Source organism: Eublepharis macularius, chromosome 4, assembly GCF_028583425.1.
Source record: "Eublepharis macularius isolate TG4126 chromosome 4, MPM_Emac_v1.0, whole genome shotgun sequence".
Lineage (NCBI taxonomy): Eukaryota > Metazoa > Chordata > Lepidosauria > Squamata > Eublepharidae > Eublepharis > Eublepharis macularius.
Window position 1 is genome coordinate 16364235 of NC_072793.1, and position 144179 is coordinate 16508413.

Here is a 144179-nt window from a genome sequence, read left to right on the forward strand (position 1 = left end):
CCAAATTTGTTTCAGAATCAATTTTGTAAAAACCAAACTGCCTGGGTGTTCCAAATGTTTAAATAGGTTCGGGCTATATATCAGTATCTGTAGCAAGTGACAAGAATTCAGATTTGACCTGTAAATTTAAGTACTTGAGAATATCCAGGCAGTTTAGACTTTTTTTAAAAAATGCATATGTGGAAGGAGGGAATGTATCAAAACTAGAATCACACATACACCCCTCTTCTACATCATTGCGGTCTCGACAAAATATGTATGAAGTGGCCCTTGGAATGAAGCAGACCTCTTCCTTAAGAACTTTTAACTGTGCTTCCTTGAAGTCATCAGTAGAAGGAGCTGTACCACAACATTTTCAGATTAAACAGTATAACATTGGTGATTTGGGGTATTGTTTCATAATCCATGTAGAGATGGAATTTATTCCAAGATGAAAATGGGGAATATCCATGAACCATGTAATGTAATGCTGAACAGACAAATGCAACTGGAAGATAAGTAAAACAGTCAGGCTGTTCTGCTGGGGAGTTTTCCAAACAGGCTGGCAAAGGGTGTCCTGTACTGGTCTATGATGCTACCTAGCCAAATCAGTTAGGAAAACTGAGTTGGTGCCCTTTCACCCCAGCACAATTATTTCTACCAAGGGGGGACCCATGATATATGTGCGTTCTATGTCACTCTGTCAGTAGATGAGTTTGTGGGAGCTTATTTTGATACACTTGCATAAATATAAGAAATGTACCAATAGCTGAGCATTAAAAATCCTAAATGTGTAACTTTAGTTCTAGTTGTATTCATTTGCTGCTTGGTGGTGTTGGGAGACTGCTGTCAAGTCAATTTGACTTATAGCGACCCCTGATGGGGTTTTCATGGCAAGAGACTATCGGAGGTGGTTTGCCATTCCCTGCCTCTGCAGCCCTGGTCTTCGTTGGAGGTTTCCCATCCAATTTACTAATCAAGGCTGACCCTGCTTAGCTTGAGATCTCACGACAGATCAAGCTCACCTGGGCTATCCAGATTAGGGAATTCAATGCTTACATGGATTATAAAATTGATAAATAGTTATACATTGGGGTGGGGGAAGGAAGATGGCAAAATGTTTTTAAAATTGGCATGTGTACCATTCTTGTCAGTTGCGGTGTGTATATTATTTGCACATGGACACTAGTCAGAACTGCTAGCTATCTTTGTAGCTAAAAGTCTTGTACTGAGGGGGCAATGCTATCTCTAGAGGGAGGTAAGCCGTTCTATCACGTCCGGCCAAAGAAAAATCAATGAAATCCATATTCCTGATGCTGACCTTCCACTGTCAGGAGTAGCTTGAGACTGGTCTACATATGAAGAATGGTGGGGTAGAACTGCTAAAAAAATGCAGGTGGGGAGAGCATCCCTTTGAACTCTTCCCGACGCAGTGTTCACACGCTTATTGCTGCAGTAACTAGCAGATCAAGAAAGAGATGCTAGAAAATTTCATCCGGATGTGCTAATTTTACATGGACATTTTACATTTGCACATGGACACTAGTCAGAACTGCTAGCTATCTTTGTAGCTAAAAGTGTAGCTATCTTTGTAGTGTAGCTAAAAGTGTTCACACGCAGTGTTCACACGCTTATTGCTGCAGTAACTAGCAGATCAAGAAAGAGATGCTAGAAAATTTCATCCGGATGTGCTAATTTTACATGGACATTTTACATTTGCACATGGACACTAGTCAGAACTGCTAGCTATCTTTGTAGCTAAAAGTGTAGCTATCTTTGTAGCTAAAAGAGCATCCCTTTGAACTCTTCCTGACGCAGTGTTCACACGCTTATTGCTGCAGTAACTAGCAGATCAAGAAAGAGATGCTAGAAAATTTCATCCGGATGTGCTAATTTTACATGGACATTTTACATTTGCACATGGACACTAGTCAGAACTGCTAGCTATCTTTGTAGCTAAAAGTCTTGTACTGAGGGGGCAATGCTATCTCTAGAGGGAGGTAAGCCGTTCTATCACGTCCGGCCAAAGAAAAATCAATGAAATCCATATTCCTGATGCTGACCTTCCACTGTCAGGAGCAGCTTGAGACTGGTCTACATATGAAGAATGGTGGGGTAGAACTGCTAAAAAAATGCAGGTGGGGAGAGCATCCCTTTGAACTCTTCCTGACGCAGTGTTCACACGCTTATTGCTGCAGTAACTAGCAGATCAAGAAAGAGATGCTAGAAAATTTCATCCGGATGTGCTAATTTTACATGGAGCATTTTTAAATACGTGATTCCTGGAATTTGAAGTATTAAGTCCTTCCTGCACCGCAGAAGATGACCACCTCATTTTGCTGCTGGCATAGAACAGGCCTAGTCATCCTGGGGTCTTTTTTGGCCCTGTTTAACTTGAAAGTGCCTCTGTACAATGAAAACTCCTCAGCTTCTGAATATCCTGCTCTTTCCTCTCCAAATAACCTCGACTGGGTCCTGCCCGTCAGGCATTCGGATGGAAGGCCTTTCATCAGAGCATGTAACCTTTTTCCAAACAGACAAGCATTGTGATTCTTAGACACGGTTTCCGACTATATTATAAAGTTCAGTATAAAGCAACGTTCTTTTGTTTCCCACATTTGCAGCCCCGGTACAACGAATAACCGTACAAGACTGCAGAAGTCAAATATACCATTTTTTGACCAAGTAGAGAAAGCTCTTTAGAAACCAAGCTTGGACATAAATTATTTTATTACTGAGCAAACAGACTCGAATTTTCACTGCTTTCTATTAGCAGCCTTGCCGTCTTTCTCTGTGGGCCACTTTGGAACGAATGTGCTGTGGCTTAATCTCTTTATTTGATCCTGAGGTTGCACAAATCCCTCTCATAAACTCTTAATGTGCAATCTTTGCTTCCTTGGTGTATATTTGAAATGTTCCAGACTGTGGGTTCTTAAACTTCATTGTATTGCAGGCCACTGTTCTCTGTAGAATTATGATCACTGGATCACAGACTGTTTTAAAAAGCTTCCGTAATGCAGCTAAACTGAATGTACAGAGTGTAGGGGAAAATTGTACACATTTTCTGTGGTACTGAGACATACCTCTTGAGATACTACAATTCAGTTCTTACAATATGGTTTCCAGGGAGGAGACTGAAAAGCTTTCAGATGATGGCTCTTTAATATGGCAGTTGCAATGTACATGACTCGCAACTGAACACTGTGGGGAAATGCCCTCGTTGGCATTTGTCTCTTTTACTGTGATGTTGGAAACCACCGGAAGGCACATGGGTGTCAACCACAGTCTGAGAACTTTTCAGGATCAATGTGTGATATATGATGTGCTGTGGTGTGTTTTTTAACTAGCATATCGCTGCGTAAAGTTGCCTTGTCCATTGATATTCCCAATAACTTGGTTGCTCTTGTAATCTCTGTATGTCCTTAATTGGGAGAAACCCCCCGTATCTTGAGAGCTTTCGCTGTCTTCAGCCAGGGCCTATCATTCCTGCTGCAGTTCTCTAAGGTGGACATTGCCGAGTTATACCTTCCCATGCTCTCTCAAAGTCTGAGACAGGGGTGTGTGTGTGCGTGCTCACATACATTAAGCATACTCCCCTCTTTTTTTCAAGCTTCCAGAAGTCTAATATTGCACTTCATGGTGACAGGGACCGAAACAGATCCTATGAAGCACACCAACATGCAAGGACCATGGTTTCAGTTACTTAGTAATTGGGATTTGGATGCCACTTGCAGCGCAGGCACAAAGATCATTGGGGATGAGGGGGACAAGGTCAAGTAAAAGTATGCTAGCAACTGATACCAAAGGTACAGCTCTTTCTACAGTCCTAGCTTCTCAGTATCTTGTGATCTTCCAGAGACCTTGCCTGTGCCGATCCAGATTTCCTGGATGCATCCGAATGCTCAACGAAGTTCATATCCGGAGTTCTAGCTTGATGGTGATGTTCTGTCAAACGCAGGCATCTCCAAAGGCTTAGTGTCAGCCACAACTATGTCTTCTCCACTGGTCTCTATGCATTTCTCCACAGTCTTCAGAACTATCTGTAACCTTCTGTCCAATGCCAAAAGGTGTGGTTCTGTGAGCACAGGGGTAAGGCGGTCCCCGAGCAAGGACTCCCGCATGACATCACTCAGTCGGTAGTCTGGCTGTGCTAAAAGATGCAGCCGTAATAATGTTGTCTTCTTTATTCTGGGTGAGAAGAAAAGACCTGAATCAGCTTTACAAAAAAACACAACCCTGTATCTTCCGGGCTAGACCCTCAACGTTGGAAGGCTGCAAAAAGTACATTTAATGTGACCAATGATTAATTTTTAATAATGGGTGCTGATGAGGCTCAAATCTTACAAGTCTGAACCTCTGATCTGAGAAACCCTCCTTATTCCAGATGTCTGGGGGCTGGTTGTGTATATGCAACAATGGGGTCACACATGAAGACAATATCATCCTGTATCCCAAAACTGCACAAAAGTAATTGGAATGGATGCAGGAATACTGTGAAATCCATAACTCCAGAGCAATACTTCATCAGAAGTCCCCCCACGCCCCCGATGAATTCAAAGAAATGACTCCTTGCAGGACAACCCATAAGAATGTGAAGGAATCCGCTTCTGAAATAAGCAAATCTTCCTTTGATGATGAAAACCCTCCAATAATAGACAATTACTCTGGACCTCTCTATTTTACACCTACTAATTCAAACATTTTTCAGTGCTATAGTGTGATAATAGAGCATTCTGAACTTGTTTTAAGGATCCACTTTTGTTGCATGTGTTCCTGCAGCTGTGTCCCGGCTTTGAGAACATGACATGGAACTTTTCTTCAATTTGCTAATACATTGCCTACAAGCTTTAAGGTAGCCCGTTGAAGATGTAGCCGTATTTGGGGTGGGTGGGTTATCTAGCCTGACTGGAGTTCACCAGTTGTGTCTCCTGTTGCAGTGTGCTGTAAAATGAAGCTTGCAGCAGGAAGGAGGAATTGACGGAATCTTCCTGGGGGAAAGATGGTTAGGATTTAGTTTGCAGTTGGTGAATAATACAATACAAAACTAATCCAGGAACAGACTTGTACGGGGCTGAAGTGGAGCTATTTTGGCCAGGGGAGAGGAGCAAGTGAGCATCTGGCTACACCCAGAAGGATCGTAATCTGCTCCTCCTTTGGATCCTCTTCATATCTGTCCATATCTCATGAAAAAGTTAGTGGCTGGTTATGGGCCCTCCACTTGCTGAACTAATTTTGTATGTTCTGACTTGCCACATTGATCTGTTAGCAGTCGGACCCCCTCCCTCATGCTAAAAGGGCAGTTTAGATAAAAAGGTAAGGTAAAGGTAGTCCCCTGCGCAAGCACCGAGTCATTACTGACCCATGGGGGGACGTTGCACCACGACGTTTTCTTGGCAGACTTTTTAAGGGGTGGTTTGCCATTGCCTTCCCCAGTCATCAACGCTTTACCCCCAGGAAACTGGGTACTCATTTTACTGACCTCGGAAGGATGGAAGGCTGAGTCAACCTTGAGCCGGCTACCTGAACCCGGCTTCCGCCAGGATTGAACTCAGGTTGCGAGCAGAGCTTGAGCTGCAGTACTGCCGCTTACCACTCTGTGCCACGGGGCTCTTAAAAGGGCAGTTTATGGATACAAAATATCATAAACCCCTTGCCAGAAGTCCCAGACACTGCCTGGCCCCAGGCAGAGTGGATGCCAACCAGCCTGGCGTCTGAAACATTACCAAGACATGAATCGTAGGGGAATGACTGAACGGCCCTGGCAAGAAGCAGAGATAGAAAGGCTTCCTGTAGAAATTCACAGCTTTATCCCATCAATGCCCTTCCATGCTTCTCCTCACCCCACTAACCTAATCTGGCTAGCACATCTGATAGTCTTCCTATCTGATACTTACCAGGTCATCAAGCAATATTTTTACCTATAGCTCATCCCACCTTTCCCAACTTATTATCCTACCTTTAGACAAGCCATTAAGGTATTGTTTTTGGAAGTAAGATGTCAATTTTGTTCTAGGGCACGTTTCATCTCATAACTGAGTTGTCCAGACACTTGCTCCATTTGTGTGTCTTGGTACCTACTCACACACCCTCACTCACTGGGCTCCTTCTCTCGGTGAAATGCTGATTGTTTTGCTGCTCATCTGTGGACCTTCTCCTCCCCTCTTGAGACTGGTAATTATCACCCTTCTCCCGAAAACTGCTTTCCCATTTCCTCCCTGTTTTCTTAGCTCTGTGTGTATGCTGTGTGTTTGCCTTTTTATTGCTCTGTCAATAAAGGAACCTTTCCTGTAGAACATCTGTTTATTTGAGAGTTCTCTAAGAGAACAATGCTGGTATACATAGGTGGAGATTTCCCAGTAACCCACTCTCGTTGTGTTTCCTTTAATGCTAATTCCCCCAACTTGCAAGGAGTCCCTCCCTATTAGGGTAACAGATCAGCCACACCCCACTCTCCATCTTTTTCACTGCAGTTTGCAGATGCATGGAGCCAACCCTGTGGTGGTAGAAAGGGGAGGTACAAATTTTGTGAATAATATCATCGAAGTAGGAAATTTAATATTTGGCAGAGAATACTAACCTGCTTTGCAATAACCTGGCCATTCCACAACATAAAGTTTTCCTTAGGAATTAAACTGGAAGCATTTCTGGTTACTTTTATTATTCCACTGACTTGTACAGGACTAGAGAAAGAAGCTGCAACTAAGAGAACTGCACACACTTCCATGTAGCTAGGGACGCTTGAACACCCTATAGTTTGCCTCACAGTTTGTTTGCAGCAGTCACAAATAGGGAGCTGATGTTTTTAAAGCTAACAGTTTGGACTTGCTTGTCTGGTTAGTTTTCATGTACTCTCATAGTACGGTGCAACTGCACAGTGTCTTACACATGCACATTCTTTCCCCCTTCCCCCATAGGTCTGTTGTCATTGCACACAGCTTGGCAGCCAATCTTTTAAACAAAACAGTGAGCAATTCAATCATCCTGCAATTATACACCAACACTTTTTTAAGTCTTACAATTTGGCGTTCATTCAAGTCTGTTACGGGCATTATTTTGTGCATGTGCTTTTTTTCATAGCCTTAACAGATGCAACTGTTCTCTCCATGTCATCTGAGTACCTGACTGGATCATGCATTATATTGCAGAGAATTCTCTCGCCTGCTGTGCAGATGCAAAAGTCTTCACAAGACAAGGAAAGGAAACTCTACCATCAAAGCTATGGAGTTGGATATTATCAATATGCAGATGACACCCAACTCTACATCTCGCTATCCAGGTCCCCACAAGATTCAGTAGAAATCTTGGATTGCTGTCTGAGAGCTATGGTGAAATGGCTGAAAATGAACAAATTGAAATTAAACCCAGACAAGATGGAAGTGATGCTTGTTGGGAAGGCAGAGATCCTGAAGGATGTTGTATTCCCCACTTTCAATGGAGTTCGTCTGACCCTTGCAGACTCGGTTAAGAGCCTAGCATTATACTGGATCCAGCACTATTACTAGAAAAACAGGTTAAGACAGCTGCAAAAATGCTTTCTACAACCTACCCCTAGCCTGGAAAATGGCTTCTTACCTTGACATGGCTGACCTGGCTCCCTGGCTCCCTTGGTATGGTAACATCAAGACTTGACTATTGTAATGCACTATACATAGATCTCCCATCTAAACTAAGTAGGAGACACCAATTAGTGCAAAATGCTGCGGCTCGACTGTTATTGGGAGCGAGCAGGAGCATGACCATCACTCCCAACCTGCAGTCACTCCATTGGCTATCCATTAGTTACTGTGCTCAGTTCAAGGTATTGGTTACCACGTACAAAGCTCTTCATGGCCTTGGTCCAGCATACCTATGGGACCGCCTCCCTCCCTATGCTCCTCCACGGCAGCTTCACCCTTCCAAACAGGGTCTTCTATAGGTGCCACCCAGTGCATTGGCAAAATCGACATCAGCTCATACACGGGCTTTCTCTGTGGTGGCCCCTACCATGTGGAATGGCCTGCCTGAGGTCAGGAGAGCCCCCACTCTCCTGGCTTTCCGCAAATGATGCAAAACCGAATTATTCAAAAAGGCTTTTTTTACTCAGATAGGAGGGCAGTATTGTAGGGAGGGGATCTCGGATGATCCACTAATGAGTTAGGAACCATGGACCTCCCCACTATGTTGTATTGGATTCCTACTAATGCTATGTCTTTGTGAACTTGTATCTATTTACCCTATGGCATTGTTGATGGAAATATTCCTGATATTGACTGTACTAATCTCACACTATGTAATCCACCTTGAGTCTCAGTGAGAAAGGCGGACTATAAATGCCATAAATAAATAAAGCTACTACATAGCTGTTTGACACCCATTCAAGGCAGAGAGTAGACAGGTGAATAGATCAAATATTCAACTAACAGGTGATCGTGGCTGTTGGGACATGGTGTGTTCTCCCAGGGGTCATTTCGTAGAAAAAGAGGTGGAGGAACTCATTAGCATAACTCAATAGCATATGCCACACCCTTTGACATCACTGGAAATGTGTCAGTAGCATAACTGATTTGCATATGCCACACCCCCTGCCATCACCTATCCTGGCTTTTTTGGACCCAATCCTGGCCATTCAGGGCCGAAATTGGGCCCAAAATGGCAAAAGGAGCTGAAAATGGCCAAAAGGGGCCCAATGGTCAGGATCGGGCCGCTGCTGAGCGGGGAGAGTGATCCACCACCCGTCAGAGGTCTGATTCAGGCCGTTTCAGCCCCAATCCAGGCCGAAACGGGCCCAAAATGGCCAAGAGTCAGGTGGGCGGGGCCACCTGACATGTGACCTCTTTGGGGAACTGCTGGAACTGCATTCCTGTGTGTTCCCCCTCGAAATGAGCCCTGTGTTCTACCAAATCTATTCACCATGAAGTATGAGGCATTCCTAGTTTACAACTAGCTTTTTTTATTTTGAAAATTTGCCGTGCAGGACAGTGAAGTCCTCATTTGTGGCTACCAAATACCCAGCACATGTCATTTTCTGGAATTCATAATCTGTTGCCTTAATTTCTAGAGTGGTTGTGGAGTTTTTAGTGGGTGTGCTTAAGATTCATACAAGCTTGGTATAAATATATTGTCTTCTGATAGTTTACGTAATTTTATAGTGACTTGTTTGCTGTATTAGATCTTGTACGCTATTAATCTTTAAAGCCTGGTAAATCACCTGGCATTGATTTGATCCCCCCTGAGCTAATAAAACAAAATATTGACTGGTGGGTTCCTTTCTTGACGGAACTATTCTGAATAATAGACAATGCTGGAAGAATCCCAAGGGATTGGGGGGCTGCCGTCATCATTCCTATTCATAAAAAAGGCAGTAAAGATGACCCCTCTAATTACAGACCTATTAGCCTTTTAAGCTCTATAAGTAAGTTATATGCAAAACATCTCCAATGGAAACTTCGGGACTGGATTGAGGAAGGGGGCTGCCTAGCTGATGAACAAGCTGGGTTTAGGGAGGGGCACTCAACACTAAATCAATGTGTGTTCTTAGACCACCAGATCACAAAATACTCCTCCAATTCAACAGCATCATTATATGCAGCTTTCATCGACTTAAAATCAGCGTTTGACTCAATTTCTAGAACCACTCTGTGGGAGAAATTAGAAACTACAACAATAGACAGACACTTATTATTTCTGATTCGGGCCCTACACGAAAATAATACAATACGAGTACGATACAGTCCCCAAGGCCACCTGTCAGATTCAATAGAAGTAGGGCAGGGAGTCAGACAGGGATGTATACTGGCCCCCCTTCTGTTCAATTTATATATCAATGATATGGTAGCCTATTTAAACAAGCCAGACTTCCATCTCCCGAAAGTTGGGAACAGGCATATTCCTGTGCTTCTGTATGCTGATGACACAGTCATACTCTCCAGGACTCCTACAGGTCTGAGGAGAGCTTTGCGCTCACTTATGCAGTATTGCCGGGATAACACTCTAGAGCTCAACTATGCTAAAACAAAGATAATGGTCTTTGCCCAGAGACCCAGAACTTATTCATGGAACCTGAACTCAGTCCGCATAGAGCAAGTACGATGCTTTAAGTATCTGGGTGTGGTCTTCCAAGCGACTGGGTCGTGCAATGCACATATTGCCCATGTTGCCTTGAGTGCTCAAAAGTCTGCTGGAGCAATTCAAACATTCTTTTGGACCAAGGGAGGCAGATGCCTGACAGCTGCGCTCAGGTTATTCTCTGCAAAATCATTAGCCCAATTAACGTATGGAGCTCTGCTTAGTATTAAATCCAACTGTACCCCGATGGAAATAACACAATCAAAATTTCTGAGAGGTATTTTTCAGGTCCCCCCTTGTACTACAAATGCTGCAATCCGACTGTACTCAGGCCTGATAACAGTAGAGGCCAGATTATGGATTGTAGCAATTCTTCATTGGTTAAAGTTAACTTTTCCCCCCTAAAGGACTTGTAAATTTAATGCTAACTGATCATTGTACACCATCTTGGGCCAGCAAGATAGATAGTAAACTAGCCTCCTATGGCTTATCACAGCAATTACTGCTCAGTATGGGTTAATCAAGCCAAAAAGGCCATTAAGCAGAGAATAATAGAGGTCGAGAGACAACACGACTTAAACAGATTCAAGGTGTTACTGTTTGATCCTGACCCCATGGTTAGGCTAACCCCTATGCCTTATCTTTCAACCTTGCCAATCACGAACACAGGAGAACGTTTACGTTAATGTGTTGGGACGCTCTCCCATCAGCTGTACTGGAAGGCAGATACAAAAGAATGCCACTGGAAGAATGCCTGTGTCCCTGTGGTGATGGGAAAATAGAATCGCTAGAACATGTCATCTTCGGCTGCAAAATACATACACAACTTCGAGAAGTTTACATAAGGCCTATACTTTCTGCCCATCCAGGTAGACATAGAGCTTTTCTACTTTCAAAAATGCTCTCGGATAGATCCCAGGACATAACACATAAGGTTGCGAAGTTTGGTTGGATGGCAATAAAGAACAGGAGTTCGTTTACTACCAACTAAAGACAGTTTTGTCCTGTGGTTTTATGGTACCTGGTTTTTATGATATGCTGAAATTTAAATTTTAAGCATTTTTAAATATTTTAAACATTTTAAATATTTTAAGGCAATGTAATCTATTATGTTACTGAGGTATCTTTTAATCGGAATTCTCTAGTTTATCTCTGTAACATTGATCATTCCTGTAATTCTTTTGCTGGTCTAGGACCGTAATAATAAATTTGATTTGATTTGATGTCCTTTTCTGGCTTCTAAAAACTGTTGCCTCAGGCTCATGGTTGCCACCTCCTTTCAAGTTTGCATTTGCAGCCATGTGAAGAGAATAAGGCTTACTGTTTAGAAAAAACAAACCTAACATTCTCTGCATGCTCCGCTTTCTGCTCAGTATCACATTTCTTGCTTTTATGATATAATGAAATGTACACAGCCCTAGTCCGAGCCTCAACCCTCGCCCAAACAAGCCAGGCACATAGCATGGCTATCAGACCTTGCCATTTTCGTCCTGCAAGTCTCACATTTCTTAAATAGTCTGCCATTTCTGTGCAGGGCTGGCGTGCCCATTGAGGCCAGGTAGGCGGTGGCCTCGGGGTGCGGGGCGCCGGAGGAGGCGCTGGGGGCGGGAGCATGTGCCACGGAGCTGCAGCCTCCTAGCCCTCCTGCCCCGCATTGCTGCTGCCGCCACCACACACCCCCAGCCAAGTGCAGCAGCCGCAGGCAGGCGTCTGGGGCGGTGCAGGGCAACCGAGCGGAAGAACTGGGAGGCCACCTGCACACTGTCCCAGCCGCCCGCCACAGCAATTGGGCCAGCTTGTGCACGCGCCCAATATGATGTCACACAGGCACCAAAAACTCTGGGCCGATTGTAGATCATTCTCCAGGGAAGTTGGCTCCAGCTTCACAATTCTTTCAGTAACAAACAACAACTCTCAATGATAACTATAACTATTACTAACACTAACAAACTTCTACAACTGCTAACTAGAAAAAAACAACAACAGTAGAAACTTTGCTTTCGGTGTAAGAAAGGCCTCTAGCTGAGAAAAAGACGTCCGTTTCTTGTGGCGGCAAAAAACGAACTGAGGGAAGGTGGGGGGGGGCGCGCGACCTCACTGTGTCATGTGACCGCATAGGTGGAAAAAGCCAATTTAGACCGGTTTGGAGGAGGTCGCCCCCTCCTAGAGCCTTTAAGCTGTAGAATTCCTGTTCCGAACGGCGGGCCTGCGCCTGCGCAGTCCCATTTGTGTGCCTGCACGAAGACCTAGATGAACAGCAGTTACAGGTAAGTGTAACTCTGTTTACACAGCTCTAGTCCAAGCCTCAACATCTTTTGGAAACACTGTAAGACCTGTTTATTTGGACTTTTCTGAACAACTCTTTCTAGAAGTGCGAGCTTTTGGCTTGTGCTTTGAGTCTGGTTGTCCCAAGAAGCATATACAAAAACCAGCGGAAGCAACACACTATGCTACATTCTCAACTGCATATTCTTAGAATTGGCATCATTCCCCTCTTCTTTGTTCAGATGGAGGAAAAAAATAAATGGGTTCTACTATATTTATGCTCGATGTCTCCAATGGATATGCTGCAGGCCCTACTTTGACTGCATTTAACATGCTGGAAGGGGAAGGGTAGAAATCAAAGCTTGTGGCTGAGAGAAGGTTATTATCTCAGTCTAGGTGTGAGCAACAGCCAATTTAAATCACTCAGACTTGGAGTTCACTGAAAGGATTTATCGGCAACCCTTTAATTATAAACAAGAAGTCTCTCACAAGGTGTGAATAATAGCTTTTGAGACTCGACCTGGAGGCTGAATATAGGGCCGGAGATGACGCTATTGACATCAGGTAGCACAGAAAAGCAGAGGGGAGAGGAATATGATGGCATCAGTTAGACATGGTAGAAGGAAGATGCCCAGAGGATGAATAACCCTTGCCATAGCTCTTTAAACGGTGAGCTCTTGATTTATATGGATTAATAAAGGAGAAGCTTGAAGGAGGGTTCAGCTAGTAGCATTTATAAGAAACTCTGCCTCCCCCCCAACGCCTCCAAGGGGAAAGAAATATAACTGATGATATTCAAGCTCTTTCATTCCTTTAGTAGAAGATTAAAATCTAAATGTTCTTGGCAGGGTTCAGAAGCAGTATCTCCATTCTCGTAAATTGTGACAAATGGCAGGATGGAAAGGGAGATGAAAGAACATTCAAACCTTGAAGTCGTACATGCACCTGGGACTTCATTCGGAACGGGGGGCAGACCCACAAGAAGCCACCCTGGGAATTAATTTGGGAAACGGCATTATTTTCTAGAAAATCTGCTAAGCATTTGAAAGTGATTGGGCCGCCACATCATAAAGCCTCAGACTTTAGTACACCAGTTTCAAGGAGGTCTCCCTTCTCCTTCCCAAACTTACTGAGTGCAGAAGGGAGAGCTGGGGGTGGGGGAGGGGGCCCTGTGCTTGTGGGGATCCTCCATGGGACCCTGGGAACGATGGGAAATACAGCTTCCGTGGTTTACAGCAGGGGTCATTTAGTAGAAAAAGAGCTGGAGGAACTCATTAGCATAACTCATTAGCATATGCCACACCCCTTGACATCACGAGAAATGTGTCATTAGCATAACTGATTTGCATATGACACACCCCCTGACATCACCTATCCTGGCTGTTTTGGGCCCAATCCTGGCCATTCAGGGCCAAAATTGGACCCAAAATGGCAAAAAAGGGGCTGAAAATGGCCGAAAAGGGGCCCAAAATGGTCAGGATTGGGCTGCTGCTGAGCGGGAGAGTGATCCACCACCCGTCAGAGGCCCGATCTGGGCCGTTTCATCCCCAATCCAGGCTGAAGCGGGCCCCAAATGGCCGAGAGTCAGGTGGGCGGGGCCACCTGACATGTGACCACTTTGGGGAACTGCCGGAACTGCGTTCCTGCACGTTCCCCCTTGAAATGAGCCCTGGTTTACAGAATCTCTGGACACTTTCATATGATACCACCAAAAATGTTGAAGATCAATCCACAATTTAAACCAGAAGCCTTTTTGTTGGGACTATGGATAAACAGTTGGAAAATAAACATGGTATCTTATATCTGTATATGACCATGGCAGCTAGGCTTTAATATGTGCAAAAATGGAAAAGTACAGTATTGCCTTCAGTCGAGGACTGGATTGTGAAAATGACGGAGATAGCGGAGATGGCCCAACGTACAGCCCTGATCAGAGATAAAACAGTGTCTCTTTTTATGATTAACTGGAAACCCCTTATTGACTCTCAGCGTGAGACGAGGAAAAATGAACTGATGATTTGTTGGTTTGATTTCTAAGAAAATAAATTTGGGAAAGTATGATGTTTGTTGTAGAGAAAAATGGAAAATGAAACATGTATTGTTTTATTTTCAATCTTTGTTCTTTTTCTCTGTATTCTTTTTTCTTTACTTTTTTCTTCTATTTCTCTGCCCTTTTTACTGGGCTTTTAATCTTATTAATAAAATAAAAAGTATACACTAAAAAAAAAAAGTATCTATGAATGCTGATGCAAGCGTAGGTTCCAGATCCATGGCTTGAGGCTCACGCGTGCCCTTTCCAATATCCTCCCTATATGGTAAGCTTGGAAAACGGGGGAATGATAAGAACTCTTTGGATCCGCTGCCAGATGAAATAGATATATTTTGGATCGGGCCTGGATTCCAGGAGAGAGAGAGAGAGAGAGAGAGTGTGTGTGTGTAATGCAATCAGAGGAACTGTGTGGACTCCAAAAATCTAGCCTCCAAACCTGTCATTTGTGGACGTTTCTGATACCTGAGTGCAAAATAGAGCAGTGAAGTTACACTGTGCTGATTAAAGAGGCAAAAAGTTTGAGGAAATACATACTTGATAGTGAAGAGAGAGAAAGAGAAAGGTTCCTTGCTATCTGACTACATCTTGCAGAGAGAGTGAAGTGAAGCAGGAGTGAGAAGAAGCCGGATATTGCCCTGTTTAGCCCAATAGGAGACAAGACAAGGAAATGACCCCCAGGAAACAAGAGAGATGCTGCTCTCACTGTCCTAACTTCCTTCTTGCTGCTGCAGTACACCAGGCGTTGCTATTTCCAACACTTTCTCCACCGCTATTCATTCTGCGCCAGCCCCCTGCTGTGGCTGCTGACAGTTCACAGTGCAGGCGGCTGCAATCACATGAAACCTGTGCAGAGTAGACTGTGTAATCCACATGACAGGAGATGTGCTTTTGTAATCAAAAATAGCTCTCTGCTGTCACTGGCTTCGGTACACAAGTGCTGCCATTTGGATGTATCCTTAGCATTGTGATTGGGATCAGCTGTACTGAAGGCCACAGGAGCTTTTTCACTGGGTCAGGCGAACGTGAGATGCCCACTAGCGATGTGCAAAGAAACATTAGTGGGGTCAGCGCATCCTGTCTGTCAAAAATGTTGTTTGGTTCATTATTTTGAGGGCATGTGTAGCTGTATGCAGCTGGTCTTTACACTGATGTCAGTGGGAAACAATGTCCCACCTGTAATTCTTTTTGGCTTCAATCAATTGGGATTAAATTCTCAAGGTCTCAGCACCCCCCCTCCCCCACGGAAGCAATCTTGTCTCCCAAATTTGGACGCACAGAAGAAAGCATCCTCACTTGACAGACCATTCGAATTCTCATTTGCAGAGAAGGCTGGGAGGGAAAAAAGACGCTTTAAAGATCCAAGCAGCAAGGTAAGATGGCCAAGATAGGGTGGGTGGACCACGATTTGTCTCTCCTTGTTGGCACACTTAGCTTTTGCAAAATAAATAAAACAGATCCCTCCTGCTTTATCGGCAGGCCCCCTTCTCCAGACTGCTTTTAAAGAGATCTTCCCCCATAGAAAGGTCTGGTCTATCTCACTCTGTGGGTGTGCGTGCGTGTGACCGCAGGTTTTACTGTTGGGAGAGTGGAAGCTGAGCCTTCACTCTGCAAAACTGGTTGGGTGTCTATGAGCTAGCAACGAGATTGGTATTTTACCCAATAAACTGCATGGTGTGGTGTGAACATGAGCTAAGCGTTCTGGTTGGACAACATGTCTGTCAAGCACCTATCTCTACCAAGTCACTCTCTGCCATCACTGCCGTTGCCCTCCTCCCCACAACAGTTAAATGGAAACTTAAAGACAGTACAAGAAAATGGAAAATGTCTAACCTGTTGGGTCGCAACCGTTGTACTGCTGCCAGAAAACTGGCTAGATTTGCCCTAGTCCATTTGGATCCAAAAGTCAAAGGAAATGTCATTTGGATTGGCTTTTGACTAGTTACATTCTGAGTGCACATCACTAATGCTTTCTAGATGCAGTGCAAGGTAAATAAAAACTGGGATCCACAAATGGCTTTGAACATGTAAATTTTGACCAAGATATGCAACATGCCTGCCTGTTACAATAATCATGACCTTCTGTGAGAATTCTGGTCCCAGGCAGTGGCTAATGGTGTAGATTGAGTGTTTAGGTCTAGTCCGATTTGGGAATGCTAGCACAGAGCTGCAGAGCAGTGGTGACCAGGCTGACCCAAAGGAACCCAATATGGCTGTCTGGCAGTTCAAGGAAATGCAGAGGGTGCAGAGTGGTAAGCTGCAGTACTGCAGCCCAAGCTCTGCTCACGACCTGAGTTCAATCCTGGCAGAAGCTGGGTTCAAGTAGCTGGCTCAAGGTTGACTCAGCCTTCCATCCTTCTGAGGTCGGTAAAACGACCTTTACCCCTCAGTTTCCTGGGGGTAAAGTGTAGATGACTGGGGAAGGCAATGGCAAACCATCCAGCAACAAAAAGTCTGCCAAGAAAACGTCGTGATGTGATGTCCCCCAATGGGTCAGTAATAACTAGACATGGGCACAAACAGAAAAAAAATGAACATGGTGTTCGTTGCTATCCACGAACAATGAACAACAAACATTGACGAACATGATCCTGTTCATGAACATGTTCATTGTTCGTGGGGGCCAGCAGGCTCTCCTCCAGCCATCAAGATCCCTACCGCACCACTCCCAGAAACCCTACCTGAGCAGGCAGCAGGAAAGGTACCAATAATAAATAATAGCTTGGCCCCAGAGCCTGGCAGCAGCCCTGGAACCTGAAGGGGTAGATCCCTGTCCCACCACACCCAAAGTACATTCAAGCTCCAATGCACTCACCCAGTCTCTCTAACAGCAGCTGTCTCTCCCTGAAAGCCAGAGCTGGGAGCCCCCCTCCCCCCTGGTCTTTTCCTCTTAAATTTGGAGCTCCAGTCCACACTTGGAAGGAAGACCTGCCTATCAAGCTAAATTGGGCTTAGATTGGGGTTTCCAGGGCAACAGCAGGAGTTCAGACAGAGTTCAGGCAGTCCCTGCCTGAGTTGCCATGGGAATTGATTGCAGGTGCCAGACTGGGCTTGACGAACAGCAATGAATGAGGCTTGCAACGATCACCTGTTCATTTAGCATGGGGCCTCACGAACAGCTTGTTCGCGAACAGCAGATTGGGCTGTTCATGGGTTTTTTTCATTCGTATTGCTGTTCGTGCCCATCTCTAGTAATGACTCGGTGCTTGCACAGGGAATTACCTTTACCTTCTAAGCAGTCACTGATGCCTATGTGTTATGCACTGCACTAGTGCCTACTACTGCAGGGGCAGAGAAGTGGCAATGTTCTGGGCTGTGATGTCTGTCTGTTTTTTATTACGGTATCTGGAAAGCAGAAGTATCTTGATAGCATCTGCTGTGATGAACAAATCACTACAGAACATGGGATGGTGAACTGCGGTCTGATGAGCAGAGAGGGCTGTTCGGTGGCACCAACATGCAGCTTTGTGAGTAGCTGTGGCCTCCCTCACATTATAAGGTGTCTGCTTGCTGTACCCATAAGTTGCATTTTTATATTTTAAGTTTTCAGCCAATCATTGGCGAGAGGGATATGCTAGTTCTCAGTCCCGTTTTTGGACTTTTCAGGAATATGCAAGTTTCTGACTTTTGTTTGCCAGGGGTGTTTCCTTCCGCCAGCATCCGTGAACCTGATGCTCTCCTGCTTTGTTATTGTTCACAGACCAATAATTTAACCTCTCAGTTAATGTAATTAAAATGAGGGGCAAACTACCTGTTACGTTTTTCTCCCATTCCTTCCAGATCCATGAAATCACATGTACAAGTTCCATGATGGGAACTCAGCAGTCAGACACATGGGGATTGATTTGGATCGGGACTACCCCAGCCTCTCCCCATGCGCCATTTTCTTGAACTGAAATGGCCTCAGGAGCCACTACTTGCCCTTTTGCGGAAACTTGTGGTGCAGTCCACCAATACATATAGTTTCTCCAGTGGGCAAATAACATCTCCCCCTTCTAGGCCATCTGAGGTCAGGAAAATGGTGCACAGGGAAGAGTTAAGCCCCAGTCCACCACAGTCCTGATGTAACAGGTCACTAGGTCTTTAGAACGACATGTACTTACAGGCAGCACTGTATAAGTGGAGCCAGTATGGAGATTTCATCATGGGAGTGTTTTCCAAACCTATGAAAACAACAGACGATTGAAACAACAAATGAAAAGGAAAACCATCAAATTCAGAAAAGGTGCTTTAGAAGTCATCAGAGATCCATAGTATCTGACTTCTGTTTGCCATATATGGCTTGGTTTCGATTAGAATGGTACCTGAAAATACCAACATGAAATAGAAATTCTTTAAAGGAACAGGAAGTTGAAATAGTGCACTTATATATCGCTCTTCTAGACAGATTGGTCCCCGACTCAGCTGTGAACAAAGTCGGTGTTTATATTACCCCCACAATACAGCTAAAGAGCTAGGGCTACCCCACCTGCTGAGCTCATGGCAGTAGTGGGATTCGAACCAGCAGAATACTGATTCGCAACCCAACCACTTTCTCTCCTTTTAGCCCAAGTCAACCTCTCTCTTTCTCTTAGCCTTAATCCTTTTCTGCTCACCTCATAGCAATGGGCACATTCATACAACTTAAGGAGGACCATGCCTTCAAAACTCCCTCATTCTTGCCCTCATTTCCCTGGGCCTCAAGATAGTTCAGGAAGCGCCTTACCCTCTTGCATTGTCCAGGTGAAGCAAAAAGCCATCATCTCCAAACTTTGTGAACATCTCATAATGATGACGGTCCATGTTACCTTTCAAGAGAGAGAATGAAACTCACTTGTAGTGCCTGAGTATTAATCCAATCTGATTTCACTGGGGAGTTTATGTCATGGATGCGCAAAATATTCAAGGTATATCAAGATATCAGTAGGTATTTTTTGACCTCACAGACCGAGACACACCCAGCAAAGAAGGATAATGCCTTTTATCTGGACCAACTAATGGTTCAGAATGCTCTGCTGCAAGCCTTTAAATTTCACAGGATTCTTCCCAAGGCTAGGCACTTCCCAAGTGCAGCTGCACAATTGGTTTCAGTGTGTGTTGATGATTACGCACCATACTGGGGTGGTGTAGTCTAGTCTTCAGAGTTTTAGGGAGATCTAGCTTCAAATTCCCATTCAGTCACATGAGCACACATGACTGGCAGCAGCTCTCCAGGATCTCAGGTTCAGGTCCTTCACATCACTAATCCCTTTAACTGGAGATGCCATGAAAGCCCCACTAGGGGTCGCCATAAGTCAGCTATGACTTGAGGACACTCTCCACCACCAGGAGACAGAGGACGTCCATAGAGAGTAGCAGCTGAGCATCCAGTGCTTTGCAGCGAGAAGAAGGCTCAGGCGTGCGACTGAAGGGTGTGCATAGATTCCCAGGACATGGACGCACACTGAGCACCGGGCAGGGCAGTCCAATCATACTGTGGAACAAACCCTGGGGCAGGATCTGCCCCAAAACAACGGCTTCATGGCTGTCTCCAGAGATGAGATAATTCATTAGGAACGTCTTGATTGTACCTTTCTGGGTGCAACTAAAGGTAAGAAAAGTGATTGATGACCCGCAAGTGCTGGATAGAAAAGGCTATCAGATCCCTGAATAGTCTTGGTAAGGGAGGAGGAAGGGGGAAGATCGGAAGGGGGTGGATGAGGTTAACTCAGGAATTCCTGGAAGGCCTCTTTTGTCTTTAAATCTTTGCACATATCCGGGGTTTTAAATGCTAAATGTATTTTTCTATGTCCTCTACATTTTTACGCTGGATTTAACTATTTTATTGACTGTTAAGGATGTATTGCCATTGTAATGGTCTCTGACCGCAAATAAATACATTCATTCATTCATTCATTGTGGGGTAGCTAGTCAGCCTTGCTTGTGATTCACATTCCGGCATTTTTCTGGCTCCAGCCAGGTTGGGGTCCATTCTGCCTAGCAGATAACATTCCTGTGCTTGAAGCGCATGAGGAGAAGGGTTTATGATATAGCCATATTCATAAACTTCCCTAATAGCGTTAGGGTAGAGTTTGATTGCTAACAAGGGGAACCATGTAGGCTGCTCTAAGGTCGTTGGAGGCAGGGTAGGATTGAAATGTGATGAGTTGATGCTGCGATTAGAGTACTAAACAGAATCATAGAGTTGGAACGTATCTCTAGGGTCATCTAGTCCAACCCCCTGCACAACGCAGGAAATTTGTAACTACCTCCCCACACAACCAGTGATCCCTGCTCCATGCCCAGAAGATGGCAAAAAAAGTCAGGATCTCTAGACAAACTGGCCTGGGGAAAATTACTACCTGATCCCAAGGTGGTGATTGGCTTTACCCTGGGCATGTAAGAAGGGCCACGAGAACTAAGCATGGATGTAACCCTTCCTGCCCTCCCTCTCATGATCTGCCTGGGTTCACAGAATAAGCATTGCTATTGAATGTACTGATTTCTTAAGTCAGCTGTGTCATACTTTGGAGGACGCTTGTGTTTTGAGTGGCGTGAAGACGCTGTGCTTGTGTTGACCAGTCCTTTTCAGCTGACACTTTGTGTCTCGAAATCAATGCACAGAGAGGGAGTTGGCATACATGCAGAGGCCCTGTTACCCACTTACGTGCAATCGCCAGTTCATGAGCATGAAGTCTATGCATGTTGCCTCTGTTCCTGTGATCAGGAATGCTGCATTTTTTAACATTTGTGGTCACAGGGACAGAGCCTATGCAGCTAGACTCTGTCTCAGGGGCAGGTGACCATGCTGGGGTAGGTCTAATGTCTTCGTATATGAGTGTTGCATTCAATGCAGCATAATATAATCCACAGAAGGCTTTAATCTTCTGCCTATATACTATGGGTGTTTGCACATCACTATATTGTCTGCTAGTACTCCAAGATTATGGGCTAAAATATCTTAGAACCAGTTTGGTGTAGTGGTTAACAATAGAGATGGGCATGAACCAAAATATGAACCAAAATTAGCACAAACCAGACCGGTTCGTGGTTCGCGAACCAGCAGTTCATCAGATCCCATTTCTGATGAACTGCCACGAACTTTAGGCTGGTTTGTTTGGATCGTTTTTTGGTTCGTCACTGCAGACAGCCTGGTGCCAGTCAATCAGTTTCCTAGGCAACAGGGGATGGACTTCCTGCAGACCTTCTGCTGACTCAGAAGTGACCTTCTGCTGGCCCGGAAGTAACCTTCTGCTGGCCCGGAAGTGATGATTTTCTGACCTGGATGTGACATTTTCACGAACCAAATGAACTGGTTCGTGAACCAGGGGCAGGTTCATGAAAGTTCGTGGTTCATGGTTCGTGAAATTTGACGAACCATGAACCACATGGTTCAGTTTTTTTCCAGTTCGTGCCCATCTCTAGTTAAGAACAGTGGAACTCTAATCTGGAGAACCGGGTTTAATTCCTCACTCCTCTGCTTGAGGCCAGCTGGGTGACCTTGGATCAGTCACAGCTTCTCAGAGCTTTCTCAGCCCCACCCACCTCACAGGGTGATTGTTGTGGAGATAATAGTAATATATTTTGTAAACTGCTCTGTGTGGGTGTTAAGTTGCCCTGAAGGGCAGTATATAAAGAATATTATTATTATACAGAGATGCTGTAGCACAGTGGTTAAGTGGCAAATCAGCACTCTACTGCTTCAAATCCCATTACTATCATGAGCTCAGTAAGAGGCTTTGGGTAAGCCACTAGGGGTGTGCACCCCAAAAAGATTCAGTTTTCCCACTTCAGGTTTACCAAAGCGGGAAAAAGATTAGGAAAAAACGGGTATTTAAGCTGCTTCAGAAAGCTTTGGGTAGAACGACAGCAGCCACAGCACTTTTCTTGCTTCCCGCCTTTTTTACCCAATGGGAGGGGGGAGGAGGGGGTTGGAAACCTGAAGTGCACACCCCATAAGCCACTCCTCTCAGCCTCAGCTCCCCAGCTGTATTGTGGGGATAATGATAATACTAACTTGTTCACCTCTCTTGGTGAGGCACTAATCTGTCTGGAAGAGCCGTATATAAGCGCAGGTATTATTATTATTATTATTGTTGTTGTTGTCATATGTTTTGGCCTCGCTGTTTCTGTCAGTGCTGAGTCTGTGGTTGAGATGGAAAACCACCATTACATGAGAGGTTTTGACTCACAACGGCAAGTGAACATGATTCTTTATCTGCACTCTTGGGCTCGGAACTCCCTGACGATTCTGGAATAGCTGACAGGAGCACGTTGCCCTCTGCCTTCGGCTAGAGCTGAGGAAGCTAGATGTGTAGTCTCATGAGCAGACCTTTGTTTTAATTGACATTTAGAGGGCTGACAGTGCAGCATGGCCTTAGCTATCAATACCGTGAAGATAGTATGCCTTGAAATATTGCTGTACATGGAAAATTCTGAGTAAGGATTTCTTGCCTGCTGTCAGTTGGGCCACAGTAGTTACAACAACAGCTGCAGACACATATAAACAGCATCCTGTATGTATGGTCCCTGGTGTTTCTTAGGAATCTTCCACTGTTCTCTTTACTTTCCTCCTCTTCCTTATCTGTGTGTGTGTGTGTGTGTGTGTTATGTGCTGTCAAGTCGCCTCTGACTTATGGCAACCCTATGCAGGAAAGACCTCCAAAATGTCCCCTTATTAACAGACTTGCTCAGATCCTGCAAACTGGAGGACGTGGCTTCTTTTATTGTGACATGATAGAGGCTTACAAGATTATGCATGGGATAGAGAAGGTAGAGAAAGGAGTATTTTTCTCCCTTTCTCGCAATACAAGAACTCGTGGGCACTCAATGAAATTGCTGAGCAGTCGGGTTAGAACGGATAAAAGGAAGTACTTCTTCACCCAAAGGGTGATTAACACATGGAATTCACTGCCTCAGGAGGTGATGGCAGCTTCGAGCATGGACAGCTTCAAGAGGGGATTGGATAAACATATGGAGCAGAGGTCCATCAATGGCTATTAGTCACAAGGTATAGATGGAAATCTCTGTCTACAGCAGTGATGCTCTGTATTCTTGGTGTTTGGGGGGCCAATCAGTGGGAGGGCTTCTAGTGTCCCTTCCCCACTGGCAGAACTCCTGAGGACACCTGGTTTTTGGCCACTGTGTGACACAGAGTGTTGGACTGGATGGGCCATTGGCCTGATCCAACATGGCTTCTCTTATGTTCTTATTGAGTCAAGCTATCTCGTTTTAGGTCTTCCTCTTTTCCTACTGCCTTCCACTTTTCCTAGCGTTATTGACTTTTCCAGAGAGTCTTGTCTTCTCATGATGTGACCAAAGTACGATAGCCTTAGTGTTGTCATTTTAGCTTCTTGGGAGAATTCTGGCTTGGTTTGATCTAGTACCCACTTATTTGTCTTTTTGGCTGTCCATGGTATCCGCAAAACTCTCCTCCAGCACCACATTTCAAATCAATCCATTTTCTTCCTTCTATCTGAGGGACCCATAATTTTACCTTAATAGGACTGACCTCAAGTTTCTAACTCACAAAGGGCATGATCCAGCCCAAACTAAGCATTTTACAGCCCTCTGACCAATAGGTGAGAGTTTAGCATGTATTTTGCTTTCCCACTGAAATCAATGGGGCTCAAGTGTTTATTTTTGGCTGGATTTAGATTAGCATCTGCAGAGACACAGGAAAAAGATCAAGGTGGGGACAGCTTGCGAGTAGTGCATGGGTAAGATCTGGGCCGTTTTCACACGTCTTACCTGCTGCTGGAACATCGCTCCAAACACCCAGACGACAGTGTCTTCTTGCGCGAAATCACGCCAGGAAGACGCGATTCCGTGCAAAACTCCTGGATGACAGCGTCTTCTTGGTGCGATTTCGCACAAGACGACGTTGTCTTCCGGGTGTTTTACGTAATGTTCCGGCAGCAGGTAAGACATGTGAAAACGGCCCTGGACAGCATTTGGCTCTCCTCTGTTTGCAGGTATTTAGCCTCAGTGTGGCCAGAGGGCACAGGACTTTGGCAAGAGCAAAAGGGGTTCTGAACTCAGCATGTGGCCTTGTAGGAGCCAGCCAAGGGGCTCCAGAATCAGCCTTGGACATGGTTAGGGTGTCTTGGTGGGTGGCTGGGTGGTTGTTGTTTGCTATTTAAATGTGCCTTTTGGCATTTTCATACACCACTTTGCATCCCCCTTAGAGAGAAAAGTAGGGTGAAAATGTTTTAAATAAATTACTACTTTCCATATGTGCTCCTGATCCTTCACACACTACCTAGTAAGACAGGCAACTATTAATAATAGATATTATCCACAATTCCCCTTCTAGAAAGAACAAAGGCTGAGAGAAGGTGGCTTGCCCAGGGCCGTGAAGTGACAGGAGAATGGATTTGGATACTATCCAGCCTCACTTGTTTAGCAGAAGGGGCCTCCTCTTTTAAAGGATGGTTGCAGCAGCTAAGAGGGCAGGGAAAGAGCAAGTGCCAAGGAAAGGCAGCAGAAATAAAAAAAACATGTCTCCAGCCCACCAAATGCTTTGCTTGGACCCTCACTTTGCTTTGTGTGTCTTTAGCAGAAAACACCCGTATGTTTTCATGATTTCCATCACAGCTAAAAACAAACCGGAGCCTTTCCCAAAGTATCAGAGTTTCCCCCAACCAGCAAGATCCAGCCCGACAGGCTAAACTGACATCCTTGCAACAGCATGTCCAATCAATGAGTTCGCTTCCACTTACCTATTAAGAAGTCAAATATTGCCATGTCAATGATATTGAGTAGCCGGCTGCCGCTGCTATAAGGGTACACCTCCTTCACTGTGTTGCAATAAAGTGGGTTCACTTCCCATCTGCAAGAAATATTACAGAAATAAATGCCAAGGCAGCTGTTCTCCCAAGTTCGTTCTCAGTTTGGGGAAGTGATTGAAATCGGGCGCTATGTTTATAGTGTCGAGATCTTGTGTCCCTCCGGCGGGCCTGTAAGACAGAGATGTTCCACCAGGCATTTGGTTGAGGCCAGTACTCAGACCCACCGATTGGCCTCCCGCCTGTCTCCTATTAGTGGGGGGCTATATTGAGTCATCTGCCCCATGTAGGAAGGGTGGCTAATCTCACACCAACTCACATCCCCACCCTTCTCTTCCCTTGTGGTTGGCAGGGAAGGGTGAACCTGGGACATAGTGCAGAGTCAGAACAGAGTGCAGAGTTTGTTTTTGTGCTGTTAAATCTGGCTTTTATCATTATTTAATGTACCCTTTTATCAATGTGTTTTTATCTGTATGTTGTAATCTGCCCTGAGCCCGTCCACGGGGAGGGTGGACTATAAATTTTAATAATAATAATAATAATAATAATAATAATAATAATAATTTATCACTCCGTTTCTGAGGAGGTAGGCACATTCTTCTGGAATAGTTGATCGGTTTGTTGTTCTCTTCCATGCAGATACAGTTTTACCACTGATAACTTCCAACGGTATCAATGTGTCTTATGCCAAGAACCGCCAGGGAGATGTGAAAGGAGCAACATCGATATATGTTTTTAACCCCGAGGAGTTGTCTCATTTGGTTTCTTGTTCATCTAGTTTGACATCAAAGCAATCTTCTTGTCACCATCTTAAATCTGTTCTCCCAGTACACACCTTATGCTTTGTTCTGCCCCATTAATAAGTGATTAAAATGAGCTCTGCAGATAGACTTGCCAGTTTTCTCAGTACCATGATTGCAAGAATCACAGTCAGTATTTATTTTCAAATACAATTTGTATTCAGTGACATCAGTTTAAAGACAACATTCATATGTAGCATCAGAGGGTGATTACATGTACAAAATTGTAGGATTCTTGCCCTAAAGAACTATTGTGTTAAGCAGGGCTTTTTTCCAGTGGGAATGCAGTGGAACGGAGTTCTGGAACCTCTTGAAAATGGTCACATGGCTGGTGGCCCCGCCCCCTGATCTCCAGACAGAGGGGAGTTTAGATTGCCCTCCACGCCATGGCGCAGAGGGCAATCTAAACTCCCCTCTGTCTGGAGATCAGGGGGCGGGGCCACCTGCCATGTGACCATTTTCTCCAAGGGCAACCCACTGAGTTCCACCACCTCTTTTCCCAGAAAAAAAGCCCTGATGTTAAGTAAATACCCTCCCGCTCTCCCAAGATGAAATATTCCTTACTAAGCCACTTTCTCTCCAGTGAGATAGGGTAACATCGAAGTCTGACAAGCAGATAGAGCTTGCAAACATGGGCCAGGATCCAAAAAGAACTGCCTGATAAGTTTCTACGTGCCTTTGTGGCTGTTTCTCTCAAACAGCTCCCCCTGTGCTGCTGTGTGCCGTGCTTGCTTGCTGCTGGTACTTGCCAAACCACTTTTGAGAAACAAGACTTTCAAAACCAACTTTTGATACGGCACAGAGTTTGCTGTTCAAAGGAGGGGGAAGCAGAAGTCCCACTGGCTTTTTGGAACCCACCCCAAGCGCTCACAGAGATCAAAACCACAAACTTTGCCTTGCCATATCTGTAGCTGCTTAACTATTAGGGATATTTTCTGTCCTTAAAATTGACTCTCACTTAACAGGTTGCAGGATGAATTAACTTATCAGATAAATCTTGGCTACGTCTAGATGTCACAAGAAATGAGTGACCATGGTTTATGCAAGAATCCTGGTTAGTCTACCAGAGGTAAGTAAAAACTCCCAGTTTATCTGCTTTGCCTCCTCTCTGCCTCACAGTAGGTAGAACATCCTCCCATATGGCTGGCTGTCTCTGGGCAGCCTGCTGTGAGGGATGGCACTGTTCAGCAATTGGCGATTTGTGAATTCAGACATAACAAATCATAAGTAGTGTAAACTTGAGTTAACCAGCGGGAAACCGTGGTTTGGTATCAAATAATAACCCCCAGCTTGTTGGACTATCTGCTTCAAACTGATCAAATCATTGCTTACAAACAACAGTTTATTGTGATGTCTGAGCGCATTCCAAATCCTTCTCTAACACCCACAGAGCTGTTAAACCATGAATGCCATAAAGAAGTTTCCAGAATGTCTTCCAATTGACATAGCTGTGGTTTTGATTGCTCGTCTCCAAGGAAACTGCTCCTCACATAATCAAGGACAGCTTTGCCTTCTGTTCCCTTTTATGCTGCAGGAGATAGTCCTACCAGGACAGCATACAGAAAAAGTACCTCCCCTTTACTTACAAAAAGCTCTAGGACAGCATATCTCAACAATTCCAAACCCAGAATCACCTTTAACCCCAGGCAAGATGGGACCCAGTGAACTACAAGCACATGACATCACAGCCACATGGCAGGAAGAGGAGTAGCCAGAGTGATAATCTCACTGAGGCTGAAGCCAGGACCATAGGTGCTAGACCAAGTGGTCTGGGGACAAAAAGTGCAAGCCAAGCACTGGTAGGTATACTATAGTGAGCCAGAGGTCAGAGCTATGGAGGCATCTTCTTTACCTGCTGTTCCTCTTATTGTGTGTACAAAGGGGAGGATGATCTTGGAGCCCCTGCTCTCTAACACCAGCAGTGAGTCCTTCCAAAGAACAGCAAAAAATGTGATTTTATGGGGTGACCCAGCAGGTGCTTCTTGACAGAAGCGGTGCCAGGGTTTCTAGTGCCTGTGGCTGGCCAGTTGGCCAGGCGCGCGCACGCGCATGTGCGCACACACACCAGCCTGCATGATGACGTCACGTGTTACATCATCATGGGCGTGTGCACAAGCCAGCCTGATTGTTGTGGCGAGTGGCTGGGATGGGCACGGGTGGCCTCCCAGCTCTCCCGCTCAGTTGCCCTATGCCACCCCAGATGCCTGCCTGCAGCGGCTGTGCCTGGCCGGGGGCATGTGCTGGTGGTGGCAGCAGTGCAGGGCAGGAGGGCTGGGAGGCTGCAGCTCTGTGGCACATGCTCCCACCCCCAGCGCCTCCTCTGGTGCCCCATCCAGCATCCCACGCCCTGAAGCAACCGCCTACCTGGCCTCAATGGGCACGGCGGCCCAGTTTCTTGCTGTTATAAGGAAATACAGGATCATCAGGCCTCAGTGAAAACATACCCATATGGGAACCAGGTCATGTCCTTTTGTTACTGACAGACAGGAGATAGCCACTTACCCACCCATCAAGAAGAGACAAGATAGATAGCTTCTGATATCCTGAATTAGGGCCATAAAGACCAAGGACGTGTACCTTGTTATGGCTGGGTAAAGATAAAGAGCGGGAAATGTCAGGATTTGGTCCCCATTTCAGGATTAAGTTGAAACAGTAGTTGGATAATGAAGAAAGCTGACAGGAAGAAAACTGATTCATTTGAAATGTGGTGCTGGACGAGAGTTTTATGGATACCATGGATGGCCCAAAAGACAAATAAGTGGGTTCTAGATCAAATCAAGCCTGAATTTTCTCTAGAAGCTAAAAGGATGAAATTGAAGCTATCATACTTTGGTCACACCACGAGAAGACAAGACTTACTGGAAAAGACAATAATTCTAGGAACGGTGGATGGCAGGAGGAAAAGAAGAAGATCCAAAATAAGACTCAAGTAAAGGAAGCCAAGATCTGAGCAAGCCTGTCAATGATAGGACGTTTTGGAGGTCATTAACTCATAAAGTCACTATAACTTGGAAGTGAATTGATAGCACATAACACACAAACACACGCAGCAGAAGTCCTCCCTGCTGGCAAGCAAATAATTAAGAGGTTTAACCCTCTCTGTGCAAGGTGCACCAAGAACTGGGGAATGGAGAGAAACTCAGTGAAGTCTACATCAAACGGCTCCTGTTTCAAAATTGCAACTTTTTGGGTGCCCATTTTTCTGAAAGGACCGCCAAAAAAAAAAGCGCCCAAAACAAATAGTGACTTGTAGAACTTGGCTAGCCTTGTGTTTTGTTTCTTGTTTTGTAATATTTGTGCTACATTTATGATACCATTTTCCTATGTATTTGTATTCCCAGTTACTAGAGCTGTATACAAATTGAATAAAGAGCTTTTCCCCTTTGGTTACTATTAAGGTAGTAACCGAAGTTCTTAAGGAAGCGCTTGGCCAATTATCTACTATGTAAAAGTGAAATGTAGGAGGCAAAGAGAGAGGTCCATTTACCCACTTACTCCTCTTTTCCAGCAAAGGTGTATGATCGGATCCATGGGTTTGGGATGGAGATTCTTGGTGCTAAGTTGAGGGATGGTAGGAAAGCAGAAAGAGATCCTTCCAACAGATGAGGGTTCCCACATACGGCATATTCCGTCTTGCACATGTAAGGACACTTGGCAAAGAAACACACATTGCTGGCTATGGAAAAAGCAGGATGTATGAATGACAGGAATAGATCCCCAACTTCTGTAAAGTGGACACTCTTGGCAAAATCACAAGATCAGTTTTCCTATTGTTAACAAGGCATTGATTTCTAATCTTTAGCACTGCAAGATTGAAAAAAAAATAAATTACACCATGGGCATTTTAAAGACTCAGAAAACCACAAGGTAGTATTTTGGAAACCCACTCAGGTTTTAATCTTTATAAAACACGTTTTCCAAGAGTAACTTATGAGTGATGAGGATAATGATAACACACTTTGTAAACCGCTCTGAGTGGATGTTAAGTTGTCCTGAAGGGCGGTATACAAATCGAATGTTGTTGTTGTTATAGTTTTGAACATTTTATAATAGCAGCGTTGACATTAATCAGTGATAAGGCTACATACCGGGAAGCAGTGCAAACACTACGGGGGTCATTCTCTCACGTCCTGATTTCTAGCACAGGAAGGATACTTCAAATGGGAGAAATTTCCTGCACAAGCAGTTCTTCTTTGTAGGCAAAAGGCAGGCAGCCTGCGCATGGACTCTCACATGTGCAGAATGTGCATGTTGACATTTTGTTGTATGCTTTTTGTGTGGGAAGCCATGATTTCCTAAGGCTCTCCAGCACAAGAGAGATATGTGATTTGTTCCCTTTCTGTTTCTATACAAAAACATTATCTCTTCAAAATGCAACATAAGAAATGATATAATTTCTACCCCTCTTCTGCATTTGACATGACTTATCAGATGGCCGCTACTGGGTTTTTCCAGTACAGCTATCATGGAGCCAGAGTAATTATTAAGCAGAGATTACAAGATGCTTCTCTATAAGCAGAGAGAGCACGAGACTTGTATGTCCCAGCACTGGGGAATAGAAAACAAAATTTTGTTCCGCCCAGTTATCTTTTCTTGTTAGAATTTCCAAAATACTGCAGAGCTTTTACTTTAGCATGTTTTAACGTTCTCCCCTCTGCTCTTTTGGAAGGATATGATCATATCTAGGGGTGTGCACAGGAGAAAAAATTGGTTGATTCAGTTTGGTAATACCTAACTGGAAAAAAAATGCAGAATTTGGGGAATACCGAATTCATTCTCCAGTTTGGTTCCATTTTACAGAGCAAATTCAGTAAAATTCAGCGATTGTTTCCTAGAGGCTCAATTCAGAAATTTCCTGTGGCCTGGGAGGGGTTATTTTTTAACCAAATTTTACCAAATTTGCAGGGAACCTACTCCTAACTGTCTTCTAATGAACTTCCAAGTTTCATAAAGGTTGAACCCTAGAAGGCCATTTTATGGTTCTCCAAAGAAGGTGCCCCCAGCCAATCTCCATTATGGCAAAAACAATGGGGAATATCCAGGAGGATGGGGGTGGCATTTTGAAAGCAAAAGGCACCAACTTGGCAGCAGTCCTACTCCTAACTGTCCTCTAATGACTCCCCAAGTTTCATGAAGATTGGACCATGGAGGGTGATATTATGGCCCCCCCCCAAAAAAGGTGCCCCCAGCCACCTCCAATCTCCATTATTCCCTATGGGAAAAACTTACAACTAGCTTATCTTAAAAACACTTTTAAAAAGTTCACACTTCACTACTTTCACAGGATACCCAAAAAGTAAATCCATACACCACCAGGTTAAGTCAACAAACTGAACCAAGTACCCCAACAAACACCCCCCCCCGAAGAACAACCAACAACAACTGAACACCTAACCAAACCAAACTTCTATGCCAATAGAAAACAACCCAGCAAAAAACATCAACCAAACCTCTGTAAAGAACGCCAAACAGGGGAAAACAGTTCCCCCAGAAGAACACACAGCAAAATGAAGAGTAAATATAACCAACTTCAAAAGCCAGAAATCAAAGCCCCCATCTACACAAAAGTCCTACCAAAGCCCAACTCAGCAAAAAACCCAGTTTTTAGAATGCTAAAAAAAAATCCTTTCCCCTCCCCCCTCCTATCCCTCCCAGACACCAGGCCAACTCCCTCCCCCCAAAGACAGAAACCCCCCTAGGGAGTCTACAACTCTCAAACCTGGGAGCAGCCAGGAATCCACTGCACTCACTGGGCAGCAGGATTCAACTGAAGTCCAAAGCAGGCCAGGAGAGAAAGCCAACAACCGACAGCAGCAATCAGGCAATGTCTCTCAGTCTCCAGGCCAGAGCAAAATGGAGGCTGACTGAGGCAAGCCTCTTAATTTAACTCCCTGCAACAATTTAAAAAAGGCACTTTCCTTCTTGAGAATCTGATTGGCCAGAGAAGGAGAGCTGCTGCAAGGATTTGTCACTCACACTCTCCAGTCCTTTCCTCCTTCCCCTTCTGCCTCTAACTCACTCCTCCTCTCTTCTCCCCCCTCTCATCTGGTAAAAAAAAGGTGGGAAGTAGTGTTTCTTTGCCTTTCCTTAGCAAAGAAACAGCACTGCCATACTTCCTGAATTTTACCGAATTTTACCAAATAAATTCAGCAAACTTAAATTTGGTATGACCAAAGTCATTTGGTAATACAGATTTAAGTTCAGTAACACTGAATTCTACCAGATTTTTACCAAATACTGAACTCGAATTGCACATCCCTACTCAATATTCCATATGTAAACTGTTTCTGCCCCTGTTAATCCGGATACAATAGAACATGTTCATTTATACTGCCAGTTCTACCAGGAAATCCAAACAAAGTACATTTTACCAATTATTGCTGCCTACCTAGGCAGATCTAATCAATTTTATTCCACTCTTCTTTTAGCTGATTGCTGCAATGATGTTCCTGTCAAAGTAGCAAAATTTTGTGCCCTGGCAGACAGAACGTTACAACTTCTTTTAAGAAATTTTAATTATATTTTAAACATTTTATTCATTTTAGTATACAGTTGTATTCCATCCTCAGACATGTTTAGTTTTGGAATCAATGCATTTGTTATATATTACTGTATATATTGATCTAAATTCTGATCTCAAATTGTAATAAAAAAACCGACTGACTGACTTACCAGGTGAAACAAAAAAGACACTTTGTAGGATTTCATTCTTGGTAACCTCTAAAATTTCCTTAGTGATGTTAATCAATCTCCCAACCACCGGAGGGACACGACGGAAATCCAAGATTCTGAGAAGTGGAGGAAAGATCAGGAATCAATTGGAATTATAGAACTATATTGAGAAAGGAAAAGAATTCTTACAGTAAATGATTAATTTTAACACTTAACACACTTTCACTGAAATCCTTAGAACATTTCCTGGGAAGTAAGCCCCATTTAATAAAATGAAATTTACTTCTGAGTATACCTGCTTAGGATTGCTCCCTTCCTGAATCCAATCTGCAGAGCTTATTCCTTATATTCAGGACAGTCTAACCCACCTAGGCTCCGAATGGGATTGTCCACTGAGATGTCGTTGTTATCCTTCACTGTATTTTCCAGCTGTGTGCTTTATGGCTGTTTTACAGCACTTTTGCTATACTGGACGAGCAAGAGGCAAGCAGCTTTCAGCTGTAGCCAGTTTGCTGTTTTCATATAAAGGACATAAGACAAGCTAGGTCTCAAAGGACAATCTGTAAATAGTTTTTTTGGGAGGGTGTACTATCTGTTTTCCCCTGGATCTTCCGGATAACTTCATAGATAAATAGTTCCACAGTTCATAGATAAACAGTTCCATAGATAAATAGTTCCTTCATAGATAAATAGTTCCACAGATAAATATTTCCTTTTTTTTTAAAGAATTTTTATTGGATGGGTTTACAAACATAAACATAAAAATCATTATCATTATTCACCCCATTGCATTTTCCCCATCCTTCCCCCCACCCCTTTTCTGGTGACTCCCCGCAGTTTTCCATACCCAACTTAATCTAAAAAGTATATCATATAAATTCATAAAATCTATAATACTAATGTAATATATATCTATATTATACCTACTATCTACTCTAACTATATTACTTATCTTAGTTAAAAATATAAAGATTACATAAGTAATAATAAGTACATATGCTAACTAAGTAAAACAAAATTACATACATATCCCCCACAGATAAATATTTCCATAGATAAATAGTTCTTCTTCTGGATTATGCGAGCCCAGCCAGCCAATCAGGGATCATACAGACTAGAATTAGTGACCTGACAAAGTGATATTTGGGTTATGTGATAATATAACAGAGCTAATTCACAGTCAGGGCAATGATTCCATAGATAAATAGTCGTACTGTTTCCACAACACCATAGCCATCATCTGGAGCTTCCTGTCTGGAGAATGTCCCTGTCCCGTATCTTGCACCGGATTCTTTTAAAATTCCCTGCAGTTTAAAACTGGCAAATGTTGCTTTGTGCATATTTCTTACAACATTGACTGTATGAACTCACAGCCTTGGTTTATGTGGTCAATTAATTGTGAGTAATGATTGCCTACCACATAAAGGAAGTAGTAGGACCAGATTTGTCTTAATGCACCAAATCCCCATTGCTGATTAGCTTGTTTTCATACCGCCATGAGTAACATCATGTTAAATACTCCAGTGAAACTGGAAATCAGGCTGCTGTTCAACTGGCCAAGATAAAGATTAACCCTTTCTTGCTTCTAGTACTTTAAATGGTTCACAACAATACATAAAATAGTTCTGTTTTCGTAATCGAAGACCAAGAGAACGTTCTCGGGTGCAGGAAAATGCAGAACAAATGACAGGTAGCGCGAGGAGCAGCCTCCTTGTTCTGTAAAAATTCCCAGATAAAAACGAGGGAGACTGTGCCTTTCTTTGCAATAGATGATGGCAGATGAGAATGCAGGATTCTTGGGTTCAGTCAGTGTAGATCCCCATTTACTTAATCTGACTTCAACGTTCACCTATCTTGTGTTGCATTTCTGGAAAAAGATATTGGGGGCAGACAGGTCATTTAGGGCTAACAGTTCCAAAGGGAGTGGCATGAATCAGCTGATCCAATGCAAAGGAGGGAGGCCCTTTAACAGTGCTGTAGAGGAGAGATTTTAGCAGGCGCGGCTTTTGTTATTGCTCCATGGCAAGCAATACTGGCTGAAAATCCCTCTGCTATTGGCTATTAAAGCTAGAGGATCTCTGCACAGGGTTACTCTCTATATGACCACTGTCCGTTTCTTGACACCCCTCATATTCATGTATACAGGGCTTTTTTTCTGGGAAAAAGAGGTGGTGGAACTCAAGACCGCACAATGATGTCACTTTGGGTCAGATGGAACAAGGGGGGAGTTTTTAAAAGTTTAAATCACCCTCGGTGAAAATGGTCATGTGGCTGGTGGCCCCGCCCCCTGATCTCCAGACAGAGGGGAGTTTAGATTGCCCTCCGCACCGCTTGGCGGTGCGGAGGGCAATCTAAACTCTCCTCTGTCTGGAGATCAGGGGGTGGGGCCACCGGCCACGTGACCATTTTCAAGAGGTGCCGGAACTCTGTTCCACTGCGTTCCCACTGAAAAAAAGCCCTGCATGTGCATAATATTAACAGGGTTGGATCCAGGGATGCATAAGCAGAAATAAAATGTACGCAGTGCAGTTATGCATGTGCAAGCGGTAATGCAACAGCTGCGGCAATATTTTCTTAACAAAACAACAATGTGCACATGGAGCCATACAACACATGGTCTACATGATTGCATTTTAGTTTTGAAATGGTATCAGAACGGTAGCACATACCTTGTGCCATGACTTATGAACAAGGAAAAGATAGTGGGGATACAATTGGTTTCACTTCACGCAAGCAAGATGGCAAAGATTACTTTTAGTGCTTCCTCTTGTGCATGGACTATTGAGCATACAGACCTTATCTATGGGATCCAACCCATCCAATATGGCTTCAGCCCTCTTAATTTGCTTCCACCACTATAATGCTCGGCAATGAACCAGTTCTCTATGATGTGCAATGCTAGCAAGAGCCCCAATGGACCTGCAAGAGGTTGAGAAATACTTTGAAATGGGAGATGCTGCTGCCGTCTAGGCTGATTCATACTACAAACATTGCAAATGGTGCTCTGGGGCTTGGTGCCGTTTGTCAGCAAAACAAAACATTATTGGCTGGTGAGTCAGTAACCACCAGGCTGGCTGCGTAAGCTGGCAGAGAAAAGGGCCCCCCCAGGAGAGATGGAACTGGCTTTTCAGTCCGTCACTTACTGAACATTCCAAAAATACATAATGGCTTGAATCGAGCTCAGGCCTGCACAACTTCTAACATACCAAGCCAAAACCAGCTGTTCCTTATGGCCTGCAAGACCCCAATTGGGTACTCCAAGCCAGGCAGTAGGCCGCCATCCAGAGCTGGTGCGTTGTTTAACTTGCCGTATCACAAGTTGTGCAGGCCTGATCAAGCTTCTGCGGTTGCCTGATTAAAACTGTCTTTATGAAAATGAGTCACTCCAGAACTTTGGTGTTGGAAATCAGGGGCCTGCGTTAATGAGGTTCTAGGGAGCTCGGATGAGCTGGAACAAAGGGCAGACTTTTCATGGAGGGAACAGCTGCCTCTGCTATTAGAGCCTGCTATTTGATAACAACCAAAAAATATTTTTTGAAGACCAGATAACTGTCACTTTGCAGATAAGGAAAACAGAGGGTTTTATTGACTGGAGGTGACTGAGCTCACCACAGTACTTTTGGAGATAAAAAACATGTTATGAATTGTCATAATTTTGCCTGCTTTCTAGGAGCTGCTTCCACTCTGCAATGATTCTCTGTGTAGCTCTCAATTGCTGTGGCAATGGAGCTTGCACACACTGGTTTTCCCCACACCATCAACACCCGCCCCCTCCACACACAAGGGCTTTACGCTGTTCTGACAATCCGTTGTCATAATTTACTATTTCCTCTGAATTCCCAGAAAAGAGGATGCTCTCCAAAAGACCTCAGCTGAGTCTGTATAGGTCTATTTGCCGGTTCAGTTCCTGTACTGCAGTGTTTTTTTCCTGACTGTATGAACCGGATTTGCCACCATGAGTAGTCACTCCTGTCACTATATGGCTTTTCCGCGGCTTTCCTAGGAGTGCTTGTACCGAGACCTTTTTAAAGAATCCGCTTTGTGGTCTGCTGTTTCCCCGTGCACACTCTATTCTGTTTTTGGGTGCTCCGCTCTCTTCCCCCCAATCCTGCCCCTCACCAGACTGCTAGCCACTCCCACTCCTTTTTTTAAAAAAAGCACTCCTCTCCTCTTTAAAAAAAAGCACATGCTTAGAGATGGGCATGAACCAAAATACGACCCATAAAAACCCACGAAACAGGCTGGTTCGGGGTTCCCGAACCAGGATTCGTGGAAGCTCCTTTTCCGGAACTTCCATGAAATTTATACTGGTTTGTTGGGTCATATTTACAGGGGCAGTTTAAATGGCCATTTCCCCAGGAAAATGGCCATTTAAACTGCCCCTTTAAGGGACTTGCAAGGGCAGGTCCCTTTAAACTATCAGCTGGCAAGCGGCAGGGGGGATCCCCCCTTCTGCCTGCCAGCTGATAGTTTAAAGGGTCCTGCTGCTTGCAAAGCAGGAAAGGGCCCTTTAAACTGTTAAATGCCCTTTCCCTGCCGCTGCTAAGCAGCTGGAAAGGGGAGTTTAAACCCCATGAACCATGAACCACGAACTGGGTCATAACTGGCCCCAGTTCCATGCCAGTTCATGGTTTTTGGTCCGTTAAAATCCACGAACCACGAATCTCATGGTTCGTTTTTTTTTTGGTCCGTGCCCATGTCTACACATGATCAATGAATTGCTGGTATGAAAGCAAGCTGAAGTAAGTTCCATTTTTATTCCTTTTGCTTTGGCACGGGTGGGAATATTGTATAGGGGGCTAAATATCCAGGTATAAGAAGTAAAGATTTTAATATTGAATTTTAGATTCTCATTTTTTCCCATGGTGAAGAAACAGATGCTTGGGTGCGACAGAGGAGGAGGTAGGAATGGAGCTTTGCCAGCGATGCATCACTGCTCCAATGAGATAATCATTTCAAAATAAAATTCATTTTTAAAAATATTATTTCTATTTGTTTCTGAGAAAGAAAAGTTCCTTGTTCGCGCAAGTGATTCAAGCTTCATGCAAGTGATTTAATATGCCTCCCCCCCCACTTCCTCTATTGGCTGGCCAATGGACAATTCTCTCAATTCTCACACATGTGGAGTCCCTTAAAAGGAAAAAAAAAGCACAGGCAAATCAGCCAATCAGGATCATCAAAGGGAAGGCTGGAAAGGTAGTGAGGCTGAAATCCAGGAAATAGGTTGATCGCTTCTGTGATGCAAAAAAAAAAAAAGGAAGAAAGGTTGGCGCTGTGACAACGCAGGCGCTCATGATCCCAACTCATTTTGGCACGGTGCAGACTTAAAAGAGACATGGGGCTACACGGATCAAACACGAGAAATGCAAACAGCCACATACAAGCTGATTCTATGCCTTTCGGCTTGGCTTCAGGGACGGTAAGGAGTTATGCCCCCAGTGTAGAAGGGGCTCTCCTTTAGTTTGGATAATAAATCAGAGCAAAACCTTCACATTGAAGCAACTTAAGACAATCCCTAGCTTAAATCATATGTTAATTCATTTCTGGGGACAGCGTTGCCAGCCCCTTACCTCAGAAGCAGGGGACAAGGGGTTTGCTGGCAGCTGCAGGGGGGAGGGTGCTCCACATTCCTCAAGGACGTGCTCTGGAGGCCTCGATGACCTCTCTTTTGGTTGAAAAACGGAAGTACAAAATTGGCCCCCCCATAGCATTTTCGCTACGTTTGGGGCTGATTTGGCCCAGCTTAAGAGCCTATCATTTCCACCAGGTATGGTAGCATGGAGTGTGTGTGTCCTTGCATACATTTTGGTCCTGCAGATCCTACCAGAAGAAGCAGCTGCACTTGCTCCTACTGTCTTATAGTGCTTTGCCCTTCCCGCTAGGTGTCCCTCCCTTCTGCCTATGCAAAAGGAACTCTGGGACTTGTAGTTTTGATATGATAGACCCAGAAGCCCCAGAAGTCCAGAATGTTGTTTAGATGGCTCTAACACAGCTTCTGATTGGCTCCAGCAAATCAGCAAATAGATACAAGGAAATAAGTTTCTATAAACACATTTAGGCATGATCTACAGCTTATCCTCAGTTTTTTGCTTATGGTAATACAGATTGCAACCCTTTGGGCCCCAATAAAGTGTGCCCTTCCACCCCATGTAGGGGACCTGATTCATACCGATGGCCCTTGAATTAGTCTCGATTCCTCAAATGGAAATTCATGCTGTCGACAGTTCCCAACAGACTTAATCAAGCTTAAAGTTGCCAATTACAACTGATCTCCAGGAAACAGAGATCAGTTCCCCTAGAAAAAATAACTGCTTTGGAAAGCGGACTCTATGACATTATATCCCATGGAGGTCACTCCTCTATCCAAACTCTGCCCTCCCTAGGTTCTACCCCTCCACCAAATCTCCAGGAATTTCCAAATCCAGAGTTGGCAACCCTAACCAAGATATCCTTGAAATCTGGATTCATGCCCCCCAAATCCCGTTCTAAGCAATATCTGTTCTGCTCACAGGGATATGACCAGGCAAATATTAGCTTGCCTGTTTGAAGTTACACCTACGGTAGTTGCCAGCTGTACAACTAATGAAGGGATGAAGAAATTGGCTTATATCCTAACCAACTTTGCCACCGGCAAAAGGTAAACTTCAGCAGTTTCTCTATCCTTCTGCAGACTTCTAATTTGTCCACATTTTGTTTCAAGGGCCCTCTGGACTGCTGGAGCCAGAATGGGAGCATGTGAGAGCTGTGTGTGTGTGTGTGTGTGTGTGTGTGTGTGTGAGGTCAAGAAGTTTGCTACTACATGTGTTGCAGTTCTCACCTAATTCAGGTTTCAAGCCACTGTCATGTGAATTACCTGTCAAGGTGGAAAGCAGCTATTTCAGCATTGTGTCTTTGAAAGTCAACAAAATAGAAAAAGTCTTCTGGAGTCTCCTCTTCTCGTTTCTGCCTGAAAGAAAGACAAAGGTTACTCAACGATAGGGTTACCAGTCCTTCGGTGGGAGCAGAGGACCCCCTGCTTCCAGCTTCCACCCTTGCCCTCCCACCATCTACCTGGCCAGCGGCGGGGGGAGGGGAGCATGGGGAACGGGCCCAGGAGCTTCACAGCTCTTCCATGTTGTGCCAGGAATGTCATTTCTGGCACAACAAGGAAGGGAAGGCCCACATGTGGGGCCGATTTGATGAAAATCAGTCCCTTCCTTGTTGCACCAGGAATGACCATCATTCCTGGCACGACAAGGAAGAGCTTCAGAGCCCATGCGAGTTAAGTTTCCCCCTGCTTGCCTGTCTGCACTCCCCTCACAGGTTGGTCTTCAGGGGACCTGGCAACTCTACTCAACCAGGAAGGCAAAAGACTCAATGGAGAGAAGGGCAACCCACTGAATAGCATTGTAAGTTCAAGAAAAAGTATTTATTCATGGCCTAATGATTTCCTTCCTTTAGTCTATTACCGTTAATTTCAATGGTTAAAGCAGCAGTTCTCAATCTACTTGCAGAGAGCCATATTCGCAGTTGTCACCACCAAACGACCCACATTTACTTCCATCTCCGGCACGAGGCCTGCACCTTGAGGAAATTTGCAGCTTATCCGTTCCTCTTGCCTCTTTCAAGGAAGGAACAACTTTCCAACCATAAGCCCCACTGGTCAAGGGCCTTGCCCACTTTCCTGAAACAAGGGGTGGTTGCTGCATTGGGGAATGATGCTCAGTAGAGCCACAGGTGGCATGTCAAAGGGATACATGTGGGTCCCCAGCCACTGAGTAACACTGGGTTAAAGCCTCCATTGACCCAGACTTAGCTAGACTACTACAAGGAGTTGGCAAATTCTGGATTATTTCTTGGGTAACAACTCAACAATGGCCGAATCCACACTTCCCTACCTTCCGGTTTTCCCGCGCATTTATTGCACTGGATTCTATCCCGCAATGTCCCAGGCTGTGTTCACATTCCCTTTCTTACTGAGCCAGCATCACACTATACTTCGTTCACATCCCTGGGAGAATTGCGCAATATGGGGCGGATCTAGATCTGCCGTTGCCGATGACGACATGATGTTTTTTTTTAATTTAATGAGAGATTTCCGCTATATCGATTTTCCACTGTATTGCAAATACATTTGATTCATAGAAAACCGAGACCAAAATAGCATTTTCTGTTGGTCAGAGAACCCCAGGAGAGCACAATGGGTCACTGGAAAAGATTGTGGACATTGGTGGGACACAGGTGTTCGCATGGCCAATTACCACAGACTACCATTCAACTATATAGGATAGCGATTTTTTGCTATACCAATCATTCTAATTTTTTTTTTAAAAAACCTGGAAAGAGTCAACCTTTGCAGCCACAGTCCGCTTATTTGAAATTACCTAGGCTGTCCTTTGGCAGTAAAACATTATTCACTGTAATAAACATGACACCCGCCCCCCCCCCCGATGCCTCCACGGGCTTTTTACAACGCCACTTCCCAAACCGCGTGGGAATTGAACCGGGATTGCGCAATAGCGCTAGGAAAGCACCCTTTAAAAAAAAATAAACAGGACGGGGGTGTGGGCATGCCTCGGACAGAGCTGGGACCATAAGAATTGCTTGGCAAAGAGGGACGGTGTTCAGGAAAGGCAAGAAACAAGGAAATGGGGGTGGTTAAGAGGGGGCGGTTTCTTTGGGAACCGCTTCTATTTGTTCATATCCATGGTAAGAACTGCGCAAGAGAAGCGTTGGAAAGCATGACAACCTCGTCTGAGGCACAGCGCAACAGACATGATAGAATGGCGGGACTGAGGTGAGAGTATGTGAACAGCCCTCTGAGAAGCGCATAAATGGCGAGAAAATAGTGGCAAACTTGAGACGTGTGGATTCGGCCAATTATTCCCACCAAACTTCTTTATATAATCTTAACTATTATTAGCTAATTGTGTGACCATCGCTCCAAAGGGTTCATTACACCCATTAGACAACTTTAAAGCATGGTGAAATACCAAATAACTGCATCTCTTCAAAGGTCCCAGTACTTGAACCAAATGGGTCTGATGAAACCAGAACCCAACAGAGACAAAACTATCCATGCTTGCAAATAATCCATGCTTGCAAAACTATGTATGCTTGCAATGGAAATGGAGAAAGTGGGGCTCATGAACAACAGAGGTGTGGGGAAAACAAGATTTCCATGAGTCCTCAAGACAAGAACTTTTAATAAGGTTAGTAATAGGAAAGCTTCATCTAAGAAGGGGTGAAAAATAATAACTGAGTTCCAAGGGGGAGTCTTTAACTAAGCTATTGTGCTTTCCAGTTAAGCAGTAGGAATGTACTGGTTCCAGGCTAGGGCTGCCCGATGCCTGCTGGTGACCAGCAAACTCCTGGTGGTTTGCCTCTCTGCAAGCTGCCCTGCGATCACCTGCCACCAGCAGACATCCTGGTCCAATGAGTGTGCTTGCCTCTGTGCCCTGCCACAGTGACATCACTTCCTGAAGTGACACCATCAAGTGGGATGAGGGAGCTTTGGGGGATATGAAAGATAGCAATCTCCCACCAGTTGACAGACAGACGTGGCAACCCTATTTCCAGGCAACCCTATCACAACAACAACAACAACAACATTTGATTTATATACCGCCCTTCGGGGCAACTTAACACCCACTCAGAGCGGTTTACAAAGTATGTTATTATTACCCCCACAACAATCACCCTGTGAGGTGGGTGGGGCTGAGAGAGCTCTGGAAGAGCTGTGACTGACCCAAGTGTTGGTATAGGTGACTCAGCCTGCCTTTGGACACTGGGGGGGGGGGCGGTGCATGTCTCTTTGAATGTAATGTACAAGTCTAGCAATCTGCCACTCTCTTGTCTAAGGTGGGAACACCTACTGACTCCTCCTCTCTTGCCTCTGTGCCTCTTGGGAAATCTCTCTCTCCACATGGTCTTCCAAAGAGGAAGGATGTAAATCCTCCATGCTCTTCCATGGAGCCCCCTTTATCCACAGACACACCTCCAGCCTCGCTGCCTATATTTCCAGGCCGTGGTATTAGAATAGGGAATGTAACTCTTTAGATTAGGACCTTTCCCTTCTTATTACCAGAAGATATTGCTATGGAAGAGATCTGCTACAATAAACTGTAAGTTCTATCTTTCTATGATTTTGTCTGAAGATTAATTAATTAATTAGCACGTTTTTAAGGGTTTAAACGCTTCTGACTAAATAACTCTGCTATGTTACTCTGCTATGTTACTAAACTAAACCAAACTAAATATATATCCCCAATATCAAGATCACCCAGCTGGCTTCAAGCAGAGGAGTGGGGAATCAAACCTGGTTTTCCAGCTTAGAGTCCCACTGCTCTTAACCACTACATCAAACTGGCTCTCAGTATTGATATTGATCCAAATATTGAGCCAAGGCCGTTTCCACACTACTTACCTTCATCTGAAATGCTGCGCGAAAAAACCCCTTGAAGATAGCGTCTTCTTGTGCGAGTTTTGCGCAGTGTCGCACGAGAAGACGCTATCTTCTGCGTTTTTTCGCAACATTCCGTGGCATTCCAGATGAAGGTAAGTAGTGTGGAAAAGGCCCAAGTCTCTGACATACAGCCTGACACCGGACTCTATTCCTTGTTCCAAATTCTACAAGCCCCACTGGTACTCTTCCAGTTCACAGGCCTCTTCCCAGCAGCAGTTCACCCTCAGACCTCTTCTAGCTCTTTCCCCCTCCCTCAGGGGGAAAGAGGTTAGGTTAGAGTTCTTTAGGTTAGAATCAGGAGCCGTTGGGAGATTTACAATGCAATCCTATGAAGAGTTACTCCAGTCTAAGCCCATTGAAGTCAATGGGCTTAGACTGGAGTAACTCTCCATAGGATTGCACTGTTAGTCTGGTAGGTCAGATACTGGAGCTGAGGGGGAAAGGGATCACTTAGCCAAGTGATCCCTTCCCCCCTCAGGAAGGATAGGGGTTCAGACTCACTTTCTTCTTCCACCTCCCATCACCTCCTGTTCTCCCTGGCCACCATCGGCCCGGTCCTGCCACCTAGCTGAGCACCTGCAGCCTAAATGGAGCCGGATGTGTGGCCAGGTGCGGGCTACTCTGGATATTTCCCCCTCTCCCCCATCCCATTACACGATGAAATAGAGAAAAGCCAGGGTTGGCTGTTTTGGGTAAGTGCCAGGAAACACGCTAGTAGGCTCCAGGTGCCTAAAGGGACCACGTTGGGGACTACTGCAGAAGCAAATGAAGCTTGGCCAGCCCAGACCTATATTCTTGCCTGTGGCTAGAAGCCACCTCCCACAATCCAAATAAATGGCAATAGAAGTAGACAGTTTGTGCTATGCGTGGCTTGGTTTGCTTTTTTCTAGAATACTGGCCTCTGTTGTGAGGTAAATGTCACGGCCCTGTCTTGTGTAAAAAGTTCCATTTTCAGATTATTGTGTTTTGGATTACATGGGTACCAAATTTCAGCTCTGTGTGTGGCCTGGAAGTACCTTAACCATTTTGAGGAAACTAGTTAAGGAAGTACCTTAACCAGTTTCAAGGAAGATGAGTACAAATGTCCCATTTCAAATTTTCGCCACATCTTAGGGCTTTAGCTAATGGGGAAGTGTCTTACCACTTTTGGTTCTCTTATGACTGAATTAGGTTAGTAAGGTTCAAATGTGTTAAAATAAATAATATACCCGCAATTTATATTCTTCAGAATTGAATTGCAAAAAAAAAAAAAATCTCCATGAAGAACAGATCAAAGCATGAGTGTATGGAAATGCAAGTTCCAAAAAGTAGGGAAATTCATCACTGAGCAATTCCCGCCCTCAGGGACTGCACATCAACCTTAACTCTGAACCTCAACATAAAACACTAAAAAAGCTGAAGTTTGCTTAACCAGCCACCAAAGGTAGTCAGATATAATTAACTTTTAAATAAAACTGTTATTTTAAACGACTATTTTTTAATTTGTTCCTCCACAACATAGTGGCTAACGTCCTGCTATCATTTTCTCCTGCTCATCCACCAGCCCTCTCACTTTGCCGCCATCCTGTCTGAGGCGAATGTGGGAAAGTCCCATTCTACAAGCTTTGTGCCGCTTGCAGTGTATTGGATACAAACTTGGTTATAAATCATACAGATGCACACTATAGGTAAATATTTTCAGGTAAAGTACACTTACCTCATGGGCTTGAACATGGCCTTCCCAAAGTCTTGAAACCGTAGAACAAGTTTCAAATGTACGCCACTGGGTTTTACAACTGAGAAATGGAAGAGAGTCATGCCTGCGGTTAAAACAGACTTTAAGAAATTCTAACTTTTTTGCACGTGCTGTATAATGAGATATTTAACATCTAAGATTCATAGCAGGTTGATCAGGAAGGAAATAATATCGCTCCATAGCTCAGTCGTTTTTCATAACTGCTGCAAGGGTAAGCAGGGAATTAATTATTTACCCTCTCCCACAAATCTTTGTGGGTCACCCCCAGGGCTCATTTTGAGGGGGAACACACAGGAACGCAGTTCCAGTAGTTCTCTAAAGAGGTCACATGTCAGGTGGCCCTGCCCACCTGATTTTTGGCCATTTTGGGCCCATTTCGGCCTGGATTTGGCCCCAAATGTCCAGGATTGGGCCTAAAACAGCCAGGATTGGTCCCAAAATGGCCAGGATCGGGCCTCTGACTGGTGGTGGATCACTCTCCCGCTCAGCAGTGGCCCAATTCTGACCATTTTGGGACCCTTTTCAGCCATTTTCAGTCCCTTTTTGCCATTTTGGGCCCAATTTCAGCCCTGAATGGACAGGATTGCGTCCAAAACAGCCAGGATAGGTGAGGTCAGGGGGTGTGGCATATGCAAATCAGTTATGCCAACGACGCACTTCCAGTGATGTCAGGGAGCGTGGCATATGCTGATGAGTTATGCTAATGAGTTCTTCCAGCTCTTTTCCTACAAAATGGCCCCTGATCACCACTGAGCGTTTTTAATCCAATATGAGTGATTCATTTCTATGTACTCGCAACTGATTAATGAAATTTGAAATATGTCCATTACTGACCGAGCTTAAATTTGTACTGAGATGCTAATGAATTGCAACATAAAACCATTAAAGTCCCTGAGATAAGGAAGGAGGGATAGTACAATTATATTTGGATGTTCCAGACAGGGTAAAATGCAAACCAGGCTATGGCCCTGAAGTAATAATGGCTGGGTTAATGACTAATACTCTTTTATTAAAATCCTCTTCTTATACTCAATAGGCAGTACTCTCAGGATGCACGAATCAGGACGTGCAATAGAAATAGATGCATTCACCTACTTTGTGAGCAGTCACAAGCACCCAGCAATGCTTTCTCGTCCTGACTGTAATCTGAAATGGAAAGATAAGCAATGAAATGCAACCCTGTTTGTCAGGCTATGGATGACAGGATATGGTAGACAGATCCCGGGACCATTGCAGCAATGGTTTTTATTCAGAAATCAGATCATTTCCATATATATGTCCATAGGACTACTCAGAAGCAAGGTAAGCATCTAAGCAGCAAGAGTAAAAGTTGACAGGAATGACATCATGTGAGAGAGACTTCTCTTTCAACTTGCAAGCTTGCTCTTCCCCCGCTCCCAATCATAAACAAGGTTTTGGCGCTTTTCTTGTGTGAGAACGTTTCACATATTTGCAATATCAAGTTGAGTCACTAGAAAACAAGACATAGCAAAGTCTGCGAGGGAGTAGCATACCAGGTCAGAAACAATGGAAGCTGCACAATTCAGTAGATAAACACCCGTGAAAGCCTGTGAAAGAAATAGTTATGACATTGGCAAAATGACATTGAGTTACAGCAGGATACATTGGTTCGGAACAATAGGATCACTAAAATTGGCATGGATGGGGCTCAGACATGACACTGTTGAATACAGATGTTTTCAAGGAAATGAGGTGTAATAAGTCCATGTGACCGGATCAGGGTTATCAAGATCTTCAGACACAAACAGTCAAGATCTTTAGACACCTGAAGATTTGCACCATTGAAGACTTTGGTAGGGAGAAGCACAGATCAGTTGAGGGACAGGGAATATGTAGCAAAGAGGTATTTGTTCAAGAAAGAATCCCCCCTCCAAAGGGTCGATGAATTTTAAATTTATTTTAAGGAGTATCTGTTGAACCTTTCTGGAAAATCTCATAATTAATGTATTGTATCCACAGAAGTGTACAACTAATTTCATTTGTCCAAGGGGACTTTGAACTTCTGTTTCAGCTAAAGATGCCACATGTGTCGGGAGATGCAATCAATGTTAGCTGGGAAGTGTAGTTTTAAATGACAGAGCCATCGCAGATTGCTCCAGAGGGGACAGATTCTCTCACAGCTCTCCACTGCCTCTGGCATGCCCGACTGTCTCCCCTTCCCCTGATCCTTTGCCCTACTGAGGATCAGTTAATTCAAAGTTTTAAGCAGTGAGGGCAGCAGGACAATGGCCCCGGAAGGGGAGACAGTCCAGCATGCCAGAGGCAGTGGAGAGCTGTGAGAGAATCCATCCCCTCTGGAGTGATCTCCGCCAGCTCTGTCTTTCAAAACTATGCTTCCCGACTAACACTGCGTCTCTCAGCACTTGGCGGGCACGCGCCCAGATGTCTCGTGTCGAGAGACTCATACTGATCTCCTTTTGTAATTGAAAGGACTTCCAAAAACATTTAGTGATAAGGCATGGGTTCTGCTGCATGAAGAGAGGGGGGGTGGGAATCCCGCTAGGCATGCCCAAACCTTTTGGCACACCTAATTTTATTGCACATGAACAAAGGCCTTTACATGATTAGTCTAAGAAAAGCATGAATAACCGAAGAGCACAAATACAAACAATCAGCAAGATAGATTGCCAACTGTCAAACAAGCTTCGTTCTACCCAAACATGTATATGTGCTAAAATATTTCATGCTCTCTAACGAAGAGTTATAGTACTGAAGAGTAAGACTTTCAGACACAATTTTTACACGAGGTTCTGCTATATTTGGAACCAGGGCTTTTTTTCAGCTGGAACGTGGGGGAACGGAGTTCCGGAACCTCTTGAAAAGGGTCACATGGCTAGTGGCCCTGCCCCCTAAACTCCCCTCTGTCTGGAGATCAGGGGACGGGGCCCCCAGCCATGTGACCATTTTCTCCAAGGGCAGCCCACTGAGTTCCACCACCTCTTTTCCCAGAAAAAAAGCCCTGTTTGGAAAACAGATATCTAAAATCTCTTTACATTTGGCTAGGATTATGAATCTGGAATAAACAATTACCCCTTCCTTCCTTTTTTTTTAAAGCGAAGGGGTCGGTGCCTTTAGTATGCTTATCTAGTACATTATTCCATAGTACTGTTTATAAGAAGAGTTGAACTGTGGAAAAAAAATGATATACCTGATAAATTACTGCATGTGGTTATGTATGGGTCCATTGTTTCTGACCTTGTATGCTACTCCCTCGCAGACTTTGCTATGTCTTGTTTTCTAGTGACTCAACTTGATATTGCAAATATTGTGGTTTGGCCTCAACCAGGTCCAGGGCCTTTTCGGTCCTGGCCCCAACCTGGTGGAACTCTCTGTCTGAGGACACTCAGGCCCGCCAGGATCTTGTATCATTTCAGCAGGCCTGCAAGATGGAGATGTTCCACCAGGCTTACGGTTGAGGCCAGCGTCAGGACCACCATTGAGCCTCCCACCGGTCTCCGGTATTCGAGTACAGCTCGTGTGTCTGTCTGTCTGCCTCCTCTTTGTATGCTGGGGGCAGGAAGGTATAGCCAACCATATCAGGTTTTTGTATATTTTAATTGCTGAATTTTATTGTAGCATCTGCTATGCAATTGTATTTTATGACTGTTGTACCCCATCCTGAGCCCGCTTGGGAGGGCGGGTTAAACACCGAATAAACTAAACTAAACTAAGCAGGGTCGCCCCTGGTTAGTACTTGGATGGGAGACTGCAAAGGAAGTCCAGGGCCACCACTCAGGGGCAGGCGCCGGCAAACCACCTCTGAACATCTCTTGTCTTGAAAACCCTCCAGGGTTGCTGCAAACTGGCTGTGACTTAATAGCGCTTCCCCCCACCAGAGATTTAACCTGCGACTTCGAGCACGCAAAGCATGTGTTCTGCTACTGAGATACGCGCCTTCCTCGGCTGCAAACCTCTTGACTTCCTCTTCATGCTGATCCTGGGAGTCCCCTGGGAGTAGCATTTGGGGGGCATTTTGACCTGCAGCAGGAGGAGGGGAGGGCACAAAGATGCACTCCACTGCAGAAGTCCCTTTCTCCAGTGGAAATTTCCAGTAGATCCAAGCCCATAAATTACATTTAAAACACGGAATCTGAAAGCACGTTGTCCATCTTAGGGGCTTTTCCTTATTGTACTGAGCAAACAGGAAGGTCTCTGATAAATGGCAAGAGTGGATCAGAAAGACACTGGGGGAAAGGAAAGACATGATACGCCTTTAAATAGCCGAAAAAGCGTAAAAAGGGGTTCAGCACTACAAGGAGCGAAACTAAAGAGATTTCAACACAACTGATGGAACTGTTCAACAGACGCTCCCTTATATCCAGGGAATCTCGTGAGCTCAGTTTTGTGAGATGAACTTGGAATCTCTTTCATCACTCTTGCCAAGTTTTGTTGGGGGAAGATTTGGCTTGGATCCCGCGGTAAATCTCTGCTGACAGAAGAGATTTCCTTCTGTGGAATGGGACTTCCACACCTCTCCTCTGCCTCGCAACCCCAAATGATCCCTGAAAGGTTGCTCCTGGGGGATAGGGCCCCCCAGGAAGAACAGAAGGGAGGAGTCGGAGGGCTGCAGCAGGAGGGGGATTGGCAAAAAACATCTCCCTTCAGTTAGCAGAATTTTTCTGTGGGATCCAAGCATCTGGTAGGTAAACTGGTATAAAACTAAGACGAGCCTTGAAGAAAGTCTCAAAGAAAAAGTGTGCAAAACTGTGGAGGAATCGGGATAATTGAGCATGGTGTTACCGAGCAGCCCCCCCTCCCTCCAGAGGCCAGCCATGAACTGGGTCTGAGCTCTACACCAAAAGACTGCCGTGCCTGTGTTCCTCTAATACACGTGTCAGTTTCATATCTGATGCTGCAACAGACTGACAGTTCCTGGACAATTGCTCTCAAAACTCTTACGTGGCACTGCCCTGCTCAAGCTTATATCTGGACTCTCCTGTGTGATGCTGCCCCGTTGCCAACCATGGACTGTGTCTTAAACGCTGCTCCCTTGCCTGCCATGAGAGCTTGCCTCACTCTGGGCTCCAGCTACGCTGCCAGCAGCCAGATGCCAGCCAGGGGAAACCTTCTGCGAGGGTGGCCAGGCGCTCCCTGGCCAGCTCCTGCCGGGAGCCTCCCATGGGCTGATTGTCCTCACTGCCAGACAATCTGCTGGTAAGCCCTAGCCAACAGCCAAGAAGCCGAGGGGAACAGCCTGCTTTGGGAAGCCATTGCGAAGGAGCGAGCGGACCACGTACGCAGCAAGAGAATCCCACTCTCCTTTGCATTTCTTAACACCTATCCTGAATGGAGATTGATCATCAGTCAGCCAGGGCAATCAACAAGCGCACATCAAAGCAACCTTTGCACTCCGGACTTGAAGGCACCAGGATGGGCGCTGGGAACGAGCAAACGTCCCGGTTCCCCTTCCTCCTCCCCTCCCCTCTCCCTAAAGGTGTCATTTATAAATTAATCAGACTTCAAACATGGTCCAATCAAGGCTGTCCCGATGGGCTCAAACCCTTTGATTTAAGTCGTGAGAACCACTGACAGGGGCGCCAGCCCCTGGGTGCTTTGAAAGTATATAAGCTAGCCCCTCAAACCTGAGGGTGCGTGCGCGCCAGCCCCATCCCACTTCCTTGCTGTCTCTCCGTGATTCCAGTGCGGGCGCTGGATCATGTCACGTCCATATCTCTGACATGCCTACTGCTTGTGAGTATGCCCTTTGTCATCGTGGGGTTCCTGCTCAGGTCTCTAATGTTCATACTCTGTATTTCTTAGATCTTGTATGTAATCTTGGATGTGTGTGTAATTTCAGGCATATGTCACACTATTAGAAAATACACTTATTGATTGAACATCTGTAGTCTGCCTCTTTGTCACGGGGATTTCTGAAAATGGACCTTGGTATAGCTGGCTAGATCCGCGCTGTTTTAGTTCTGGACTGCTAAGATAACCCATCCTATTAACAGAGCAGTTCCAGTAACAGATTAATGGTGGAGAATGTGGGCAGCCCGGTTTGTCTGAATCCAGATGAGTCGACACATTTGTTTTCGGCAAACTGACGTAGAGGAAAACTTTTCGGAACTCCGTGCAAAGAGAGCAACCTAGCTTAGGGAATTAAATGTGTGAATGCGTTTGGCTCTAGCGAGCATCTATATGCGTGGGTTGGCTTGTCCCCTTTTCCTCCTTCAGCCAGTTACGGACAGGTTGCCTTATTTTAACTGTGGGCAAGAAACTCTGTGCTGGTGAAGTTCCCTGGCCACTTCCCGGGCCACCTAAACGCGTCTATGTGGGTGGGATTACAGAAGTAGGCTCCAGTTTTCATAAGCAACACATATAAAACTCTCTCCCGTCCCCCTTCCCTCCTCAGCCCGTCCAAATCCCCACTCCCCCCCAGCACTTAGACTTCAACCTCCTCTCCGGAGGAAACGTGAAGAGGTTGATAGTTCATTTGTTTAACTTGCTTTGGGAATCTACAGCTAGGTTCCTGAAGCACTGTGCTTGAGTTTTAAGTAAGACTCTCGGGCACTTCTTGCTTGGGAGTAAAGAAAGTTTACTCCTGAGCATTTTTTTTTGCTTGGGGACTCACAGAAACAGTCCTTGAGCCCTTTTGTTGGCGGCAAGCAGCCGCCCCGTGCGCGCTTTGGTCTTTTGGTCTTGGCTTGGAGACAGCTTTAACAGTCTGTCTCTGGGCAGTAGGCCTGGGGATCTTTTGAGTTCTTGGGTTTAGAGAACCTGGGAGCGCCTTTTTCCTGGTCTCGTGGCTTGTAACCGAGCCTACACGAGAATAGGAGTTGAAAGCAAGGAAACCCTCACCCCCTTTGGAAACCCTTTTAAAAGTCCTTGAGGACTAAGAGGAGAGGAGCTCCGAAAAAATAAGTCCCTGGAGAGGACGGTGTAATCCTGTGTATGCCCCTTTAAGAATCCTTGAGGACTTGTAAAAGCCCCTGGAGAGGACTGGCTTAAAGAACCCCCCCCCCATGGGCATTGCATCAGTGTGCAAAATAAAAATAAAAATAAAATAATAATAATAAAAATGTACCGTACTAACACCAGAGTACCCCACTTGGAGAAGTGGGTGGTAAAGAAAGGAAAACACCCTTGGGAATCCTGTCCAAATAGCTAGAGATGCTTTCCAGGATTTTTGTGGAAAGGAGAAACCCAATTCGGATGAGGAAGACAGGCTCTTCCAAGCCGGGAGAAATGCTAACCTCCCCAGATCAGCCCTCAAAGTAAGCATCCCTTGCCAGCCAGCAGACACCCCCCCCCCCCCACTCCGCTGCTGAGCTTGGACAGAAAACAGTTTCCCCTCTAGAGCTGAACATCTAATGGATTGTAGAATTCCTTGAAGAAACTCAGACACCCTAGATTTTATAATATCTAGTGCAAAAGGTAAAAGAAAGAAAGAAAGAATTTTGTGTAAGGAAGCTTGTATTTGTGTGCATGAGGAATGGTAGGAAGTGACTTCTTGCCACCCGGCAGGGATAGCAGCTGCAATCTGTTCCCCCTGTTTGTGTGTGGGTGTGCAAATTGTGTGTAAGAAGGGCCCCTTGCTTCTCAAGGGACCCTGAGCATCTTCAGGAGGATTGTATTTTGTGGGCATTTCCAGGCTGGGTGGTGGTCTGGCAGACAGCCCAGGACAGTCTGTAACCTGGTGTTAACCCTTGGTACCGGGAAACAGCAGGAGCAGATGTGGCTGGGTTCTGTGTGCGAGACATACACCATACTTGAGTTATGGTCCAATTTACTCCCTCCACTCTCAACTTCTGACTAGTTCAGGGGCCGGGGAAGTTGCTCGGTGTGTTAGTGGTTGAATTTGTAGGTTGAATTTGATTGCGGATAGGTGAAACAGTCCTTCTGCTAAGAATTCATCCTGGCCCCCTCTTTCGCTAGGTCTCCCAGCAAGGGACCTCAGACCTAGTGGATGCAGGTAAAAGGCTTATTTGTTGTGTTGTCTAGGACTGATTTTTCTGGTAAAACTCTGATTTGGAATGTTAAAATGACACCTGAGATAGGATAAATGTGTTGTGGATATTGAGTAAAAAGGATGATAGTTTAAGTTAGAGAAAAGTGATTTAGTTTTGGAGAAAGGAAATCTAGCCTCCAAACGAGAAATGGCCCGTGCTACCACAAAGGCCGTCCATGATAGAGTATCTTCCCTAAAACAACAATTAAGGGAAGACAGGTAGCTGAATTTCTGGCTGCTCAGATTAAGGCCAACCACCAGGCTTGTTGTGTTAGGATGAGAGCTCTGGAGAGTCAACTTGGTTTGCTTAGAGAGTTGATCGCCTCTACTCGTTCCAGTGATTTGCCAAGATGCTCCCTCTTGACCTTGCCTCCTGATGCCTTGGCCAAATACTGCCAAAAGAGAGCCAGAAACTCAGCAGAAGTAGAACAGAGTCTTTTAACCAGGACCCTAAGAGATTTTTATGGGCAGAACTTAGGAGACATGGCTCACTTCTGTCCTCCTCAAGACCTCCTTAAGAGAGGCAAAATCTGTCATCCTCAGACCTCCTTAAGAGAGTCAAAATCTGCCGTCCCACCTTAAAGCGTGAGGCCTGTGTTAACCCTCTCTGCGCCTATTTGTCTCAACCACCCAACCTGGGTCTCCATGGTCCGGGAAGCTAAATTTACCCAAACCTGAAAGGAGAAGAGATAGAAATTCTTAATAAGGGAAGAAGGAACTGACAGAAAACTTAGAAACTCCCTCAAGAAATAGAAAGCTTTGTAAATGGCCAGTTTGAAGGAAAAAAAACACTCACTGGCATGATGTGTAATAAAACTCCTGGTGTATAGTACTATGTGTAATAATACTCCATAGGATAGGATAGGATTTTTGAAGCCCCTCTAGTCTAAAGCTGAGAGCAGCAGAAGAGACTGTGCTTCCCTACCATGGAACTAGAAATTTGGCCCAGCCTCTGAGCATGTGCAGAGCTTAAAAAAAAAAAAAGCCATTCCCCAAGCAATTGTCTTGGCTCCCATAGAACGCACCCAGCCAAGCTATGCGGAACCCACCGTGACTGGGCCCTACAAACCAGTCAAATGGGAGCGCAAATGCAGCCCCCTTAGGAGACCCAAAACGGCGTTAAAAATCACTGAGGTCAGCTAGCTTGATCTCAGCTTTCCCGAACCAGCAACTCTGAAGAAAAGATTGTGTGGTGCATCTGTGGTTTAATAGTACTTGAACTGATTTAGAAACATTTGTGCATCTGTTTCCCCATTTTAAAATACTTAAGCCCAAAGTTTAGTGAAAAGGTGGAACCTCCAGTGCCAGGAGCAGTCATGAATGTAGTAATGCTCCCAGGCTGAGATCAGCCTAAATAAAAGTGTTCATTGGTTTCCTCTTAGAACTTGGAATAGAAAGGACCCAAGAGTAGTAGAACGTCTCCAGGATGGAATGTAAATTCGGGTCCCCACAACCCCATCCTTTTTTTTTAATTGTAAGGTTCTCTCTCTCTCTCTCTCTCTCTCTCTCTCTCTCTCTCTCTCTAAATATGTTTATGAACCTCTGCTTTCAGAGGCACTTTGTTGTACCCCACTTTATGGAAGTCACTGGCCTTCTGAAAACAAGGGGGGGAGAAATAGCCTCTCCCACAACCCAATCCATTGTTTTCAGAAGCCCAGACAATCTTGGTTAAAGGCATAAACCCAAAATTATTACATCATCATTGCATTATTGTTGATTACATGCTGCAAGACAAAAATTTTCCCGTAGGACGGATCTTTCTTTAATAAACTGCCATATGCCCGGTTGAATTAACCAATAGCCTACCTTGCAGGAAGGGTGGTGCCTTTGAATAGCTGACAGCTGCACCCACCCCATTCTTTTGTTTGCTTAAGCCAACTCAGTACTGGCATATATATATATATGTATCCCCTTTTGTTATATGTCTAATAAATGGACTGGATTGTTGGGTGAAATGTTAATATTGGATGTTAAGTAGGAGCTAGATGGTGTGTGTAAAGAATAATTATTAAGACAGAAGGAAAGATGAAGGCAAGCTGTATATTTCAGTTGGTCTAATAGGAAGTAATATGTAGAGGTAGGATCATTTGGTATGTGCAAAGAAGTTTAGAGATATTTCTGAGAACTGTTTGGAATAAAGATATAGAGAATTAACGCTTTGAAACACCCGGCAGCCAGTGTCCTCTTTACTACTGTACAATTTACCTTGATGCTGACCTGCTCAGCAGCAAGAAGTTCTTCCCCTCCCCCTTCCCCCTTTTTTTGCTATGTTTTCCTTTTCCAAATGCTGTTAGTGTTCTTGTGATTTTTGAGGAAGCAGACATGAGACCCTCCAGCAACCCCTTTTGGAAACCTACCTACGGAGCAGCCAAAGGAGCAGAATTTGAGACTCCTTCGCTGTCCAGAGGCTGCCTCCGTTTTTCTGGCTGATTTGATTCAAAGGCCAGCGCCAGCTCCATGGAAGGGCAGCCCTCTCTTCCAAGGGGACCCCTCATTTTTTTTTCTCTTTTTGCTAAAGGACATGCGTGTCATTCCATTTTTGTTTTGACGGCCTCCTTAATGCTTTTTGGGGACATTGCCGCTTATTCTGTCCAATGCCCTTTCTGATACAAGGGGGGGGTGTAAACACTTTCCTTCCTACCTTGTGTACCTAGTTGCATTTCTTTTGCCCCTCATTCGGTTACTTATTTGATTGAATGTATTCCTGAACTGAGCTCATCGATCTATGCTTACTGTTCAAATTAATTTTGATCTGCTTTTTGCATTAAGTTCATTGGGTGTTAAGCTAATTTTTATCTTTGGTTTTTCCTTACATTATTGAATTGTTATTTGCCTTCTTAATTTTGACCTGCTTTTTGCAGTAAGTTCATGAAGTGTTAAGCTAATTTTATATTTGGTTTTCCCCTTATATTATTGAATTGGTGTTATTTACCTTTTCATTTGTTCTATTCTGACTCACTAGTTATGATGATGCTTGTATGTTTACATAGGGCACTGCCATTTGATTGGATTCCTTGCCCTTCACCAACCATATCTGATTCCTATGCCTTTAATGCCTAGGGTTAATTCATAGTATCCCATTCACTTAGTGCTTTTGGTCTTTGTGCATCATATTGTTGCATTTTCTTTGCTTTAACTATTTGCATCCATGTTCATGGTCAATGCTTTGCTGTTACATTGCTTTAAGGGTTGCCTAGAAATCTTTGTGTATTTCTCTTGTCACCTTCATTGTTATGCCTCTCACCTGTCAACTCTCAGGCAGGGGAAGCCACTATACTGGTTGAATTAATTTTGATATGCTTTATTTTTATCAGTTGCTTTTTATATGTGCTATTTTGACATAATGCCCTCATTTATTCTATGCTTGTATGTTTTTGTGGAGCACTGCCTTTCATTCTGATTGTTTGCTTTTCACTGACACTATTGGATTTCCATTGGACTCTCGCATTGATTATGCTGCCTTAACGCCTGTGTTACTTCACTGCATTTCACCCTGTATGTGTATACATATTGTAATGGCTTACTAGTACTATATGTATAAGAGCATGCATGATTTATATGAATGTAAGATGCTTGTGATGATGCTCAATGAGGCTGTCTGCCCACCCAGCAGCTCCCACCCAAGCTGCTCTGATGTATAGCCCCCTTGGGTACTAGGGGGGGAGGTCTCTTTTATTAGGGCGCCTCACCCCTACCAGCCTAGCTACTGCATGCTCAGACTACAGGGAATGGAAATGACTCCATCCACCTCCAAGCTCCACCAAGTGAAGACCCAGCCAATTGACCAGAAGCTGTGTGCCTAGAGCTCCTCCTTGATCCTGCACTGCGAAGTGACAGCGGAGTGGAAGTGTGTTCTTGTTTCATGTATTCATAGGCTGAATGAGCTTGTTTCTGTATATATATGCGTAACCCAGTTTGACAGCTATACTGTAAGCTGTGCCTCTGTGAATACTGTATGCTTGCATCTACCCGTTATTATTGATTGCATGTTGACTATGGCCTACTGATGGTGTATACTATGCCTGCTGATTCCTACTGGTCGCTCATTGCTTATTAACCCGCTATAATTGATTACTGCTTATTGGTTACTACCTTTATTTATTAATGTAATACTGAATATTACGGTTTAGCCCTCCTCTGCTGGAGCCCCACCGCTATGGGAATATCCAATCTGACCATGCACCCAATTGTTGTTATGTTGGTCTTCCAGGTCTTGGTGCTCTCCGTCCATCCCTTGCTTGTTTTATTGCCCTTGTTGTTATGAACCATGATAGTTGTGTGTACATTTATGCGTACGGACTGAACCGGTCCCATGGACACTTTGCCTGCCGGACACCACTCTGAGGCCCTCTTGTGGACTAGGGGGGGAGCGTTCCTCTCTACCTCTCGACCCACGATCTGCCTCCAGACGGCCACCTGTGGCTCCACCTCCATGAGGACTAGAAACTGTGTGCCTGACGCCTTGTCTACCAGCCCACGCTCCAGCGCTGCAGTTCAACGCAGACGTCTAGGGGAGTGCACAGACACATGGACTAAGTTTGCTTGTCTCTTGTATATATGCAACCCAGTCTCATAGCTGTGCTGTGGACTGCGCCATCTGTGATCTTTTACCTCCCCCGGTCCCTATGGACTTATTCCAACAACGTGCCTTCTAGGAATTGTATCCCTATGAATTTGGTCCCCCAAGTTTTATGCCTTATTAACTGTTCCCTCAATTCTGTTTTCCTCAACTATAGTGCTTTTAAGGTATTATTGTCATTATCCTTGTGTTTGTTTATACTGTGAACCACATTATGTTTTGAGTCTATGCATATTTTATCTCGGTATAAAATGTCCTCAGCTCAGCCTATGGCCATACCACCAGTACCCATGTCTATGCTTTGCCTTTGATTTTGGCCATATATGAAATAACCATGGTTCTTATGTATGCATCTGTACCACTGTAAGCCACCTCTGAGTCTAGCCACATGGGAATAATGTTTATTCATGAATTGTGATGCGACGTCTAGTCTTGTATGATTACTTCCACCCTCTATGAGTGGATAGGTCTATGAATGAATTGTTTTGTGTTTACGAATTGCTCTTTTATGAATTGCTCTGTACCCATGAATTACTATGCATTCATGAATTGCTTTACACCTGTGTCTGGGCTTATGAGTTGCTATGTACCCCTCACCCGGAAATGAGATGTGAATTGTTTCAAACCATGTATGATCTGCTTCCCGCTTTTACCTGAATGAATTGCCTTGTGTTTTTATAACCACTGATCATTCTGTGAAATGTCTCTGCCCTTAAGTATGTGCATATGAGTTATCTTGCATATTATGAAACTGTGTATTCATGCTTGTGCTAACGGGTGCATCTTGGAAATATGTGTGTATGTGTTTATGTACATGTGTTTATACATACCTATATGGGTAGCTTTCCTGAGGTGGACACAGAGATGTGCAGCCCATTGGCTGATCTAAATTTTGTAATCTGGCTGTGTGGTTCTCCATACCAAATTTGCGAATGACACCTCCCCTTCCTCCCCCCTTCCCTCTCCCACCCCCTGGATGCTCGACCACCAGAGGTGCCACTCTTGCTCAACGGTGAAGACATGTTCGGGGACCGACCCTCCTGGGTCGGGTGGTCCCCGAGGGGGGGAATTGTTACCGAGCAGCCCCCCCTCCCTCCAGAGGCCAGCCATGAACTGGGTCTGAGCTCTACACCAAAAGACTGCCGTGCCTGTGTTCCTCTAATACACGTGTCAGTTTCATATCTGATGCTGCAACAGACTGACAGTTCCTGGACAATTGCTCTCAAAACTCTTACGTGGCACTGCCCTGCTCAAGCTTATATCTGGACTCTCCTGTGTGATGCTGCCCCGTTGCCAACCATGGACTGTGTCTTAAACGCTGCTCCCTTGCCTGCCATGAGAGCTTGCCTCACTCTGGGCTCCAGCTACGCTGCCAGCAGCCAGATGCCAGCCAGGGGAAACCTTCTGCGAGGGTGGCCAGGCGCTCCCTGGCCAGCTCCTGCCGGGAGCCTCCCATGGGCTGATTGTCCTCACTGCCAGACAATCTGCTGGTAAGCCCTAGCCAACAGCCAAGAAGCCGAGGGGAACAGCCTGCTTTGGGAAGCCATTGCGAAGGAGCGAGCGGACCATGTACGCAGCAAGAGAATCCCACTCTCCTTTGCATTTCTTAACACCTATCCTGAATGGAGATTGATCATCAGTCAGCCAGGGCAATCAACAAGCGCACATCAAAGCAACCTTTGCACTCCGGACTTGAAGGCACCAGGATGGGCGCTGGGAACGAGCAAACGTCCCGGTTCCCCTTCCTCCTCCCCTCCCCTCTCCCTAAAGGTGTCATTTATAAATTAATCAGACTTCAAACATGGTCCAATCAAGGCTGTCCCGATGGGCTCAAACCCTTTGATTTAAGTCGTGAGAACCACTGACAGGGGCGCCAGCCCCTGGGTGCTTTGAAAGTATATAAGCTAGCCCCTCAAACCTGAGGGTGCGCGCGCGCCAGCCCCATCCCACTTCCTTGCTGTCTCTCCGTGATTCCAGTGCGGGCGCTGGATCATGTCACGTCCATATCTCTGACATGCCTACTGCTTGTGAGTATGCCCTTTGTCATCGTGGGGTTCCTGCTCAGGTCTCTAATGTTCATACTCTGTATTTCTTAGATCTTGTATGTAATCTTGGATGTGTGTGTAATTTCAGGCATATGTCACACTATTAGAAAATACACTTATTGATTGAACATCTGTAGTCTGCCTCTTTGTCACGGGGATTTCTGAAAATGGACCTTGGTATAGCTGGCTAGATCCGCGCTGTTTTAGTTCTGGACTGCTAAGATAACCCATCCTATTAACAGAGCAGTTCCAGTAACAATGGATTTTCATGGTATCTGACAAAACATAAACAGTATTGGAGAGTTGCTTCACATGTTTTGAGGTGGTTAACGTGTTTGTCATTGCATGTAGATATGGGAGGGAGCTTGGGCTATTCCTGGCCCCTTGGAAAGTGCACCTAAATGCTCTAGAGAACTGTAAACATCTAAGCACCTTAGGGAGAAGTTACAGCCTCATAGGTACATGTAAAATATTACTGCTTTTCAACTGCAATTCAACAAGACCTGAATACTCTGGAGAAGCGGGCAGCTGTGAATAGGATGCAATTCAACAAAGACAAGTGCACAGTATTACATCTGGGCCATAAAAATGGGAAGCACAAATACTGGATGGGGGATACACTTCTGGGCAGTAGTATATGTGAAAGGGATCTTGGGGTAAGAGTGGACTGTAAACTAAATATAAGCAGTCAGTGTGATGCAGTGGCAAAAAAGGCCAATTCAATCCTGGGTTGTATCAAAGGGGCCATAGCGTCGAAATCGCAGGAGGTCATAGCCCCTCTGTATACTGCCTTGGTCAGGCTGCACCTGGAGTAGTGTGTGCAGTTCTGGAGGCCTCACGTCAAAAAGGATGTGGACAAAATCGAAAGGATGCAGAGGAGAGTGACGAGGATGATCAGGGGTCTGGAGACTGAGCCCTACGAGGAAAGGCTGAGGGCCTTGGAAATATTTAGTTTGGAGAAGAGGAGATTGAGGGGGGAAATGATTGCTTTCTTTAAATATATGAAAGGTTGTCATTTGGAGGAGGGCAAGGAGCTGTTCCAGTTGGCAGCAGAGGGTAGGACCCGAAGCAATGGGCTTAAATTACATGCACAAAGGTACCGGCTGGTTATTAGGAAGAACTTTTTCATGGTCAGAGTAGTTCAGAAGTGGAATCAGCTGCCTAGGGAGGTGGTGAGCTCCCCTTCACTGGCAGTTTTCAAGAACAGGCTGGATGAATATTTGTCAGACATGCTTTAGGCTGATCCTGCACTGGGCAGGGGGTTGGACTAGAAGGTCTGTATGGCCCCTTCCAACTCTATGATTCTATGATACTGTGACTATGTGTTAAAAATGCAATATATGAACTGACCCTCAATTATATGGGGACTGAACATTCAGGAAAAACAATTTATCATCCTGATCGGGTGAGAACATTCGACCTGTAGAAACAGATTTCTGTTAAAATCTCTGGATGTGAAAAAGTCAGCTGCATAAAGAACACAAGAGCAAACTCAACAAAAGCCGATGTATTGTCAAAGGCTTTCACGGCCGGAGAACGATGGTTGTTGTGGGTTTTCCGGGCTGTATTGCCGTGGTCTTGGCATTGTAGTTCCTGACGTTTCGCCAGCAGCTGTGGCTGGCATCTTCAGAGGTGTAGCACCAAAAGACAGAGATCTCTCAGTGAGAGAGATCTCTCAGTGAGAGATCTCTGTCTTTTGGTGCTACACCTCTGAAGATGCCAGCCACAGCTGCTGGCGAAACGTCAGGAACTACAATGCCAAGACCACGGCAATACAGCCCGGAAAACCCACAACAACCATCAACAAAAGCCCTCCCTTATTTAGGATACATTGCTGTTCTGAGTAGCCACGAGCAAAGCAAAACGCACCCCGTCTACTGCTTTTGCTTTCCAGTTTCCTGACGAGTGGCAGCTGACCGTCAGAGTTCGGAAAGCCAACTTACCAGCACTAATGGTGTGGAACTCAAGCATGTCCTGGAGAAGCTGGTCAATAGCAGGGCTGGACCGTGGATATAGGGCCTCGCGACTGATTCCCAAGTGGAACTGCAGCCAGCTTGCTTCCAGTCTGAGCTGCATCAATGAGACTGAGGTGAGGTTGCGCTCTTCTCTGTACATCTTGTGTCTCCTGAAATATGGAATGGAAACATGGCGAGTCCGGAGTTACCAAAAAGAGCTTCAAGCGTATTGCTTCTCCTCAAATAAAATCAATTCAGTTTGAGATAATAGCTATCATGAAAATATCGTCTTCAATAGATTGGAATCCATTTAGGGGCAATTGCTTAAAACTAGGACCAAACCATGTGGCCATACTTCAGATGTGTAATTTGTCCTTAAGAAGCTGCCAGGACAGGGAGGGAATGGGTCAGGGCTGCGGTGTGGGAGAAGCGGGGGATCTCCCACGTAGAGATGGGCATGAACCGAAATACGAACCAAAATTAAGCATGAACCAGGCCAGTTTGTGGTTCATGAACCAGCGGTTCATCAGATCCCATTTCTGAGGAACCGCCATGAACTTTAGGCTGGTTTGTTTTTTGGTTCGTCACTGCAGACAGCCTGGTGCCAATCAATCAGTTTCCTAGGCAACAGGGGACGGACTTCCTGCAGACCTTCCGCTGACCCAGAAGTGATCTTCTGCTGGCCCGGACGTGATGATTTTCTGACCTGGATCTGACGTTTTCACGAACCAAACGAACCGGTTTGCGAACCAGGGGCAGGTCCGTGAAAGTTCGTGGTTCGTGAAATTTGATGAACCACGAACCACATGGTTGGTTTTTTCCCGGTTTGTGCCCGTCTCTACTCCTATGTATCAAAAATGTCCCCAGGCTTCTTTAAGCACTAAGATAGAAAAAAAGCAGTTTATTAAGGTGCTGGTACTTATCTATATGTCTGCAATGCTTTCTACCAATTCCCTCCTCAGGACTTTGGGGATTCCCTCCACCAAAGGTGCTGGTACTCCGTATTGTGGAGTACTGCCAGAAAAAAGCCCTGGAAAGAAAACAGGTTTCCTGTTTCTTCTCCGAGGCTGGAAGCATTTGGGAGGGGGGGTTTAACTTCCTACTAGGGAAGCAACATGGAAGGAGAGTAAATCTCCCTTTCACAGTACCACATTCTTGCTCTGAATGTCCCCAACCCCTCTGGCTGCTTTATAGGGTCAAACTGAACACCTGCAGGTCTAATAATCAAACTCTGCATTACAATTAGTTTGAGCCTCAGTTTAAGCAATTGTCCCCACCAGGGCTTTTTTTCTGGGAAAAGAGTGGTGGAACTCAGTGGTGGAACTCAGGACTGCACAATGACATCACTTTGGGTCAGCTGGAACAAGGGGGGAGTTTTTAAAAGTTTAAATTGCCCTTGTCGAAAATGGTCACATGTCCAGTGGCCCCGACCCCTTATCTCCAGATAGAGGGTTTTTGCCACTGGCAGGCACCTCAGGAGTGTGCACTGCACACGTGCTCCCAACTGGCGCAGCAACGTCACTTCCGGAAGTGACGTCGTCATGCTGCCTGCAGGATCATTCCCGCATTAGGGTCAGATTAGGGCCCCAAATGGGCCAAATCGGCCTTGTGTGGAGCGCGAGAGTGCTTGTCCGCCCAGTGTGGTGACGTCACTTCTGGAAGTGACATCATCACACTGGCTCTGAGGTGTGCACACAAAAGAGGACCTCATGCAGCACACAAGGTAAGTGCCAGGAACTCCACCCTCCCAACGGGAGGTGAGGGGTACCTGGCAACCCTAATATGAGGGAGTGGGCCCATTCCTATGCTTTGTCATAACTTGTGCTGTAGACTCCACGTTGTGCCAACTGTATGCAAATAGACTCTGTGTAAGTGATCAAGAATCCAGAGTGCCTAATACATTCATGTACAACATATGAATAAAACTAATAAAATGTATCGGGGCAGAAAACTGGGTTTCCCACTTATTTTCTGGAAAGCAGAGCAGACAACCAAAACCAATCAGGCTACAGCTGATGATGTCACCACCAGAGCTGGCACACAGAGGCTGCCACAAGCAGGCCCTCCTTCCTGCTGCCACTCAGTCTGATTGAGTGGATGGGTGGGAGGAATGGTGAAGAGGGCCTGATTCATCCTTGAAGACTCGAGTCTCTCTACTTGAGGTATCTTACACGGCGATGCTCAAGTGTACGGAGATGCAATGTTAGCCAGGAAGCATAGTTTAAAAAGACTGAGCCCAAGGCTCTGTCAATTTCACCTCTCTACACAAGGGTAGTTTTAAAAGACAGAGCCAGCGGAGATTGCTCCTCAGAGGGTTTGTTAATTTCATCTTTGCCTCCCTGAAGGCTCTGTCAATTTCACCTCCCCTTTGATGAGGCGAAGATGAAATTAACAAACCCTCTGAGGAGCAATCTCCGCCGGCTCTGTCTTTTAAAACTACCCTCACGTAGAGAGGTGAAATTGAAAATTTTAAACTACACTTCCCTACCGCGTCTCCCTACACTTAAGCGTCCCCGCGTAAGGTGTCTTGTGTAGAGACTCTCAGGCTTTATGGACTTAATGAACTGTACCACACAAATATGGCTGATCCAGAGCAGTTGGGTGAACTGTATTTCCCTGCAGTCCCAACAGCCTCCATGGGTCATCTGAACTCACACCAACACATGAAGAAGCTATATAGTGAATCAGCACATTGGAGAGCCAGTTCGGTGTAGTGATTAGGAGCATGGGACTCTAATCTGGAGAGCCGGGTTTGATTCCCTACTTTCTCCATTTGAAGCCAGCTGGGTGATCTTGGGGCAGTCACAGCTCTTCCAGAGCTCTCTCAGCCCCAGTCACCACACAGGGTGTTTTGTTGTGGGGATAATAATAACATACTTTGTAAACCGCTCTGAGTGGGCATTAAGTTGTCCTGAAGGGCGGTATATAAATCGAGTGTTGTTTTCGTCGTCGTCATATCAGGGTCAGTACTGTCTACTCAGACTAGTAGTAGCAATCCAGGGTCTTGGGTAAAGGTTTCTCACACCACCCACTGCCTGACCCTTTTAACTAGTGACGACAGAGATCCTTTTAACTAGTGATGACCTGGGACTTTCTGCGAACCAAGTAAAGCATCAGGGAAAGTATGATTTGCCACCTCTAGGCCACCGTAGGTTCTTAAGCCTGAATACACAGATTGCACAGCAGTTATGTAAAGGCCTAGAGGCCGCTGGACAGGCCTTTGTAAAAAATCCATTTGGATCAGACTGGATTCCATTGAGTCTTGCATCTCATCTAAAACAAAGAAACCGGAAGAATTCATTGCTGCAATGTGGCCATTTAAGTCATGATTACTAACTGCTAGTACTTTAGGGTGTTTCCATCAACAGTGCCAACGTAATTCATGACCCAGGTCAACCTGTGTAAAATTAATGGCATGGGGCTGCGCCAGCCTTTGAAATACCCTTTTCTTTGGTCCGTGTAGGAAAATGCACGTTCTACACACTGGCGAGCTTTGCCAGGTCATAAAATGAACAGAATGAAGAAAGCCCACAAATGCTAGTATAACTCTAAAGAGGTAATTGGTTGAGCCCAGTAGGGCGCAGTCAGTCGCTAGAGCCAGGCAGAGGAGGAAGAAGCTGGTTGTTGAGGGGCTGAATCATAATGAATATGCTCTTATCACCTTGAATAACGGCTGCAATCCCCCAAGAAGAGGACAGACACCAGGGCTCCAGTTGCTTCAAATTGGAAAGATTGTGAAAAAGGAGTCTGTCACTTGGTGGAATCAGACAAGTTGAACTGTTTACCTTTTCAAAGACATTGTTGGTTTAAAGTTTCTGTATGATTGCACTCAGGGGTCGTTTCGTAGAAAAAGAGCTACAGGAACTCATTAGCACAACTCATTTGCATATGCCATGCCCCTTGACATCACTGGAAGTGTGTCATTAGTATTACTTTTAAGACTAACCAATTTTATTGTAGCATAAGCTTTCGAGAATCAAGTTCTCTTCGTCAGATGCATGGTACAGAAACTGGTCAAATATAGAAGAGGGGGGAGGAGAGGAGGAGAGAGAAGATGCAATTGCAGGGGGAGAGGGAGGATGCAACCAAAACATTCCTTTGCTAGTAAATGTAAACATCTCCTTTTGGTATTGAGATTAATTGGCTTGTGTGTACCAAAAGGAGCTGTTTACATTTACTAGCAAAGGAATGTTTTGGTTGCATCCTCCCTCTCCCCTCCAATTGCATCTTCTCTCTCCTCCCCTCCTCCCCCCTCCTCTTTTATATTTGACCAGTTTCAGTACCATGCATCTGACGAAGAGAACTTGATTCTCGAAAGCTTATGCTACAATAAAATTGGTTAGTCTTAAAGGTGCTACTGGACTCTTTTTAATTTTGCTACCACAGACTAACACGGCTAACTCCTCTGCATCTATTAGTATTACTTATTTGCATATGCCCCACCCCCTGACATCACCTATCCTGGCTGTTTTGGACCCAATCCTGGCCATTCAGGGCCAACATTGGGCCCAAAATGGCAAAAAGGGGCCCAAAATTGTCAGGGTTGGGCCGCTGCTGAGCGGGAGAGTGATCCACCACCCGTCAGAGGCCCAATCCTGTCCGTTTTGGGACCAATCTTGGCTGTTTTGGGCCTCATCCTGGCCATTTTGGGCCTGAATTGGGCCGTTTCGGCCCCGATCCAGGTCGAAGGGCCCCAAATGGCCAAAAATCATGTGGGCGGGGTCACCTGACGTGACCTTTTTGGAGAACTACCGGAACTGTGTTCCTGTGCATTTCCCCTTAAAATGAGCCCTGGTTGCACTTATGAGTTTAGTTAAAGAAAAGATAGTTGTATTGCATTAATTGTTAAAAAGTTTTTTTTTTTAAATTCTTAACTTAGAATTGTGTGAAAGTTTGGTTCCTAAGCCCCATAGAACTCATACAAAGAGAAGTTATGCTAGATAAACAAACGCTGGGGGAAATCACATCAGGAAAAATCTGAAGCTGGTTTGTGTTGGCAAGCAGACTCTTCAGTCTCTCAAGATCAGAGGATTCGGATAATAAGTTGCAGGGCACTTTGTGGGTTTCAACAGCCACTGAAAAATCACGGGGCACTGAATTTTTCCAAACCATAATGGTCTGTCAGCCTTTTGCAAAGGCATAGTAATTGCAAACTCCAGTTCGCCAGTATTACCAGATACATAAATTGTATTCAGAATGAAATGTTAATTGCATTCTTCCGGGTACATGGAAGGAGACAAGCATTCTCTAAGGTTGCTCAGTTGTGTAATTATTGCAGTTTAGCATGTGGTTATTGTTTCTCCCAGGGCTTTTTTTCTGGGAAAATAGGTGGTGGAACTCAGTGGTGGAACTCAGGACCGCACAATGACATCACTTTGGGTCAGCTGGAACAAGGGGGGAGTTTTTTAAAGTTTAAATGACCCTCGGCGAAAATGGTCACATGGCCGGTAGCCCCGCCCCCTGATCTCCAGACAGAGGCACGGAGGGCAATCTAAACTCCCCTCTGTCTGGAGATCAGGGGGCGGGGCCACCGGCCATGTGACCATTTTCGAGAGGTGCTGGAACTCCGTTCCACCGCGTTCCAGCTGAAAAAAAGCCCCGGTGTCTCCATGATTTCAGCACCACAGCCTATCGACATTATGGAGGAACTCGCTTACAATGAGGACCTGCAAGATAATTACTCCATAGAAACCCCCTGTGCTATTGTATGCTTAGTATAGCAGTTAACCTATCCCTGTCTGCTGCGGATTATTATCAACAGCTCTGCTGATCCAAAGCAATTATATATTTTTTTTCTGTTGCTAGCGGAACTTGCTTGTTTCACAGTGAGCTGCGGAAGTCTCACCTCCATCTAGATCACAAAATGTAGTACTGAACTGTTAAAAAGGAAAGTGCTCAAACTCACCCAGGAATCATACTATGACTCAGAGCCAAGCTACAAGTGACGCCTGACACAGGTTGGACACTTGTCAGCTTCCCTCAAGTTTTGGCGGGAAATGTAGGCGTCCTGGTTTTACAGCTTGGCTCTCCATTACAGCTGCAAGACCAGGAGGCCTACATTTCCCGCCAAAACTTGAGGGAAGCTGACAAGTGTCCAACCTGTGTCAGGCGTCACTTGTAGCTTGGCTCTTAGAAGCTTTTCTTTTTAATCATGATCTGTAGAGGCTGGTTATAGAGTGGTCACTCAGAGCCAAGCTACACAAGATGCTAATTGAGTTGCGAATGGATCACCAAAACATTTTTAATGGCAAATAGAAGCAGCTAGGACAGTTTGGTTTGGAGGTATAGCGAGGGTGGAAAGTGGGATGGGGTTAACCTTTATCATCTCCGTCATTCAGCCAACCTAACATGGCACCTTGGCGCTCCTGTTTGCCTCAGTGGGGGAACATCAGATTGCCTGTATGTTTGTCACAATGGCACATGTGATAGCTCCAGTGGGAGTATTTGAGATGAAGAAAAAGTCTTGAGAGGAAAAAGCTAAACAAACCCCTTCCCTTTGTCCCACTGCCCCATCCAAATAAGCGCGCCCTGACCCAAATAAGTGCTATTTACTAATAAAATGTTCTCAGGAGAGCCATTTAGAAAATCTCCCTGTATCTCATCTAGGCTGGTTTTCAGTAGTTTGTTTTTTTTAAGGAATTTTTATTGGATGGGTTTACAAACAAACATAAAAAACATTATCATTATCCACCCCATTACAATTTACCCCATCCTTCCCCCCCCCCTTTTTTTCTGGTGACTTCCCGCAGTTTTCCATACCCAACTTAATCTAAAAAGTATATTATATAAATTCTTAAAATCTATAATATATATCTATATTATACATACTAATCAAATCTCTTTACTTATCTTAACTATCTACACTAACTATATTGCTTATCTTAATTGAAAATATAAAAATCATATAAGTAATAATAAGTACATATACTAACTAAAGCAAAACTACATATATATATATATAACCTACTATTCCTTACATACCAATTAACTATATTGTCTATATTTCACATATGCTCCCTATAACCTTATTACTCATACTTATACTCCCCTATAAATCACGTCGGTCTCGCCATTACCCCAACCAGCTGGTTTTCAGTAGTGAGGGCATTCTCAAAAGTGGTTTGGTGTAGTGGTTAAGAGCGCGGGACTCTAATCTGGAGAACTGGGTTTGATTCCCCACTCCTCGACTTGAAGCCAGCTGGGTGACCTTGGGTCAGTCACAGCTTCTAGCTCTCTCAGTCCCACCCACCTCACAGGGTGATTATTGTTGTGGGGATAATAGTAACATGCTTTGTAAACCGCTCTGAGTAAACATTAAGTTGTCCTGAAGGGCAGTATATAAATTGAATGTTATCTTTATCCTTATATAATAATAATAATATATAATATTATATTATTATTGATTCCCCACTCCTCCACTTGAAGCCAGCTGGGTGACCTTGGGTCAGTCACAGCTTCTAGGAGCTCTCTCAGCCCCACCCACCTCACAGGGTGTTTTGTTGTGGGGATAATAGTAACATACTTTGTAAACTGCTCTGAGTGGGCATTAAGTTGTCCTGAAGGGTGGTATATAAATCGAATGTTGTTGTTGTTGTTATTATTTTCAGCTGTTTTTTTTTACTTTTTAAATTTTTATTTTATTTGAAAAGAAAAGAAAAACGGAAAATATTGAAAATAAGCCTCGTGCACAATAAAAATAAACATATGACAATAATACTGAGAAATGTATACATAAAAGGTTTCCAGTATCTAAAAACAAGTCAATTGGTAGTTGTTGTCTATATACGATACAGAAAAATAGAAACAGAGAACTGGAAGGTATCCAAAGGGTCATCTAGTCTAACCCCCTCCACAATGCAGGAAATTTACAGTTATCTCTCACCTCACCTTGTCCAGTGATGCCCAGAGGAAGGCAAAAAATCTACAGGATCTCTGGCCTTGAGGACAATTCTTTCCTGACTCCAAAGTGGCAGTCAGCATAACCCTGTCTGCGTGTGTTCGAATACAGATAAAACTGTAAGGTCCTCCATCCATTGAATTATTGGACGTGGGCATTTGTTTCTTCAGTGTTATAATATAAGTCTTTTAGCTACAGTAAGGGCATGGAAAGTCTATTTTTGTTGACCATCCATTAGGTTCTAGGATATGGGCAGGTAGTTTAAAAGGTAGCACTATTTTTATTTCACATATTTCAGGGCTGATTCTAATAAATGAAAATAAATTCCTGGGCTAAACTTTGGTGAGCTCTTACTCAGATGAAGCCCTGAAAAAGAGAGAGCGAGAGACTGCAAACCTAAAATCACTTTCCTGGGAGGAAGCCCATGGAATAAAATGGGATTTACTTCTCAGTAGCTCAGTTTAGGATTGCTCTCTTTGTCTTTCTTTCCTCTTTTTACTGAGGGTGTGTCCCATTTTTTCCAGTGATTTATTTGGTATGATCTGCTTTACCTGTCATTTGAAGCAATGCATGTTTACAGCGATGTTGTTAACAATCCAGCTGAGACGTTCAGTTTATTTTTATTTCGTGTCTTTGGCTTGATGGTTTCTTAGCCATCAGGTCCACAAAAACACAATTGGGCCTGTATTGACGAAGCACTAACACGAAGCTTCACTTGCCAAATAGGCAGGATGGTATCGACAAACTAAAACAGCCTAAATTACATGGTGCCTCTTTGTTTGCTTTAACCCTCAAACCAAAGAGACAATTTTTCACGTCAACCTCATTTACAGTCTTCGGAGTCCTGCCAGGCAAAATAATAATATCTGAACATCCAAATGAAAAATAAAGCCAATCCTCCACTTCTAGTGGGCAGCTTAGAGTGGATTAACGTAGAAAACGGAGGAAGTAGAAACCACAAAAGAAGGTATCTCCTGTTTCTTTTCAAAAGACCTCATAGTGGTTTTGCCAGCATGTTCTATAGTATGTTACCACACACCATGGAGTAAATATGATCTTTGTACGGCACCACAATTTTCTTGGAATGATTATGTGGCATTGAGGTAATCGGTCTGAAAAGGTCCATGTTCTCTTTCTACATGCTGCCAACCCCACTTGAACCATCCTGTTAGACGCTACGGTATACTTCAGGTCACAAACTCGATCTTCCCAAACCACAATTTCTATTCTACTTTCTATTGTAGGCTGGACACTAAACGGTGCAATGGCGCAGTGGTGAGGCCTCAGTTTCAATCCTCAGCATCTCTAGTTTTAAAAGGATAAGGTGGTAGGTGGTGTGAAAGACTTCAGTTATACAGAAATCAATAAACTGCCAGATTACATAATGCAAAGAAGGGGAAAAGGTCCGTTTAACAGCAGTATAAAAATCTACTGTTGAAGGATGGGTTAAAAGCAGGGGTCCCTAACCTTTTTGAGCCTGCAGGTACCTTTGGAATTCTGACACGGGGTGGTGGGCACAACCACAAAATGGCGGATGCAAGAGGTGGAGCCAACCACAAAATGTCAGGGAGTGAGGTTATACATAACTCTAAGAGTATTTCTTCAACATTTCAGGAATAAACTGTTTAATAGGATGCCTTTTAAAATGACTATATTGTTTTCTTGCATGCCACTTGCCTTACTTTCAGAGCCAAGCTACAAGTGATGAATGACACTTGAACGGCAAGTGAACAGACTCACGTGTATTCGTTCCTGTTAACTGGTGCTCCACTTGTGCTCCACTCAAGTGGAGTGCAAGTGAACAGGGAAGAATACACGTGACTCTATTCACTTGCCGTTCAAGTGTCATTCGTCACTTGTAGCTTGGCCCTTGGTGGGCACCACACTGGGGACCTCTGGTCTAGAGATCCAGATAGCAGGAATTAGTGCTGCTTTAATACTTGCAAATATCACATAAAAAACCCCAGTGTGTCCTACTTGCAGTACCTGTTTTCTCTTAAGTTAAACACCTCATATGGTTACACTCAGGGCTTTTTTTCAGCAGGAACGCGGTGGAACGGAGTTCCGGAACCTCTTGAAAATGGTCACATGGCTGGTGGCCCCGCCCCCTGATCTCCAGACAGAGGGGAGTTTAGATTGCCTTCTGCAGCGGCGCAGAAGGCAATCTAAACTCCCCTCTGTCTGGAGATCAGGGGGCGGGGCCCCACCAGCCATGTGACCATTTTCTCTGAAGGCAACCCACTGAGTTCCCCCACTTCTTTTCCCAGAAAAAAAGCCCTGGTTGCACTGATTCAAAATGAATAGTGTTTCAAGTGGTTTGGGGATCTTCATGTTCGGTGGAATTGAACATAGCGGCTGGCTGGAGAGCTGCTGCAGGCACATGCCTGCAATTTTTGGGCTTGCTGGAGGCCTAAGTACACACCATGTTTTCCCCATGTGCAGGTATAGTTTATATCGGTACCACAACACACAAGGATAAGGGGCTTAAGCCTTCCCCCTGAAGCCCTTTCCCCAAACTGAAACAGCCACAGGGGGTGCTTTTTGCCCCTAATGGAAACTGATCAACGCACATGGAATTTCTGGTGCGGCAAACAGTCCCTCTTGGGGAGGTTTTGAGTCAGCAAGTTGTGCAAGAAAGGAGCTGAAGCTCTCCCATGCCCCTGCTTTGATGCTTTAGTCCAAGTGCCAATATAAGGCATGTGCCTAGTATTAAATTCACAGTGCCAATTGTGTGGACCAAGAGAAACCTGTATTTCAGAGTCATCATGGGAAGGTCAAGACAACATTTAAATTCACCTGCATTTCAATTGTGCAGCAGCATTCATTGGATGAGCAGTACAATGAAAATGTCATCTAGTCAAGGGAATTCAAAAACATTACAGCTGATCCATATATTTTCCACTGAATCCAATGAATGTCATGAAACCAACGGAATGAAAATGAATATTTTGAAATGAAAACAAGTACATTCTAGAAATATATGTTCCATTTCCTTCACCCCCACTGCAACTTTTGGGAATTCAAGTTGTATGTATGTGAGGGGAGAGGGAGGGGAGTGAAACATTAGGAATATAGGAGCAATCAGGGCTTTTTTTCTGGGAAAAGAGGTGGTGGAACTCAGTGGTGGAACTCAGGACCGCACAATGACATCACTTTGGGCCAGCTGGAACAAGGGGAGGAGTTTTTTTAATTTTAAAATGCCCTCGGCAAAAATGGTCACACGGCTGGTGGCCCCACCCCCTGATCTCCAGACAGAGGGGAGATCCCCTCTGTCTGGAGATCAGGGGGTGGAGCCACCGGCCATGTGACCAATTTTAAGAGGTGCCAGAACTCCGTTCCGCCACGTTCCCACTGAAAAAAAGCCCTGGGAGCAACATATTCACACTGATCCTGTCACTCACACACACACACACCATGAATTCTCCAATAGCACAGAAGAGCATGGTAGAACATGAAGCTGGGAAAAGCAGTGAAAATCTTGACCCTTGTAAACACATCTAGCAATCTGTTCCTTCAACAGAAATGGCATGTTGGGCGCCTGTGTGTCTTTTTTGGTTTTGCTTTCCACTGAACTAAGTAAATGTTTTTCTTAAAAATCACCACCAGTGCTAATCAAACAAATGAGTTCTGAAGAAAAAGCCATCAAATTCTCTACCAGGAAGCCAGACTCCGTAATCTGTGGCACAACCACAGCCATACCAATTGTGAATGCATGATAAATCTGCTAGCAACCCCATTTTTGTTTTCTAGTCTTTGTACTGAAACTGCTCCCCTTGCAGTCTGAAGGTAAGGGTGTTTCAGTCCTAGCATACAATGGGCTGGATCCAGCAGTTCATCAACAGAAGGCTCCGACAACTGCAGATCTTACCTGCTCCCGCCCCCCCACCCTGGCAGCCATTTCTGACCTCAAGAAAGTTTTATTTCTGGGAGTTGCAGGGTCCATATGGTCTAATAACTAGAGATGGGCACGAACTGAAATACGAACCAAAATTAAGCACAAATCAGGCCGGTTTGTGGTTCGCAAACCAGTGGTTTGTCAGATCCCATTTCTGATGAACCACCACGAACTTTAGGCTGGTTCGTTTGGTTCATTTTTTGGTTCATCACTGCAGACAGCCTGGTGCCAATCAATTTCCTAGGCAACAGAGGATGGACTTCCTGCAGACCTTCTGCTGACCCGGATGTGAAATTCTGCTGGCCCAGAAGTGATGATTTTTTGACCTGGATGTGACATTTTCACGAACCAAATGAACCGGTTCGCGAACCAGGGGCAGGTTCGTGAAAGTTCATGGTTCATGAAATTTGACGAGCCACGAACCACATGGTTCGTTTTCCCCCCGGTTCGTGCCTTTCTCAACTAATAACAGCCATGGGGGTTGGAGTCTGCAGAGGAGAGAAGGAAGGGGATAACTCTACCACTACTGGTCTTCTGCAACTCCTATTCTAAACAGCATACACTTAGATTTTTATGCTGAAGAAGGGGTTGGTAGTGAGGACCAGCAGGCATGGCCCATGCCCTGCATGACGAATGCCTTAGCTTATGTCCCAGAATTCTCTGCAGCACGCGCACTGATTCTATAGCAGACACTCAGACGTTCCTCAGAGGACAAATCAAAGTGGAAAGCATTCCCTGGAGAGAAGTTTGAAAATCACTGTGCTGAGACATAACAATAACGCTTTGCACACAATCTTTATGCTATAGCTGTGATGCTGAAGAGCCTGATTACTGGAATTGTGAGTGGCACAGCTGCCTGTTAAAAGATTAAAATAAACTCAGGAGTCTATTTCCGAATGGGAGACGTAGGGTTTTTTTTTAACCTTCTTGTCCCCCTTCTTGCATTCCTATTACTTTCTCCAGCTGATATCCACATCCTGCAATCAATTCCTAGCTTCCTAATTGAAGTGCCACATAGAAGGGACATGATGAATGACAATGAACACGTTACAAATGCCAGCCAGAGAATTTCACTGGGCTACCAGATGTGACTTGCACACAATATCTATGCAAGATGGCATTTGGAGAGTATACATGCTGAATTATAGTTTGTCTCAGAAAACAGGATCTGAGGCTTATTGGTTAGAGCTATCTATGTGCTTAAGAAGAGCAATCGCTCTTCAGCTGGGGGTATCCAGTTCCATGGCTTTCAAATGCTTTTTGTTAACTTGCATAATGTTCAAATACTTTTACCAAAACACGATTTAATGAATTTCAGCACCTTTCATAACCCTTTTCTGCACCCAGGGCCGGCGCGTCCATGGAGGCAGGTCTGGCAGCTGCCTCGAGTGCTGAGGCACCAGAGGGGGTGCCGGGGGCAGGGGCGTGTGCTTTGAAGTTTTAGGGGAAATTGCAGCAACACCTGAATGGTGGGAAAGTTTGTGTTTTCTCAGTTCTCCACACATTACAGCCATTTTCCCTGCAGTGGCCATCCCTCTCTCCCTTTTTTTAAAATAGGCAACTGAGTATTGATATATCAATAACATTATAACAATACATGTAACAGGTTTTCTGAATTCTCAGCTTTGGTTTTTAAAAAAAGTAAGCCTCTGGCCCCTTTTGTTTTGGAGGAGGTGGATCTCAGCAACAAAAGAGATCAGAGACTTACGCGTCTAATCTGTGTAACAGGGAATTCAGAGACCTTGTTACACATATTATACCAATATAACAATATTGGCAGCTGCAGCAGCAATGAGGAAACTACACATGCCTGTCCCTGTGTAGAGAGCACCCTGGATACCATTCTCATTTGGCATCTTGTCTGCAGTTTCCATCAGTACCCAGAGATGTAAAGGTAAAGGACTGTATGAGCCCCGGAGGACTCTTCGATCTAGTGGAAAGTATCTTCTAAATGTCCCTGGCCCTAGGGAGGCCCGCCTGGCATTGACCAGGGCCAGGGCCTTTTTGGTCCTGGCCCCAGCCTGGTGGAATGCTCTGTCTTGCGAGACTAGGGCCCAGCAAGATTTGCTAGCATTTCGCTGGGCCTGTAAGACAGAGCTATTCCACCAGGCATATGGCTGATGCGGGCGGTGCCCCCCCCCTGTGGAGGGGGGGGTTAAACTATTCCCCCATGTGAATGCAGATGCTGCTGACACACTTATTATTATGGTATGGATTTGCTCTGGTAACACCGCTGTGTGATATACTAAACTTTTGCTATGTGCTGCTTTTAAAAAATCTTTTAATTATTTTTATGTAATAGATGACTCTGTAGTTGATATGATTGTGTTTTAATGTGTTTTAATGAGGTGTATATTTGTATTCTGTTATCCGCCCTGAGCCTGCGAAAGCGGGGAGGGCGGAATATAAATACAATAAATTAAATTAAAGGTAAAGGTAGTCCGCTGCGCAAGCACCAAGTCATTACTGACCCATGGGGGACGTTGCATCACAATGTTTTCTTGGCAGACTTTTTACGGGGTGGTTTGCCATTGCCTTCCCCAGTCATCTACACTTTACCCCAGGAAACTGGGGTACCGACCTCGGAAGGATGGAAGGCTGAGTCAACCTTGAGCCGGCTACGTCAACCCTACTTCTGCCAGGATCAAACTCAGGTTTTGAGCAGAGCTTGGGCTGCAGTACTGCTGCTTACCACTCTGTGCCATGGGGCTCATGCACCCAGAGATGTACTATTCTGGATATCCATCAACATATTTTCTTTACTGAACTAATCATAGAATCATAGAGTCATGGAGTTGGAATGGACCTCTAAGGTAATCTAGTCCAACACCCTACACAATACAGGACATTCACAACTACTCCCCACCTCACCTCACCCCGACTGTCCCAGCAGTGACCCCTGCCCCATACCCAGAAGATGGCAAAACACTGTCAGGATCCCTAGCCAAACTGGCTAGGAGAAAATTGCTACCGGACCCCAAAGTGGTGATCGACATTACCCTGTGCATGTAAGAAAGCCACAAGAACTAAGCACTGATATAACCCATTCTGCCCTCCCTCTCAGGATCTGCCCAGGTTCACAGAATCAGCATTGCTGTCAGATGACCACTGATGAGGCCCAAACTCATCCTGTTTTGGAATCATTGTAGCTGATGCAAAATTAGACTTAGACACATCATAATTGCTAGCAGGGGTCATTTCGTAGAAAAAGAGCTGCAGGAACTTATTAGCATAACTCATTAGTATATGCTATGCCCCTTGCCATCACCAGAAGTGTGTCATTAGTATAACTGATTTGCATATGCAAATCACCAATCCTGACATCACCAATCCTGGCTGTTTTGGACCCAATCCTGGCCATTCAGGGCCGAAACTGGGCCCAAAATGGCAAAAAGAGGCTGAAAATGGCCGAAAAGAGCCCCAAAATGGTCAGGATTGGGCTGCTGCTGCACAGGAGAGCGATCCACCACCCGTCAGAGGCCTGATCCTGGCTGTTTCAGGACCAATCCTGGCCGAAACGGGCCCAAAATTGCCGACAATCAGGTGGGTGGGGCCACCTGATATGTGACCTCTTTGGAGAACTGCCGGAACTGTGTTCCGATGCGTTCTGCCTCAAAATGAGCCCTGATTACTAGACAACATATCCCAGATTCTAGGCTATCCTTCCATCTTTGCCTTCTTACCCCGGAGGTGAATGAAAATGGAATGCAAATGTCACTTTGTTCATTAAGTCCACTGGATTTAGTACACAAAGAAAATGTCCTTGCTCAACTATGTTCTATTTGCATTTTGGCACTCGGGCAAAGAGACAAATTTAGTGTTAGAACAGCCTGTTAAGAGTTTTCTGAATAGTCCCTGGGTTTATGAGTGCCGTATATTGCATTCCAAAGTGGCTGGAGAATAATCAATAGTTCCCCCAAAAGAACAAAATGCAACACGAAGTCACAGAAGGGCAAATGGCTTTGCCTGGGTAAAACAGAAGCAGTAAATAAGATCAGGAACCAAAAAAGACAAGCTGCAAAGGGCAGATTAACAGAAGGGGACAGAAAAAAAGATGTTTTTAGACCTGAATTTCTGTGCCCCCAGGATGGACAGATGATAGAACACAAATATCAACAGTTTCTCTGAAACGCTCAGCATTAGCAACACAATGAGCTCTCACTGGTAGTAGACAACACCATCATATCCACGGTGTGATCCAATTCCCCTTAAAGAACCTTCTATGCACTTGGTCTAGGAATGTCTGTTTCCATTTTGGAATTCCACAGATGCCCTCCAGCCTCTAAAAGTACAAGCTATGATTGCCAAGTTTTTTGCATTATAGAACTGGAAGAGCAAAACATCTCCAGGAATTAAACTTAGTCTTTCTGCTAAGGAATGTCTGGGATTTGGACGTCGACGAGACCACCGGCTGTTTGAATTCTTCTAAATATGCAGCTCAGTTGCCTCCCCTAATACAACATAGGATCACTTCACACAGTGGCGGTTAGGCATGTAAGTTTTACAAGCCCTGGGGGTAAAGGAGCAAGTTTTAGGGTCCCACGTGCCTCTCCACCACATCAAATAGAACATAATGTGTGCTCGGAGGCCTATATGGATATATCTAGCAAGTGAGAACACCCTGCCCATGTACTCCATCTGTTACAGAAAGTGTGGACAGATCTTGTGGGCAGTGTATAGATATGTGGGAGCTGGGTCACGCCATGTGCAATGAGGACTACAAACAGTATTGCCAAAGACTCATTCCTGTCCCTCCATATGCATAAACTCTTAAAACAGGCACATACATTTTCCTGTTTGTTAGAGCCAGTTATTTTTGCTTTATTGCTAAGTTGGTGAACACATTATGTAAACAATAACAATAACAATAATAGATGTATATACCAACCTTCAGGATGACTTAACACCCACTCAGAGCGGTTTACAAAGTATGCTATTATTATCCACTCAACAACAAACACTCTATGAGGTGGGTGGGGCTGAGAGAGCTCCTAGAAGCTAAAAAATACATTTTTTTAAATATTAAAAACATACAAAATATGCTAGGCTGCTTCTAGAAGATGGAAATCCGACAAGTACAGCCTCAGTTGCAAAATTTTGTGCAATAGCCTATAAAATCCATCAAATGCTCTCATTGTTGGAGTTTATGTAAATACCACCCTTTTATATTACTGTTTTAATTAACTATTTTAATGTTGTGCTATTTTTATTAATAATTTTAACTCTGTAATTTTGTAGTATTTCTTTTACGCTGATCTTTGACCATATAATAAATTTGATGGATAAGAAGTATACATTCACAATCCAACACAACCAAGGTCCACAGTAGGGTTGCCAGCTCCAAGTTGGGAAATTCCTGGAGATCTGGGGGTTGAAACCTGGAGAAAGTGGGGTTTGGGGAGGGAAAGGACCTTGGCATGGCATAATTCCATACACTCCACCCCCCGCCCCCACAATGTAGCCATTTTCTCCAGGCGAACTGATCTCTGCAGCCTGGAGACCAGTTGTAATTCTGGGAGATCTCCAGCCACTACCTGGAGGCTGGCAACCCTAGTCCACAGATAGTTGAAGAAAGATGTAGTTTACAAAGATGGAGCTTCTGACCCTTGGGCGCTCAAGCATCTGTCATTATAGCTATGCATGCTGACTTTGTTCCTTGTAGATGGCAGCTTCGGCCCAGATAATGGCATAACATCTTGGCCTATATTAGTCCTTCTGTAAATTCTAAATCAATATCCATTTGCAGGAACTCCAGCATAACCTCATGCTGCTTAAACACTTGCTACTTAGCTGGCCTTGAATATTCCCCTAGCTCGTATGGTGATTAATTACAGCCCTGTCTGTGCTTTGAGCACACCTGATGAACTGTGTGCAAACTCTACACGGTTATGGAAATGAAAACACGTCCCTCAATAAAGGCTATTGGTTCAATTTATTTCAGGGCAATCTGAAACATCGAAGAGTGGTTTCACTTCACCAGAAAATTCCTCTGCATTTGACTACTAGAGGTGGGATGTTAAGCCTTCATCGTTTCCAGAGAGAACAGCCAGTGCAAAGGACGATGGTGCTCCTCTACCATCTTAACTGTACAGCAAGGAGAATTTCTGCAACTACAGCTTCTTTCACCTCTTCATGTCAACTGAACTTGCCAAATTTCCCTTTACTACCCAGCTGGGGAAAGTACAGAAGCCCCATTCTCCTTTGCCTCACAACAACCTAGGGTTGCCAGCTCCAAGTTGGGAAATTCCTGGAGATCTGGGGGGTGAAACCTGGAGAAACCTGGAGAAAGTGGGGTTTGGGGAGGGAAAGGACTTTGGCATGGCATAATTCCAAACAGTCCACCCCCCAAAGTAGCCATTTTCTCCAGGTGAACTGATCTCTTTGGCCTGGAGACCAGTTGCAATTCCGGGAGATCTCCAGCCACTACCTGGAGGCTGGCAACCATACAACAGCCTAGTTCTAAGGCTGCTGGTCACAACTACACTTCTGTGGGAGCTGAAAAGGCCAAAAAGTGCTACAAATTAAAAATACAGTTTACCGAGTGTAAACTAGCATCTTCATTTTTCAGATCTGAAGGAGAGGCATTTCCCATGGTTCAAAAAAGTAGACCCGATGCACACAGAATAAGCTTTCTTCCTTCTCCTTCACACTGCATCCCACCAAGCCCCCCGCCCCAATTCTGCTCAGGGATCCTACATCAGCAGTAGTGGGGTGCTACGATGGAAGGGGCATCAGCAAAGATGGTTCCTCCTCTAACAGAAGGGCCACTCCAGAACTGGACCCGCCGCAATGCTGACGGAAGAACACTTTTGGATCCCAACCCAAAGTTACTAAGGGATGACATTCTATATTTGCCTTTTTGTTACGTGCAATTTCATGACTTGCTCTTTTTGCTTCACTAGTGCAATTTTTTGGGGGACAGTTTGATATTCATTTGCTGGCAGATCTATACAAGACTGGCAACTCGTGGCAGGGCTCCCAAACTTATATGGTTTGCATCAGGGCTTTTTTTCTGGAAAAGAAGTGGTGGAACTCAAAATTAGGAATGTGCAACCCCAAAATATTTGGGTTTCCTGCTTCTGGTTTACCCAGAACAGGAAAAAAATTCAGGTAAGCCGATTCGGGTTTATTAGGGAAGATTTGGCCATTGTTTCCAATGGGAAACACTGCTCCTGGCTATTCAGGGGCCTGGGGGGTCATTTTCTTCCCTAATAACACCGAACTTGCAGGGGACCCTCTTCCAACCCTCCTTCCACGACCACCCAAGTTTCAGGGAGATTGGACTTTGGGGAGCCATGTTATGGCCCCCCAAAGAAGGTCCCCCAGCCGCATTATTCCCTATGAGGACTATCTTCAGAGAAAATAAGAAAAATTTGATTAAAAATGCACAACACTGTATGAAGCAAGTGAGTGAGCAACTAGAAGTGAACTGATGATCAGCTTCCCTTAATACAGCCGAAAATTGAGTGATCAATTTCACCCCAGAGAGGTGAAGTTATCCCACCTTCAAAAAAAATACAACATTGCACCAGAGAATCACACACCCCAATTTTTGGGGAGGGATTTCAGTTTTTGGATTTCTGGGAACAGCATTAATAGCAGCGATTGGCTCTTTGTATCAGCCAATCACACTCCCTTCCCTGATGCCCTCCTCTCCCCCTCCCCCTCCCGATGATAGGGGAGGGAAGAGAAACGGGAGAGCTCTTTGAAGCCTTTTTCCCTTGCCGCAGCACTGCTGGGGCCAATTTGGGGAGCACAGATCAACCCGAATCGGGGGTGATCTGTGTTTGCTTCGGGTTAAAGAAACCTGAAGTGCACATCCCCACTCAAGACTGCACAATGGTGTCACTTTGGGTCAGCTGGAACAAGGGGGGAGTTTTTTAAAGTTTAAATTGCCCTCGGCGAAAACGGTCACATGGCCAGTGGCCCCGCCCCCCGATCTCCCGACAGAGGGAAGTTTAGATTGCCCTCCGTGCCACAGCACAGAGGGTGAGCTGAACTCCCCTCTGTCTGGAGATCAGGGGGCGGGGCCACTGGCCATGTGACCATTTTCAAGAGGTGCCAGAACTCCGTTCCACTGCGTTCCAGCTGGAAAAAAGCCCTGGTTTGCATGATCCAAACATAGTTCACCAATAAAATTTTCCTGCTCCCATCTCTCTGTGCTGGGAAAAATGTATTAATCACAAGATCTAGCTAGAGTTTCCAACTTTTAAACTGGTCCCTCTAGCTATTTTTTAATATCAGTTTGATCTGCAGCAAACACTAGGTGATATTATTTACCACCATGCCATGAAAAGCTTAAACAGACAGGACATTTTAGGCCTAGCTCGTCTCTGAGCTCTGTTTGGTCATGAATGAAGGCTAGCTGGGCCAGACTAGGACAGCCACCTTCTCCGTGGCCAAAATGTCCTACCTAACTGTTACACACCAAACTGAAATTCAATATGCTCCTTTATTGTATGCCGCTGCTCGGGAAAGTTGCACTTTCTGGATTTCTGCCCTGCCATGCAGCTATTCAAGCTTCCATTAGGGGAAAGGCGGCAATTCCTGAGCCAGGTAGTATTTATTAAAGAAAAATGTACCTGAAATAAATCCAACAGCCACCCAAAGAGGACAGTTGGCTTTTAGCTGCCTGGGAGCCAAGTGTAAAACCGACTCCTTAGCAGTGTATAAATGGCTGGTGAAGAAATCAGGAAATAACCCTCAGCCAAATCCAGTCTTGTATCAGGCAGCCAAAAGACTTCCGTTGGTCTAAAAATACCACCCCTCTTTTGTATGGGCCGTCGCTGGCACAGAACCCTCTTCCAGAGACGCTGTTGTTACTTTTCATGTTGTGGATGCTTGTCCATCAGTCCCTAGCTAAAGACTGCTCATGCCTTTTTCTTGCACAGTTTTTAAAAAATATATATTTATTTGAACTCAGTAGTGCTCATTCCTACTAGCCTCGGTGAAACCCATTTGCTGGAGGGGATGGAAACAAGCTTTTTGACACAGTAAATGCAATCCATCACCAGAAAACAATCTCCACTCACTGGCTGGGTGGTTCTTGCTCCGCCGCTCTAATTGGTTAATGAGTGTCCTTCAGGACATTCCCTCTGCTAAACGCATTCTGTTCAGACGCTCTCTTTTCACTCTTTGCCTCGCCTCTTCCTGCTTACACTTCCTTTTTTCACAGTTGCTCCAGGTATTAAATTGCTTAAGTCCTTGCCAGTGTGTTTTTTTCCTTCTTCTTGGTACGTAGCTATTGCTTTTAAAAGCCGACCGAGAGGCCTTTTGAGTCCTGGGAGATGAGTTTAGGATTTCTTAAAAAGTCTTTTTGAAGACTCCGCACCACAAGTAACACCACCGTCAGCCAGGGGATGGTGCTATTTTGAGCAAGGGGCATTGTGTGTGAGTGTGTTTGTACGTTTAACACTTTTTCTGCAGTCTGTTTGGCTCCGAATCACCTACCCTCAGCATATACCTTCTGTGGGGTCCAGATACATTTTTATCAGTGCTGCAATTCAGCCAGAGAGGTGCATTTGAAGTGTCTGTTGCTTGTTTTGTGTTTGTTTCTATGATTTTTGTAAAAAAAAAAATTACTTTATGAATTTATTTACTTCATTTATACCCCGCCTTTCTCCCCAATGGAGACCTAAAGTAGCTTACTCACAACAATCCTGTGAGGTAAATTAGGCTGAAAGAGTGTGAGACTGGCTCAACACCCAACAAGTTTCCACGGTAGAGTGGGGATTTGAACCTGGGTTTTCCAGATCCTAGCCCAACATTCTTAATGGCTACACCACACTGGACATAATGGCTAAGACCAATAATAGTTTCCAAGAGAATTAAAATGATCTGAGGCATCATTGGAGATATGTATACCTTCTGTCAAGCTCGGGGGGTGGGGGGCTGCTGTGACAGGCCTCTTCTGTGGCCAAGTTCAGCTGGGGAGCCAGCTGCAGACCTTCCATGACTAGGATCTGACCTATGCTCTTTTCTAAGCTCAGTTCCTGCAACGTGCTTGACCTAATGCTGCCTTTGAAGTCTTTGGAAAGTTCAATTAGATCAAAATACAGCACTGCAAAGAACTGCACAGCAGTTAAGTGGTTCGGCTGCGAATCAGCACTCTACTGCTTCGAATCCCACTACTGCCATGAGCTCAGCAGGTGGCCTTGGGTAAGCCACTCCTCTCAGCCCCAGCTGTATTGTGGGGATAATAACAATAACTTGTTCACCGCTCTGGGTGGGGCACTAATCTGTCTAAAAGAGCAGTATTTAAGCCCTGTTGTTGTTGTTATTCCCAGACACAAAAGGGTTGGGCTTTTTAAAAATTATGACATTCCTAAGTAGACATGGCATGAACTGGGGAAAAACCGAACCGCATGGGTTGTGGTTCGTCTAGTTTCAGGAACTACGAACTTTGACGAACTTGACCCGGTTCACGAACCGATTCGTGATTCATGGGAGCCCAAAACGGGCCTCTTCATGCTCAGAGAGCCCAAACTTGCAGAGAGTTTTCAGCCCTCCACAAAGCAGACAAAGAAAAAAATAAAAGCAAATAAAAGTGAGGCTCCCTGGGGGGAGGAACCCACAACCCCCTGCAAACCAAACCAGAAAAGAGGCCCACCAAAAAGCAGAGAAAGAAAAAAAGAAAAGCAAATAGGCCTCACTCAGTCAAGCAAGGTCCCAGTTCAACTCAAAGGCCTAAGACTAGGCTGGGGGGATGGGGGGTGGAAGGTGAAAAGCTAAGACTAGGCTGGGGGAGGGAGAGAGGAAAAATCACCCTTTCCCAAAACCTCCCCAGTAAGAAAAGGCAAGAAAAAAGAAAAGAGGATTTTCAGTCCCTTTTCCAGCAACAAGTGCAGGCCAAAGATCCCAAGCAATCTCTCTCAAAGGCCCAGTTCCAGCAAGCCCTCCTCTCCCTCTCCCTTTCTGCTGAAACTGAAACCACGAGGTACAGAGCTTTCCTTTTTATATAAAATGCCCACATTGAGCAAAACAGGAGCACTCTGGTTGGCCGAAAGACCTGCCAAACACGGTTTGGGAAGAAGAGATTGTTGTTACCATGGCTACTGAAGGCCCATCTTTTCAGTTGCCTTAGAGATTCTAACGCTCCCCCCCTTTTCCTGGCTGGATGGGCCAGAATGGGAGCTCTCTAGTTGGCAGGGACAGCTGCCAATCAAGCATGGAGGCCTCTGATTGGGGCAACCAAAAGACTGGCCACCATTGCCTGGGCAATATGTTGAATGGTGCCAAACTGTCTGCTTCCTGAACTGGCCACGGAACGGTAGGAAAAAGTCGTTTGGTTTGTAAAAACGCGACCCCACGAACTGCGCGTTTCTTTGCCTACGAACCAGCTGTTCCATCACTAACTTTGGTTCGTTTCGTGTCTATCTCTGCTCCTAGGTGATCAGGGACCAGTATCTTTCTGGGATTACCTACTGCCTCAAGAACCTGCCTGCCAACTAAAATTTTCTGCTGAGGACCTGCTCTGAGAGCCCCATAAGGCTACAAGAGACAGAGTCTCTCCTGTTTTCTGGCTCATCTTTATGATTTTATTGGTCTTTATTGGCTCATCTTTAAGATTTTATGATTTTTTATTTTTATTAATTTTATTGGTCTTTTATTGGTTTTTTAAAAATGGTGTTACTGATCTTGTTATTTTATTTCTGGCTTTATTCATCTATGATTTTACGTTATTTTGATTATTTGGATTTGGCTGTTATTGACTTTTAAAACTGATTCTGTTTTAATTCTTGTGATCCCCCTGTGGGATTAACATGCTTCTTGAGAGTTCAAAGTATAAATTGGTTAAAATATTCTGCTTGGATATTCTCCTGACCCTCTAGGTGGAGCCACCACTCCTGAGTTCCAAACTTACCCTCTATATTGGGGTTTGAATCTCACAGGAAACCTGGTAATCAGGAGATTGCATTGCAGGCATTGGGACTTCTTTCGAGCAAGTACTTCCAGCAATTTCAGGCATTGGCCCTGTCAAATAAGTGACAGGCTTATTTATTTCTCTGGTCACGTCTTAGTGGTTTAAATAGAAATACAGTTATCCCATTGAACCAGAGCAAGGTCACAAGCTCTCATTGATCTGCCTACCGGATCTCGCACCTGCTCTTGCTCCTACATTTGGTGTGTTTCAGTGTGACACAAAAGCTGTACCTATTAGAGACAGGACAAAACAGGCACCGTGACAGGTTAGTGATAAAGCATTTTGGCTTCTGTGCCAAAGCTTTCAGCTTGACTTTTTCTGCAAGATAAAAGTGACCTGCCAGGTTGAAAGACGGCAGGTAAGTTGCTAAACAAGCTCCGTTGCTGCGTTGAGAAAGGACATACTGACTAAACACTCTCCCCAACGCAGTTTCTACTTGCCCCTCATTAAATATCTGTATAGTGTACATTTTAAAAGCCTACGGCTGCACTTCTTGCAAACTTCCTGGGAAGTACGTGCCAGAGGAGTCAGCAAGGCTTGCTTCGTTCTCAACTAAAAGCGGATGAGACTTAAGTGTAAAAAGCTGTTTTAGTCATTCAGGATATATATGATCTGTAGGTCAAATAGTGCATGAGATCTGGGAGAAGGGACCCCTAGAAACCATCTACAGACGGAGGGTCAGCTCAGGGGCAGATCTACTACGAAACGAATGAAGCTTAAGCTTCAGGACCCTTAATCCTGGAGGGGCCCTAAAGCAAGTTTTTTTTTTAATGAGTGAATTTTTCAGCAAAATTGATGGAGTTGGTTTTTTAAGTGTTTGTTATTAAAATAAGGCTATTTTAGTGACAGAATCATTAGCCAACGGGTTGCAGTACTTAATACTGCCCTTAGAATATGCTCTCTAATACCCGTTTCCTATGAACTCAAAACATCCCTGTAATGGGTCACATTTCAAAATTTTCTTGGAGGCTTGCACCCAACCCCCCCAGCTGCTGCCCTATTGTTGCTGGTTGAGAAGGGGCCCCCATAACAGTTCAAGCTTCAGAGTCCCAAAAATGTAGGTCTGCCACTGGGTCAGTTCAATTCCAGGTCACCGTAAATGTACAAATGGATACTTAATCATCCTTCGCATTTATATGACTCCTTAGCGCGCTTCACACCTATTCTGTCATAAGGCGATTGCCCCTTTTTATTGCATTCTGTTTTATAACTGTGGTAGCAAAATCAAAAAGAGTCCATACCACAGACTAACACGGCTAACTTCTCTGTTTTATAACTGGCCACCTTGGCTGGCCACTTGAAGCAAGAAAGACCCTTCCTCAGGTGACCAGGAAGAAAAGCTTACAAAAGCTAGGTCTTTCCTTTAGGTCAGGTTGCCAATAGGCCTAGAGGAGGAAAAAAAAGCCCTGTCCCTTTAATAGAGGCCTACTGTGTGGAAATGGGCAGCTGAAACTTTTCACAGCATGGAGGCAAATTACATTTACCTGTTAAGTAACATCTTGTTAAAGGGGTTGGGCTTTTTCCCCTCCAGGTTTTTAGCAGGCAGGCTAGTGAATCCCCCCACACACACACACACGCTGAGCAAATGACTTTTGTGGACTTAATTTTAACAGCAGAGTCACATGCACTTTAAATAACAACACAAGCTCCCGGCTCTTATTTCATCTGATATTGGCTTCTGTACAGATTTAGGGTTGCCAAGCCCCCTCAACCTCCTGGCGGGGGATTGGGGCCTGGCACTTGCCTGTTTTGGTATGTGTGGGGGTGCATGCGTGCAAAGTGTGCGTGCGCCCCCGCAAGCGTGATGATGTCACTTTCGGGAAGTGATAACGCAGCCCTGTGGGCGCGCACCCACACTCCGCAGGGGTCCAAAATGCGCCTGTTTCAGCTCAGATCAGGCTCATTTCAGGCCCGAAACAGGCCCGATCCAGACAAAAATGAGCATGTTTTGGGCCACTGTGGAGCGCAGGAGCGCTCCTGTGCTCCACAGCGGCTCAAAACGGGCCCAATCTGTGCCAAAACAGGCCTGAAATGCCGAAACGGGAGCGTTTTGGGCCCCTGTGGAGGGCAGGAGTGCTCCCATGCTATGCAGCAGCCCTGATCCGGACCAAAACGGGTCTGATCCAGGCGGCAGTAGCACACGGGAGCACGCAGTGCCGCAGGGGAGCATGCACAGAAGGCGTGCTCTCCCCCGCTGGCCAGGTAAGCAGGGGTGGGGTGTCTGGCATCCCTATACAGATTATTAGTGCACCTCATGGTGGTGGTGAAATGGCAGTAAGTCAGAGGAATACAGAGAGAGCTGTATTCGGAAAAAGGCATGATTCGATACTTGCTGTACCCAAGAGGACAGTCTCTTGCAACTGTCCATTTTTAAAAGCTGTTTTTGCCAGTGTAGAATTCTGATTACCACCGAGACTCCTGCTGGTAGGGACCTTAGACCTAATCCTCAACTACTTAAGGAGAAATATGAGCCCTTTGGGGTAGAGTTGCCAGCCTCCAAGTGGGACCAACCAGACAAGAGCTACTTCAGGGCACATACTGAGTAACAGAAGGCAAAAGCCCCCTGAAGCAAACAATCAACCAAAATTAACAAAATAATTTAAAATATAAAGTGCTTCCAACATGCAAAGTAGTATCAGTGTAAGCAAATATAAATATAAATATATACTGATACAGATTTTTGCAGTGCCCAATGTTGGGATCACAAATATCATATAGAAACAATATACAGTCAGACCTTTAACGTTCCACTCAACATAACAATAATGTCTAGATGCTAGGAACGAGTTTCATACCACCATTAACCTCTGTATCGGACGAACTAGCGCTAGTTCGTCCGATACAGAGGTTAATGGTGGTATGAAATTGACTTGGCTTATTATTATTATATTGCCTGTGAAGAAGCTATTAATGCAAAACGGGATGGATTTTTTGACATCCTGGCGAAACCCGTTGGCGAGGCTTTCTGGACTGAACTACACTGTCCTGTATCAGCTGAACCGCTGCAGGCTTCTACATTTTCATGAACTCGTTCCTAGCATCTAGACATTATTGTCATGTTGAGTGGAACGTCAAATGTCTGACTGTATATTGTTTCTGTATGAGTTTTGTGATCCCGACATTGGGCACTGCAAAAATAAGTATCTGTATATATTTATATTTGTTTGCACTGATATTACTTTGCATGTTGGAAGCACTTCATATTTAAAATTATTTTGTTAATTTTGGTTGATTGTTTGCTTCGGGGGGCTTTTGCCTTCTGTTACTCAGCCTCCAAGTTGGGCCCGGAGATCTCCCGGAGTTACAGCTGATCTCCAGATGACCGTTCCCCTAGAGAAAATGGCTGCTTTGGAGGGTGGACTCTAGGGCATTATACCCCGCTGAGGTCCCTCCTCTTTCAAACCCCACCCTCCCCAGCCTCCCCAGCCCAAATCTCCAGGAATTTCCCAACCTGGAATTGGCAACCCGACTTCAAGGATAGGATCAAATGGTTTCCAGGACCAATGCGGGGCAGGATTGGCCTCAAGCACAAGGGGAGGGATGTCTAAAAAACCCTAGAAAAGCACTTTTTTTAAAAAAAAATCATAATTATGACTCAATCTTTTTTGGGTACCTTTTTTGCGCTCACGTGCCATTTTTTATTTGCATTATACCTAGGGGCCTCAAAAATTGGAAGTGGCAAAGGCCTCTCTGGACCTCTGAGACGGCCCGATGGTTTCCAAGTAGCTTATGAAGTTACTATAGGAAAGAAGCATAAAGGATTTTCATTTAGCAAGACTGACTCACGTTATGCAGCATTAAGTATGTTTGGACCAGTGTTCCCTGTTTGGAATGTACAAATGTCCCTATATAGTCAGAGCAGCCTAACTAAAAATTCTTTTGAAAGAACTGTGTAGGATTCTATTTACTTCTGGGCACTATTTGAAGTGCACATTTTATTTCAATGAATCTGCACTGGATTGCGCTGATAAAGCCCTAAATTGCCCAAGTTATTAAAAAGCATGCTTGATCTTATAAGTCTGCTCAACAATTAAGATCTGTTTGCAGAGGATGTGCTCTGGGTACTCCCACTTTTAGGGCTTTTGGGGTAGTGCCATCTCGGCTACGGGACTTCTTTATTTGCCTGGTGCTGGACCTCCCAAGCCTTAGGAGCCCAGTCAAATAATTCTTGTTCACCCAAGGTTTGGATTCATTTGTTATATTTGTCATTTGTTTTGTTTGTTTTCCTTCCCCTACTGAATTCTTTGGAGGATATTACTCTGGTGGATTTAATACTGTTTATACTGTAGATTATATCAGCTGGTTTTTTAATGTCTGACTGTTTATGATGTCTTAATCATATTTTGGTTCTAGCTACCCTTCTTACGCTGCTCACTCAGGTGAGCATTTTGTGAGGGTTTAGAGATGGGAACTTAGCTGACAATACGAGCTGCTATCTTGATTATTTCCTGAAGTCGAGTTGCCCTTAAGATACAGTCCAATACAATCCAGGCACCTGACCTGTGAAGATCAGCAGCTAAGCCTTTCTTTCCCTAGACAATTCAATCTCACCTTGAGGGTGATCACAAATTCCACCATCAGGAACACAGCTTCTAAGTCTGTTTCTCCACCAGTTATTTGCCCCCAGGTTCAGTGGAGTTCGGAAGTGGATTTTTTTTTTGTGTTTCCTCACAGAACTGTGATGCATTTGTGCACCAACCTGGGTTTTCCTGGACTTTCCCAAATCTGCTTTGCTGCTAAGTTTTGCAAAAGATTGCAGCAATGCCTGCATGGGGGCTGTGTGAGTGGGAAAGTTTGGATCTGCCCACATGAAGTTGGGTGGGAAAGTTTGGGTCATCCACGTGGCAGCCATTGTCCCGATCCCTGCAGCAGCCACTTCTTCCCCTCTCCATTAATTTTTTTAAAAATCAGCAATTAAATATCTTTAGGATGTTATAATAACCTGTGTATCTGAATCTGTGTTCTCTGAACACACAGCTTTCATTTTTTAAAAAAGGAAGTATCTAGCCCCTGTTGTTGTAGAGAAATACCTTTCCCCTTATATCTCTGCAAAGAAAGGGCTAAAGACTTACTTTTTATAAATGGAAGCTGAGCTTGATACACAGATTGTTAGGATGTCCTTAAGATAGTCAAATGCTGATTTGAAAAAAAAAATGAAAAGCTACGGTGGTGTGGAAGAGGGTTGGCAGCTGTTGGGGGACTGCGGCAGGGCAACTATGAGAAAACCTGCTACACGGAAGCCCCAATGCCACTGAACTGCAACCGCAACTACAGCAGCAGTGGGGAAACTGTACAAACTTGTCCCTGTGTAAAAAACACCAAAATGAAGCGGCACATGGGAAGCAGCTGCCAAGAACAAGATGACTGAGGAGAGTCAGGGCCAAACTACAAGTAATGAATGACACAGGTTGGACACTTGTCAGCTTCCCTCCAGTTTTGATGGGAAATGTAGGCAGCTTGGCAGAATGTTGGACAAGTGACAGTTGAAAAGTCCATTGGACAGCAGTTGGAGAGCCAAGCTGCAAGACCAGGACGCCTACATTTCCCATCAAAACTTGAGGGAAGCTGACAAGTGTCCAACCTGTGTCAGGCATCACTTGTAGCTTGGCCCTCAGTTTTATCCCACTGAAATTAAGAATAGAAAGTGTTGCGCAGTGGTTAAAGCGTTAAACTAGAATCTGGGGAACTCGCCTTCACTCTACCCATGGAAGCTCACGGGCTGACCTTGGTCCATTAACTTTCCTTCAGCAAAATTCACCTCACAGCATTGCTGTTGTGAGGACAAAATAAAAGAACTAGTGTGTTGTAGTGGTTAGAGTGTGGGGGAGGATCTCCCTGGGCCAGTCACACAACTCTCAGCCCAACCTTCTCACAGAGTTGTTATAAGGATAAAATGGAGGAGAGAATGATAGAAGCTGCTTTGGCACCCCCTGGGGGAGAAAGAGGTAACGTAAATAAATAAACAATAAAGTGGAGGAGGGGGAAATGATGTTGTAAAGTACTTTGCATTCTATTGGAGAGAACAACCAAGCATAAAGACCTAAATAAAGAAGAGTCCAGTAGCACCTTTAAGACAAACCAATTTGATTGTAGCATAAGCTTTCAAGAACCACAGCTCTCTTCGTCAGATGCAATCTGACGAAGAAAGCTGTGCTTCTCAAAAGCTTGTGCTACAATAAAGTTGGTTCGTCTTAAAGGCGCTACTGAACTCTTTAGTGTTTTGCAACTACAGACTAACATGGCTAACTCCTCCAGAACGAAATAAAGACTTTGCACTGAAGCTCAACATCAGAACAATTTATTTCCCCACCTTTGCCTTTCTAGCATGTTGGCAGGGTAACCAAATGAGCCAGAAAAAAACCAGCACAGCTTGCTCTTGTGCCTCGAACAGCAGACTGATCAGCCGGGGGGTGGGGGTGGGGGTGGGGGGGAAGCAAGTTCCAGGACTGAGAAAGAGCTTGCCTTACTGGAGACCTTGGAGATCTGCTGCCACTTAGAGTAGATAATAATAGTGGTCTACAAGGGCTAACAGTACAATCCTAAAAAGAGTTACTCCAGTCTAAGCCCAATAAAATCAGTGGACTTAGACTGGAGTAACTCTACTTAGGACTGGCGTTGTTGTTGTTGTTGTTGTTATTATTATTATTTATTGCATTTCTAGACCTCCTCCTCAGGGTGGTGTAACAGCATACAATTTGTAACATACAGTTTAAAAACAATAAAAAAGTGATAAACATTAAAACACTATTCCATATACAGTAAAATTTCTCGATTGGCGGAATAAATATTAAAATACAGCATTTTAGGCACAGGGCTTGGCTCTTACATCAACTCACACTTAAGAGTTGACTCAATAGCCCTTCTGATGCTAAAGGTGAGAGGTGAAGTGGGGTCTGATACGGTGTTCGATAGAATTTTCAAGGTAGGCAGCCATAGGATTGCAGCCTAAGAAATCCCGGCTCCCAGATTACAGGAAAGGCGACGACTTGGGTATAGCCAAAATGGATTTTTAAAAATCATAAAATAATCTCAGCCAAAAGGGCTCTCCAGGCGGCAAGCAACCGAGTTCAAATGAAACGTTCGTACTTTGCAAAAGTCTTGTGTGCAGGCATCAGTTCAAATAAAATGCCGTTTCACTGTTGAACAAAAGGAGCCTTCGTGGCTGTTTTAAACAGTAGAAAAGAGCACGGCTTTTTTTCAGCGGGAACGCAGCGGAATGGAGTTCCAGCACCCCTTGAAAATGGTCACATGGCCGGTGGCCCCGCCCCCTGATCTCCAGACAGAGGGGAGTTGAGATCGCCCCCTGCGCTACTGGAGATCAGGGGGCGGGGCCACTGGCCATGTGACCATTTTCACAGAGGGCAATTTAAACTTTAAAAAACTCCCCCCCTGTTCCAGCTGGCCCAAAGTGACATCACTGTGTGGCCCTGAGTTCCACCACTGAGTTCCACCTCCTCTTTTCCCAGAAAAAAAGCCCTGGAAAAGAGCAAGAGTCCAGTGGCACCTATTAGACTGACAACATTTGTGGTAGGGTAGGCGCTTTCTGAAGACGCGAGCTGTGGCTCAGGAAAGCTCATACCCTACCACAACTTTTGTGGGTCTTATAGGAGTTACTAGCCTCTTTCTCTTTTCTGCTACACACAGACGAACACGGCGACCCATCCAGGTTGCTTAAAAACCAGCCTTTCCATCCACAAACGCCAAGAGCCAACCAGAGCAGGCGGCAAGGCCGGGCGAGCGAACGAGCGAGCGCCCCGCAGCCTCTCTACCCGGACGACCCTCCGGCGCCGCGCCGCCCCGCCGCCGCGCCGTTCGCACCTGTTCCAGCGGGCCACTTTCCGGCGGCAATAGCGCAGCGCCTCCTGCCCGCCACCCAGCAGCTTCTCGGCCGGCCGCTCGGGGGCGCCGTAGAGCGGGTGCGCGAAGAGCCTCTGCAGCTTGGAGCGGCCGGCCGGGCTGCTCGCCGCCGCCGCCGCCGCCGCCGCGTCCTTCGCCGCGCTCTCCCTGGAGCCGGGCGCGGCCTCCGCGGGGCAGGAGCAGCCGCCCGCCTCGCCCGCGGCCAGGCGCTGCCGCACTCGGGGCCAGAGGTGGAAGTAGAGATCCGCGCTCAGCAGCGCCCCGAGCAGCAGCAGGGTGAGCAGCCGGGCGCGGCGGAGCCCCGGCATGGCCAGCCCAGCCCAGCCCAGCCGCCGCGATCCTGCGCCGCAGCCCAAAGGCGCGCAGATGGAGCCTGCAGAGGGAGCGGGGCGCCGGCCGGGCACGATCTCTGCCCCACGGCGGGAGCAGGTGAGCGCGGCCGCCGCCTGGAGGAGCCCTGCCCGGGAAGAGGCGAGGCGAGGCGAGGCGTGCCGGCTGGCTGGCTGCACCTTTGCCAACTCGCCTCTCCCGATCTGCCCTCCCCGGGCAGGCAGTGCCGTCTGGATGGATCCGCTCGGCGTGGGGAGGCGGAGAGGCGCCGACCTCACCTACCCTCCTCCTCCTCCTCCTCCCACCCGGCGTCTGCTCCGGAGCCCGGCAGATCTGGCCGCCGGCGGTGCCTCGTTCTTCCCTCGCCGATCCCAAAGCGCCGCGGGCAGGTCCCGGCGAGAAGGCGCGCAGCGTCCGGTCCGCCGGCCGGGAGAACTCGGGAGGAAGAGCCCAGCCTCCAAGCTGCTGGCCGCCTTTGGCTGCGCCCGGCGGAATTAGAACTCACGCCCCAAAACCAGCGGGTTGATTTTATCTGGTTGAGAAAAACGTTTAGGCCGCCTCTGCCCGAGGCAGCTTATAAAAGAAAAGCAATACGTTAAAAGATACAGATGAGAATCCAGCATGAACGAAAAAACCCAGCCCAGGTATTTGGGGGATTCCACTTTGATTTAAAACAAAAACCAAGCAAGTTTCTAGCCCTCTTGATACAACATTTTTTTTAAAAAAAAAGTTTTACTGTGTACCACCCTTGGAAGGTGGCATGCTTCCTGGTGCTTTGAAGCCTCTCCAGTTGGCAAACAGGAGGCAACACAATGCCCATTATGTGTTTGTGCCAATGCCAATACGGGGTTGCTGTTTAACTTCAGAAATGTTCAGAGTGAAATCCTCCTAAATGAAATTGGCGGCGGTATTGCTGCTGGATAAAACAGGTTGCAAGGCTGGTTCTGTTTTTTAAATTGTGTTTTACTCTTATGTTCAAATAATTCATAATAAGCATAAGGACTTCTAAAAACAAGTTTCTTGGGAATGCGAAGTTTGCTCCGGACTCCGGATCCCTTCCTGCAGAACCGGCGCAGCGCAAACCTGCTCGTGCATCCTTTGGTCTCAGAGTGTTATCCAGGAGTCATCAGGTACCTGTCTCACCCGAACCCAGAGCCAAGTCCCTCCCTGTATACAGTTGGAACACTGCTTATTAAAAATATCTGGAAAAAATTAAAATTTGGAGAGATTTCAGGATAGGAAGGTCTCAATGAGGCACAACGTACGGGGAGCTTTATTAGTTCCTTAGACGAAAAAAAACAACCCAGAAACAACAGAGGGGCATAGATTATATCATTTTTAAACACCATAAAAGAAACACATACAGATTTCTGTGTTCTTCTTGAACTTTGTTTTGGAAGTACAATTCCATAGAGTTCTCCCTTCAAAGCAGCCGTTCTCTCCAGGGGAACTGATCTCTGTTGCCTGGGGGTCAGCTGTAATTCCGGGAGATCTCCAGCCACCACCTGGAGGCTGGCAAGCCTACCAAAGCCCCATCTGACCCCCCCACCCTCTAAAAACACATGGCAGGCACCAGTAAAGGTGCCATGATGCCAACGGGTACCATGTTGGGAACCCCTGGTTTAAAAAAAAAACATTTTAAATAATTTAGAACAGATGAACCTGGGGATTTTTTTAAAACAACCTTACAAATTAAGAAAATATTGCAGGAAGAGAGGCAATGCCACACTAGGACCCGCCGATGAAATGTTTTTCCCGAGTTGACCAGAAAGAAAATTAAAACATTGGTTTCCCACTGCACTTACTGTAGTACTGTATCACCAGGGGTCATTTCATAGAAAAAGAGCTTCAGGAACTCATTAGCATAACTCATTAGCACAACTCATTAGCATATGCCACACCCCTTGACACCAACGGAAGTGTGTCATTAGCATAACTGATTTGCATATGCCACACCCCTTGACCTCACCTATCCTGGCTGTTTTGGACCAAATCCTGGCCATTCAGGGCCAAAATTGTACCCAAAATGGCAAAAAGGGGCTGAAAATGGCCGAAAAGGGGCCCAAAATGGTCAGAATTGGGCTGCTGCTGAGCGGGAGAGTGATCCACCACCTGTCACAAGCCCGATCCTGGCCGTTTTGGGACCAATCCTGGCTGTTTTAGACCCGATCCTGGACATTTTGGGCCAAATCCAGACCGAAACGGGCCCAAAATGGCCAGAAATCAGGTGGGCGGGGCCACCTGACATGTGACCTCTTTGGAGAACTACCGGAACTGCGTTCCTGCGCGTTCCCCCTCAAAATGAGCCCTGTATATCACTCCCCGCAACTCATATCAATGTATGTAATCTTTAACATGGCCAGATCCATGGATACTTCAGTTTGGTTATTGGAACCATGAACAAACAGATCTTTCCACAAACCAGAACAAAGCCCCAGGTTTGCAGAAAAATCGGAAATCTAAAAAAAGTAAAGTGTGTGTGTGTGGGGGGGGGTATGATTCCATCGTTTGCCAACTGAGTGATGTGTGTGAATTGGGTTTGGTGACCATCTTTGAAAACCATGCCTGTGAGGCGGTAAGAGTACGAAACGGGAATTGGAAATCTGCTAGCAAAGGTTGTATGTTTGAAGGAACGTTCAGCTCAGGTTCTTCTACACAATCCGGTGGTCGATGCCACTGAATCTGTTAATGAAAAAAAGAAAAATTGTTAACGGTGTGGTCTTCACCAGTTGGACTCTACCATATGAACTTTGCCTTTTACCAGTTTAATTTCATGATTTTGTATTAATTAACAATTGTCTTTGCACTTTGCACCATTTAAAAAACTCTTAAAAATTGACTTATTATTTCATGAAACCTTTCCCCACCCCCCACCCCGGGTTGTATATAGAGATTAAAAAACTTAATAGCTGTTGCTTGGCAACCATCACAGCTTTGGTTTCCGTCAGTAAAAGGGAAACTGTTTTGGCCTTTGAAGGAGGATAAGAGTGGGACCCGGCATGGCAGCAAACTGTTGAGCGACTTGCCACCACACGCCCCTTTTGTGCGATTGCAGAATGGGTGTTTCCCCATTAGAACCCGGAACAACTTTGGGGATTGCGCTTTAGTTCCCGCCACCAAAACCGTTCACCAATAATATTTGCAGGTATTGATTAGAAGCTTGCTGGATTCTGTCCTCCCAGTTTGGTGCTGGGGCAATTTTGGCTGTTGGTCCCTTAGAGGATTTTCTGTTAGAAGAAGGGACCGGCGGTGTCTCTTGGTCAGGCCTTTAGGACTGCCAGTAGAGAAGAAGGAAGGCGACAACCATAGAGTCAATTAGATAGATAGGCTGCTAACAGTCTCCTTCCTGCCAGGGGAACTTCCTTCCCTTCTCTCTCCCTCCTCTCTCTCTTCTTCCCTGCATGCACCAGGAGAGGCAGCAGGGTGTCTCCTCCGGAAAGAGATGGCCTACTTTCTATCTAAAGCCATCCTAGCTAGTTAGATCAGTTACTAGTTCTTTCTCTCCACTAAACTTATGTAAATATATTTCTTTAGATAAATACACAGTTATTGGTTCTCTTAACCTGGATGAGAGCTTTCTGCGTGCAGTTTGTTTAGTTAATGTGCCTTAACTAAAACCCAATATTTTCCACCAGAGGAAAGGTGACAACTAGTGAATGCTTCGGTGCCTTTGGCCTGGTTTTTCCCAGATTGTGCATCACACCAAAACTGGCATACGGCTCTTTTAATGCAGCTGGAGATCTAGGCATCCGTTCCAGCAAATAAATTTGTATTATTTTAACATCACAGGAACCCGTTTTCATAACAGTAAATGTCATGGGAAAGATGGGGGGGGGAGTCTCTATCCACTTGCTCCACCCAAGCATAGGTTTGTGAACCTCTATCTTGTCATCATGAAAGGAGCAATCGTAAGCTGGTATGCTAAGGTTGCCAACCTCCAGGTGATGGCTGGAGCTCTCCCAGAATTACAACTGTTCTCCAGGCCACAGAGATGGTTCCCCTGAAGAAAGTGGATGGACTGCATGGCCTTATACCCAGCTGAGGTCCCTCCCTTCCTCAAATCCTGTCCTCCCCAAGCTCCTCTCCTCAAATCTCCAGGAATTTCCCAACCTGGAGCTGGCAACCCTATGATCTACTCAAAGGTAAATCCCACTTCATTCAGTGAGATCTTCTGGAATACTCTTAGAATTGCACCCTTTATTGCCCTTTCTCTAAATCCAAGCTTTTCCTTGAAGAATCCCTTGATCATTTAATTGTCCCTTTCCAGCACTACAATAATCTTTTTGAGGTCTAGCGATGAGAATTGCACACAAGTCCTGCCGTCATGGCTGTGAGATGGCGAAGAGAGAGGAGAAAGTGAAGCCAGAAGGAAGGAAGCCCGTAAGAGCAATCCAAACTTCAAAGGGCTAGCCTCAGTGGAATGGAGGATGCCCAGGTCCTTTCTATGTCTCTCGTAGTACCCCTCTAAGACTAAGAGACAGCATAAAGTCATTTACTTCCAGCACAAATTAGCTCCCCGACCTTGACCAGAAACTGAGTTGACATTTTCATCAAGTTATCACCCGCTTATGTAGTTCGGAGAGATCCTTCTCGTGGGCTTCCCAATCTGCTGTGCTTTTCACCATCCTGAATAATTTGCTGTCAGCTGCAAACTTGGCTCCTTTGTTGGTCACCCGGGATTCCAGATCGTTTATGAATAAATTAAATCGCATTGATCTTAATCAGTGCTTCCCCCCTAAACAAATAGATGTTGGTTCTCATCATGTTCTTCTCTCTCAGCCCAAGTCCCAAATGCCCAAGAGGTGCTGGTACTCCGTGCTGGTGCTTACCCATGCCCCCCAAGAAGCCCTGAACATACTAGTCCCTGAGAAATCCTGAAGCAAAGGTTTAAGCAAGATTTCATCAATTCCTAACCATTCCTAGTCCATCTTCCTCTAGATTATCTTTGTGTGTTGCTTCAAACAACAGCTTCTGTTTAAACTTCTTACTTTGTGTAAGATTCCCCCCTTTAATTTTCCAGACGTTCGTGCAAGAGACCCTCATAGATACCTTGGCCCGTTTAATTACAAATTTCTCATCTTCTCTTTTCTCTTGCTTCAAGATACCAGAGGGTGCTTCAGCAACTAACGCTGTCCAGCTCTTAAGCACGACTTAGTACACCACTTTCATGAAACATAGGCCTCTTTACAGTTGGAAATCTTCCTTTCTCTGAGCTTTTAATTTCTTAGCAATGTGTGGGACTTGTGTCTGAGTCTGTGAAATCCTAAAGTGTCAGGTGCTCTCACTGCAGCTAATATTACCTCACCTCATGTACCTGTGGGTGGGTTCTGAGGCTAAGAGAGCATTCCCTCTCATAGGCCCAGAAAAGCTGAAGTCCCCTAGTAGGGTTGCTGGTGGGATACTTAACAGGGAATTCACCAATGACATCACTGTTGATGCATTGACATCACTTCTGGGTTGTACCGGTAGTGACATCAGGTGCATTGTTGGCACCAATGATCCTCACTAGAGGTGGGCACAAACCATGAAAAAACCGAACTGTGCGGTTTATGGTTCGTGGTGTTTTCAAGAACCAGGAACCATGAACTTCCACGATCTGGGGCAAGTTCACGAACCGAATTGTGGTTCGTGGGGTTTAAATGCCCCTTTCTGGCTGCTTAGCAACGGCTGGGAAAGAAGCATTTAAACCCTCGGATCAGCTGCTTGTTGGGGAGAACCCTGACAAGGAGCTGATTATTTAAACAGCGGGGCTGTTTAAATGGGTGCTCCGAGCAGCGGGGAAATGGCCATTTAAACTGTGGGCGGGGCTTGGCTGACCGGCCACGAACTCCCGGCCAACCAAGCCCCACCCCACCCACAGTTTAAATGGCCATTTTCCTGCCGCTCTGAGCGATGGGGAAATGGCCATTTAAACAGCGGGGCTTGGCTGGCCAGCCTGGAACTCCTAGCCAGCCAGCCAAACCCTGCTGTGTAAATGATCAGCTGCTTTTTGGGGATCTCCCCGACAAGCAGCTGATCCGCAGGTTTAACTGCCCCTTTCCGTGCTGCTTTGCAGCAGCACAGAAAGGGGCATTGATGTTAAAATGAACCAAACGAACTAGCGGACCAGTTTGTGGAAGTTCATGGAAATGAGCTTCCACGAACAGCTGGTTCATGAACCACGAACCGGGCCGGTTCGTGGGGTTTTTTGGTTCGTATTCTGGTTCGTGCCCATCTCTAATCCCCACATTCGTCCCTGAAGATGGCTGCTGGAAATTTGAGTTTCAGGACCAGGCCAAATGGCCCTCCTACCCTCTTTCTCATTACCCCTCAGAGAGAATAACTAGCTTAAGACCTCTTGTCTACATTCGTGGTAGAGGTGAAACTCCAACTAGGACATCTTAACATGAAGCTCAGCCTTTTAACCAGCGTTCTACATTCTCTTACAAGCTGCATGTTTGGTTGCTGTTCTTTATCTGCCTGATGAGCTGTGTAGAATTACAAAAGAATATGGATCAATAAGTAGAGTAGGAGCAATTTCTGTGTTGGGGAAGAATGACTAGAGCAAGGGACCTAGTTTTAGGACTTTTCTCCTTTGCTTAATGGTTAATCCAGGCTTGCCTGTATGTACATCATTGCATTGGAACTTGACCTTTCAGCATGTCAGCGAGCACTTCCAAAGGACCTGGACTCTTTTCAATTATCTACCTTTAAAAACAACTTTTGCAATGGAAAATTGGTTGCACTCGCCTACGATTCATTCACTATGACTAGTTTTAAAGGAAGGATTAGTCTGCAGGTTTCAGCGAGGATATCAAGGGATAGCTAGGAGGATATTGAGGAACCCCATTAAACAGTCAAAAGCAGTAAACCACAGCACTGGGATTTAAGGCATTTTATTATCTCATTGTAAGCAAATGAGAGATTTTTGGAAATGTCCTCCACCCAAGTGGTGGGGTTAGCCCTGGATTAAATTGTCATTGTTGCTGATAATCTTGTCTCTCCGGTCCCTGTATGGAGCCTTTGTTCATTCATTTCCTTGTAACACTATTCATCGGAATATATCGTATGAGGCAATATCAAGAATTTTGCTTTTTTGATTCTTAAATCCTCAGCATAACGAGATTAGTTTGGTTAACTTGATTGAGGAAGAGAATCCAATTTAAACCACAGTTCATCCCTGCTTCAGAAATAAATATCCTAATCAATCTTCAGAATTTTTCCTCAAAACACAGGCCTGACCAATGAGGCTCACACGGAGGAGTTTCCCGTTGGATTGTGCTTATTGCTTCACACTTAGAAATTTTTAATTAATAAACCAGGAGAGCATGATATTCATCTATTCCATTACTCAGAAATCTTTGCAAATGTGCCTGTAATACCAATTTTAATTCTCGACTGAATATTAATAATCAGTTTTCTTCAGAATGGTTTCTCCCTTGTTAAGATGAAAAGCGAGTACAGTCTCTCAACAGACCCTGCATTCATTTCCCTGCGTAATGTGAACCAGTGTCAACACTCTAGATCTTTTATCTAACTTACCCATTGTTGTTATATTTCACAGTTCTGTGAAATATAGGGTATTTAGCATGTAAGAAAGACAAGCAGAATGTCTTTGAATATTTCACAGGATGCAGTTTGAACACTATAGTGCAAACAATTACATATAATATGAACCGTTCACACAATACATTTCCTCATGTCTGAAATAGGTGTGTTACATCGCATGACTTGCAATGAGTACAGAGCAAACGGAGAGGGGGAACTAGAATAATTCATTGTATGAATTTTCACCCAGTGCTAAAATGTAGGGAAAAAAGAGGCGGGGGATGGGATGCACAAAACATAAAACATAATAAAACATTAAGAGCCCCATGGTGCAGAGTGGTAAGTGGTAGTACTGCAGCCCAAGCTCTGCTCACGACCTGAGTTCGATCCTGGCGGAAGCTGGGTTCAGGTAGCCGGCTCAAGGTTGACTCAGCCTTTCATCCTTCCGAGGTCGGTAAAATGAGTACCCAGTTTCCTGGGGGTAAAGTGTCGATGACTGGGAATGGCAATGGCAAACCACCCCGTAAAAAAGTCTGCCAAGAAAACATTGTGATGTGACGTCCCCCCATGGGTCAGTAATGACTTGGTGCTTGCACAGGGGACTGCCTTTACCTTTTTACCTATGCTTAAGACTGAATATATGATGGCTGATGTTTTTAAAATATTGTCCTCATACCAGAAATGAATGGAAGATTTGTCTCAACGGAATACTTGATAAAGACACCATGATCTCTGTCAGGTCATCGTCCTTCACTTAGGCCTCAGTTGAAATGCTGAACTTGACCTCATGCTTGGCCTTTTAGTAAGGAAGATTAGAGCACGTAAGCTTAGAACAGACCCAAGTCTTAATTCTAAACAGGATTCGCTAGTCATTAAAACTCAGTTTATATACTTGGAATCAGGGCTTTTTTTCTGGGAAAAGAGGTGGTGGAACTCAGTGGGTTGCCCTCGGAGAAAATGGTCACATGGCTGGTGGCCCTGCCCCCTGATCTCCAGACAGAGGGGAGTTGAGATTGCCCTCCGCACCAGCAATCTAAACTCCCCTCTGTCTGGAGATCAGGGGGCGGGGCCACCGGCCATGTGACCATTTTCAAGAGGTTCCACTGCGTTCCAGCTGAAAAAAAGCCCTGCTTGGAAGTATCAAATGGTATAGTTCTGCTCAGATTATACCACTTCAGGCTGTTGTGGGTAGATAAATGCATGTTTGAATGCCCTCTCATGGAAAGTGGCATGGAAAGGTTTGGCCTAATCTGTTCTTTAACATACATTTTGTATGCAGGTTGTTGTGGTTTTCAGGGGGAAGCATTATAAAAGCAGATACCAAATGTAGCCTGAACTTGTTTCTCTCCAGAATTATTTTTTTATTATTGTTTGGGTCTCCTGACTGGTCTGGACACAAATTATAAATATCTTTAAGTGCTTTGCAAGAAGTGCATTTTACTGGTGGTTCTTTGGTACTTGTGAAGTGCTTGGTCTTAGAATGTGAAAAATCATTGTTAAGCATTTCCTTATTTATTTACTTACTTCATACCCCATTTTTCCCCCAAGGGGTACCAAAAGCAGTTTACATCATTCTCCTCTCTTTCCTTTTGTCCTCACAACAACCCTGTGAGGTGGGTTAGGCTGATCGAGTGTGACTGGTCCAAGGTCACCCAGCAAGCTTCTATGGCAGAGCGAGGATTCGAATCCGGGTCTCCCAGATCCTAATCTAACACTCTAACCACTGCCCCACACTGGCTGTCACACAGAAATGTTCACATGTGGGCACACATTCCCACCCACTGGTGAATTATTGCTAAAAAAAATTCAGTTTAAAATGTGATGCACTGTGAAATAGTTGATTTAGCATCAACGGTTTGTAGTTGCTATGGTGCAAACAATACATCAAAGTGTTGCTAGGTCCCCCTTAGTAATTAGCGGGCGTTGGATGGGGTGGTAAGCATTCTCTGGATATGTGTGCGCAATGATCTGCAATGACATCATTTCCGGTATGATAGAGAAGTGAAAGCATTGTTTCCTGGGCCGTTTCCACACTACTTACCTTCATCCGGAACACCGCAGAACGTCGCGAAAAAACCGCTGACGATAGCGTCTTCTCGCGCGAGTTTTGCGCGACATCTGGATTCTCTGGATATGTGTGCGCAATGATCTGCAATGACATCATTTCCGGTATGATAGAGAAGTGAAAGCATTGTTTCCTGGGCCGTTTCCACACTACTTACCTTCATCCGGAACACCGCAGAACGTTGCGAAAAAACCGCTGACGATAGCGTCTTCTCGCACGAGTTTTGCGCGACATCTGGATTCTCTGGATATGTGTGCGCAATGATCTGCAATGACATCATTTCCGGTATGATAGAGAAGTGAAAGCATTGTTTCCTGGGCCGTTTCCACACTACTTACCTTCATCCGGAACGCCGCAGAACGTCGCGAAAAAACCGCGGACGATAGCGTCTTCTCGCGCGAGTTTTGCGCGACATCTGGATTCTCTGGATATGTGTGCGCAACGATCTGCAATGACATCATTTCCGGTATGATACAGAAGTGAAAGCATTGTTTCCTGGGCCGTTTCCACACTACTTACCTTCATCCGGAACGCCGCAGAACGTCGCGAAAAAACCGCGGACGATAGCGTCTTCTCGCGCGAGTTTTGCGCGACATCTGGATTCTCTGGATATGTGTGCGCAACGATCTGCAATGACATCATTTCCGGTATGATACAGAAGTGAAAGCATTGTTTCCTGGGCCGTTTCCACACTACTTACCTTCATCCGGAACGCCGCAGAACGTCGCGAAAAAACCGCGGACGATAGCGTCTTCTCGCGCGAGTTTTGTGCGACATCTGGATTCTCTGGATATGTGTGCGCAACGATCTGCAATGACATCATTTCCGGTATGATACAGAAGTGAAAGCATTGTTTCCTGGGCCATTTCCACACTACTTACCTTCATCCGGAACGCCGCAGAACGTCGCGAAAAAACTGCGGACGATAGCGTCTTCTCGCGCGAGTTTTGCGCGACATCGCACAAAACTCGCACAAGAGGACGCTATCTTCGGCGGGGTTTTTTTTGCGACGTTCTGTGGCATTCCAGATGAAGATAAGTAGTGTGGAAACGGCCCAGGTTTCACTGGAACTGACATTGTGGACGCAGGCCTGTTTTGCATTTCTGCAGCCTTGCATGGTTCCCATTGACAGGCAATCTTTGGGCTGCCTGCTTCCTCCAGCCAATTGCTGGGAGGTTGCTCACCGTTGGTGAGAACCTAGCAAGCCTAATGCACTGTCATCTTTCTCCCCCACCTAGTATCTATATAATTTTTAAAAATGCATTTAAGAAAGGTCTATGCTACTTCTCCAGATTCACTCCCCCCCCCCCAAGAGAAGCTATAACTCTTGTCCTCTGTTTGTTTCCCTGAAACATTAAAACTGGAACGAAATGCCCAGACATAATCGCCAGCATTGAAAAGAAAGCAGAAAGGAGACAGGAGAACAAGGAGTGAAATACTGCTGTGCCTCTTAACTGTCAGGATCCATGAGAGAGAGAGAGAGATCTCATGATCAAGAAGGTACAGAAAAACAAACATCCAGATATAATCTTTCCACTTAATAATCTCTGTTCCTGAATGGCTGCTGGCTGTGGACCGAGAGGTGAAGCTTCCTGGCTGCCTCTGAAGCGCCTCCAGTTCCAGTTGGTTAGTCTTAAAGGTGCGACTGGACTCTTTTCGATTTTGCTACTACAGACTAACACGGCTAACTCCTCTGGATCCAGTTCCAGTGAGGTTAATGACAGAATTGGTTCTTTGCTTTGGGGAAGAAGGAAGTGGACGTCAGGAAACATATTGGTGGGCACCACTTTGGGGATCTCTGAGCTAGATTAGCCTGCACGAATCACCTTGATGCACCTAAAATAGTAAAGAGTCCAGTAGCACCTTTAAGACTTACCAACTTTATTGTAGCATAAGCTTTTGAGAACCACAGCTCTCATCGTCAGATGCAACCTGGTGAAGAGGACTGTGGTTCTTGAGAGCTTATGCTACAATAAAGTTGGTAAGTCTTAAAAGGTGCTACTGGACTCTTTACTAGTTTGTGACTACAGACTAACTCGGCTAACTCCTTTGGATCTTGATGGACCTGAACTCTGTATGTTCTAAGATGCTGAACAGACATTAGGTAACCTCTGAGTCAAAGCTCATAAAATCATCTCTGTTTTGAAATATAAATCCGCTCTTCAGATTTCACCATCCTCATTTGTTCCTGTAACTTTGAGACTTACATACTATGGTATATCTGGTTGGGTCTGCCCTAAAAGACTGTTTGGAAGTCATATTTGAGATCTGGCATTGCATAGTGGTTAGAGTATAAGAGTAGGGCCATTTCCACACTGCTGACCTTCTCTCGGAACGACCCAGAACATCGTGCAAAAAACGCAGAAGATTGTGTTTTCTCACACGAGGTTTGCATGATGTCGTGCAAATCTCGCGCAAGAAAATGCGATCTTCCACATTTTTTGCACGATGTTTTGGGTCATTCCGAGGGAAGGTCAGCAGTGTGGAATCGGCCTAGGACTTGGGGTATCAGGTTTGCATCCTTGCTCTGCACTGGAAGCTCATTAGGTGACCCTGAGCTGACCCGGGAGTCCCCTGCTGGCAGCCTGATGCTCCTGTTGTCACTTGCTAGGACAGCATGGGAAATATGGGGAGTGGTTGGCATTCCTCCTCAGCATCGCAATGTTGCTTCCGGTGCGAACATGTCAGGATGATGCACTAAGCATGCACCTGAATCTCTAGAGTTTTAGATGCATGCTAGAGCGTCGCCCCAGTGTATTGATGTCACTTCCGGTTTGTGCCAGAAGTGACATCACAATGCTGGGGGGACATTCCCCACCCCCCAAACTCTCCCACCAGTTGACAGCCTCAGGCTGGCAACCCTACCCTGGGACCATCCTAACCTCTCAGCCGAACCTGCCTCACAAATTTGTTGTTGTGAGGAAAAAGTGGATGAGGGGAGAACGATATGCAAGCTGCGCGGAGTCTGATTAGGAAGAAAAGTGGGATATAAATATAAACACTAAACATTTTGTTTATTCAGTTTCTTTTCTACCATACAACGATAAAATCGATCCACACGAAACGGATAATAAAAACAGCACTGCCACATTAAAAATAGACAAATAAACCAACAGGAAACTGCCATAGACCACTAAAAAAACAGACATGAGTTTTAATTAGGGCTGAACGTCAAATAGCAGCACAGAATACCCTCTGAATGTTGGTGATTTTTCAGAGGGAGCACTGAAAAGGGGCAAAAGTATTTTCCTGTTGTGTGGTTAGTGCCCATTTACCTGAGAATGGTAGTTGGCCACATCTAAGCCAATAGAAGCAAGGATGTAGGAGACAGAGCGTGACATGCAACGAAGCAATGGCCTGTTTGCTCCGAATGCAGAACTCGCAATAGTAAGTGCAGGAAAACTGTAGCCAAAGGGCTACAGTTGACCCAGCAGTTTCAGCAATGTATTCCGGCAAGAGCATTGCCATCACTCTCAGCATTTCCCCCTCACATAATCAAATCTCATTGGCTATGTGGGTTCATGATTAGAGATGGGCATGAATCCAATTACGACCCAAAAAAACGCACGAACCAGGCCGGTTCGTGGTTTGCAAACCACAGTTTGTGGAAGCTCCTTTCTACGAACTTCCATGAACTGGTTACTGGTTTGGGTTTGTTTGGGTCATATAGGGAAAGGGACAGTTTAAACTTTTCCTGCAGCTTGCAAGTGGCAGGTCCCTTTAAACTATCAGCTGGCAGATGGCAGGGTGGGGGGTCCCCCCTTGCTGCCTGCCAGCTGATAGTCTAAAGGGACCTGCCGCTTGCAAGTGGCAGGACCCTTTAAATGGCCCACAAACCCCAGCCCCAGACTCCCAGCCCCACACTTACCTTGATGACTCCTGTGGCCCACGGCCTCCTCCCACCCTCCTCCTGTGAGGGGCAGCAAGGCCATTTTCGGCCTCCTCCATCCCTGTGCAGGCCCGCAGAGGGATGGAGGAGGCTGAAAACGGCCTTGCAGCCCCCGCCGCCGCTTGCCAACTGATAGTTTAAAGGGACCTGCCACTTGCAAGGCAGGAAAGGGCCCTTTAAACTGTTAAACGCCCCTTTCCCTGCCACTGCTAAGTGGCTGGAAAGGGGTATTTAAACCCCACGAACCATGAACTGGTTCGTAACTGGCCCCAGTTCCGTGTCAGTTCGTGCTTCCAGGTTCGTGAAAATCCATGAACTCATGGTTTGGGGTTTTTTTGGTTCGTGTCCATGTCTATTCATGATATCATCCTGCTCTCTACAAGATCTCTTACTGGCTCCAGTCGTTATTCCCACGAACAGTTTTTAAAATGGCTCTCAAGCAGCAGTGAAACAGGGCACAATCAATTTTGTCAAGGACTTTTTTTTTTTAGTGTCCATTTCATTGTACTCCACAGCACTAAACAGAAGAAAGCCTGGTGTGCCCATAGTGAGAATGGGCTCATGAATCCAAAGAAAGGCAACCTATTCTGAGCAAGGCCACCAACCAAATGGTTAACTTCAGATTTCTGACTCCCAACAACTGGCATGCTCAGTTATCTCCAGCATTTTCTGCTTTTCAAATCCTAGATCACCTTTGATGAATGCCAGCTCAGCATTTAGATTACAGAAAGAAAACTGTTCTTGTGGGTTTCTGCCAAATATATTTTCATGCCAATCCATTGTTAGCTAGCTATTTGGAGGGGAGGATAACAATTATGCGTCTGAAATCTCTTGACAACAGTGATGCAAGAAATCTGGATTAGTATTGCTCTGTCCTGCATTTAGCGAATAAAAGATAAATGCCCCATTTATACTGACTTGCTGAATCGATGTATGTGGAAGGTTACAATTTGTTGGTGGGGAATCAGGCCCTGTACATAGTACCAGGGCTTTTCTTCAGCTGGAACGCCATGGAATGGCATTCCAGAACCGCTTGAAAATGGTCACATGGCTGGTGGCCCCGCCCCCTGATCTCCAGACAGAGAGTAGTTTACATTGCCCTCCATGCCGTTCGGCGGTGCGGAGGGCAATCTAAACTCCCCTCTGTCTGGAGATCAGGAGGCGGGGCCACCAGCCATGTGACCATTTTCTCCATGGCAACCCACTGAGTTCCACCACTTTTCCCAGAAAAAAGGCCTGCATAGTACTGTCTGGTGATGTTATGAAAACAGCAATCCAATATGACAGACCTGGGGATGTTGACATTTCCACTCACACCCTGCTACAGGCAACCTGCCGATGAGATTGATGTTTTGAGAGTGTTTTGCCTCAAATTCTGGGGAGAAACAGAAACCATCTTGAAATTCTCTAGGCAGCTTTGTGGCAATTTTTTTTTCATATTCTGTGAAATAGCAGAGGCTTTTGCAGGCATTCCTGAAATGCAGTTGAATGTTTTTAAATCACTAAGCTGTTTGTCTGTGTCTGGGATGCAAAGGTTCTGGGCGGGTGTTTTCATTGCTTTTCTCATTCAAATGAGTGTGCAGCCAAGGTTTAACACAGTGTTATAATATTTCCTGCCGCTCTCTTCATATTACCAACGTGCCTTGAGTCTGGCTGAAATCTGCACCCTCTGAAGAACTATTCTCCTCAGGCTAGAAGAAATGAACTTCTACGTCTCAAGGCACTCTAACTCATCGCCGGCATTACATTAAGACTTCTCAGCCATTCTTCCTTTTAGGTGACCTTTTAAAAGTATGTAATTATAATTCAGGAAACAAAACCTTTGGCTCAGGCTGCAGATGTGACGTTAAAAGCAACTGCAGCCAACCAAGGTTTTTTGGCAACCAAGGAAGAAATCAGATTTAGTACAGATGTGCCATCCATTCCTCTGGACAACGTTGTGGATGAATTTTGCATGAAGTTTTCGTCCTGCTTTTACCGCAACATTTTAGAGCTGGAAATTCTCCTAGTCCAGGAGAAGCCACGTCTTCGCTGTGCTAAATGGATGCTGAAAAGGTTTTTTTTAACTCAGCACTGCAAAATCCAATATGACTTACAATCTGTTTGCAAGGCAGCTTCTCACAGTCTCTGTTTATCACTTTACTGCTAAACCGATGTTTGAGAAGAGATGAATGGGGAGTGTCGAAGAGTCTGGGGATCCACTGCTTAACTTTACAAAACTGCCAATGAGAGACGGCTCTCCCATTAGCCTCAAGAGCTGCCACTAGTCCTTTTAGTCTATCCCAAGGCGTAGGAGCAAAAGGACAACTCTCCAGTCCTGTCAGGGAACTAAACAAAAGGTCTACCTTGTAAGAGTGACTCGCAAGCAGAGTTTCTTGATCAAAGATTTACCTGGTAGGTGGTTCAAGGTCAAGACATCGGTTTAGCCTTTTGAGTTTTTAGAGTCAAGAACCACACAAGATAGGGGTGCCAGACCCCTGGTGGGGGTGGGGGATCCCCCGCCCTTGCCCCATACCCCGCCCCCACTTACCTGGCCAGTGGGGGGGGGCGTGCACCCTCTGTGCGCGCTCTCCTGTGGAGCTGCACACTCCCGCAGATCGGGCCCATTTTGAGCCACTGTGGAGTGCTCCTGTGCTCTGCAGCACCTCAAAACGGCCCTGTTTTGGCTTGGCTTGGACCCATTTTGAGCCACTGCGGAGCGCATGAGCACTCCTGCACTCTGCAGCACCCCAAAATAGGCCCGAGCCACACCAAAATGGCTGCGGATCGGGCCCGTTTTGAGACGCTGTGGCGCACAGGAGCACTCCCACGCTCCACAGCAGCTCAAAATGGGCCCAATCCGGGCCAAAACGGGGCTGTTTTGAGGCACTGCGGAGTACAGGAGCGCTCCTGCACTCCGCAGCGCCTCAAAATGGGCCCGATCCGCAGGTGCGTTTTGGGCCACTGTGAAGTGAAGAAGCATTCCTGTGCTCCGCAGCAGCCCCCAACACGAGCCCCTGTGGAGCGTGAGCGTGCTGGGGGTGGGGCGTGCACAGCGTGATGACGTCACTTCCTGGAAGTGATGTCATTGTGCTTTGTGGGAGCACGCGCGCACTTTGCGCGTGTGCACACCCCTCGGAACAGAAATAAGAGCCAAGCCCCAAGCCCCCCGCTGGGAGATTGAGGGGGCCTGGCAACCCTAACACAAGATTAAAAAATATAATTATTTATTAAGGTGCAAAGATATTAAAAAAGACAAGACAGACAGTGGGGATAAAAATAACAAAACCTTAGCTTTTAAGCTCTAATCATACACACCAGTAGGGCCAAGCTACACATGACGAATGACACTTGAACGGCAAGTGGATTGAGTGGAGGGCAAGTGAACAGGGAGAAATACACTTGCCGTTCAAGTGTCATTCGTCATGTGTAGCTTGGCCCGTAGTTCTAGAAGGCAAACATACAAGTTAGACACAGGTGCAAACAACAGAGTCTCTTGCATAGAGACAGACAGGACCTTAGTTGTTCCGATCCATGACAGCAGACAAAAAGATGGTTGCAGAGGGACAGCTGTCCTACAGAAGATTTGACTCAACTCGACCTCTTGACTCGAACTAACTTCTCCATGTTGCGAACCTATTTTATGGGTTTAGGGACTTAATTAGCTCAGGCCTGTTAGCCAATCAGGCCCCCAAATTTTGATGTCACCGTTGCTAGGGTGAACACATAAGTGGGCAAAAGTGAAACCAATCTGCAGCTTTGGTCCCAGCCTCTTTCCCACAGATGTGAGATTTGCTTAGTGTTCAGGAATGTTAATTGGCTCAGGGCTGTACTATGGAGGCTCTGCTAACAAGCAAACTCTTATCTCCACGGTCACTGTGTACTGCAACTGCTAGCAAGCTCTGTAAACTTTCTCAGGCCTTTCTTCAGTTTGAATCAGAGAAGCCATTTTCTTTACAGGGAGAAAGCTGGTTTGCATGTGTGTGAAGGTGACCAAGATCAGTTTTACTGCTGAAAATAAGCAGGTCTGGCCTTGTAAGTTGCCCATATAACCAACAGTGAGCTATTGTTATTTATGCTAATAAATAATATATTTAATGCGACATGCAGATTGCATGAGAAGTACTGGTTCTAAAAGTCCGTGTGGCGTAGTGGTTGGAGGGGTCAGACTGGGATCTAGGAGACACAGGTTCAAATCCCAACTCTGCCAGGGAAGCTTTCTAGGAGACCTTGGGCCCGTCATACATTCTCAGCCCAACCTACCTCACAGGATAAATTTGGGGAGAGAAGAACAGCATAAGATGCTTAGGGTCCCCACTAAAAAGAAAGGCAGGGTGTTACGACCCTCTTTATTTTTCAGTTAGATTTTGCCTTAACCCTCTGAGTAGATTGATGCCACCAGGAATTTTATTCCAAAATAATTAATTTAAATTTCCCCTTTAATAACGTGCTCAAGTGTCAGGCTCCTTAGTGAGACTATGTGGCCCTGAAGAAAGGAATGGGATATAGGAATAACATATACTCTGGGATGGAAAAAAACCAAAATAAACTTTTATTTTTACAAGAAGCGTATTGGTTTTACACTATTACTTAAGCTTCATGGTTTCAAAGATAGTTCTCAGTTCTTAAAGTTTCTTTTCATAGGCTCAGTAACACAGATATCATATACATAAACTTTCTCAGGTGCGCACACAGTTTGCCTGCTTTGGACAGAATGAATGTTCTCTCTCTCTCACACACACACAGTTCAGGTTTTCACACAGGTTGCCTAACTGAACTAGAATCAATATTTCTCTCATAAATGCATAGACACCCTCAGGCTGCACACAGCTTGCCTGCTTTTCCCAGACTCCTTTCTCTTTTTTCTCAGTAACTAAAAACTGCATTCACTCCACGCTCACTCTCAGTCATCAGCCAATCATCTCACTCATTCATCCCTCTCTCCCCCCCTTCGGCTGTACCACCTCAAGCATTTAAAGACACACACACACACACACACACACACACACACACACACACACACACACACACACACACACACACTTAAAATCATTACCCAGGGTATAAATGATGTAAGTAAATAAACATTGATCTTGCCTGGCATGTAAGTACTGCAAGGATTAGAGATACATTTAGCACATGTTTAACACCACCATGTGGAGACAAACTTAGGCTGCAATCCTATTAGGGTTGCCAGGTACCTCTATCCTCTCAGAGGGAGGATAGGGGCCTAGAACTTAAACTCACGCACCACATCAGCACACGCACACTCCGGCAGCGGCATGATGATGTCACTTCCGGAAGTGACGTCACCACACCAAGTGTGTGTTGATGTCACTTCTGTAAGTGACGTCGTCATGCCAGCTGTGGGAGTGTTCCCGTGCTCCGATTTGGCTGGTTTGGGGCCAAATTGGAGCACAGGGATTCTCCTGTGGCCAGTGTGAGGGGTAAGGAGTGTGTACGGCATGCTCCTGAGGTGCGTGCCAGTGGCGGCCATGCTCTGGGAGTTTGTCCCTTCCCACTGATTGCTCAGCAATTGGTGGATAAGGGGGGCAAATCCCTGGGAGGATAAGGGGGTAAATCACCTGGTAACCCTAAATCTTATACAAAGCCACTTGGGAGTAAGGTCTATTGAATTAGGTGTGTATTTCTGAGTAAGTTTATATGTATCCCTTTGCCCAATGGAAGAGGGCAAACAATTCATAAGAAGAGACAGGAAGCCAGTGCAGATAGTCTTATGCAGGGCCTTTTTTTCTGGGAAAAGAGGTGGTGGAACTCAGTGGGTTGCCCTCGGAGAAAATGGTCACATGGCTGCTGGCCCCGCCCCCTGATCTCCAGACAGAGGGGAGTTTAGATTGCCCTCGGCGCCACAGCAATCTAAACTCCCCTCTGTCTGGAGATCAGGGGGCGGGGCCAGCAGCCATGTGACCATTTTCAAGAGGTTCCAGAACTTCATTTCACTGCATTCCAGCTGAAAAAAAGCCCTGGTCTTATGAAAGTTTTAGCTTGCAGGAAAACTGTTCCTGACAGTTTTCTCTCTGCTTGGATTGTTCTCTGCTCTGTTAACTATCCTCTAGTGTGGTCCAGTAGCTAGAGAACCTAGTCTGGGAGGCTCCTTGCTCATGGTAGTTGTCCCATTTTATCTTCACAACAATCTTATCAGGTAGGGAGGGTAGCCTGAAAGAAAGAGAGACTGCAGTGAAGTCACCAAATGAGATCAAGTTGTTTTGAACTCAGGGCTCCTCAGTCTAAATTCAGCATGTTAGTTAAGATGCTCCATTAGTTATGTACAGTTTACATTTCCTCATTTATAAATCAGGAGGGATTGTGATCTATCTTCATAGGGTTGTTTTTTTTTTTGTAAAATTTTTTATTGGATTAGACACATATAGAATTTATTACAATCATTCCCTTAAATTTTCCAATTCTAACCCCCTCCCTTCCCCCCCCTTTTGTTGACTTCCAACAGTTTTCCAACCCCTTGTCTATTCTCCCTCTACTCATTTCAAACTTATTGTACTTATTATAATATACTTTCAAACTCTTCTAAGCTTATCTATGGTAACATAGTGCTATCTCTATTTTCTTCCCAAATGGGTAAAAATATGACAATCTTAACTTATCTTTTTCAATAATAATAATAATCATCATTTTGGTATTCTGTACTCTGTCTTACTCTTTCTAAGTACTTCAAAATGGGACAAACAATTTGTCTCTCTTTATGCATAGCTTCAAATACTTCTATAAACATTGCATACATTTATTATAAATCAATCAATTTGACTTATACTCTATATGATACTCTTTACTTTCTTTTACATGTCTTGTCCTTTTTGATTAACTAATTTCTCCGTTATAAAACTATCCAACAAACAATTCATGTACACATTCAGCAAAAGTCTATCAATTAGACCTATATTATGTATGCTAATGTATATTTATTCTCCATTGTACAGTTATCTGCTGACATAAAAAAAAATTAATTAAATTCTATCCTTATAATCCTTATGATAGTAACACTATTGATACTCAACTATTCATACTAATCAAATAAAATGATTGCTTAGAATTTTTTCACTTTACTCTCTCCCCCGGGTATAGTCACTCCCCTCTCCTTTTGTTATATTTCAGTAATTATCAAACTGCCACAGTCCTCCCACCTCCCATTTTTTCACCAAATATCGTTTCAGCCTCTCCCAGTCCGTGTTAAACTTATCTTCATAGGGTTGTTGAGGGAGCAAACAGTTAGTACTGTATAAAAGATACAAAACAATTATATTTAGTGTAGACTTGAAGAATTCCGTATGAAGAAGGAAAAGCAGGGAATTGTGGCAATTAGTGTTCTAGATTATTCAATGATGATTCATTGTTAAAGCTATCTTTACCAATAGATATCCAGTGCTATCTTGTTCTGCTAATAAGAAGCCCGTGCTATCATTTTCTCTTCCCCGTATTCCTAGCTATAAAAACTTTATGTCCAGAAAGGCTGGCCCCATCCCAATAAATCTCCTATGTCCTTTAAAGGACCTTTTTGATTGTTAGGATTAGAGATGGGCACGGACAGCAATATGAACAAAAAGAAGTCACAAACAGCCCAATCTGCTGTTTGCGAACAAGCTGTTCATGAGGCCCCATCCTAAATGAACACGTGGTCGTTGCAAGCCTCGTTCGTTGCTGTTCGTCTTGCTGTTCGTCAAGCCAGTCAGTCTGGCACCTGCAAACGATTCCCTTGGCAACTCAGGCAGGGATTGTCTGAACTCTGTCTGAACTCCTGCTGGTGCTCTGGAAACCCCAATCTAAGCCCAATTTAGCTTGACAGGCAGGTCTTCCTTTCAAGTGTGGAGCTCCAAATTTGTTAAAAGGGAGCAAAGATCAGGGGGGAGGGGGGCTCCCAGGTCTGACTTTGCAGACAGTGGAGGAACAGTTGCTGTTGGCATTTTGATAAGAGTGAGTGCATTGGAGCTTGAAATTTCTTTGTGTGTGGTGCGGTAGGGATCTACCCCTTCAAGTTTCAGGGCTGCTGCCAGGCTCTGGGGCCAAGCTATTATTTATTATTGGTACCTTTCCTGGTGCCTACTCAGGTCAGGTTTCTGGGAGTGGTGCAGTAGGGATCTTGACCAAACTTGGACGATGGCTGGAGGAGATCCTGCTGGCCCCCACGAATAGCCAACCATGAACATGTTCGTGAACAAGGCCATGTTCGTGGTTGTTCATGAGTCCCTGTTCGTGGATGGCTACGAACAACGAACATCATGTTCATTTTTTTTCTGTTCATGCCCATCTCTAGTTAGGATACCTCCAAGATTGAATTCAGTGGCATCAGGAAGAAATGCCAGAATGGAGAGAAAAAGAAGTCAGAAATAGAAGTGCAAGAGGCAAGAAAGGACACCAACTCACAGAGGAAGAGGAGAGGAAGAACTAGAATGTGAGATCGTATTATATCCCCTTTGAAGAATGTTCTTGTTAGGTGGTTTGGAGAAAGCAGAGAATGGAACTTACTTCTGAGGAAGCATGCATAAGGACGGGCTGTTGGACAACCGTTAACTGACAGAAGCCATCTTGGTGCTACAGTGGTGAAGGAAATTAAAGGATTTGTTTGGGTTGGCACTTGGACTGACATAATGCCAATTAGTGTGGGATTTATGTGATTATTTTGTGAAGGCTTTGCAAATTGGAGTCTGAATGAAAAGTGAGAAGAAGCTGTTCTTCCACATGCATGTGGTTAGGATATCACACACTAATGGCCTAGCCACATGAACTACTAGTCTGAGCCCTCCCCTCTTGCCTGGTTGGGAATCTGGTAGCAGAAGAAAACAGTTTCAGCACCAGCAATTGTTGGCATTTCCAGCTACGTGGCACAGGCCTGGCTTATGGTATAGGCCAGGGGTTATTTTGTAGAAAAAAAGCTGGAGGAACTTATTAGCACAACTCATTATCATATGCCACGCCCCTTGCCATCACCAGAGGTGTGTCATTAGCATAACTGATTTGCATATGCCACACCCCCTGACATCACCTATCCTGGCTGTTTTGGACCCAATCCTGGCCATTCAGGGCCGAAATTGAGCCCAAAATGGCAAAAAGGGGCTGAAAATGGCCGAAAAGGGGCCCAAAAGGGTCAGGATCGGGCCGCTGCTGAGTGGGAGAGTGATTCACCACAAGTCAGAGGCCTGATCTGGGCTGTTTTGACCCCAATCCAGGCTGAAACAGGCCCAAAATGGCTGAGAGTCAGGTGGGCGGGGCCACCAGTCATGTGACCTCTTTGGGGAACTGCGTTCCTGCGCGTTCCCCCTCGACATGAGCCCTGGTATAGGCAAAGGAAGCCCTGTGCTCCTCTGGCAAGGAGAAGCCAAGATCCTCTGCTGCCTAGGGTGATGGACCGAACACCCATACTTTACTTGGTATCATCTCTCAACCAAAATATACCACACAGGGTTGTTGTAAGGATAAAGATAAAGGCTAGGGAAACCATGCCCTGGCCTGAATAGCCTAGACAAGCCCGATCTCATCAGATCTCAGAAACTAAGCAGAGTTGGGCTTTGTTAATAAATGGATGGAAGACCTCCAAGGAAGGCCAGGATCACTACATAGAGGCAGGCAATGGCTAACCACCCCTATTAGTCTCCTGCCTTGGAAGCTCCAGCAGGGAGGACCATAAGTGGGGCCATTTCCACACGTCCTTAAAAGGACGGCCCACTCATGGAGCGCTGGCAGCTTCCGTTTTTTTGGCACCTTTTATGAGAACACAGTTTCCCACAGTTTCCTGCGTCTCTGAAAAAACAGACGCCAAAGAAAAAGAAGAAGAAGAAGAAGAAGAAAAGCCGCCAGTGTTCCACGAGTGGGCCATCTCTTTAAGGATGTGTGGAAACGGCCTTGGTTACAACTTGACAGCACTTTCCACCACCATGCCTGCAATATCCTGAGCTCTTTAGCTTGACAATATAATGAATAAATTTTAATGGCCACAATGTGTTCTGTAAAAACAAATATTCCTTCATCTTACTCCAACGCTTCTCTGCAACTGAGTCTAAACTTTTGTTTCAAAACCTGTGCTGACAGCTGGGGAGCAATTTAAATGCACAGCCCGGTGTGGGTGTGAATTAGCCAGGTTCTAAGTCAATAGTCATTCCACCAGTAAAGGATGAGTGACAGGAGTTGCTATGATCAATATTCTTTTGGCAGCAGGCTCTTGAGTCTGAGATAGGATCACCAAGAATCTTGTTTTTGATTTAAGTAGTCTGGTTGATTAAGCTTACAGTGGGCAGGGAAGGGCGGGCAATGTACATTGGAAAAGAGATACAAATTATTTTCTTCCTAAACAGCCGTTTTGATATGCTGGCTCATTTTGTTTCCACTTTAAAGGTTCGATTCATTAGCAGTATTTTACAGCCTGTTTCAGCAAAACTGATGTCTGGCCAGTGTAATAAGTTTTTTTTATAGACATATCAATTTGGATAGAACACCAAGCTTGATGTTGCATACTTAGCTCTGTGTGATTTGCTTTAATGCATTAAGAGGCAAAGCATTCTATTCTATTCTATTCTATTCTATTCTATTCTATTCTATTCTATTCTATTCTATATAGAAGGTAGATTAGAATGTATGATAGATAATATTAAAATACTGGTAAAAAGTTAACATTGTTATTGTTAAGAAATATATAAGAAAAAGGTAATGACAAAATTGGGGAAATAAGGATTTTTTAATTCTCTTAAGATAAGGAGTAGAAATAGGATGAATTTCCAATGTTATTTTAATACTCTTAAAGGTTAGGATAATTAATTGTATTAAGGAATCAGCATTGTTATTATTAAGAAATGGTAATAATAAGATGGGGTAATCATGGAACAATGAGTTTTCTATTTTTTTAAGATAAGGAGTAGAAATAGGTTTGAATTCTGCATGTGTTGTTTATTTGAAAATATATACACTAAACAGTTTTAATTATTATTCTAACACATATAAAGGTTACGATTTTGAATGCTGTACTTTAATAATCCTTGTAACACACAGCTTTATATTTTTCTTGTCCCCTTCCTTTATCCCTTTTTTTCTGTATTCCCCTTTTGTTATAATAAAATAAAAAATTTTTAAAAGAGGCAAAACAAAGAGATGGTGGAAGACAGAATAAGAGCTACTCTCAATCTGAGACCTCGTGGTGCAGGAACGGGATTGATGCTGGGCCAGAAAAAGAGATTGGAGGGATGGAGGAGTGAGGAAGCTGACTGGAGGCACGAACTAAACCTCCTCTTTTTTAAGGGTATTTTTTTTACATCTAGCCTGATGAAGAGTCCTGCAGAACTTGGAAGCTTGCATCTGTTTTGCATTACTTTTGGTTGGTCCTGATAAAAAGTCTTACCTGGATTTATTTTGTTTTGACTAATGGGGCTATCTGTAGTCTCTTAAGAGGGAGAAATATCTCATCTGTGGGTGGGAATGGAAGGTGGTTACAAGTCTTACTAGTACCTGCCCCTCAGCCCCTAGTCAGAGCACTGACTCTAGCCTGCATAGGAGTAAAATATCAAGATGGTAAGAGACACGATACATCTACACAGGGGTTGTTTTGTAGAAAAAGAGCTGGAGGAACTCATTAGCATGACTCATTAGCATAAACCATTAGCATATGCCACACCCCTTGCCATCACCAGAAGTGTGTCATTAGCATAACTGATTTGCATATGCCACACCCCCTGACATCACCTATCCTGGCTGTTTTGGACCAAATCCTGGCCATTCAGGGCCAAAATTGGGCCCAAAATGGCAAAAGGGGGCCCATAATGGATTGGGCCGCTGCTGAGAGGGAGAGGGAGCCATCACCCGTCAGAGGCCCGATCCGGGCCGTTTTGGCCCTAATCCAAGCTGAAACGGGCCCAAAATGGCCGAGAATCAGGTTGGCGGGGCCACCTGACGTGACCTCTTTGGGGAACTGCTGGAACTGCATTCCTGCGCATTCCCCCTCGAAATGAGCCCTGCATCTACGGAATTAGGATAGCCTGAGAAGGATAACTGTAGCTTCAGCAGAACTACCAAGGAACATTCCTGCTCTCCTTCTCTTGTTTTAGCCATTCAGCTCGTTTATTATTATTTTTATTTTTCCAAACATTTATATATAAAACAATAACCATAAAATGGTGTTGTTACAATTATATATAATAAACTTTAAACAGTGAATTTATTACAATAGAATTGTATATTATACTTTGCTATATTTTAACCCAAATTAGATATCGTATTGGCATTGTGAATTAAGATTTATAAGAGAGTCTTTATTTGTATCTTTACATTTCTGTTATTACATAGTTAGATTTCAATATTGATAATTCCCTGATAAGGTGATTTTGTTAATAATGAGTCATTATGGGAAAGGTATTCTAAAAATGGATAGCTCTTCTGTAGGAAATTTGTCATTTTAGGGTAATTTTTTGATTGTTGTAATCTATCTGCTATCTTTTCCATTATTAGTTGTTCCCATATCTTTGTAAACCATGTATTTAGATTGGGTGGTAACTGAGTTTTGCATCTCAAAGCTTTAGCTGTTTTAACAGCTACTAAAAGAGCCAGTCGTTTAAGAGCGGTGGGACTCTAATCTGGAGAGCCAGGTTCAATTCCCCACTCCTCCACTTGAAGCTAGCTGGGTGACCTTGGGTCAATCACAGCTCTCTCAGAGCTCTCTCAGCCCCACCCACCTCACAGGGTGTTTGTTGTGGGGATAATAATAAAATGCTTTGTAAACTGCTCTGAGTGGGTGTTAAGTTGTCCTGAAGGGCGGTATATAAACCAAATGTTGTTGTTGTTGTTATTATATCATATAGTCTTATCTTAGCCATTCACCTCTGATTGTACCACTTGAGTCTGCCTGACAGCTGTGGTAGACAAACGATGATTGGCTAGGGTCTAAACTTTGCCTCAAAAGATTTCACTGTGAAATCTATGAGAACTCTCTTTGCTGGTAAGTGGAAGTCTCAGTAGTGGGCTAGCTCTGCAGTCATAGAGCCAAGCTACAAGTGACGCCTGACACAGGTTGACACTTGTCAGCTTCCCTCAAGTTTTGATGGGAAACGTAGGCATCCTGGCCTTGCAGCTGTAATGGAGAGCCAAGTTGTAAAACCAGGATGTCTACATTTCCCATCAAAACTTGAGGCTTGGCTCTCAGTAATGTACATCATCTCACCAAAAGGTAGGGTTGCCAACCTTCAGGTAGGGCTTGAGGAACTCCCAGAATGACAACTGATCTCCAGAAGACTGACATTAGTTCCCTTGGAGTAAAAGACTGCTTTGGAAGGTGTACTGGAAAGGAGCCTACATCATAGTTAGTGGCTTTCTACTTTTTAGGGTTACCCACCTCCCAATGGGGCCTGGAGAACTGGCATTATAACTGATGTTCAGAACGAAAGACGTCACTTCTCCTGGAGAAAATGGCTGCTTTGAAGGGTGGACTCTATGGCATTGCACCTCACTGAACTCTCGCCCCTCCTCCAAACACCTCCCTCCCCAGTTCTACCTCCTAAATCTCCAGGAATTTGCCAACCCAGAGTGGGCAACCCTAACTATTAATTGCTATTCACTTTAAAGCAGAGTCTGCAGTAATGTGAAGTCAAAGAAGTTGGAGGGATTGCATTAAATGTAGGAGACAGAATCTGCAATAGTAGTTGCCTTTACGGATATCACAGGTGCTTTTATTCCAACAGCTACTTTCGCAACAAGAAGAGCAATTTCGTTTAGCTTTTCTCAACCTCTCTCTGCAAAACTGTGAATCATTTGCTAGATGTTAAATATAGCCCACCAAAACGCTGTCTGTGGAAAGAAGAATGGGTAATTCATCTCTTATATACAGATCTGGCCTCTCTCAGTTTTAAAAGAAATTGTAATTTTAGAATGAGTCATTTGATCTAAGATTGTATCAAACCAAGAAGAAGAGCAACAGCTTCATCAATGAGGCTGGTGAGCTGCTGGCATGCATATTTATGAACTCTCCGGTTATATGTTTGAAAAACCGTAAATTTTGTTGGTACAAACCTCCAGTTTTTGAAAAGTTTGTGACTAGGCCCTTGAATATTCATACTTGACAGTGTATTAAAGAAATGTGTGTGGATGGAATGAAATAGCTCCATATTTATATACTTTTCATACACTTAACCCCTGCCTGCTCAGGAGGCTCGAAGCCCTCCCAAGGCAGACCTACTCATGAGACAGAATAAATATTGTACTGCTGCCCTCTCTGCATCCCAACCGCACGCCCCCAAAGAGCAACAGCAGAATATTTCGTCCAGCAGGGCTTTTTTTCTGGGAAAAGAGGTGGTGGAACTCAGTGGGTTGCCAGCACAGAGGGCAACTCTTGGCGGGAGGTGGTGCCCCTGGTACCACATGTGCGCCCGCAAAGTGCACGCGTGCTCCCATGGCCAATGGCATCACTTTGGGTCAGCTGGAACAAGGGGGGAGTTTTTAAAAGTTTAAATAGCCCTCAGCAAAAATGGTCACATGGCTGGTGGCCCCACCCCCTGATCTCCAGACAGAGGGGAGTTTAGATTGAATCTGACGAAGAGAGCTGAGGTTCTCGAAAGCTTATGCTACAATAAAGTGGGTTAGTCTTAAAGATGCTACTGGATTCTTTGCTATTTTGCGACTACAGACTAACACGGCTAACTCCTCTGGATCTATGACCTGGAAATGTGGTGTCCTGATGTGGTCAGTTCTGCTACGAAGATACAATTCTTAAAGAAACATGAGAGAAACGTGAACCCAATAAATCATGCCTATTTAATGGAGTGAGTGTATACTTGACAAAGTCCTGGCCTGCGTGACCTGGGACAACCTGATCTCATCACATCTCGATAGCTAAGAAGGGTCGGCCCTGGTTAGTACTTGGATGGGAGAGTCAGGCAATGGCAAAATCACCTCTGTTCATCTTTTGCCTTGAAAACCCTATGTGGTCACCATAAGTGGGCTGCGGCGATGGCACCTTACACACATGTAATTTGACAAAACCCACACTGATGGATACTGTTCCCATCTCCCTCCTATTGTGCCAACTCTATGAGCATGAATGGCTACCCATTAGTTACTATGCTCAGTTCAAAGTATTGGTTAACACAAAGCTCTTCATGGCCTTGGTCTGGCATACCTACGGGACTGCCTCCCTCCCTATGTTCCATCACAGCAGCTCCACTCTTCCAAACAGGATCTCCTGCAGGTGCCACCCTGCATATTGGTGAAATCGACAGCAGTCCATACACGGGTTCTGTCTGTGGTGGCCCCCACCCTGTGGAATGGCCTGCCTGAGGAGGTCAGGAGAGCCCCCACCTCCTGGCTTTCTACAAACTATGCAAAACCGAATTATTCAAAAAGGCATTTTACTCAGATAGGAGGGCAGTATTGTAGGGAGGGGGTCTCAGTGATCCACTAATGAGTTAGGGACCATAGACTTCACCACTACGTTGCATTGGATTCCTGCTAACGCTATGTCTCTATGAACTTGTATCTATTTACCCTATGGCATTGTTTATGGGAATGTTCCTGATATTGAGTGTTCTAATCTCATACTGTGTAATCCACCTTGAGTCTCAGTGAGAAAGGCGGACTATTAATAACGTAAATAAATAAAATAATGTTGCAGGCAAGTGGTGGTGGTGTTTATGTGCTGTGTGTGTGTCGGGGGGAGGGGAGTGAAGGTAGGTGCTTGGCAAAGAGGACTACCTGGAGTAGATGTGCATTTGAGCACATCAGATAATCATTAGCTCAGTGAATTTCAGGGAAGACCCTGAAATTCTAATGGGGCTGGTGACCAGTTGATTATTAAAGAGCACTAAGTTCTCTGAGGTGGCTTCAAGGTGGCTATTTCATGTCACGCTATGCCCTGAAGTGCTCCTTCTCTGTTATATTTAGTTCCATTTCAAACAGTGTTAATATACTGAAGATGCCGTTCGTCATGCTGGTGTGACCCAGTTCTCATGAATTGGCTTAAACTTGGGGAGGATATATAATTTGGATTTTTAAAAACAGTCTGTTCTAGTCCATCGAAACTACAAAAAAAAAGAAAAAAGGAAGGAATTATGCTTATTGCAGATTTATACTCAGTAGAGAATTAAATTAAATTAATTAAATTCTCCATTTTACTATGTCAAGGGATGTCAGGGGAAAAAAATTAAATCCACATGACACATTTTTCAGGAAAGGAGTGTCTCCATGTTATACTCTGTGCAGGTGTGAAGGGTGAGTAGGTAATTGACCCAGGGGTTATCCAGGTAAAGTGTTTTGACATTGCTCTGGGCTGGGCCACCTGCTTGGCTACAAGTGACAGTTGGGAAGCAGTTGCCTGGTAGGTCAGGAACCAGGGCTTTTTTTCAGTGGAACAGAGTTCTGGCACCTCTTGAAAATGGTCACATGGCTGGTGGCCCCGCCCCTGATCTCCAGACAGAGGGGAATTTAGATTGCCCTCTGTGCCGTGGCACGGAGGGCAATCTAAACTCCCCTCTGTCTGAAGATCAGGGGGCGGGGCCACCGGCCATGTGACCATTTCCGCTGAGGACGATTTAAACTTTAAAAAACTCCCCCCTTGTTCAAGTTGACCCAAAGTGACGTCATTGTGCGGTCCTGAGTCCCACCACTGTGTTCCACCACCTCTTTTCTCAGAAAAAAAGCCCTGTCAGGAACATACTACTGTCTGCAAGATACCTCTTGACAATTTGGAAGTCTGCCACTCAAGGTTCTCTATTTCTGAAGGAGTAGTTGATTGAGTTGTTCAGGAGTAAATTCAAAACAGGGGGGAAAATAAAAGGGTCAAGTTACAACCTAAAATGTAAAATATATTCCAAGAAGTTTTTTATTATGGATGTGCACAAAATATAGGTTAAAAACAAAAGGCCTGAATGGCAGGCTACATTCATATGTTAAAATTGGCTAAAACATTCTCCATACACAAATGATGATACAGTTCAATGACCAACACAAAGACAGACCATACACATTTCGGCTCTAAGGCCTTCCTCAGTGGTCAATTGTACAATATTCAGGGCTTTTTTTCAGGGGGAACGTGGGGGAATGGAGTTCTGGAACCTCTTGAAAATGGTCACATGGCCGGTGGCCCCGCCCCCTGATCTCCAGACAGAGGGGAGTTGAGATTGCCCTCTGCGCCGCGGCACAGAGGGCAATCTCAACTCCCCTCTGTCTGGAGATCAGGGGGCGGGGCCACCAGCCATGTGACCATTTTCTCCAAGGGCAACCCACTGAGTTCCACCACCTCTTTCCCCAGAAAAAAAGCCCTGACAATATTTATAATCAAACACACCCACACGTTCAGAAACCAATATAGAAATGCTCCCAATGCTTTACCTCTTGTATTGTGTGGTATAATACAAATGTTACTGCACACCAGGGCTGCTTCCACACACGTTGGATAATCCACTTTCAATACTCTTTAGTGAAGACTTGAAACTGATTTTCCATGTGTGGAACAAAAAAGCCACTTCTAAAGGATTATGAAAGTGCATCGAAAGTGCATTATTCAACGTGTGTGGAAATGGCCCAGGACTGCACTCACACAATGCTCTTCATTTGACATTGTATTCGGAGGCTTGGATTCCAGTGTATTTGGGTGTGTTTCATCAAGCTGCCGTTGAAATAAAGTTCAAAACAACCATGAAGCAGAACCCAAATAAACATGAAATCATCTTTAAAGCCACCCGTACCAAACATGAATCATCTTCTTTAAAAACATGCCTACTGTCTGGCCAGATTATCAGTTTGGAATCCCTGTTCTAGAGCCAAAATCTCAGCTTTCATCCAGGGGTCTCATGAGAGAGTGGGAAGAAGTGAAACTCGACTCTGAACCTCTTTGTTTACTCCTCTTCTTTTTCTCCCGTAAACCAGTTTGTTACGTATTCCCTAAGTTATCGCCCCTATACAAAAGGTCTCCTACTCGCATTATATTCAGAGGCCGTCCATGCTGGTAGAAGTTCCATCCTGTGGGATAATTTATACAATCAGCATCAGGGCTTTTATTCTGGGAAAAGAGGTGGTGGAAGTCGGTGGTGGAACTCAAGACTGCACAATGATGTCACTTTGGATCAGCTGGAAAAAGGGGGGCGTTTTTTAAGTTTAAATCACCCTCGGTGAAAATGGTCGCATGGCTGGTGGCCCCGCCCCCTGGTCTCCAGACAGAGGGGAGTTTAGATTGCCCTCTATGCTGCTTGGCGGCGCAGAGGGCAATCTAAACTCCCCTCTGTCTGGAGATCAGGGGGCGGGGCCACCGGCCATGTGACCATTTTAAAGAGGTGCCGGAACTCTGTTCCACCGTGTTCCCGCTGAAAAAAAGCCCTGATCAGTGTAATCAAATGGAAGGTTGGTTCTTGACTGTAGAACTTAGGTAACAAGTAAGGTGTCATGTGTTTGAATACTTTCTCCAGGAGGAAAAAAAAAACATTTGCATGTTCAGTGTGTTTTTTCCCTGCATGCAATTTTTCAGTGTGCAGTGAACTTGTTTTACATCCAGTATTGCGCTTCTTTCCATCACATGCACCAACATGGTACAGTCCAGGAAAAACTATGGCATTGTTTATTGTATTTCTTACACTGTTTGAATTTTTTTTACATATTTTGAGTCCCAGTGAGACAGGCAGCCCATAATTGTATTTTATAATTGTATAATTGTATTTTAACCACGTAAATTGGATGTTTTTAGAATTGTTAATTATAGTAACTGTTTTATATATTTTAACATTTATGTATTTGGTAATACCCTGAGCTTGCTGGAAATGTGGGGAGGGCGGAATAAAAATAGAAAATAAATAATAAATAATAAATAAATAAAGGAAATACATAAAGTAAACTGACTTTTGTTTATATAATTCTGTTTCTCAGGATATTTCACAGATTCTAAAACTGTGATCATTATGCCGTTATGGGGGACTAGATGGTATGATCCGATGGTATATTTAAATTTTATCTGTACAAGTTCTTATTATAACAATATTGCAATTTGTACCAGTCTATCTTTTACTCTATTATGCCATTAAAGCTTTGATTTGATTAACAGGGCATTATTGGCTACTTATAGGGATTCATGATAATTCCTTCCATCTTGGAAACAAAGGAAAATGTAACTGTTATAATCTTAATTGTATGTTAACCCATCCAATAAAAATTATATTAAAAAAAAAGATAATTCCTTCTATCTTGTCCCTATTTACCAGGGACACTTGCTATTTTCTGAATTGTGTCTTTGGTGAATCAGTGTCCCTATTTTGGCCTTTTGAAGATGCCTTGCTAGCCTTTGACCATATATATATATATATATATATATATATATATATATATATATATATATATATAAACCTTCCTATATATATAGGAACGCGGGGGGACGGAGTTCCGGCACCTCTTGAGAATGGTCACATGGCTGGTGGCCCCGCCCCCTGATCTCCAGACAGAGGGGAGTGGAGATTGCAATCTAAACTCCCCTCTTTCTTGAGATTGGGGGGGGGTCACTAGCCATGTGACCATTTTCACTGAGGGCGATTTAAACTTTAAAAAACTCCCCCCTTGTTCCAGCTGACCCAAAGTGATGTCATTGTGCGGTCCTGAGTTCCGCCACTGAGCTCCACCACCTCTTTCCCTAGAAAAAAAGCCCTGGGCATAACCTGGTTAGGTAAAGAGGAACCAGAGTTAGTTATTGGAATGTATTACTTAAACTGGGGTGAGATTACCAGTCAAACCCAGCACTTCTCTGCAGATGACCTAGTACAAAATAATTTCTGTTTACTTTGGGAAAGCGACGTCTCTCGTTCTAGACCTCCTCTCCCTTCCCTTGCTTCTGTTGTTTCCTTCTGCTTTTGCTGATGTGCAGTATCTTGCCTCCTTTTAATCTTCTTTTTTTGGCTGAGTAGTCAGGCAAGTAAATTGCAGGGTCACCTAAAAACTTAGCTGGATAGCTGTCATCTGTAACCTGCTCTCTGACCCGTGACATAATCGTGGCGTGACAGCATCTCCTTTTGATGTTCTGAACAGCACGACATGAACACATCTCAACCTTTTGAGGAGATATTAAAAATCCCCAGGGCATTTGTTCTATAAATGATCCCAGCACATTTAAAAATTAGGACGGCTAAAAGGATGGATATTTCTTCTTCATGTTTATTGGGTGCTTTTGATAGAATTATTTAAACTAATGTTTTCCCACACGGCTTCACTTAGCGTCTATAATTGTTCATGGTAAATTCTTATGTTTATATTAGAACATTATATTAGAGACAGGAGTCATTCCGTAGAAAAAGAGCTGCAGGAACTCATTAGCATAACTCATTAGCATAACTCATTAGCATATGCCACGCCTCTTGCCATCACAGGAAGTGTTTCATTAGTATAGCTGATTTGCATATGCCACACCCCCTGACATCACCTATTCTGGCTCTTTTGGACCCAATCCTGGCCATTCAGGGCTGAAATTGGGCCCAAAATGGTAAAAAGGGGCTGAAAATGGCTGAAAAGGGGCCCAAAATGGTCAGAATTGGGTGGGAGAGTGATCCACCACCCATCAGAAGCCCAATGCGGGCCGTTTCGGCCCCAATCCAGGCCGAAACGGGCCCAAAATGGCCAAGAGTATGGTGGGCGGGGCCACCTGACATGTGACCTCTTTGGGGAACTGCCAGAACTATGTTCCTGTGCGTCCCCCCTCGAAATGAGCCCTGATTAGAGGTATGTTGAAAGTTGGGAGTGGGGTATCGGAGTTCTTTGTGAGGGAAGATCTAGGAAAGCATTGTTAATTTGAGGTAGACAATAATCTGCAGGAGATAAAGTATTATTGTTAAATAAAAGAGTCCAGTAGCACCTTTAAGACTAACCATCTTTACTGTAGCATAAGCTTTCGAGAATCACAGTTCTCTTAGTCACATGCATCTGACGAAGAGAACTGTGGTTCTCGAAAGCTTATGCTACAGTACAGATGGTTAGTCTTAAAGGTACTACTGGACTCTTTTCTGTTTTGCTACTACAGACTAACATGGCTAACTCCTCTAGTATTATTGTTAGTACTCATCTACCCATATACTAATTTTTACCTTTTGAATGTAAAGCAACCATTCATTTTTTTTATCCTGCCCGTTCTCTAAGGAATTCACGATAATGTACATGGGTTATCTGATTTTAGCCTATGAACAACCCTGCGAGGTAGGCAAGGCTGAGCAATAGTGACTAGCCCAAGATCACTCAGTGAGCTTCATATCCTGTGAGAGCCAGCATCAATCACTGAAGAAGCATGATTTGTTTCATGAAAGCATACACGTGTATCAGAATGGACGTTGCAGAGCTGGAAAAACTACAGAAGAGGGCAGCCAAGTTGATTAAGGATTTGAAGCACCTTTCCTATAAGAAAAGGATGAAGAGTCTGGAACTTTTCAGTTTAGAAAAAAAGAGACAACTAAGTGGGGACATGATAAAGGTAAAGGGAGTCCCCTATGCAAGCACCGAGTCATTACTGACCCATGGGGGGACGTCACATCACGATGTTTTCTTGGCAGACTTTTTATGGGGTGGTTTGCCATTGCCTTCCCCAGTCATCTACACTTTACCCCCAGGAAACTGGGTACTCATTTTACCAACCTCGGAAGGATGGAAGGCTGAGTCAACCTTGAGCCAGCTATCTGAACTGGGCTTCCGCTAGGGCCACAGGGCACAGGACATGATAGCGGTTTATAAAATTATGTATGGGGTACAGAGAGTAGACAGAGAACGTTTTGTTAGAAACAGGGACTGGCAATGTCTCTGGCTCAAACCTTCAAGACAAGAACCATAGAGTTAGACATATAGATGAGCTGGTATCAGTCTCCTTCCTGCCTACTCTACTATCACTCAGTTTCTGTGATTGGTAGAAAGTAGTACAAGGGAACTTCCTTCCTTCCTTCTTCCTTTTTTCTCTTCTCTGCATGCATCAGGAGAATGAAAATGGTATCTCCTCCTGGGACAAAATAAAGCCCATCTGAACCCATCTTAGATAGCTAGATTAGTTAGTTCCTTTTTGTCACCTATGTGCTATGTCAGACTACGTTACGGCTAATGAATCACACCAGACACTTGTCTGGGTTAGAAATGGCCACAACTTTATTGATTACAGCTGGATGGACCATTGGCCTGTCATCTGGGCATGGATCCCTGTTGGCATCGGAGGCCTGGCTGCCGACCGATGCATCACCCGCCAGCCTCCCACTGGCACACCTTGGCACACGTTGTTCCGTCGCTGGCCCTGCCTAGCGACCCTTGCTTCCAGATCCATCGGGGTGAGCAATCCCGAAGGCCCACTCACCCTGTTGGGATCCGACCCAATGCCTCAAAACCGCCAACTCATAAAGTTGTGATAGTGCCCCCCAGCAGAGGGTGGGAGGGTGACTTGCTGCTCCTGTGGATGCTTGGGTGAAAATGGCGCTGACCACACAGCTGGACCAGCGCAGGATGGATGCTCCTCCTCCTCCAGGTAACCCCGCCTCCACTGCGTCCTGCACCCAGTGCCAACCCAGCTTGCCGGTAAGTCGTCCAGCTTCCTTTTCTCTCCACTGTACTTAAGTTAATGTACTTCTATAAATAAATAGGCCATTATTGGTTCTTTAACTCAAGGGAGAGGCTCTCTGTGTGCAATTTGTAAGATAGTGTGGTAAATACTAGTTTAGGCCATGCTGCTGCGCTGAAGCTCAGGAGGAGCACTCTGTTAAGAAGGAAAGGAAGGGCTGTTTGACTGGTCCAGCTGTCCTTAACTAAACCCAACACTTTTTCACCCTCTCCAAAATACTAGAATTTGAGGGCTTCAAACACTGATTAAAATGTGGAATTTTTTGGCAATGGATGTAGTCGTGGCTACAGACATAGACTCATGGAGGGGATTAGACATGGAGGATAGGTTTATCGATGATTTCTGGCCATGGTGACTAAAACCTCCACATTCAGAGGCAGTAAACCTCTGAATACTAATGCTAGGAGGCATCTTCAATGCCTTTATGCCCTGTTGTTGGCCCTCCATAGTAACTGGTCGGCCTCTGTATGAGATAGGATGCTGGACCCAGGTGGACCACTAGTGTGATCCAGTAGGGCTCTTCCTATGTTCTAAATTTTCTTTGTCTTCAAGGTGCCACTGGTCTCCTGTTTCATTTTGCTGCCACAGAATGATACAACTACTAAAAGTATTCCATCTGAGCAGTGTCATCCAGAGCTTTCCCGAGATTAGCACGTGTCTCTCTTGTGCGTCTTTGTATAGTGATTAGCAGTTATAGTTATCATTAGTTTGGTGTGAAGAGCCCCGTGGTGCAGAGTGGTAAACTGCAGTACTGCAGCCCAAGCTCTGCTCATGACCTGAGTTTGATCCTGGCGGAAGCTGGGGTCACATAGCCAGCTCAAGGTTGACTCCGTCTTTCCATCCTTCCAAGGTCGGTAAAATGAGTACCGAGTTTCCTGAGGATAAAGTGTAGATGACTGGGAAAGACAATGGCAAACCACCCCGTAAAAAGTCTGCCAAGAAAACATGATGCGACATCCCCCCCATGGGTCAGTAATGACTTGGTGCTTGCACAGGGGACTACCTTTACCTTTTTTTTTTTTTAGTTTGGTATAGTGGTTAAGAGTGACAGGACTCTAATCTGGAGAGTCGGGTTTGATTCTCCACTCCTTCACTTGAAGCCAACTGAGTGACCTTGGGTCAGTCACAGATCTCCGGAGCTCTCTCAGCCCCACCCACCGCACAGGGTGGTTGTCCTGAGGATAATAATAACACACTTTGTAAACTGCTCTGAGTGGGTGTTAAGTTGTCTTGAAGGGCAGTATATAAATTGAACATTGTTGTTGTTGTTGTTGTTGTTATTATTATTAGCTTTCCATAGCCAGAGATGAAGGTATGTACTGTTGCCATTCACTTTGTGTTCTGTTTATTCCATTTATCAGCAGGTAGCCATTTAGGGAAGAGTCCCCTATACTTGTAATTCTGCACAGTTCTAGTTAACTGATTGGTTGTACTCTCAGAGAACGAAACAAGATGAGTCACTAGAGATCTGTGATTAGATCTCTAGACACCTTTAATTTTCTTTCAAAGCAGCCACTACCTCCTGTTTGGAGTGAGGCTGCATAGGGTGGTGGAGGGGTTAGCGCTATTTCACTGAGAAAAATAACGTTAACTGCCAGTAATCCTGGTGAGTGTGTGTGGGCAGGAAGGGGAGGGCAGTAACAAGCAACTTGTTTTTAAAGAACATTAGAGATATCACAGATATCTTGGGTTTCATCTAATTTATGTAGTTTTTTTCCTAACCTGTCTCTGTAGAAACCTTGAACGAGGTGGCTAACAACAAAAAACTACAACAAAAATACATTTTATTTAACACCAATGGTTGATAACATTTCAACACAGTATTTATTGGCAATAAAGCAACTAAACAAGGCTTTCGATACCATCGATCATGGTATCCAAGGTGGCTAACAGATTAAAAACATACAGAGTAACCATTAATATATAATCATAAGCATTAAAATATAACAAAGAAATCATAGTTAAAACACTTAGAATCGAGCAAATACTCATACAGTACAATAAAATACACATACATAAAAACAATTAAAACACAGGACAGGAAGGCAGGATCACTGAGGCAATGCCAGATGGGGAAAAAATAAATCTTCGCCCACTGGTGGAAGATGGCAACAGAAGGGGACAGGCGAGTCTCTCTAGGGAGAGAATTGCATGGAAGCTTGCTGGGTGACCTTAAGACAGTCACACACTCTCAGCCTAAGTTATCTCACAGGGTTGTAGTGGAGATAAACCAGAGAAGAGAAGGAGAGTTTTGTAAGCCACTTTGGGTCCCCATTGGGGAGAAAGGTGGGGCATAAATAAAGTAAACAAACAAACAAAACAGTTTGGGTGTCACGATTGAGAAGGCCCTAATCACAAAAGGTGGGGGCATTGGAAGCAAAGCCTCAGAAGATAATTGTGGTGGTCCTGTAATAGGCGGTCATAAGACAGTAGGTGCTCTTACAGGTATGGTGGTCATGAGCCAAATAAGGCTTTAGAGGTCAACACTAGAACCTTGGATTGTATCTAGAAACAGTCTGGGAGCCATTATAGATCGGCCCAAACTGGAATGACATGGTCCCGCTTGACCCACTCCAGTCAACATCCTGGCTGCAGCATTCTGCACCAATGGAAGTTTCCAAACACTCCTCAAGGGCAGCCCCATGTAGAGTACATTGCAGTAGTCTAACATAGACGTAACCATAGCCAGCCACCGAGAAGGGGGTAAAAGACCAAAAGTGGATAAGAATGATCGAGGTGCTCATCTGCCATCTAAAAACCATTAAGATAGGCACCAGAAAATAGGCACCAGACAAACTTCAAAGGGGAGGGCATTGAACAAATGGGAAGCCACCTCCAAGAAAATCCTACCCCTAAACATCACTTGCTTCGCTTCTGCAGGTGAGGGCAGTGTTAATGGGCCTTGTAGTGATGACCTTAGCTGGCAGGCAGGAGAGTAAAAGAGAAAGTAGTCTCTCTTAAAACATTTAGGGATTGAAGATGAGCATCAGTACATTGAGTTGTGCATGTTAAAAGGTAGGCAACACACGCCGATCTTTCATCCAGTGGTGTCCTCCTCTTAACTTACTATTACGCCTATTCAGATAAGTAAAGTAGGTATCTGTGTGGATGATTGGATGTGTCAATAACGTTGCAGTATTTAAAGGTAACTAAAACCAGTGCTCTTAACCAGGGGTCATTTCATAGAAAAAGAGCTGGAGGAACTCATTAGCATAACTCATTAGCACAACTCATTAGCATATGCCACACCCCTTGACATCACTGGAAATGTGTCATTAGTATAACTGATTTGCATATGCCACACCCCCTGACATCACCTATCCTGGCTGTTTTGGACCCAATCCTGGCCGTTCAGGACCGAAATTGGGCCCAAAATGTCAAAAAGGGGCTGAAAATGGCCGAAAAGGGCCCCAAAATGGTCAAGATCAGACCGCTGCTGGAGAGTGATCCACCACCCGTCAGAGACCTGATCCAGGCCATTTCGGCCCCAATCCAGGACAAAACAGGCCCAAAATGGCTGAGAGTCAGGTGGGTGGGGCCACCTGACATGTGACCTCTTTGGGGAACTGCTGGAACTGTGTTCCAGCACATTCCCCCTCGAAATGAGCCCTGCTCTTAACTCCCTCTTTCATTTGCAATAAACTTTAAACATATTCAAGAGAAGACCTTTAGAATCTTGCTCCCCGCCAGTGAAATCCTATGTAAGCAATACCCAGATTTTTTGCATGTTATTGCTGTTGTGGCTAGACATGAACTAAAATCGTTTGGGGCATAGTGCCTGGGTGGGAGCCCCTGAAAATCCCAAGGATGCTGCCTTGAGTTCCGTGGTGGAAGAAAGATGGGATGTAAACGAATAACAATATGCTTCGATTGTATTTTAAAGACTGTTCCTGCGATATTTTAAACAATGACTACAGTCAGTTACAATGGAGAGGAATATGGGGAAGCTGGCATCATAAATGGCCTGAAAAAATAAAGGGAAATGAATAATTGTTGTGAGGGAAAATGTAGAGCTTTGTCGCAGCTGCAGGCTGTATCTCAGGCACCTGAAGAACTTCTGAGAAATTCAATTTAATGAATAACATTGGCTGATGTGGGCTAAAATGACCAGCCAAAGTCTGAAAAAGGTCACAGACAGTGAAAACTACAACAGGTTAAATAAATACACTTCATTAAGGTAAATACCGTAGGCTATTGATCTTTTTCTTCAACGATAGGAATGGAAGGTTTCTTGTTTATGAGAACCACTTTAGTGGCGATTGTCAACGGTTATAAAAGACAAGGAGAGTTTTGGCTTGTTCTCTTAAACTGATGATGAATCAAAAACAAAACATTGCACTCTCTAGAAGGAGAAAAACAACATATCATTCAGTGGAAAGAAGAAGTGAATGATTTTTCTGGACAGAAGTTTGGAAATCCCCCACCCCTCCCCGCCTATCTCTCTACTATTGTTTTCCTGTCCAGAATTTTCCTCCTGTTGCTCCGCTGAAGCCATGATCCAGAACGATATATATTTAACCCTCCTTAGCCTCTCCCCACCCCCTCAAAAACACAGTGTCAGGAGGATGTGGCTTTTGTTTTTCCTGAGCATTTTTGGGAAATGACACGGCTCACGCAGGAGACCATTTCTCTGGACACAGTAAGCAAAATGCTGAGACGTTGCACAACAAGGGCTTTGAAGGCACCATATGCTCTCTTCCTTTCCGGGCCCAGCTGAAGGCATTTTACTGCCGGGGGCGGATCCAAGCAGCGCGGGTCAAGAAGGCAATGGGCAGAAGGTGTTTGTAGCTTCCTTGGCTGATTCCGCACACGTTGGATAATGCACTTTCAATGCACTTTATCAATTGTTTGAGGTGGATTTTTTGTTCCGCGCACAAAAAGATCCGTTCCAAATGATCTATAAAGAGGATTGGAAGTGCATTATCCAACATGTGCGGAATCACTCCTTGACTCATACCATCAACAACCAGGTGGAAGGCAACCTGCTAGAGGTCACCTTCCTCCCAGGAGACATAGAGCCAAGCTACAAGTGATGCCTGACACAGGTTGGACACTTGTCAGCTTCCCTCAAGTTTTGATGGGAAATGTAGGTGTCCTGGTTTTATAGCTTGGCTCTCCATTACGAAACTGACAAACAAAATTGGCCGTTCCTGTAACAAGCTGTCAATCACAGAGGGAAATCACACCCACAGGAAACCAGTTAACAATTAGTTGATAATTTGTAATTATTAAGTGCAATTGAAAGTGCAAGGTGCTACTAATTCATAAATAATTCATAAATACTTCCATAAATACATTTATAAATACAGGAGACAATAATTCATTCTTAACAGTCATAGCTTGGTACCCGGATTTAGTTGTTTGATAAGGTCTTTTTGTATGACTGTTAAGAATGAATTATTGTCTCCTGTATTTATAAATGTATTTATGGAAGTATTTATGAATTAGTAGCACCTTGCACTTTCAATTGCACTTAATAATTACAAATTATCAACTAATTGTTAACTGGTTTCCTGTGGGTGTGATTTCCCTCCATGGCTCTCCATTACAGCTGCAAGACCAGGATGCTTACATTTCCCATCAAAACTTGAGGGAAGCTGACAAGTGTCCAACCTGGGTAAGGCGTCACTTGTAGCTTGGCTCATAGATGGGGATGGGGTCTGTCACATCTCTGACCTGCATTCCTGGGTTGCATGGGAAAGGGAAACCACAGGCATCTATCATCTCCCCAATTTGCACTCCTTGTTGGTTGGATGAAGGCAGGCTGCCAGCACGGAAATCTGCACCCAAGTTTTGGGATGGAGTCTGGCGGCACCTGGGAGGTGCAGCAGTGGGGCAGGACTGGGAAGTGACAATGGCTGCAGGTCACACCTCTTGCTGTCTTTCACTGCCCTTCTCAAATAGTGGTCCCCCAGCAGATCACAATTGGGTTACTCGTGCAGTAAACACCTTTTAGGTCCTTGGAAAGCTGTTACCAGTCACTGGGCTAGATGGATTAGTTGTCTGATTTGGTAAAAAGCAGCTTCATATGTTCATCTCATCATTCTGAAGTGGCATGTAAAAGTGGAAAGCAAGTATTTGTGTTTTTCTTCATGAGGGTCAGGGCCAAAACAACCCTTCCTGGAAAGGGTCCCTCCCTTCCCTCTGCCTTTTACTTATAGAAACCAAACCTGGAATGCTGGCAAAACTGTTGTGGCTGCCTAGCAACAGTCACTAAGGGCATTCATTTTTTAAAGCTGCAGGTGCTCTTTTTATTATTTAGGGAGGTTTTTAACTACCCAATTAAGAAAAAGATTTCAGATTTTTCTGCAAACCTGGGGTGATTTTCAGGTTTATAGAAAGAGATCTTGTTCATTCATGACTCCAATCTCCAGATTACAGCATTTTTAGATTTGACTGGGTTGAGAATTAGATATATTGATGCTGCTGCTGCTGCTGATATATTGGCTGACAATTTTTTTAAAAATATGTCCACTATTTTTTGTGGAAATCATGCGGTAACCCTAGGGAGAAGAGCCATGCTGTTGTAACCTGCCTCCTTGCCTAGGTCTCTCCCTGAGACCTCTGCTCTCCCTCCCTTTGTGCTCCTCTTCCTGGATTTTCCTTTTCTGCCAATGCTCCTATACCCTCTCCCTAACCACTTGTTAGGGAGAGGGTATAGGAGTTCCAGCCTTGTTCCATAACCACTTCCTCCTTGTTTAATAGCTCCAGCCCCACACCTTGTCCTCGTGCTAAACTCTACCTTCTTTTTCTCTGTTCCCTGCTCCTTAGCTAGCTCCTCCTTGCCATAGCCAAACCCTGCCCAAAGTCACTTTGTTCCGGTGAGCCACCGTTCCCTTGTCCGACCTTACCCACTGCTTCCATGCCTTCTGAGACTCCCTGTAGCAGACTGCCAAAGCTAATGTGCTGCTCATGCTACTGTGACTGTGTTCTCTTACCTGTAGTCCCAGGTGAGCTTTGCTACTGGGGCCCATCCAGGCAGGCTGTTGTCGGATAGCCTGTTACAGTTAACCTTGGTGCTTCATACATTTGGTAGTCCACTATATAGGCTTCATAGAAAAACATTAAACATTTGCTTCTCAGCTTTCTCCAGTCAAGTACCTACTACTTGCTCACATACCTCGTTCTTCTTCTACTTTGCATAAATGGGAAAGGACAAAGGAGGATGGGGCATTATAGCTTTCATGGGAAAGTCCCCTGCAGCTTAAGCAAGAACAGGGCTCATTTTGAGGGGAAATGCGCAGGAACGCAGTTCCAGCAGTTCTCCAAAGAGGTCACATGTCAGGTGGCCCCACCCACCACCTGGATTGGGGCTGAAACTGCCCGGATCGGGCCTCTGATGGGTGGTGGATCACTCTCCCATTCAGCAGCGGCCCGATCCTGACCATTTTGGGCCCCTTTTCGGCCATTTTCAGCCCCCTCTTTGCCATTTTGAGCCCAATTTCGGCCCTGAATGGCCAGGATTGGGTCCAAAACAGCCAGGATAGGTGATGTCAGGGGGTGTGGCATATGCAAATCAGTTATGCTAATGACACACTTCCGGTGATGTCAAGGGGTGTGGCATATGCTAATGAGTTCCTCCAGCTCTTTTTCTACTAAATGACCCCTGAGCAAGAAGAAAGGGAAGGTGGAGACTTATCAGTCTGTTGGCCTAGTATAAACATGTCCATTTCTAACGGTAGTATTTAAGCATGTTCATAAGCTCAAAAGAGGGACCGTTGATGGCAATGCCTGAACGGGACTCAAGTTTCCAGGCCCTTGTTCAGCTTGTTCTTCTGTAAAGTATCACCACCGTTTCTCAGAAACAAGAAACACAGGGCAGAGCATGAGGTTGTAGCTGGACACTGACTAATAAAAGAAATAAGTCGAAACCATTCTACAAGTCTTTTTGAAATTTGCGTCTGCTTCATGGAGGGAAGACACCTTCCCAGAACACTTGAATAAACTTGTGGTCATTTGTGGTGAATAAGAGATGACACAACCATTCACCCCAATATTCCCGCCAGGGGTTACTGAAAGTTTAACTTTTGTTTTCTCTTCCACACAAACAGGATGTGGCTACTCAACCACTAAAAATGCACCAAAATAGTCTTTTTTCCAGTTTCCATCTGGATACTCTTCGGATGTTACAAAGCATGTCGGAGTTTGTTGGAGCTGGAAGCCCATCAGCTGACGTTGAATATGTATGTATGTGTGTGTATAAACACTTTTGAGATCATTCAGAAGGAAAAAGCACGACTGACATTCAAATGAAACATATCACAATCGGTATAGATTTGGGTGGGCAGCCATGTCGGTCTGTAGTAGACGAGCAAGATTCGGGGCCAGTAGCATCTTAGAGCCAAGCTACAGGTGATGCCTGACACAGGTTGGACACTTGTCAGCTTCCCTCAAGTTTTGAGGGGAAATGTAGGTGTCCTGGTCTTGCAGCTGTAATGGAGAGCCAAGCTGCAAGACCAGGATGCCTACATTTCCTATCAAAACTTGAGGGAAGCTGACTAGTGTCCAATCTGTGTCATTCGTCACTTGTAGCTTGGCTCTTAGAGACCAACTGCACTCTCAAAGGCTCATACTCTGGAAATCTAGTTGGTCTCTAAGGTGCTACTGGACATGAATAATCATCCTCAATATGCCTGAACATCTGAGGATACTCCAACTATATAAGCAACACATCATCTTTTACCCTATGGAATTTGATCACTCAAAAGCATCTGTTTAGTCCTATGGAAAATTCCGAGGTATCAATATACTGCAGTGGTCATTTATACCAAAAGGAGTGACTTTGAATGACTACCGGAATGCATTGATTTCTTCTCCTCCGGTTTCCATTAGTCAAACTTTTTTTCAAAACCTCCTTGCTGTGCGTGCAAGAAAAGTTGAACTCCTAGTTCTGAATGAGAGATGAGCTTTGACTTCAGAACCTTTTTCTGGTGAACTTTGGATGCTGAACACTTAAAAAGCTTCTCTCATAAATAGCTTTCATGTGCTGTGAACTAGTATTTTGGGAAAGGGCAGTACAAGCTACAAACTGGTGTAACTAAAGTGGAGTTCAGTGGGCTGCAGTGTGGTGGGTGGAAGGGTGAAGCCTTTTTTTAGACATAAGAATAGCATGTGCAAATGGAGAAACAGAAATGCACAGCCAAAGAAGTTTTTATATGTATGCAGAGAGCTTCACTGAAATCTCAGTAAATTATACCTTTGATTAAGCTACTCATTAAAGTATTGTGAAGAAATTCTAGTATATTTAGGTGCATGGTAGGAGACAGGTAGAAAATTATAGTAATTTGAACCACATTTAAGAAGAGGAGGGTGGATTACCCCATGTGTCTAGTTCAGACTAGGATTCTGCATTTAAAGTCATGTGGCAATGAATTACTCCACCTGTAAAACAAGATATGTCACTTGTGCTGAAGTTTGCTTGATTTTCATGAGACACCATTCACAAAGGGCATCTTTGTCAAGTTTTTATACTGGCGTTGATATGCAGGTTTGATACTACTAAGCTCGGACTCTATATAAACAGAGTTGCTAGTTCAATAGAGAAAATTATGATCTCTCTATGAATCTTTTCTTGCTAATTATCAGCAATCAGAGCGGTCCACACCTTTAATTGTATCTTCTATACTTCTTGCTTACATTTCTGTTTTACAATATAATGTAAATAGAGATACATGAATTTTTCCTTTTGTATAGTATTGAAAATATATTGTCATAAGACTTTTTGTTTCATCCATATCCATTGCTGGTGTTGGCAATTTTATGCCATTTAAGCCATTTATGCCGTATGTTATTTTATGCCATTTTGATAAAACATGAAAGTGTTATCAGGAATAACATTTTGTTAGTATGACTAGGGAAAGAAAAAGTCAACTGCAGTATTCTGGAGAGGTAGGGACCCATGACAGAAAAAGGGATTTTCAGACCAAAATAGTATGTTCATAAAATTTGGTAACATTCTTAAATCAAATGTGTATGTCTTGAAATATTGGGCCTTCTGGCCTTGTTCGTTAATAAGGCCTCAAGCTGGCACAATCAAGTTAGCCATCTTCTGTTTGTAACTAGCCTGGGATACTCAGCGGACTAATTACATGATAAACTTTTCCCAGGTATGCCATTTTGTCCAATAGACAGATATGGTCTGGGAGCTCCATGCTTAGAACTTGAGTTGATACCCAGGTGTGAAGGGGCCTGGTTTGGATCAGGTGGACGGGGTCTAGGGTTGCCAGTCCCCCGCTGGAGGCAGGGGATCCCCCACTCTCATGCTCCACACCCTGCCCCTGATTACCTGGCCGGCAGGGGCTGATTACCTGCCCCTGAATCGGCCTGGATCGAGCTGGATCGGGCTGCTGCGGAGTGCGAGAGAACACCCACGGTCCGCAGTGGCCCATTCCAGGCTGATTTGGGCCTGATCCTGGCTGATTCAGGCCCAAATCGGCCCAGATCAGGCCTCTGCAGAGCGTGGGAGCGCTCCTACACTCTGCAGTGGCCCGATTTGGGCTGAATGACCCCAAATCCAGCCTGATTCAGGCCCGATTCGCCCCCTCCCTGAAGCTCAGGAGCACTCCCAGGGTGGCCACAGCCTACACAATGATGTCACTTACTGGAAGTGATGTTACTGTGTGGGTCTGGAAGCATGTGTGTACTTTGCTTGCACATGACGGACATCGAAGCAGGTAGGTGCCAGGGCCCCCACCTCCTGCTGGGAGGACAGAGGGACCTGGCAACCCTAACAGGGACCCAATTCAGATCAGGAGTGCTGCGCAGGGGGAAAGGGTACTTAAGCCTCCCTGCCATTGGTTCCCAACCTGAAAAAGCCTCAGGGAACCACTGTTTGCCCACTGGGGAAATGTTGGAATCAAAACAGGGTGTCTGCCCAACCAACCGAAGGTATAACCAATTTGCAGAGAACATTAATCTCACTTGAGGAATAAATCATAGGATATTTATACAATGTAAAGTGACATGTGCATCTAATAAGTAAACAATTCTTATGAATTGCACATCACTGCATACAAGTTTACCCGGTGGGGCAGCTAGTGGCTTCCTGGGGCCATTTCAGGTCAAGAAAACTATGTATGGGTAGGTGGGAGGCTTAAGACCCCTCTCGCCATGCTCCGCAATACTGATCTGAATTTGGCCTCTGTGCACCTAGAGAATACTCTCTGAGATTCCAGACTGCATTTCTTGTCCTAACCCAGAGATGTACCTGAGGAAAGTGTATTGCACAGTTAGGGCCTCAGACTACAGCATTGTCTCTGAATTAGAAGGAACATTTTTCCTTCTGTAATGGAAAATGTCTATTTTATGTTTGCGAATTTACATTAAGTTCCCCCCCCCCATTCATTCATTGCAAAGTGCATTCAAATTGTTAGAAAACTAATTACATCCTAATGGAAGAATGCACATTAATCCCGCAATTAAATCTTTACTGCTGAGAAATTAATGTTCAAGAGTCGGCCAAGGCAAGAGGAAGAGATTATTCCCTCTGGGATGCCTCACAAATCTATTGAATTGCATTGTGAAGTTCACTTATGTGAAATCATCTTACGCAGGGGTCCCCAATCTTGTTGAACCTCTAGGCACTTCAGTGTCTTGAGAAAGTATACTAGAACACCACATAATGGCTGTCATGGGGCCTTTAATCTTTCCCCATACATATTTTAAAAGAATATTTCATTCAAATGACAGGTTCAGAGGAAAAGCGGAAGGTTTTCAATTTGTAAAGAGGGCCAAGAAAACTTCCAGGTAATAGTTTAATTGCCTGAGAATGCAATCCTAAAACGAGTTAATCCAATCTAAGCCCATTGACTCTGTTTAGGATTGCAGCTACTATGCTTAGGACCTGCAGCTACTACAAGAACTTTGTGGGAAGTGACTGGAGCTTGGCTATGCCCTCTCTTTTTTTTATCATGAAATTTTTATTTCTCAAAAGCATACAACTTAAAATACAATCAAACAATCATCCAGGTCATATCTGTACCATCATCCACGACTGTAATAATCGATAATCATCTCTATCCTACATACAACCTAATCACATCATCTAAATCTCTGGCCGTTTTCACACTACTAACCTGCTTCCGTAACGTTGTGAAACATCGCGCAAAAAACACGAAAGATAGCGTCTTCTCGGGAGAGTTTGCGCAAAACTCTCGCGAGAAGACGCGTTCTTCCGTGTTTTTTGCGCGATGTTTCGCATCGTTACGGAAGCTGGTTAGTAGTGTGAAAATGGCCTCTCTCTCTCTTTCTGTCTCTCTCTCGCACCCACACACACAATAAGTAAATTATATCATATATGTCGTGGGCCCGGCTTGCCCAAGCTGGTAGTCCCAAAGTCAACACAAAGCCCAGGGGGAGTTCAAGCTTCACAAGCCAAGTCCAGACTGCAATCAGCGCAAGAGGTACACGCCAGGGGTGTGTCCAGAGTCCAAAAGCCAGGTCAAGTCTAGTCCAAGGTCAGTTGCCGATAACATCCGGTCCAGGAGTAGGCACGAGCAAGATACAAGAGAGACAGCACGGTTGCAGGTAAATAACACTTTACTGCCACACCTGGCAGCTCCTTTTGCCTGGCTTATATAGCCAGGTGTGGTTTGCAGCCAGCTGCTGAGGTTCCATCCTGCTGTTACTCATCGATGCTCTCCAGCAGCTGGCGTCAACTCAGAAGATGAGCACTGCACCGTCTCTCCTGCAGTTCCAATCTCTGACGTTGCCTGCGGCGCTCATTGGGCATGGGTGAACCTGGGGTGGTGGTGGAAGCCCCTGGCTGGGCTCCACCTGTTGCGTTGGATGCCTCTGGCTGAGCTTCCCCTGTGGCATTGGGGCCAGGGGGTGTCGATGCATTTGCCTCAGCTGCTGGCTGGGAGCTCTGTTCCACCAGCAGCTGTTGCTCCTGACTACCGGCTTCAGCTAAGTCAGGGCTAGGGCTGGCTACACGAAGCTTCTCTTCTCCTGAGGAGTCCTGGCTGGTTACATGAGGCTCCTCTCCTCCGCAGGAGTCCTCACTCTCACCCAGTCCAGACTGGGCCACGACAATATATTTGTATGAGACTTGCTTATATATGTTCATGTTTTTTCATGTCTATTCAAATATCTTTCTATCTATTTTCATGTCTAATAACAATTGTTCTTATTTGTTCTTAATTTTTAGCTACATAATAAAAAATACTTTCAAATTGTATACAAGATGTTGATTTTGCCATGTCACACATTTGTATAGCTTCCATTCCTTCAGATCTGGCCAGCTTTCTGCCTTCTATTTTATTACTCTCACTGCCATCGTCATATACTTAAATAATTCACTGTGCATTTTTGTAATATTACTTGGTAAAATATTTAATAACATATTTTTGGGATTCGTCACAAACTTAAATTTTAATATCTCTTGCATTTCTTCGTGTACTTCTATCCAGGACTTTCTTGCTTTCTTACATATCCACCACATATGATAAAATGCTGCATCCGTATTCTCCCATGAATCCTATCACTGCCATTGCCACCTCTCACCACCTAACTTAAAGCTGACTGGAAAAGAGATAGAGGTGAAGGACAGAAAAAGAGAAACAAAGAAAGGGGAAGGCAAGCTAGTGAATAGAGGTGGGAATGGACCAGAAAACGGACCTAAATTTGACACAGACTAGCTCAGTCTTTGGTTTGCGAACACATGGTCATGGGACTCACATTTTTCATGAACTTTGGTTTGTTTAGGCTGGTCTTTCGGTCTATGAGTCCAGACATCCTGCCGCTGATCTATCAATTCCCTAGGCAACAGAGGGGACGTCCGCAGACCTTCTGCAGCCCTTAAAAACGTGATAGACAGCTCTGGCTACCAACCAGAGAGCTCCCATTCTTCTCTATGTGAACAAGGAGCAAGAATTAATTCTCTAGGCAACAGAGGGGATGGATGTTCTGCAGCCATGGGAACACCAATCCTAGCCCTTAAAACCTTGATATGCAGCTCTGCCTGCCAACCAGAGAGCTACCATTCTTCTCTATGTGAGCAAGGAGCAAGAATTAATTCTGTAGGCAATGGCTGGGAAGGTGTCTGTGTGGTGAGTGAGGGGGCTTTCCCCCCACCCTTTTCTGTTTGATTTTGCATCATTGCAATTTGGGGTGGCTGCAAGCCTATGGAAGTCAAATTGGCATTTGTGACTCCTAGTATCTACTGGAAGTTTCCTGGGGGTGGCCGCTTTGGGGGTCTGTAACTCAGACCTCTGAAATGCAATCTTGGCCAAACTTGGAGGGTGGCTGGAGGAGAGTCTGCTGAAGCCTTGCTGTGAGTTTGGCATCTCTGAGTGCAAATAGGACAGTCCTAGGGCTCCTGGAAGTGACAGACCTCAGACTAACAAACTGGTCCATGAACCAGGCAGGTCCATGAAACACAACGGACTACGGTCCAACGGTCCATGGGGTTTTCCCAGTCAGTGCCCACCTCTACCAGTGAAAGTTGACAAAAAAAGAGGAAAAGCAGGGTCTTTAACGAAGTGGGCTTGAAAAGGGTTATAAAAGGAGATGTAGAAAGGTTCAGGAAACGGGCAGCAAGTTAGAATCAGGAAACCAATTGGCAAGTGTTACCTGCTACTTTTATTTATTAATATATATGGCCTTCCTCAGTTACCGTGGCAGCTCATGCTGGGGAATTGCTGATCTTCGTGATGAAATCTGTTAGTTTATGTTGTAAAATGTCAAAATATCTCTCCATTTTGAATCAAATAGTTTATTCCTCTGCCATGTGCAGTGTCCTACTTTGCTTCGCTGAGAGTGTATGTGATTGCAGTGCTGGTGCCGGATGGGGATCTTTGTGGGAGATTGATTTGATCGCTTCAAACTATCTTAATTAAATGAAACCGCAGGAGGCTACCAGTTTGATTCGGATAATGGCAGAGCGATGGCAGTGGGGTGTGTGTTTAACACTTCCCCTCATGCCATTTTCCGGCTCTTAATTGCTGCCCCATCTCCCTTTGGCTGTTAGAGTTGCAGAGGAAAAATC

The 144179-nt window shown here is 44.9% G+C and overlaps 1 protein-coding gene across 1 annotated transcript; it reads right to left on the minus strand.

Moving 5' to 3' along the window:
• Positions 1–2662: 2662 nt before the first annotated feature.
• On the minus strand, positions 2663–93424 carry FAM20A (FAM20A golgi associated secretory pathway pseudokinase). The gene is made up of 11 exons (XM_054978848.1): positions 92813–93424; positions 61268–61449; positions 45827–45877; positions 44693–44771; positions 39406–39498; positions 32553–32668; positions 29376–29556; positions 25015–25124; positions 19041–19122; positions 18439–18498; positions 2663–4167 (listed from the first exon to the last, which is right to left on the minus strand). Exons 1-11 carry the CDS (start codon positions 93157–93159, stop codon positions 3906–3908), a joined length of 1563 nt encoding a protein of 520 aa, XP_054834823.1. The 5' UTR covers positions 93160–93424; the 3' UTR covers positions 2663–3905.
• Between the last annotated feature and the right edge of the window lie 50755 nt (positions 93425–144179).

Coding starts and splice junctions, on each gene's coding strand:
- FAM20A (XM_054978848.1), bottom strand. CDS start 93,159: ATGCCGGGGCTCCGCCGCGCCCGGCTGCTCACCCTGCTGCTGCTCGGG. Junction 45,878..61,267: donor GTTCCACACCATTAGTGCTG/GTAAGTTGGCTT, acceptor TTTCCATTTCAG/ATTACAGTCAGGACGAGAAA. Junction 32,669..39,405: donor GCTGCTTTCCACCTTGACAG/GTAATTCACATG, acceptor TCCACTTCTCAG/AATCTTGGATTTCCGTCGTG.